This window comes from Suncus etruscus, chromosome 1 (genome assembly GCF_024139225.1).
Source record: "Suncus etruscus isolate mSunEtr1 chromosome 1, mSunEtr1.pri.cur, whole genome shotgun sequence".
Lineage (NCBI taxonomy): Eukaryota > Metazoa > Chordata > Mammalia > Eulipotyphla > Soricidae > Suncus > Suncus etruscus.
In genome coordinates, this window is record NC_064848.1 from 156789637 (window position 1) to 156911532 (window position 121896).

Genomic DNA, 121896 nt, shown 5'->3' on the forward strand with positions numbered 1-121896 from the left:
TTTGTCATTTGACCCACATCCCCAGATCCCAAAAAATTAATTGTTATTGTAGGACTCAACAGGTAAAATACACTATACTTCAGAAATAATTGGCTGATTGAAGGAATTACAGAAGGCAGAACAGACCTAGACTAGACTAGGTTCAGAGTTTTATCTTCCAATCAACTCTGGAATTCTCACCAGAAGTTAAGTTTGGGCTCAGGCTGAGCTCTGAAAGAGGCTTGTGACACATATATTCTTCATTCTGAGGCAATGACAAGTCCTTCTTTTTCTGTTTGTCAGGTTCAAGGTTTTGAAGAGACCCATGCTACCTTCCTTCAAACTGATTTGCTAAAGCTCTTAGTGAAAAAGTGCAGCAAAGGAACTGGCTTCAGTAAAAACATGGCTCCTCGTGACCTGGAAGTAAGCCACTGCTGTCTGTGCAGCTGTTAAAGCTGTGTACTCTCTCTGCCTTTCCTTCCAGAAATTGGGATATTTTGATGCCTTTGTTTTCATGTCAGGGAAAATTAATTTGATGTGAGAACATTATGTAGGGAACTTGTCCACATGGAGTTCATTTCCTAGCACCCCATATGGATCCCCAGCTCCATCAGGAGTCATCCCGAGCACAGCTGGCTATGATCCAAAAGCCCACCCAAAAATCATAAAATAAAAGCATTGGAAGGAACCATTGCATCATGGTCAAGTGTGCTTTGGAATTATTTCCCTACAAAGTTCCTTTGAGCTAAAATCATGTTCTAAATTTGTCCTGACTTACGCTTATTTTATGTAGCTTTTTGTTGATAATTCTCATTTTATTACTGTTTCCCTAGGCCCTTACATTTCTCATGGTAGATTAATTGTGGTTTCCTGTGGTTTCTGTGCCAAGTGCCAGCTTCAAGTCCAAGAAAGGTTACTACTATATTGGAGGTGGTGAGCCAGCCATTCTTAGCCACAGAGAGACCTCAGTTAAAAATGTCTAGCATTTGCCACAAGAAGCTTTGGTTAAGTTTAAGGAAAATAAGCTAAAACATGAATGGATGACCTAAAGAATATTTGAGATATTTCTCTTTAGGAAATATTTATTTATTTATTTTTAGTTTTGGTGGGCCTCCAAGTAGTTCTCCTATAAATAAACTCAGCCCACCTGTGTGAACCTGTCACTTCAAATCTCAAGCCCATTCATATGTTACTACTCGGGCCTTATAGTGCTGGGGGCTTGCAAGGTCATCATAGTACTGCATGGGCCACTTGCACTACTGTCCTTGCTAATATTCCAGAAGACATGTGGTGCTGAGAATTGAAATTTGTGTCTTCTGTTCCATGTTACTCCTTTGAGCTCTATTCCTGCTGACATTACATTTCTTTGAAAAAAATAAAAAGTGGGGCCATAGAGGTAACACATCAATAGGGCGTTTGCCTTGCACGCAGCCAATTCAGGATGGAACGTGGTTCGAGTTCCAGCATCCCATATGGTCCCCTGTGCCTGCCAGGAGCGATTTCTGAATGCAGAGCCAGGAGTAACCCTTGAGTGTGTTCCCCCCAAAAAAATACCCTACACATGTCATTCCCTATACACCCACTACCACTAGCATTTTACATATTTCCTTATACTAATTTTTAATTAGAATTCTTATTCTAGGGGCCGGCAAGATAGCATGGAGGTAAGGCGTTTGCCTTTTATGTAGAAGGATGGTGGTTTGAATCCCGGCATCCCACATGGTCCCCCGTGCCTGCCAGGGACGATTTCTGAACGTAGAGCCAGGAGTGAACCCTGAGCGCTGCCGGGTGTGACCCAAACCCCCGCCCCCCAAAATTCTTATTCTAAGGGCTGGAGAGATAGCATGAAGATAGGGTGTTTGCCTTGCATGCAGAAGGACAGTGGTTCGAATTTCTGAGCGTAGAGCCAGGAGTAACCCCTGAGCACTGCTGGGTGTGACCCAATTCCCAGCACCAGCCCCCTCAAAAATGAATTCTTATTCTAGGGGCCAGAGTGGTGGTGCAAGGGGTAAGGCATCTGCCATGCTCACACTAGCCTAGGAGCAGACTGCAGTTCGATCCCCCAGTGTCCTACATGGTCCCCCCAAGCTAGGAGCAATTTCTAAGCGCATAGCCAGGAATACCCCTGAGCATCACCAGGTATGGCCCAAAAACAAAAACAAAAAAAGAATTTTATTCTAATTATAAGATGTAATAATTAAATTTGGATGACCTGAACATTCAAAATAAATTTTTATTTTATGGTGGCTCTTTTCCGGCGGTGCTCAAGGTTTACTCCTGGCTGTCTGCTCAGAAGTAGCTCCTGGCAGGCACAGGGGAACATATGGGACACCGGGATTCGAACCAGCCACCTTAGGTCCTGGATCAGCTGCTTGCAAGGCAAACGCCACTGTGTTATCTCACCGGGCCCGCTATGTTTGGTTTTAGGGGTGTTTTTGGTGTGTGTGTGGGGGGGCTTTTGTTTTGGTTTGGTTTGATTTTTGGTTTTTGAATCACATCCAGCAGCACTCAGGGGTTACTCCTGGCTCTGCGCTCAGAGGTCACTCCTGGCAGGCTCTGGGGACCATATGGAATGCTAGGATTCGAACAGGGGTCCATCCTTTGTTGGCTGTTTGCATAGCAAACACCTAAACACCTACAGCTCTGGCCCAAAAGACTCTCTTGGAAACTTGTTTTTTTTTTGGGGGGGGCGAGGGGACACACTCGATGACGGTCAGGGGTTACTCCTGGCTATGCACTCAGGAATTTCTACAGGCTCGAGGGACCACATAAGACACCAGGGATAGAACCTGTGTCTGTCCTGGGTCAGCTGCGTGCCAGGCAAACGCCCTACCACTCTGCTATCGCTCCGGCCCCTCTGAAAGTAACTATAAAGCTTTTGTAATCTCCATTTTTAATGACCTATTACGGCATAGGTATATTTTAGGTTTTTGTAGTTATTACTATAAAACTATGAATATAACTTTATATTTTACACTAGCTATGTATTTATTTTTTTCTCTTTTGGTTTTTGGGTTTTGTGTTACACTTGGCAGTAGTCGGGTTACTCCTGGCAGGCTCAGGGACCATATGGAATACTGGGAATTGAACCTGGATTGGCCTTGTGCAAGGCAAATGCCCTACCTCTACTATTGCTTGGCTCCCTACCTGTGTATTTCTGAGATGAATAAGTTGGATAAAGGATAGAACCTTTTTTGTTTTTGATTTATTTTGGTATATGAATTAAACTCAGTGCCTCGTTTATGTAAACATTACTTTACCACTAAGTTACATCCCCTGGCCTGGGTATGAACATTTAAAAACAATTTTTCTTGGAAGAGGCCAAACCCAGCCATGTTCAGGTGTTACTCCTGGCTCTGAATTCAGTAATTACTCTTAGCAGTGTTCGGGGAACCATATATGGTGCTGGGGATTGAACCCAGATCAACCACCTTGCCTGCTATACTATATTTCCATCCCTTGAACATTTTCTTAAATAGAAACACTATTTCTGGGGTTGTTAAAGCCTGGTGATCTTCAGGAGTCCACCAGGTACTCACCTGGTAGTATAGGAGGAGGGAGAACATCTGGTATCAGTGATTGGTCTGGACAATACATGAACTCTTATTCTTAGGAAACATATGAGAACTTTGAACATAACTAAAGAAGTACTCTTATCACTGAATTACGTCCCCAGCTCCTGGATATGAATATCTTATTTATTTATTTTTGGTTTTTGGCCATACCCAGCAGCACTCAGGAGTTACTCCTAGCTCTGCATTTAGAAATTGAGCCTGGCAGACTCGGAGGGACCATATGGGATGCCAGGAATCGAACCCAGGTTCATCCCAAGTTGGCTGCGTGCAAGGCAAACACCCTACCACTGTGCTATCTCTCCGGCCCTAAATTTTTAAATTACTTTTGTTGAGTAAATATAGTTGACAATATTGTTTATATCAATGCTGTAGTTATAGTGTTACTCCTTCATACCCACCACCACTCTGCCAATATCTCTCTACCAATGTTCCTAGGTCCTTTAATATTGGTCCCCTCTCCTCTAGATAAGAACATTTATATTTTACAAATTCTTTATAAAAGAATGATGTTAATTTACACTTCAGTGCCAAAGTTAGTACACAAAGGACCTTCATAGTTTTAGATAGCATTTCCTATATTTTAGGTATAATTGAACCTGTTTTCTATTTCTTTACCAATTCTTTTCTTTTTTCTTTTTTCTTTTTTTTTTTTTTTTTTTTTTTTTTTTTGGTTTTTGGGTCACACCCAGAGGTGCGCAGGGGTTACTCCTGGCTGTCTGCTCAGAAATAGCTCCTGGCAGGCACGGAGGACCATATGGGACACCGGGATTCGAACCAACCACCTTTGGTCCTGGATCAGCTGCTTGCAAGGCAAACACCGCTGTGCTATCTCTCCGGGCCCACGAATTCTTTTAGTCAATTCTGAAGTCTTTTAAAAGATTAGGTTAAATATTTTCTACCCTTCAAGAGTAAAGTATAGGGGCCAGAGAGATGCATGGAAGGTAAGGTGTTTGCCTTACATGCAGAAGGACGGTGGTTCGAATTCCGGCATCCCGTATGGTCCCCTGAGCCTGTCAGGAGCAATTTCTGAGCATAGAGCCAGGAGTAACCCCTGAGTGCTGCCCAAGTGTGATCCAAAAAACCAAAAAAAAAAAAAAAAAAAAAAAGAGTAAAGTATAGTCTATGTAGTCTCACCCACTCGTCTTCTTGATTTTTTTTTTATAGATTTTGTCAATCATGCTGTATTCCTCAAAAAAGGAGATCAACACTTTAACAGAGAATGGAGACTTGGAAATGAACGAGCGAACAGACCTAGAGGAGGTAGAACAGTCAACGAGCAACCCCAATGAACCAGAGCAGAAAAAACTAGATCCTCTGGAAAGCTTGGATGAGCCCACCAGGATCTGTTTCTTGGTATGTTCTTGGTTTGGCATGGATATTAAAGAGACTCTAAGGCATAGATTCTCTTTTATTTGAACTGAGTTTTAGCCTCCACATGAAAATGCTTCATTTTGATGTCCTGAGAATTTACTTCCTAAACACTCAATCTGTAGGCAAATTAATCCATAAGATTGGAAAAATCTATTTAAAATTCTTAATCTTTTGGAGGGGATCAATAGACCTAAAAGCCTTAGATCTTTAGGCTTGACAGGCTTGAGGGGATCATATGGGATGCCATGGATCAAAACCAGGTTGGCCACATGCAAGGCAAGTGCCCCTACCTGCTATACCTACCTACTCTGACCCCACTTTATTATTTTGGAGGGAGGAGGGATGTTTTCATGTTTTCCTTTGAATTTATAATTATGCTACTATTTTACAGTTCCTGTTTTAGGACTTTATATACATTTTCACAGTACTTTCACATATTTTCTTTTCATGTAATTATATTTTATAACTTTAGCAAATAAACATAACACTTTTGAATTCAGATTATCAATAAATGTCAAAGTATTTTAAACTTGCTACTTCCTTCTTGTGGCCTTCAGATGGCTCATGATGCCCTCAATGCCCCTCTGCACATTCTCCGGGCCATATATGAACTGCAAATGAAAAAGACCGATTCCTTCTTTCTGGAGGTTCAGAAGAGGTAAGAGCCCAATAGAAGTAGCTGAAGTTCAATGAGAGAAAAAAGATAGATTTTACCTTCTGTCTTTGGGTCTGGATAAAACACCTTAGGGCCAAGGAACACATGTGGAACTGGTTTTTAGTTTTTCTTAAAGATTATAAAATTTGACTGCTATATTGCATGGATTTTCTTGGAATTGAGTTGTGAATATTTCTTTTCTCTCTTGGATAGGAAAACTGGAGTTAGTTCTTGGAGTTAGTTTTCTTTGCATGCATTTCTAACTACCTGCCACCTGTAATCTCTCCTGACTCCCTATATCCTAGTTTTGATGTTTTATTTTATCATTTTCGAACTTAACTTTTGAAGCTATTGGGTTTTTTGTTGTTTTTGTGTGTGTGTGTGTGTGTGTGTGTGTGTGTGTGTGTGTGTGTGTGTGTGTTGTTTACAAAATAAACTTTGATTAGATTACAGAAAACTTTTAATTTCAGAAAGTTTTTTCTGCTAGTCTCTGCTGGCATGCTTCAAATGCTTTCAGAATCACATGGATCAATGATGGCCAGTTATCATGCTCTATAGTAGTTCCCACAAGTTGTGCCCTACTCAGTATTATTGCTGCTTTAATGATGGACACCAGTTTTGGCCAACATGAACTAGTATTCAATTTCAAATTTCCTGAGCACCAGGCAATTGTGAGGATGACCAGCTTTACCTTGCCTTGCTGGATCATCTTTAGCTTTTGCTTGTAGCCCAGTATGTACTTACAGTTTTTTCATTATCAGCTGGAGCCAGGAGTAGTTGAACTCTAGCAACATTTTTTGTCTTCTTTGTAGCCACCATCTTCCTGCCTTAGGTGCAAGATAATCCCCAAACAAGAGCAGCTACCTAATTTTTGAAATTTTATATCTGTTTCTCATAAGTATTTTTTTTTTGGGGGGGGTCACACAGCGCTCAGGGGTTACTCCTGACTCTATTCTCAGAAATCGTTCCTGGCAGGCTCGAGGGACCTTTTGGGATGCCTGGATTCAAACCACCGTCCTTCTGTATGCAAGGCGAACACCTTACCTCCATGCTATCTCTCTGTCCCCTTCTCATATGTATTTTTAATACATTGCCTTAAATCCTTTAGGAGTAAAAGCTTCAGTTTCCTTCAGTTAGGGTAGAATCTACTACTGTATGGAGCCTAGAATTTTTAAGGAAGGCTTGTTTATTCCTAAGAGAACTGTCAAAATCAGTTCAGGATGGGTGGATAGTTTCCAGATTCCCAAGGGCAGTATTTTCATCTTGGTAGTCATAGTTTATATATGCCTGCTCCTTGTTCCAGTCAAGAGAAAAAGGGTGAAAGAGAGAAAAGAAACATCCTTAAAAAAAATTTACTCTGGGCCTGGAGATATAGTGTGGAGGTAAGGCATTTGCCTTTCATGCAGAAGGATGGTTCGAATCCCGGCATCCCATATGGTCCCCTGAGACTGCCAGGAGCGATTTCTGAATGTAGAGCCAGGAGTAACCCCCTGATGCTGCTGGGTTGTGACTCAAAAAAAAAAAATTAACTCCCTTTAAAATCTTCTTCCCTTCTCCCTCTTCCCTTTGTTATCATTGATGTTATTACTACAGTGCTCATGATTTACACATATGCGTGGTTGTGAAGCTTGCATATTTTTGTTGTGCTCACTGGGAGTTGCACATCAGATTGTGGTGTTTGCACATTCAAATATACTCACTAGAGATTGTAGTTCTCTTGTGCTCTGCTCTTGCTAACGTGATTTGCACTCTTGTTGAGTCATCATCTGTGTTATGGTTATGATCTCACCAGGGGTCATACTTTCTGATTGTGGAGTTTACTAGGGGTCACTCCCCTTTTTGTAGTGCATCACTGCAATATGTCCAGAAATTGCTTTCAGGGCCAAAGAGATAGCACAGCGGTAGAGCGTTTTTCTTGCATACAGCCAACCCAAGACAGACCCCAGTTCAATTCTCAGCATCTCATATGGTCCCCTGAGCCTGCCAGGAGTGATTTCTGAGTACAAAGTAACCCCTGAGTGTAGTCAGATGTGGCCCCAAAACAAACAACAACAACAACAACATCAAAAAACAGAAATTGCTTTCAGCACAGAAAACAGAACTACCAGTACCATACTTGGCATGTGTAGGAAACTAAGGATATGACAAAATCAGGCTCATTCACGGTAGCATGATCATTGATAACATTATGGATTTGAACTTAGTACCATATACTTGCAAGGCAGATATGTTTAATCTAAGCCACTGAAAGAATGCATCCTTAATCAATTGTTGGAGGCACACATTACTCACTTGTTGGCAAGTATCTAGTTGCATTCCTACCTGTAACTGCAGGAGGACTGAGACCCAGGCTATCTTTTGCTAGGTCATTGTGGATATTACTGAAATTTCAGGGAAATTTGTTCTGAGAGGCAGAAGGAGTCCTGAGAGACTTTTTGCATTCCCAGCAAGGGCACATCAGTATGCATGGATAAATAAACACTGTGAATCTAGTTTAAAAATATGAAAAGAGAGCCTGAGTGATGGTACAGGCAGTAAGGCATTTTGTGTGCCTTGCACACACTAACCTAGGACGGACCGAAGTTCGATCCCCCGGTGTCCCATATGGTCCCCCAAGCCAGGAGCGAATTTCTGAGCTCATAGCCAGGAAGTAACCTCTGAGCATCACTGGGTGTGGCCAAAAAAAAAACAAACAAACAAAAAAAGTCACTATATTTGCACAATAACCAGAATACAACTCTACCCATATTTTTGTCATATGTCTTTACAGGGGAAACTTTGCCTTTCTGTAACTTGTATTCCAATTTTATGCTCATTTTCTTCAGATTTGATGGAGATGAGCTCACCACAGATGAGAGGATACAGACTCTGGCTCAGAAGTGGCAGCCTAGTAGGACTCTGAAATTAGAGGAGCAAAGTGCTAAGGTCATGGATACAGACATGATTATCTTACCATGCCTGGTAGGTCTTGTTCACCTTAGAAACAGGGTCTGCTGGGCCCAGAGAGATAGCACAGTGGCCTTTGCCTTGCAAGCAGCCGATCCAGGACCCAAGGTGGTTGGTTCGAATACCAGTATCCCATATGGTCCCCATATGCCTGCCAGGAGCTATTTCTGAGCAGATAAGCCAGGAGTAACCCTGAGCACCGCCGGGTGTGGCCCAAAAACCAAAAAAAAGAAACAGGGTCTGCCCTCAACATCACCTCACTTCTCAGTAAGAAAGCCAGGCCTCTGTAATTGTGGTCTTTGCCTTTGCAGTCCCAGCCTGCACGCTGCAAACCAGGCTACTGCTGAATCAAGCCAGGTGACCCAGAAACTGATCTCCAGCACAGATAGTGAACTGCAGCAGAGCTATGACCAAGCAGCCGACGTAAGCAAGAGTGCTGCCCTCACTGCTCAAGGAGCTTAACTGCAAAGACCAAGAGGGCTGTCCGGACTACCCTTTTCTCCGTGTGAATGAGGCCACAACTGTCCTATATGCCCGCCATGTGCTCGCATCTTTACTAGCTCAGTGGTCCCAATAATGTTCCAAGTGAGCGAGGAAATCCTAGAGCTAAGAGGCCCTGCCCATATGACCTACATTCTGGATATTGTTTATGCAGCTGGAAGAAAAGCATCAGTGGGAGAAGGTAATTAAGTGGGCCACACTGAGCAACTCACCTACTAGATCTTCCTTTTCTACTCCTTCCAACCTTCATGCTACTACTGCCTTCCTGGTCCTGAGGTTCTCTGCAGGGTGTGAGTATGAAAGACAAAGTCTTCAAGAACTGGCCTGGAGCTGAGCTCACAGTCTGGGGAGCATTCTTGGTGCTCAGGGTGTTTGAAATAACAATTCCATAAAACTGCCATTGTACTTCCCCTTGTTTCTTACCAGTCTTACTTTCCTTGCTAGCCTCTTGGCCCTAGAGTTTCACTTAATGGAAATTCCAGTAAGTGGGGGATCAGATTAATTAAGACTTTGAGGGCCGGGAGCAGTGGCGCAAGCAGTAAGGCATCTGACTTGCCTGAGCTAGCCTAGGACAGACCAAGGTTCGATCCCCTGGTGTCCCATATGGTCCTCCAAACCAGGAGCGATTTCTGAGCACACAGCCAGGAGTAATTCCGAGTGTCACCAGTTGTGGCCCAAAAACAAACAAACAAAAAAACAAAACAAATACTTTGATCCCATTGTATAAGAAGTCTTCCAGAGAAGTAACTTATTTTGTAAACCTGTTTATAGAATGTCTTCTCCAGGTCAGGACTCTCCACTGGAATATCAGTGTTGTCTTGTCACCCAGAGAAGGTTTTTATTATCTGTGAAGAAATCAAGCTAAGTTCTCTGTGGCACATTTGTGCCGTTAAGTGCACAAATCTTGAATCACATCTGCTACTCTATTGCTACCCTCTACTTGTACGATGTGCCCTTCATCTCCTTTCACCCTTTTACCCACACATGCTATATAGTATGTGAGAATTTGTTAGTAAATGGCTTTATCCTCTAGTCCCTTACCTTGCTCTCTAGCGCCTTCTAAGTCTCTGTGTCGTTTGATAGCCTCAAGGCCACTTGGAGATGTTGGCAGATTGCTGTAATCGTAGATCTCTTTTAGAAGTGGCCAAAGAAACTATTTCCCCTATTTACCTCTTAAACATATCTTTCTCCCATTCTTGTTCTCTGGGAGTTCCTAGTTTTGATCCTTACTCTTTTGGTCCATTTGTCCCATGGTGCTCTAATTGTTTATTAAAATTGTTTATGACTACGTCCTGTTAGACTCAGAACTCTATAGGGATTGGGGCCATCTCTGATTGGTTCTGTTGGGATTGAACTCCTAACTCTAGTAGTAGAATACTGCTTCCACCTTAAATTAGTATTGCTTTGAAAGTATCACTGTACCCTGATTCATAGCTCATGCCGTTTCATGAGAGGTGGGGTGGGGTCAGGACCCAGAATGATGCTGGCCCCTTTGGGGTGGCTTTTGGTTTGAAAATAGACTTCTTTCCTGCTTGTGTCCTGCCAGATCCTGCAGAAAGTGCTCCGAGGCTGCCAGAGAGAACATGCTGGGGGACCATGGCTCTGGCTGCCTGTCAGTTCATGGAAGAGCCAGGAACGGAGGAGCAAGTGCGGGGAATCAAAACACCCATATAACAACAATACCAAATTTGAGGTATGGTTCCAGGTTGGTCAGACTGCTCAGGGTACGGGGAGGAGAAGCTCAGCAGATTCCACACTAGGTATTCTGACAGTCCTGATGAAGAATTGCTTTCAGGGAAAGCTGCACCTTGCCCTTCCTGAAACCAGGGATGCTCTTTTCTTGGTCATTTCCTGTTCTGATAAGAAAAAACAAGGCACCCTAACCTTGCAGGTAGAGTTACTTTCACCCTATAGTTGGCTTCTGAAGTAGATTGCTCCTTGGCAGCTTCCTGTCTGAATCTAGGTTTTCCCTCCCTTGAAATACACCTCCTGACAACCTTGCCATGCCTTGGAGTCTCTAGCCCCTTTGTTTCCTAAACAGAACTGAAAAATCTCCATCTTTCCCATCCTTATTTTTTGTATCTAGACAGCAAAGGTAAGAAGCTTGGATGAGGCAGGAGCATCTACTTAGAATTTTGTTGTTTCTCAGCTGAGAGTTTGTTTTTGAGAAGTATAAGACTCCTTGTTTTCCCACATTCCTGGCTTGTCACCACTCCCCTCACTTCTCCCTAGCAGCAGATTCTTTCCTAAAGAGGCTCACCTTTCACCCACTCTTAGGCTCTCCTCCACCTTCTAGTTCTTGCAGCTGTTCTATATGCCTGCTCTATACCAGCTGTCAGAATGAACCTTGAACAGCCACAGATCTCATAAGGTGTCCTCCTGCTTGTATCCCTGTTCTTCCCTTTGTCCAGACAAAGACTAGTCTCCCTCATTTGAGCACACAGATCTTCACAATTAATCCCTGCCAGCCTCTCTAGAGACCTATGTCAGCCCTTGTCCACACACAGCAAGCATAAGTACCCCAGAATATACCCTTTGCTCCAAACACAGCCAGCTCCATGACATCCCACTGAGCATGTTCAGACTTTCAGTTCTGTCCTTACCTGTCTCTGTGTGTTCCCATCACCTTCTCATACTTTTCACCCCGCATTCTCCTCTTCCCAGAGACTCCTTTTATCCTCTTAATACTTCATTGTACTCTGAACACCTCTTCACTAGGACTCTTTCTCCTCCCTGCCCCTTCTTCTCTGAATGACTCCTGCCCTTCCATATTCCAGAGTGCACAAGTGTCCTTCCTGCTGTGTGCATGTTGTCATGCTCTGCCCTCCCTGACTCAGGTAGCCTGAGAGCTCTTAGAGCTCCTGAACTTTGACCCAATTGTATTTCCAGCTATGTGCTATACCCACATGGGGCTTGTTCTCAGGAACTGTCTGCTGATCAGGAACGATGTAAATGTTCTGTTTCTCTCCTTAGGATAAAGTTCATATTCCTGGGGCATTCTACCTCTCAATCAAAATTCGATACACGGTGCTGTAAGAGGAAGGCGTGTGATGAATTAGCCATGTCAAGTAGCAGTGACTTTCAGCAGGATCGACATAATTTCAGTGGATCTGAACATAAATGGAAAGATTTTGAGCTTCCAGGTAATAATAAAATTTTTTCTTCCATATATTTTATTTATTTTGAGTTTGGAGCCATACCTAGCAGTGCTCAGAGATTACTGTTCTTTTGTTTTGTCTTGGTTTTGGGCCATACCCAGCAATGCTCAGGGTTTACTCTCAACTCCCCTCTCTAGAGTCATTCCAGGTGGTATTTGGAGGGACCAAATGGGATGCCTAGGAATCAAACTCGGATCAGCCTCATGCAAGGCAAATGCCCTAATCCACTATACTATTGCTTTGACTCACAGGAGTTATTCCTGACTGCCCTTAAAAGGTCATTTCTGGTGGTGCTTGGGGGGGACTATCTGGGTCAGCCATTGTGCAAGGCAAGCACCATTAACCTCTGTACTATTTCTCTAGCTTAAGTTATATAGATCCCTTTTTTAAAAATTAGGAGCCACACCCTTTTGTACTCAAGGACCAGTGGCCAGTCCTGGCAATATTGAGCAGGGTAGAGCTGAAGTACAACTATTGCCAGATATGGAACTCGGGACTTGACCACATTCTTCTACTTGAGCCGTATCAACCTGGTCTTGGTTCTATTGATTTTTCTTGGTTTGAGGGGGTTGCACCCAGAAGTGCTTAGGTACTACTCCCAATTTGGTGCTCTAGGATTGCTCCTGGGGTACTCAGGGAACCATATATTGCTAGGGATTAAACCTGATCCTCCTCATGCAAAGCCTGCTGAACTCTCTCTAGATCCCTGGTTTTATAGACTGGTTACTTAGGGAGGTTAACCATAACTGCTGAAAGCTTGCTCTTGTGTTCAGGGATTGTTCCTGGAGTGCTTGGGGGGACCATATGTGGTTCCAGGGATTGAATCATGGTTGGCTGTATGCAAGGAAGTAGAGGAAGGCTCTATACTTGGAGTGAGCTCAGGACTTACTCCTGGCTCTGCTCAGGGATCAATCCTGGTCATGCTCAGAAGATTATTGGGGTGCTGGGGATTGAACCCAGGTGGGTTGTATACATGGCATGTGCCCCACATGCTTGTACTTTAGCACCCCCTGACTGGTTTCTAACTTGTACGCACTCAGGAGACACTCTGTATTACCCGCTTCACCTCTGACATGAGCAATACTGATTGGGGCTACAATTCACTGTGACCACAGGACACCTGGGACGATTTCAGACAGGTATGTACTCTGGCCTTTCTGTTTTCCATCATTTCTTTTCCAGAGATACTCTGTGATTTAGGAGCTGTTACTTCACCTGAACTTTATTTAAAATCCAAAGCAGGTACCCTTCTCTTCCACTAACCCCATGGTGTATCTATTGCTCTTGAAGGATAATTAGAGTTGACTCTTAAGTGTTGAAATGGCCAGATAGAACAAAAAGGTGATCTGTCAATGCCTAAACAGTCAATTGTCCTTTTAGAAATGTGTATATAAATTCAGGCAAACCTTAAAAATAAATGGTGCTTTATACTACTAAAAATTTTTAAGATGCCAAATGGTCATAGTTGTTTTACCCTAGTTATTAAAATCTGAGCAGTTCATATTTCTAAATATCTTTCTTTTGTGGGGATTGGCAGAGTATTTGAAATTTTGAAGCAGTTGTTTATCAGAAGAAAGAATTGTGCCACATCCTCCATTGGCCAAAATTTTGGGAATGGCTGGTAGGCGTTGGCCTGTCACCCAGACTGGTCACCAGCGGTTAAAAGCCATCCATCTTCTTCTGAGAATTGTGCAACACTGTAATCAGAGTAAGCTGTCTTTCCTTTCTAGTTTGCCTTTTTTGTTTGCTTACTTTATCCTCTCTTCCGCTGTTAATATTGCAATGACCAGGACTCACACAAGCTTGGATATGAGTCTTTGCCATTTAGTTGTGGTGTTTCCCCAGGGAACACTCTGTAGTTAGAGTACTCAAGACCATTATGGTTTATAGTGTTTGCCCGGTTGTTGCTGTCTTACTGCACATGTGCTTGCCAAGTTGTGTTCTGGGCATGCACATCTTTTTGCCTAGGGTACTTGCTGGATGTGGCACACTGGAGCTGCAGTGCACAAATATGCCTTGCCTTTAGGATGTCTGGAATCGCTTGAGCATTAGAAAGCACAGACTGCAGAACTGTCAGGATCACACTTCACATGTGGTGGCACCAAGAAACAATATCAAGGGGCCACCTATCAGAGAGACACTCAAAGCATCTGTGAGTCATCTCCTGGAATTTTAGATTGTCCCTAAAATTATCAGTTATTTGCTTAATGCTTTTTTGTTTTGTTTTGGTTTTGTTTTGTTTTTGTTTTTTTTTTTTGTGGTTTTTTTGGGTCACACCCGGTTGTTGCTCAGGGTTATTCTGGCTCCAGGTCAGAAATTGCTCCTGTCAGGCACGGGGGACCATATGGGACGCCAGGATTCTGACTAACCGATGACCTCCAGCATGAAGGCAAACGCCTTACCTCCATGTATCTCTCCGGCCCTTGCTTAATGCTTTTGTATCTAATTAGAAAATTTTTGGCCTTGCTCAGCCTTGGGGTCATGAAGCTATTTCCTAGGTTACTTTCCTAGAACTGCATTTTTTAGTCAGTTTTACATCTGCAGGCTAGCACCTGCTCCTACAAACTGGCCCAGTACAGATTGTGATAACCAAGGTGGTAGACCAATGGCTGTCAAATTTTCCACACTTGCAGACCATGCTAGTCTGTGGACTGGTGGTTGAAGACCACCTGTTCTAGAAGCCTGTTTTTACTCTTTCATATTTAGATCTAAAAAATTTATATTTTATATTTTAATTTCATCATTTGAAATATAGGGAGTCAGATTTATTTTTTCTTACTTGGGTCTCACACTTAACTAAAAGTTTTATATTTATGAGCAGGAAATATGACTCAAAGGTATGGATATAAGCCTTGTATATAGAGGACCCTAAGTTTCCATTCCTAGCACTGAAGGGCTCCCTTGAGCACCTCCAGATAAAGTGGCTTATCCTGGATTTTGTTCCTACTTAAAAAAAGGCAAACAAGTTAAAGACCAAGCTGAAGAGAGAGGTTAAGGTGCTTGCCTGACATGTGACCACCCCCAGTTTAATCCTGAACATTTTTATATGATCCCACAAGCACCACCAGAAGTGATCTTTGAACACAGAGATAAGATTGAACTCTAAGCACCTCCAAGGTATGATTCTTTCTCTTCCAAAATTTAAAAAATATAATAAACTGGGACCGGAGAGATAGCATAGAGGTAGGGCGGTTGCCTTGCATGCAGAAGGACGGTGGTTCCAAATACCGGATCCATCTGGTCCCCTGAGCATTGCCAGGTGTGACCCAAAAAACCCAAAAACCCAAAAAAAAAAAAAAAAAAAAAAAAATATATATATATATATAGATATAATATATATAAACCACCTCCTTACAGGAAAGGAGTTATAATTCAAGAGCATTTGCCTAGCATGTGTGACACCCTAAATATCATTCCCTGTCACCACATGGCCCCACATGCACTGTCAGGTGTGGCCCCTGTTTAAAAACAAAGTCGGGGGGGCTGGAGACGATAGTATGGAGGGTAAGGCGTTTGCCTTTCATGCAGAAGGTCATCGGTTCAAACCCCAGCATCCATATGGTCCCCCGAGCCTGCCAGGAGCAATTGTCTGAGATAGGAGTCAGGAGTAACCCAAGCGATGCCGGGTGTGACCCAAAAACCAGAAAAATAAAAAAAAATTTAAAAAAATAGGGGAAAATTGCCACATTTTCCCTCCCCATCATTATAGTATCTCTGTTTACAAAAAAGAATACTTCTTCTGGGGCTGGAGCGATAGCACAGCAGTAGAGCATTTGCCTCTGAATGGACCTCTGTTTAATTTTCAGCATCCGTATGGTCCCCCAAGCCTTCCAGGAGCAATTTTTGAGCACAGAGCCAGGAGTAATCCCTAAGTGCCTCTGTATGTGAACCAAAAACCAAAAACCAAAAAAAAAAAAAAAGAATCTCTTTTCTACATTAATTTGTTTCTAGTCTCTTGTTCATGATCTATTTTGTTTTCTTCATGCTGGCATCACACTATTGTTGCTTTTTAATACCTATCTTCCATATCTAGTATTGTCAGTCTTCAGATTCATTCTTTATCTTTAAAAATTAGTTTATTTTCGAGCTTTATTGACAAAAATATTATATTTATATATGTTTGTTTGTTTGTTTGTTTTGGGGGGCATCACACCCGGCAGCGCTCAGTGGTTACTCCTGGCTCTATGCTTAGAAATCGCTCCCAGGGGCACGGAGAGATAGCACAGCGGTGTTTGCCTTGCAAGCAGCCGATCCAGGACCAAAGGTGGTTGGTTCGAATTCTGGTGTCCCATATGGTCCTCTGTGCCTGCCAGGAGCTATTTCTGAGCAGACAGCCAGGAGTGACCCCTGAGCACCGCTGGGTGTGGCCCAAAAACCAAAAAAAAAATAAATAAAAAGAAATCGCTCCCTGGCAGGTTCAGGGGACCATATGGGATGCCGAGATTCGAACCACCGTCCTTCTGCATGCAAGGCAAATGCCTTACCTCCACGCTATCTCTCTAATCCCATATATTTATATATATTAACAAAAAATATCATTTTATTGTGTGTAATATGATGATTCTATAGTAGGTATATAATCTGAAAGGATTCCCACAATGTGGGGCTGAAAAGATAGTACAGTGGGTAAACTGCTTGCCTTGCACACAACTGGCCTAGGGACTCCTTGAGAGATTTTCATTTGGCTTTTCAGTTGTTACACTGCATCGATTGGTTCAGGTTCAAGTTCAGGTTCAGGTTCTTCACTGCTGGGGCCACACCAGTGGTGTTCTGGTTTACCTGGTCTGCAGCCAGTGATGCTGGCAGAAAGAGGGGCAGGGCAGTGCCAGGGATTGAATGAATCACACATTCCAACATGCATAATCCCTATACTATCCCCAGCCTCTGAATTTTTAAGTAAAAATAGCTTTCTTTTAAAAATATGAAAGGATGGGGCCGGAGCGATAGCGCAGTGGTAGGGCATTTGCTTTGCATATGGCTGATCCAGGACAGACCTTGGTTCAATCCCCTGGCATCCCTTATGGTCCCCCAAGCAGGAGTGATTTCTGAGCACATAGCCAGGAGTAAACCCTGAGCGTCACTAGTGTGACCTAAAAAACAAAAATAAATAAATAAATATATAAAAGGAGGGGCCGGAACGATAGTGCTGTGGTAGAGTGTTTGCCTTGCACCAGGCTGACCCAGGATGGACTGCGGTTCAATTCCCCGGCGTCTCAGATGGTCTCCCAAGCCAGGAGCGATTTCTGCAGTCAGGAGTCACCCCTGAGCATCACTAGTTGTGGCCCAAAATAAAAAATATATATATGAAAGGAAACCCCATGGTGCAAAAGAAAGGAAACATACATCCAGTCAGAATGCAGGTGATTTCAGAGTAGAAATCTCCAATTTTGTTTTTATTCAAGAGTGCTTTTGCTGTTCAGTCTTATTATGCTATACATTTGGGGGCTGGAGACCACACCCTGCAATGTTTAAGTTAACTCCTGGCTCTGCTATTATGGATAACCCCTAATGGTACTCAGGGAACCATATGAGATGCTGGAAATAGAACTGAGTTGGCTGTGTGCAAGCAAGCAATCCTACCCATTGTACTACTCTCCAGCCCTTATTCCGTATATTTTTTTGTTTTATTTTGGGGCCACTCCCGGCGGTGCTCAGGGGTTACTCCTGGCTATCTGCTCAGAAATAGCCCCTGGCAGATGCTCAGGGATTACTTCGGGCTCTGCACTCAGAAGTCGCTCTTGGCAGGCTCACGGGACTGACTATATGGGATTCCGGGGATTGAACCCGGGTCTGCATGCAAGGCAAACGCCCTACTGCTGTGCTATCACTCTGGCCCCAAATACTTTAATTTATACTACGTATAGCATTGTTGATGTTTTGACAATACTAATTATTTAGTTCGCTATGTGAAATTTTTTCACTTCGTGTGTTTTCAGTTTCTTTTCTCAATGTTTTTTTTGGGAGTCTTCCCAAGCAGTACTCACAAATTCCTCCTGGACATTCTTGGTCAACAGGGCTAAGGATGTCTTACTATTTAGGCCCTCCAGCAGTGCTCAGAATCATACCAGTGTGAAGGATAATGGAATTATTAGTTTAATTTCGGGACCGGAGAGATAGCACAGTGGTAGGGTGTTTGCCTTGCACCCAGCCAACCCAGGACAGTGGTTCTATTCCCAGCATCCCATATGGTCCCCCAAGCCTGACGGGCCATTTCTGAGCGCCGCTGAGTGTGACCCAAAAACCAAAAAAAAAAAGTTTAATTCCCACCTCACACCCTTTGGACTGAGGTGATGACTCAAAAGGCTAGAATACATGCCTGACATGAGAGAGGTTTGAGTTTGATCCCCAGGACTGCATAGCTCACAAGTAGCACCACTTTATTGGATCTTATCACTGAACCATCAGACCTGTATTATTGGGCCAATTATTGCCAGGAGTGGGCCCCAAGTATACATTCTCTCAAGTAAAAGAGGTATCAGTGCATCTCTCTGAAGGGATTTAGACTTTTTTTGGTAGTGCCAGGGATTGAACACAGGGCCTCACACAGGCAAGGCAAATGCTCTACCACTGAGGCATATCCCCTACCCAGCAGGAATCAGATTGAAAAGGTTTCTCCTCAGCCTTCCTGTTGAGCTGAGCAATAGTACAACAGGTGAGGCGCTTGTGTTGTACACAGCTGACCTAGGTTCAATCCCTAGCATCCCATGTGGTTCCCCAAGCTCCGGGAGAGATCCTTGACTACAGAACTAGATAGGAATAATCCACAACAGTACCAGATGTGCCTCTGTCCCCCCCACCCCCCCGAGAAATGAAAAGGCTTCTTGAGCAAAACCTTAGATACATGTCTTGTGAGCCTAAGATCATAATAATGACTGTTGCTGTCTTTTAAATATTAGTAAATCAATGAGTGTTGTAGAAAAGCTGAAAACTGTCAAGGAGAAACATTGATAACATTAGGATATGTTTGTTTACTATTAATAAACATGCTGACAATATTACATATGCAGAATTTTTAATTAAAATTCATATTGCCTGGGGGGATATGGATATGGACTACACTAATGATGTTCAGGGGCTATTCCTGGCTCTGTGCTGGTGGTTCTTGGAGGGCATATGTGGTGCTGAGGGTTGAACCAGTTGTCCACATGCAGGGTAATTCCCTTACCTTTTGTGTTCTCTCTCCAGCCCTGTATAGGCTATAGCTTACATTTCCCTTCTAACATTGATCTTGAGTGTTCCAATGTCTGCATGCCTTAGATCTGGATTGCAGTTTAGGTTATGCCCCCTTCCTTGTTTGTTGTTGGTGAACATGGTTGGTTTGGAGGGGAGTGGGGCGGGCAGAGAGTGATGACTTTACTGGGTGTGGCAGAGCATGAGACGACTCTGCCAGCCACCTGCCATCTATTAACAGAAACCCTCCTCCCGCAGTGATCTCTGTGACCTGGCGCTGTTAAAGCCTCTGTGGCAGCTCTTTACCCACATGGAATACAGCCTGTTTGATGATGATTTGCAGCCTGGTATCCTCCGCCCTGTGCACCGAGCCCTCACTGAGCTCTTCCTCGTCACAGAGAACCGAGCACAGGTAAGGGCTCTGCAGCTCACCCAGACTTCTGGAGATAAAGCAACTCCATGAGGTGCCCAGGATTGGGGGGTACTTGAATCTCTTGAATCACAACCCCATCTCCTCTCTGGGGTGTCTTTTGGCTCTCAGCCCATGTACTAGGAGGCAGCTGGGACTAGTTGGGCCTCGTCCATTTATCCTGTGCCCTTCCTTTACCCACCCACCCCCAGAATCACTGGGTTTTGCACCAGGGTGGCTTGTTTTGTCAGGCCTCACACCAAAGGACTGACTGGACAACAGTGAGTTCTGGAAAATAAACCGAATACAGTCTTTCTTCCTCCTCAGAACAATAAGTTTATTGAATAGAGATGAAAAGGGCCTTTCAAAGTTATTTTGCTTATCTCCTTATTTTAAACACAAGGAAACAGAGCACCCTGGAACCTGACACCTGATTTCTCTCATGAGAGGGAGCACTGTGGTTGGCTCAAAGTTTGGGGGAGGTCTCTGGGCTAGAGTCAGTTAAAGCTACACTTTGCTCTCTCTGCAGGAGCTTGGCTTGCTGCAGGATTACCTGCTGGCCTCAACCACTGATGACTATCTTCTCCGCTGCGCTGCACAGGTATTCTGTCCCCACAGCCTACCCATTCGGTCCAGAGTTGCCTCCCTGTGGCAGGACAAAGGGCCTCTGTCCCAAGGCAGAAGGACAGAAGGCACCCAGCTTAGTGTAAGCTCTGGGCCAGTTCAGTCACTGCCTCGGTGTCAGAAAGGCATTCGGCCCCATTTACAGTGTTACAGTCAACTGCAACATTGGGACACCAGCAAGAACTGTACTTTTTAAAACCAAAACAACAGAATCCTTAAAATTTATGGTTTGGTATATCCCTGACAACCTGAAATTTCCATGGAATTAGATATCAGATATTTCTGGTTCTAATTTGCTTTCCTGGCCGGAAAACTTGACAACTGCTAAATATCAGAATCTCTTTACACTCCAAAAGTTGGTTGTTTCCCCCTTTCTGATTTTGGGGTCACACCCAGGAGTGTTTGGGGATTGTCCTGGGTCAATTCTTGAAGGGGGGAAACGTTGCTTCTGATATTACTCAAGGCAATTACCTGGGTTCCATCAAGCAAGCCAGTCCATTGAGCCTCTCCCTAGCTTAGCACTTTGAAAATACTGAGGATCCCCAAAATGTGTTTTTTAATAATTAAATTATTTGATTGAATCACCATGAGATACATAGTTACAAAGTTGTTCATGTTGAGTTTCAGTCATACAATGTCCCCATTTCTTTTCCAGTGCACATTTCCCACCGCCAGAATCCCCAATTTCCTTCCCCTCTGCCTGCCTCCATAGCAGACACTTCTCTCTTTCTCTCTCCTCACTCTGTCTCACTTCCCCCCCCCCTTTTTCTTTTCAGACACTGTGGTTTGCTGTATTGTTACCAAAGGGGCATCATGCATATCACTTTACCTCTTCTCAATACCCAGTTCTTGTCCAAAGTAATTATTTCCAACTCTCATGGTCATAGTGCTCCCCTCTCTGCTCTAACTACATTCCATGTTATTTATGGCAAGCTTCCTACTATAGACTAGTCCTCCTGGTCCTTGTCTCTGTTGTCTTTGGTGTTATTGCCTTACTATATATACCACAAGTTTTTTATTAAATAAATATATATGTTTTCCTAGAGGTTTGGTGTTTTCATATAGTCTCAGTCACTTTTTCTTCCTCACTAAAATGTTTCTTTCAGTTTAGGGAACTGTGCCTGATTCATGTCTACTTCCCCTCTTCTGCTTGACTTGACATCCAAAATGTCTCTTTCTTCCTTCACAGGCTCTGCAAAACATTGCTGCTATCAGCCTGGCCATCAACTACCCCAACAAGGCCACCAGCCTATGGAATGTGAAATGTTAGCCCTGGGAAGGCATGCATGGAGCCGGCTAATCTGGCCACAGGGATTCTAGAGCAGACACCTAAACTCAGCCAAGAAAGTTTCTGTGCTCTCTGTGACCGGCTCTCCTTGAGCTCCCACTTCTACTCTGATTAGAAAACCAGGCAGCCACACCTCTGGGAACTTCCCAGGTCACGGCTAGACCCCTGCGCATACCACACACATGAGAAGAAGCAGGATCATGCTGAGTGACTCAAGGAACAAGTGGGAGACTCTTGAGATGGTTTTTTCAGATGCCAGCTACAGTCCTGGCCCCACATGAAGCTTTCAGGTGGTGCTGTGGACAGCCTGCACTTGCCCCCGGTTGGAGACAGAGCCTGCCCAGAACTGCCTTTCTCAGCAGGCCCTCCAGCCACAATGCAGGGACCAGTCCAGAGCGCCTTTTGCTTTTGCTTCTTGAGACTGGGCAGTTGTAACCAAAACCAGCGAGATCTTCTCCTAACCACCCCACCCTGGTTCTCAGCACAGGACCAGGCAGTGTCCCAGAGAAACCCTCAGTGAAGACAAGTGCCCTTGGAGACAGCCACCGCCACTATGTGCGCTTGGTCAAGCACGGCTCCCAGCACACCCACTTTTTTTAGTTGTTTTAGTAATATATTTTAGTTCCCACCTCATGGTTTTTAGAATGAATAGAACTACTTGAGAGAGCCTCCAGAGAGTGAGCAATGAAACAGCCCTTTGGGGGAAGGGCTTTTAGGGTGAGAGTTGCAGAACTGAAGAGTGTTCTCCAAGCTTCTGTACCTAAGACTTGAAGTGTTATCAGAGATCTTATTTTAGAAATCAAAAACTAAGACAGCCCCCCTCCCCCAAACACACAGGATGGTGTGGTCACCGTCATCCCCCGCTCTAGAACTCTGTGGTTACTCAGCCATCACACATCTAGCAATAATTCTATTTGCTCATGAAAGCTGTTTGCAATTTTCCTTTTTATGGTTGTCATCTCACCCTAATATGCTAATGATGATTCTCTTTTTAAATTCATACTTTGGTGAGTGAAGCTTGGTTGGCACCTTCAGAGGCAGGTGCATGAGACCTGACACATCCCTCAACATAAGCCCGACAGTGCCAGGTGATGAAGTGGGTGCTGCGTGGCCTTGGATGCTCCCTCTGCAGGGTCAGCAGCAGAAGGGCCCCAGGAACCTCTTCCCACACAAGCATCTTCTGCCTTCATGGATCAGGGGGCCACGGTGTGGCAACTTTCCACAACCCCAAAGTTAGATTGTAACTCAGGCTGAGGCTGTGTTGTGAATCCACCAGGAAGGACAATAGCATCAGCAAATTGTGCGCCTGGCCTGGGGCCCTGGAAGCTGGTACTGCAGTGCCCTCTGGGTACAATCCCCATTCCCATCTTTACCCAGCCAGCTTCTCCAGAGAAGGCCCCGGATTCGGTACCACCCAGACAAGTAGATCTCTCAGTGAGAAGGGAGCAGTGGGCTCAGACTGATGGATTGACTATCTGAAGAGGGACACTGAGACAGTGCACTCACTGCTGACCTGAGCAGAGCTGCTGGTGGTGGGAGAACAGGAGCCCCACCCATCAGGGCAGTTGCCACCAGTTTGCTCCCCTCTTCCCAGCAGGAAGATGAGTTGTAAATAAACTCTGGGCTCATCATAGCTTTCTCCATTCACCACCCTTGCTATTTTAGGATCCTTCATTCAGTTTGCATAGAAATAAGCCTGAGTTTTCCCTTCATGCAGAACTGCTGCTCTCCTGGCTGGGCCCCTGGCATCCTACCCTGCCTCTGCTTCCTGCCACTGGGTGGCATGGTTGAGCAAGGCTCCATGCCCCCTTGTGGCCATAGTCAGCCAGTGGTCCTTCCTGGATCGAACTATAAGGAAAAGAGGGATTTCCTTCCAGGCCAACATCCCTTTGACCTTAAGAGGCAGGCCCGCCTGCAATGAGACAAAACTGGCAGGAATAAAGGTATTGTGGAAACATGTGCCTAATCTATAAAGAAAATCTGTTCCAAATCATATATATTGTACAAATAGACACTATTCCTAATGAGAGGAGTGACTTATTTTCATCATCGTTTTTAATTTGTTTTCTTACGGGTTTAAGATTTTGAATTTTTCTTATTGGTTGAAAGAAAGAATTTTGATTATATTAGCTGAATGAATTCAGCCTGTATAAAGAATGTTAAGTTGCGGATAAAATATGCAAATGAAGAGAAATATATTGTACAAATTCTATATAAAACAGTACAATTGTGTGTGATTTTCTTTGTTGGGGGGTGTTTTCCCTCCACTTCTTTCTCACTCTGAATGCCAATTTCCCAAGGCCCCTTGGAAGAGCTTCAGAGTGTCAGAGCTTCTCTGGGTCTCAACACTCCTCCCTCCGGGATTTTACCCTCGCCCTGCCCACTCACCCTTCATCCTTCGGGTAGGGATTCAGTAAGCTTTTCGACGTGCTGCTCTCCAGTATTCCTGCTTCGACCATACCTCCAGGAGACCCCCAACTACTGGGTCTGTGCCTCTTCCTCGTCTCTGATTTACCACTTGCTGCTGTGTTCCTTCTCAGCTACTCTGTTCTGGGGCTGAAACTGCCTCCTGTGAAGAAGAGAAGGAAAACTCAAGAAACATCCCTTCTAGATTCTGAGGGAAGTAATAATACTGTTAATAATGCCTATGAGGATAGTTCCTATCCTCCTTCACTTTCTCTCTCCCTGATTTGGGGACAGGCTGGTGCTCATGCTATTCCTGGCTTTCCTTGGATGGTTGCTTCAAGGTATGTTCAAGGGTTCCTACATGGTTCCCAGGATAAAATTTGGGCTGTGCTTGTGCTCAGCCCACTGAACTATCTCTTCAGTCCCCCTCATACTAATTTTATTTCTACTTGTTGAATGCTTCTTTTCCTAGCCCCTCCTACAATCAGGCACCTCTGGACCCAGTTCCAGCTAAAGAGAATTAAGCAGATGCCACTGCTCCCTTGACTATAGCAGGAGAGCATGATGCTTGATATTCCTGCAATATTACTTCCATCTATTAAAAAAATAAATGAGCATTTGGGGCCGGAGAGATAGCATGGAGGTAAGGCATTTGCCTTTCATGCAGAAGGTCATTGATTCGAATCCCGGCATCCCATATGGTTCCCCGAGCCTGTCAGGAGCGATTTCTGAACATGGAGCCAGGAGTGACCCCTGAGCACTGCCGGGTGTGACCCAAAAACCAAAACAACCAAAACAAAAAAAAAAACGAGCATTTGAAGCAGAATGTTTAGGTCCTAAATTACGTGTGTGAGAGGAGAGAGGTGGTGGGGGGAGAGACACTGTTGGTGATCTCGGACAGCTGAAAGCATTTCTGACCCACAGTCCTGGACAATTTGGCGCCAATTGTTGAAAAAAAAAAAAGTCACGGGTCTGTTTCATCACATTAATATCAGCAGCAAATGGAAAACTAAATATGAAAGATTTCCCAACAAAATGACTTGGACAGTGTGTCCAGTCAGACTGCATCAATGCAGCATTACTCAGTTACTGCTTCCAAGTATTCTAGATTCTTGCAGACATTGTTTATGCCCATTGGGGTTCCACAATGTAACTTTGAGGTACAGGGGATATCTTGTATGCATGAAATCTGGATTCAATATCAAGCATCACCAAAAAATACCTATTTAATCAAAAGAAGACCTTAACTTGGGAGGCATAGTCCCTGGATCCACTGGGATTTCTTCCATTACAAATTAAACCCATCTAATTTAAGAAAACTATTTGGCAGAGAGAGAGTATAGAAGGTACGGCACTTACCTTGCATGCGGCTAACCTGGGTTCTATCCCCAGCACCCCATATGGTCTCTTGGATCCAACCAGGAGTGACCCATGAGCACAGAACTAGTAGTAAATCTGAACACTGCCAGGTATGTCCTCTCAATATGAGAAAAAATTTGAGGGGGGGGGTTGTTCACATCCGGCAATGCTCAGGGAGTTACTCCTGGCTTTGTGCTCAGAAATCACTCCTGGCAGGCACAGGGGACTATAAGGAATTTCAGGAATCAACCGGAGCCCGTCCAAGGCAAATGCCCTACCGCTGTGCTATTACTCTAGCCCTGATAGAAAAAAATTTATGATCACAGAGATAGCTCAGCTTCACATTAACTGAGTATGCTTGTCATGCAAAAGGCCTGAGTTAGATTTCAGCAATACATGGTCCCCAGAACTCCAATTGCTCCAGGCAAAACTAGCTTCCAAACTGTTGGCTCAGGCTTGGGTCCTTACATCCAAGATGATTAAGAAAAAAACCTATGGCACCATGTATCCCATGCAGCCTATTGGCTACGTTAACTGTTCTTTTTGGTTTGGTTTAATGTTTGAGGCAATACCTCACAGTGGTTACTCCTGGCTCTGTGCTCAAGAATCATTCCTGGTGGTGCTTGGGGGATTATATGGGATGCTTGGGGGAATCAAATCCAGGTGGCTGTGTGCAAGGTAAGTGCCCTGCCCACTACCTACCGCTCCAACCTCCTCATTAATTGTTCTTGATGCATGTTCTGATGGTCAAGGACAGGCCTCTTCAGAAGTGTCATGAGGGGCTGGGGGACAGCTAAAGGTCTGGAACACACACTGTATGCACAGTCCCTTCACTCAGTTTGATACCTGGCTCTGCCTGGTCCCCTGAATACTGCTGGGTGGCCCTGGAGCCCTCAGCACCACTAGGCCTATACCACCGTGACACCAGAATCACTAGGAGAGGTCCCTGGCCTCTAAACATCACTGAAATGAATTTTCATGCCCCAGACCCATCAAAAAATGTTGTCAGTTAGAAGCTAGAATTCCTAGGCATCATTTTCTGAAGTCTGGTCTTTAACAAGTAGTGCTTTTCAAGCTTTGAAATTGTCCCCACCTGATTTCACTGGCCCAAGATCTGCCTCAGAGAAAACCAAGAAAAGGAGCTAAATCCTTTCAGCACTGGTGGAAATGGTCTTCTAGAGAAAAAAAAGAAATGGAAATGGCGTTTTTTTAGTCTTTTTTTTTTTTTTTTTGTCTTTTTTTAACCACACCTGACTATGCTCAGGATCTATTCCTAGCTTTGCTCAGGACGCCTTCCTGGCATGCACGGGGGGCCATGTGGGACGCTGGTGACCGAACTCGGGTCAAGCGCGTGCAAGGCAAGCACCCTACCTGCTGTTCTATCCCTCCAGCCCCGAAATGGCGTTTTTTTAAAAGCCAAGTCAAGGGCAGTATGGAGCAAGGTAAAAAAAAAAAAAAAAAAAAAAAAAGTCAGGTCAGTCCAACTGTTTCCCATTCCCTCCCAAGCTCCTTCCCTGACATTTTCCCTACAGGTGAGAAGAAGCAGCTCCAGCACCTCCCTCCCCCCCCCTTATCCTTCCCCAGCCTTCTGAGAGCCTCCCTTTATTATGCATTATAAAGATGATATATTCCAGCCTGATTTGAGTTGAGTTGAAAAAGCCACTCAGAAGGCAGAAAGTACAGAGGGCAAAGGGCTTGCTTGCAAGGGACTGCTCCCAGTTTATCCTGGTCCCCAGCATCAACAAAGGAAAAAATAAAAACTGTTAAGAAACCTAGGTGCAGGCCAGAGAGATAGCACAGTGGCATTTGTCTTGCAAGCAGCCGATCCAGAACCTAAGGTGGTTGGTTCGAATCCCGGTGTCCCATATGGTCCCCCGTGCCTGCCAGGAGCTATTTCTCAGCAGATAGCCAGGAGTAACCCCTGAGCACTGCCAGGTGTGGCCCAAAAATTAAAAAAAAAAAAACCTAGGTGCAATAAAATGATCTTTCAAGAATGAAAGTGATGGGGCTGGAGCAATAGCACAGCGATAGGGCCTTTACCCTGGCCAACTCAGGACTGACCCAGGTTCGTTCCCCAGCATCCCATATGGTCCTCAAGCCTGCCAGGAGTAATTTCTGAATGCAGAATCAGAAGTAACTCCGAACATCACTGGGTGTGGCCAAAAACAAAATGAAGGTGAAATAAAGCTATTCTCAACTTAAAATGGAATTTGTTGCTGCCAAAACCGAAAAGTTTTATGTAGAAAGTGAATGACTCCAACCAATCAATACAGTTCACATGTAAAGATAGTGGTAAAGGTAACTGTCATTATAAGAGAAAATATAAACAAGTACTTCTTGCACAAAATAATATGTAATTATCAGATTCCATAAAGTTGGAACACATCATTTGCATGTGAGAACCAGGGTTTGCACCCAAGACCACCATAGGAACTAACTCGTGGGCACAATTGGTCATGGCCTAAAAACAAAAAAGTAACAATGTATGATGAGGTCTATTACATGTATAAATACCATATATATCTGGATGAGTAGATAGTACAGGGTTAAAGTTTGTCAGCTTTCATGTGGCCGACCCTGTTTCCAGCATTGCATATGGTTCCCCAAGCACTGCTAGGAGTGAATCCTGAACACACAGGCAAGAATAATCCCTGAGCAGAAACTAAAAAAAAAATAGGATATATTTGTTAATAACAGGAAAAATCTGGGGCCGGAGAGATGGTATGGAGGTAAGGCGTTTGTCTTTCATGCAGAAGGATGGTGGTTCAAATCCTGGCATCCCTTTTGGTCCCCTGTGCCTGCTAGGGGCGATTTCTGAGCATAGAGCCAGGAGTAAACCCTGAGTGCTGCCGGGTGTGACCCAATAATCAAAAAAAAAAAAGGCAGGAAAAATTAGTATATGAGAACAAGCAGTCATATAAGCTAACAATAACTCCAAATGCTGATTCAAACAATAGGAACAAATAAAGAGAACAGAAATTATAAATTAATGAATAATATAACAAAATCTATAAATACAGCCTTTTCTACACTCAGATATCTTTATGGTTATAAATGATATAAAGTAATGATTATAGCAAATGGTTGTTGGGCTTATTTTAACATTTACAATATAGTATATAACAGGAATACCACAAAAAGGAGAGACCAGGGCCAGAGAGATGGGTGGTAAGACCTTACACATTGGGACGCCGTGGATTGAACTTGGGTCAGTTGAGTACAAGCCAAATGCTGTTCCTGTGGTCTTATGGCTCCAGCCCAACATTTATGTTTGAATAATTAAATCATTAATAATGATTAAATTAAATAACTATTTGAATTATTAAAGTGATGGAAAAATAAAAGGCCTTACATTACACATGGAAGATCTAGCCAGGGATCTTAAACTCAATTTACCTGGAGGCCGCAGGAGGCAAAGTCGGGGTGATCCTTGAGTGCAAAGTCAGTAGTAAGCCTTGAATATTGGGGGGTGTGACCCAAACAACTAAAACAAAACAAAACAAAAATCCTCTAGGGCAGGGCTACAAAATGTTGTATGAAGGGCCGAAAACAGCCCGTGGGCCATGAGTTTGAGACCCCTGTTCTAGACTCAATTCCCCAAATTCCCCAACACACTATTTGGTCCCTGGAGCCAGCCAGGAATTATCCTGAAGGAAGAGGAGAAGGGTTACAGTTAAAGAGGAAAATTTCTATTTTTTTTTTTAGTATTAAAATTAATATAAAGGACTGGAGCAATAGCACAGCATTAGGGCATTTGCCTTGCACACAGGCGACCAGGATAGATCCAAATTCAATTCGTAGCATCCCAGATGGTCCCCTGAGCCTTCCAGGAGTGATTTCTGACCACAGAGCCAGGAGCAGCCCCTGAGTACCACTGGGTATAGCAAAAAAAAAAAATTGTATAAACATGAAAATAATTCTAAATTAAGATATATCTAGAAAATCTTTCACTAACAATTTAGGAAATAATGGGGGAAACAGTAAAAAGGGGGCCTTTTATAATGACAAAGGGTCAATTCATCAGGAAGATAGAACTATTATATAAACAAAGATGCACTTAATAATTGAAAACCAAAACACATAAAGCAAAACTGACAGAAATGAAGAGAGAGAAAAATGATTTAACAATAATAGAGACTTTAAGGCTCCATTCTCAATAAAGCATAGAAAAACTTGGCAGGATATCATACAGGAAATTGAAGGTTTAACATTGTAATTCAACTAGAATTAATAGTCATCTATGGAAATTCCACCCAACCACAGTAGAATATGCCTTTTATTTCATTTTTTCACGTCAGAAGCTTAGGGAACCTTGGGCCTCTCCAGTAATATTTGACTGTGCAGGTTGGACAGTTCAGTGCTTGTATCCAGCACTGCTCTGTGCAGGCAAAGCAGTTCTGGGGCCACTAGGGTTATAGCCAACAATGCTCAGGGTGCAGAGGTTTGAACTTGGATCCCTGCATAGATAAGAAATGCATCCTTGAGGCCAAAGAGGTAGTGCAGACCAAGCACATGGCCAACCCAAATTCAATCCCCAACACCCCAGGAGTGATCTCTGAGCACATAACCAGGAGTAAGTAAGCTCTCAGCACCATTGGGTATGACCCAAAAACCAACAAAAGAATTGATTACCACCAAGCTATCTCCTGTCTCTTGGCTCAAAATATGTGTTTTTGAATAGCACATTGAGCATTTTCCTGAACAGATCATATGCTTATAGTTTGATAACATTGATAACAAGTAAATTATTAAATTGGTCATCATTGGTGCTGAGATTATGGGAATTTATTTTCTCCCTTTGTGTTTTGCACTGTTTTCTGCAATCAATGGATAGTACTTATAAAAGAGGGAAATAAAGGGGTGTGTGTGTGTGTGTGTGTGTGTGTGTGTGTGTGTGTGTGTGTAACATTCTATTGTGAGAGTTTGCTTTTTCAAGTTTTGTTTTTTATATTTGTCATAGGGTTTGGCCTTCTATGCTCCAGGCTGGAATATAAGGCAGGTTTCCTGCTTGGGGAGTTGTGTTTTTCCAGGTTGCCTTAGAGGCGCTGGGAGTTTGGAACAAACAGGAGGTGGCCTTTCTCACAGAACCCTAACTCTGGGTAGTCCCTGGGGCCTGGGTCACACCATACAGTGCTGTCCCCTGTACCCCACACAACAGCCCTACAGCCATAGGCCTCACTGCACACTTAGCACAAAGCACTTGCAGTAGTCTGAGTCCTAATACGAGCACTTCACCTTATGACCAGGACTTCCCAGTCTGTTTCCTTCCCATCTCTCAGTCAGAAAGAAGGCTGTGTGACAGGCCTGAGCAATTAGAACTTTCCAGTCGCCTTGTAACCATGAGTGGTCCCAGTCTGGGCAAGTGACTCAGAATAAAAGTCTGTCCTAGTCTTTGACCACATTTATGGAGACTGGGTTCTTTCTTAGGTCCCTCAAAAAACAAAGCACGGTAATTCCTGATAAGCACTAAAGTACACATAAACATCTAGGAAGGTGCCTCCAGAAAGTGTATGTGTAACACTTCAACTATGTGTGTGAAACCCCCAGCAGGCACTGTGCCCACGTGTGTGTGACATTTGATTAACACCACAACAAAGAAGGGAAGGGTGAAATTGAAGTCACACTCCTTCAAGTTTGACTTTCCTAAAACCCAATCCTCAAACCTTCCATACACTCCATTTACATTCACATTTGGTCTTACAAGTTTTCATCTTTCCATTTAATCAGTTTCACATTAAAACAGGCTGTAGTGGGCCCAGAGAGATAGCACAGCAGTTTTTGCCTTGCAAGCAGCCTATCCAGGACCTAAGGTGGTTGGTTCGAATCCCGGTGTCCCATATGGTCCCCCGTACCTGCCAGGAGTTTTTCTGAGCAGACAGCCAGGAGTAACCCCTGAGCACCACCGGATGTAGCCCAAAAACAAACAAACAAACAAACAAAAGAGGCTGTAGAGATAGCACAATGTAAGGTGCTTGCCTTGAACATGGCTGACCCGGGAAGAACTTGGGTTTAATTCCCAGCATTCTATATGGTTCCCGGAGCCTTCCAGGAGCGATTTCTGAGCTCAGAGCCAGGAGGAATCCCTGAGTGCTGCATGGTGTGGCCCAAAACAAGATAAAAAAAATCCAAAATATTTTCTTTTTTTTCTTGTTTTCTTTTTTTTTTTTTTTTTTTTTTTTTGGTTTTGGTTTTTGGTTTTTGGGTCACACCCGGCAGTGCTCAGGCGTTACTCCTGACTCTACACTCAGAAATTGCTCCTGGTGTGCTCGGGGACCTTATGGGATCCTGGAATTCAAACCATCATCCTTCTGCATGCAAGGCTAATGCCCTATCTCCATGCTATCTCTCTGGCCCCCCAGAATATTTTCGTATCCCCAACAGAGACCTCTTCATTATTTTTCATATTTAAAACACAGTCTATATATATAAAGACCCTCATTTTTAAACAATTTATAATTTTTTTTTCTCTTTGGGCCATACCCTGTGACGCTCAGAAGTTACTCCTGGCGGGGTCAGAGAGATAGCATGGAGGTAAGGCGTTTGCCTTTCATGCAGAAGGTCATCGGTTTGAATCCTGGTGTCCCATATGGTCCCCTGTGCCTACCAGGAGCAATTTCTGAGCATGGAGCCAGGAGTAACCCCTGAGCACTGCTGGGTATGACCCAAAAACCACACACACACACACACACACACACACACACAAGAAGTTACTTCTGGCTTTGCCCTGAGAAATCACTCCTGGCTCGGGGGACCATATGGGACACTGGGGATCGAACCAAGATCAGTCCTGGATCTGGCCATGTGCAAGGCAAACACCCTACCACTGTACTATCACTCCAGCCCCTATAGCTACATTTTTAATTATTACACCATGAGATACAGTTATGAGGTTGTTCATTATTAAGTTTCAGTCATACAATGTCTAACACCCTTCATCAGTGCACATTTCCCACCACCAATGTCCCTAGTTTCTATCCTGCCTCCCACTTGCCTCTGTGGCAGACATTTTTCTTCTCGCTTCCTTTTTTTCTTTTAGACACTGTTGTTTACAATATTCATACTGAAGGGATATCTTGCATATCACTTTACCTATTTTCAGTGCCTCATTCTTGTCCAGAATGATCATTTCCAACTATTATAGTCATAGTGGTCCCTTATCTTTCCTAACTGCACTTCCCCTCTATTTATGGCAAGCTTTCTACCATGGACTGGTCCTCTTGTTCCTCATCTCTATCGTCTTTGGGTAGTATTATTATTATACTATTTTTTGGTATTTTTTCTTTTATTTAAACACCATGATTATGAAGTCATTCATGATCAAGTTTGTCTTACAATGTACACCACCCTTCACCCATGAACATTTCCCACGATCAATGAACCCATTTTCCCTCTTCCCCACCTGCCTTGGGGCAGGCATTGATGCCATACTACCTTTTTTATATATCCCCAAGTGAGAACAGTCTTTCTATGTCTCTCCTTATCCTCTGACTCATTTCACTTAGCATAATACTCTCCATAGCCATCCATGTATAAGCAAATTTCATGGTTTCACTTCTCCTAACAGCTGAGTAGTATTTCATTGTATAGACATACCACAGTTTCTTTATCCACTCATCTGTTCTCAGGCACGTGGGTTGTTTGCAAATTCTAGCTATTGTGAATAATGCTTACACTGAACATAGGAGTGTAGAGGGCTTTGTTGCTTTGTGTTTTAGGACCCTTCTAGTGTATTTCTAGGAGCTGAATTCCTAGGAGCTGGAATTTGAACCATAGTCCTTCTGCATCTAAGGCAAATGTCCTACCACTGTGCTATTTCTCTGCCCCCCCCAGAATAATTTCTGAGCACAGAGCCAGGAGTAAGCCCCAAGTGCTGCCGGGTATGCCCCCCCAAAAATAAAGGGCAGTACTTTTATTCATTGTTGATGGGAATGTGGGAATGTTGTCTAGCATAACCCCTATATAAAACACTGTAGAGTTCTCAAAAAGTAGAAATAGACCTGCCATATGGCCCAGAAATTCCACTTCTTGGTATATATTCTCAAAACACAAAAACATCCATTCAAAGATATGTACACCAATGTTAACTGCATAACTCAGTACCATAGCTAGGATATAGAACCAATCTAGGTATTCAAGGACAGATAATTGATAATGAAGATGTGGTATATACACACAATGGGATACAATGCAGTTTCAAGAAATTATTAAGGGACCGGAGAGATAGCATGGAGGTAAGGCGTTTGCCTTTCATGCAGAAGGTCATCAGTTTGAATCCCGGCGTCCCATATGGTCCCCCGAGCCTGCCAGGAGCGATTTCTGAGCGTAGAGCCAGGAGTAACCCCTGAGCACTGCCAGGTGTGACAAAAAAAAAAAAAAAAAAAAAAGAAAGAAAAGAAAAAAGAAAAGAAAAGAAAGAAAGAAATTATTAAAAAAAAAACATGCAATTTGCCGCAACTTGGATGAAAGTGGAAGATACCATGTTAGTGAATTAAGACAGTAAAAGGGGGTCGGGGCCCGGAGAGATAGCACAGCGGCGTTTGCCTTGCAAGCAGCCGATCCAGGACCAAAGGTGGTTGCTTTGAATCCCGTGCCTGCCAGGAGCTATTTCTGAGCAGACAGCCAGGAGTAACCCCTGAGCACAGCCGGGTGTGACCCAAAAAAACAAAATAAAAGAAAAAGAAAAAGGGGTCGGAAAGATAGCACAGTGATAGAGCATTTGCCTTGCGTGCAGCCAACCCAAGATGGATGGTGGTTCGAATCTCGGTCCTGCCAGGAACAATTTTTGAGCTCAGAGCCAGGAGTAATTCCTGACTGCCGCGTATGCTCTCTGGAACCTGCCAGGGGTAATTTCTGAGCGCAGAGCCAGGAGTACCCCTGAGTGCCGCTAGGTGTGACCCCCCCCCCAAAAAAAAAAACAAAATCAAAAACAAACAAAAAATAGGAATGCAAAGTGTCAAAAGTGGGACACTTTGATTATCCTTAACTCTAGGTTATAGAAATGAGGACAGGGAAGGAAATAAATTGGGGAAGAAAATAAATAATAAAAAAGGGGGCTAAAATCATAGTACTGCTAGTAGGGAGCTTACCTTACATGTGACCATCCCAGATCCTATTCCAAACATCTTATAGAGTCCCTGTGGGGTTGAATTCTGAGTGCATAGCCAGGAGTAACCCCTGACATTGCCAGATATAGCCCCAAAACTAAAAAAGAAATCAAGGAGTGGGGGCAGAGTGGTAGCACAGCACTAGAGCGTTTGCCTTGCATGTGGCTGACCCAGGATGGATGTGGGTTCGATCCCCTGGATCCCATATGGTCCCCCAAGCCAGGAGCGATATCTGAGCACGGAGCCAGGAGTAACTCCTGTGCGCTGCTGGGTGGGGGTGGGCCCTCCCTCCCCTCAAAAAAGCAAATCAATAAAGTAGAAGGAGGACAGGATATAGAGGTGCAGTATTTATCTGAACCCCAGGGCCAACAACACTGAAAGCATGAGATCCAACTATAGTAACCAAAATTAAGCCCTGAGCACCACCAGGTGTGGCCCCAAAACAAAACAAAAGTATGTGTAAAACTCTATTACAAACATTGTAGATCATGATTCATTTATTTAAATAGGTAAACGGGTTAAAAAAAATAGTATTCATGGGCCTGAGCAATAGTACAAATGTTAAAGTGCTTGCCTGACACATACCTAACTCCTGTTTCATCCCCAGAACTTCACATGGTCACCTAAGTACCATCAGGAGTGATTCTTGAGCACAGAGCAAGAAATAATTCCTGAGTACCTTTTATTTTTATTTAAAATTTACCTCCCAAGAAATTTATTTTACTTGGTAATTCCACTGGCATTAGTTAGTACAAGTGACTCCATTTTATCTCTTTAGTCAAAGCCTGGGGCCAGAGTGATTGTACAATGGATAAGATGCTTGCCTTGCACACGTTAGACCAAGATTCAAACCTTGGCATCCCATATGGTCCCCAAAGGATTAGTACCCTGTATGTAGCCCCAACCAAAATAAGCCCCCCAAAAGCGTTTAAAAACAAGTCAATTACTTACTTTTACATGTTTTGGACTTTTTAAAATTTGTTTTAGTTTGGGGGCAACATCTGACAATACTCAGGGCTTACCTCTAGCTCTGCACATAAGTCCTTGTGGTACTCTGGGGACCATATGGGATATGGGGAATGTACCCAAGTGAGACTCATGTTAGGCAAGTGCCCGACCAGCTATACTATCTCTTTAGCCCCAGTCTATTACTTTCTGATTGATAAAAAAAAATGTTATATCCAAATGTGTAACTTTAAAAGCTACATCTTTTCAAGTAAACCATTATATTTCAAATTAAATATTTTCTTTACCAAAATTATCTCTCATTTTTAGTTAAATCATCTAACAGTTTTATCTCCCCATGATCCTCCATTTTTAGTCAAATCATCTAACAGTGGGGCCGGTGAGGTGGCGCTAGATGTAAGGTGCTGCCTTGCAAGCGCTAGCCAAGGAAGGGCCACGGTTCAATTCCCGGCATCCCATATGATCCCCTCAAGCCAGGGGCAATTTCTGAGCACTTAGCTCAGTAACCACTGAGCATCAAACGGGTGTGGCCCCCAAAAATCATCTAACAGTTTTATCTATAAACAAAACAACCATGACAGAGACATATGAGCATACAGCTAGATATAAAAGTCACTAATTTTTCATTAAAGTTTTGATACCTGGGACTGGTGATAGTCGAGGGGTTAAGGTGCAAACCTTACATGGACCTAATGAACATCCAAGACGGAGCATCAAAAGACCCAAGAATCTCCAGGAGAGGCCCTTTCTGAATACCAGTTGAAAGCCTACTCCCCCAAAAGAAAGGAAAGAAGAAATTTTAGATACATGTATAAGAAAATAGTTGACAAATGGCCAAAAACTGAGAAATGAGCTGACCAAGGTAGGCTGAGGTGGGGGCTACTGTGGTGGAGAGTATGATGATGGAACTTATCTAAAACCCTGTCATTAACAGTATTGTGAATTATAGAGCCTAAAATTTTTTGTTTGTTTGCTTTTGGGGAGCCACACCTGGTGGTGCTCAGGAGTTATTCCTGGCTCTGCACTTAGGGGTCATTCCTGATGGTTTTTGGGGAACCATATGGGATCCTGGGGATTGAACCCAGGTCAGCCGCTTGCAAGACAGATACCCTACCATCTGTGCTATTGTTCTGGTCCCAAAACGCCTCAAATTTAAAATAAAGATATATATTAGAAACCATGCCCCACAAATACAGTCGCTATATCTGCATTTGGACAGCTCTAGAGACCCAATCTATTCTCAAAAGAGATGTAAATCAAGCCATGAAAAATTATGGGTATACTGGCCACTCAGCAACCTCAGGAGGAGTGGGCAGGCCAAGCCCCCACTCTGCTGAAGCCATGCACTGCTGCACCCATCACTCATAACTGCCACTCTGACAATAGTCCTAAAACACCACTCCATTAAGGCTCTCTGCAGAGACACCAAACTGGCCAAGCTCTTGTTGCTAGTTAATCATTCTGTTACTTCTTTTGTTTCTGACCATTAAGTGAATACAATATACATTGTATACAATATACACTTAAATTGGTGTATTCCTACAGGGATGACAATATTAAACAAAAATAGAGTTATCATGCAGCTGCAGTCCAGAAATTTCAAGCACTATTGCCGAAACTGTGGCTTTCGTGAGGTGTAGTTTCGACTTCCAGGCCTTCCGGGAGTATGAGCAGGTGGGTGGGGTGGATTTTACCAACGCACTTACTCCAAAAGAGTCCTGGTGATATCAGCCCAAATACTGGCATACCTAGAGTCTTAATAAACCTTCTGATAATGACTTAATGACCTCATTGTGAGATAGAATAATTTTCACAAATTTTCTTATCATTGTACTCTCTTCTTTTTCTTTCTTTTTCTTGGGGGGCCACACCCAGTGATGCTCAGGGGTTACTCCTGGCTATGCACTCAGAAATTGCTCCTGGTTTGGGGGACCATATGGAATGCTGGAAAATTGAACCTTGGTCCATCCTAGGTTAGCACATGCAAGACAAAAGCCCTACCATTTGTGCCACTGCTCCAGCCCCGTTCTCCCTTTCTCTCTCTCTTTTTCTATCTTTCTTTTTTTCTTTTTCAATAATTTTGCTCCCACTTACCTAAAATGTATTATGATCAGCTGTTACATATGAAAATATTTCCATAAGATTATCTTACTGATCCTATCCTAATCAATTATTGTACCCACCCTAGGGTGTGATCTGGTGATAGTATATTGGATTATTCCTTACTTGGTATTCTGCTCCCACCCTAGGGTGGTACCTGATTCTTGTTTATAAAAGCAAGGGTCTGAGGAAGGCTGGGGGATTCTTCTTTAGCCTTATCCACTGAATAAAGCTGATATCTCCTGAAGTCTGACTGCCTGTGAGTTTTCTACCCGCAGCTATCCTGAACCCTCAGACCCACCTGCTGAACAGGGTGGCAGATGAGTGGTCCGAGCTGGAGGAGAAAGACCTCATCCTCCATCCCGTCACCTTCCAGCCCTATTAAGGGCTGAAGTACAACTACCAGCTATGACAACTATGTGATATATAGTCTTTAAGTAAAGATGTTATATATATATAAAAAATTATATATTATATTTAAGCGGTGGCACAAGTGGTAAGGCCTTGCCCATGCTAGCCTAGAACGATTCGATCCCCTGGTGTCCCATATGGTCCCCCAAGCCAGGAGCAATTTCTTTTTTTTTCTTTTTTTGGTTTTTGGGCCACACCCAGCAGTGTTCAGGTGAGGGGTTACTCCTGGCTGTCTGCTCAGAAATAGCTCTTGGTAGGCAAGGGGGACCATATGGGACACCGGGATTTGAACCAACCACCTTAGGTCCTGGATCATCTGCTTAGCAAGGCAAACACTGCTGTGCTATCTCTCCGGCCCAAGCCAGGAGCAATTTCTGAGCGCATAGCCAGGAGTAACCCCCTGAGCAATCACCGGACTGTGCGCCCCCCAAAGAATTTAAATCCCAATGTATAAAAACACAAGAATTTGGGGTTTAAAGCAATAATTTCAATGATAGGGCATGGGCCTTGCATGCAGTTGGACCCAGATTCGATTTCTGCCATGTGTGGCAGAAAACAAAAATGCACAGAATAAAAAAACAAGAACTTTATTTGATAAATGTCAACATTCTAAATATTGGTAAGCGTCAAGCTTCTTAAAGTTTTTGAAGTTAGACTTTCATTTGTAAGACAAAGCAGCCTAATTCCCAATTGAACCTGAGTCTAAGGCCTACCATTGTTCAGATATTTTGGAGAACAACGGTCTCAACTCAGGGACTAGAGCATTATTACAGTGGGTAGTGTGTTATGTTAGTATTGCATGCAGCTGGCCCAGTTTCCATTTCGAGTATCTCATATGGTACATGGGACCTTCCAGAGATTGATCTCTCAGTACAGAGCCAGGAATAACCCCATAAGCATCACTGAATGCTTCACCCAATGCATCACCCAAAAATGCTCAAGGCTTACTCCTGGCTCTGTACTCAGAAATCACTCCTGGTGGTGCTTGGGGGACCATAGGGGATACTGAAGATCTAATTCAAATTGTTCACATGCAAGGACAAGAGTCTTACCCATTTTAAACAGACATTTCTTATTCTTATTAGACATTAATCAGCCATTTCATTTTTTTTTTCCAATTAGGGCTGTGGCTTTAAACTTAGTATGGTTTCTAAGCTGAAGGCCCCTGGTGGCTCACTAAAACCTGAGAGGCATTTTTGGTATTGCTGTAAAAACCTATGGCTTTGAGATATGATCTGATCTCAGGTCTTTAAAAGGTACTTTCTTGGAGCTGAAGAGATAGTACAGCGGTAGGGCATTTGCCTTGTATGCTGTTGGCCCAGAACAGACCTAGGTTTGATCCCAGGCATCCCATATGGTCCCCTGAGCCTGCCAGGAGTGATTTCTGAGCACAGAGGTCAGGATTAACCTATGAGTGCTGCCAAGTGTGGGCCCCAAAACAAAAAGTCTTCCCTTCCTTCCTTCTTTTCTTCCCTCCCTCCCTCCCTACCACCCCTCTCTCTCTCTCTCTCTCTCTCTCTCTCTCTCTCTCTCTCTCTCTCTCTCTCTCTCATTCTCTCTCTCTCTTCTTTCCTCTTCTTTCTTCTTTCCTTTCTTTCTTTCTTTTCTTTCTTTCTTTCTTTCTTTCTTTCTTTCTTCTTTCTTTCTTTCTTTCTTTCCTTTCTTTCTTTCTTTTCTTTCTTTCTTTCTATTCTTTCCTTTCTTTCTTTTTTCTCTCTTTTCTTTCTTTCCTTTCTTTCCTCTCTTTCTTTTTCTTTCTTCTTTCCTTCTTTCTTTCCTCTCTCTTCCTTTCTTTCCTTTCTTTCTTTCTTTCTCTTCTTTCTTTCCTTTTTCTTTCTTTCTTCTTTCTTCTTTTCTTTCTTTCTTTCTTTCTTTCTTTCTCTTCTTTCTTTCTTTCTTTCTTTCTTTTCTTTCTTTCTTTACTTCCTTCCTTCCCTTCCTTCCCTTCCTTCCTTCCTTCCTTCTTCCTTCCTTCCTTCCTTCCTTCCTTCCTTCCTTCCTTCCTTCCTTCCTTCCCTTCCTTTCCTTCCTTCCCTTCCTTCCTTCTTCTTTCTTTCTTTCTTTCTTTCTTTCTTTCTTTCTTTCTTTCTTTCTTTATTTCTTTCTTTCTTTTTTTCTTTCAAGGTGTATACACTTCTGGGCATAAAACCAATGCAGTTCAAGACTTGTGTCTCAGTGTTTGAATGTGAGCTTGCTCCTGACCCTGACAGGCAGCCAAGGGCAAAGGCCACGCTATTGGTTTGACCCTGAATGTGCTGGGCCTTGGTTTGGCTTAGTGCCTGCTGCAGCAGGAAATGTTTGCTGCTGGGACTCCCAGACCTTGCTCAGAAGAAGGGGATGGCAAAGGCTGCCCAGGCTGCCTTTCAGGGAGCAGTTCAGGCAGATCCTTCTAGGGTGCAGAGTTTTGGAGCCCCCAAACTGCCACTAGTTGGCACTTGATGCATTAACCAGTTTAGGGGGTCTTCTCAGAAGGGGGGTGACTGACTGCATTTCATGTGCTTCAGGAGATGGAGTCTCCTTCTGCCCTGGCTCTCTTCTCTTTCATCAAGCTGGGAGGGGGGGGGGTCACAGTGTCTGCATCTTCCCAGGTTAGAGAGTCACATCCGCTGTTTGGCTCTGAGGCACCTCCTAAGAGGGAAGCTGGCATTGTGTTCTCAATGGCCAGTGCTGGAAAAATCAATGGCCAGTGGTGGAAAAAATCTCACACATAGGAACCAAGTAAACAGAGACCCGGGACTGCTGTCATGGGAACCACAGGGTGGAGGTGGCAGTCAGGCCAGGCCAGGGAGGCCGGAGCTTGGCCTAGCCTCTCCTTGGAGCCAGAAATCTGTCAATAAAGATCTGAGGGTCTAAGGAGTGGCCAGATGGGTCTGAGACTGAGGAGCTACCAAGGTTACCTACTGAGTCAGGGACAGCAGCCAGCCAGTTAGCTCTCATCCTACCCTATTCTCCCAGATGACAATTCCTACATTCAACTGCTTTCCAGGAGTCTTGAGACCACCTGTGTCTTCCATTTTCCAGAGCTGGATGGATGCCCAGAGCAAGGAGCCATGGGGAGCTCATATCTTGAGCTCGTCAGTGAAAATCCTGCTTGGTCTACAGGAAGTGGCCATGCTGGGAGACACTGGCACTCAGCAGTGGGGGAGAACACAGAGCTGCCAAGGATGGTGGGAACTGAGTACACATGATGTGTGTGGCTAAAAGTGAGTGAAAAGATGATACGGGGATAGGGCAATGCCTTGCAGGTTTAACCCTAACACCACATAAAGTCACTTGAGCACAGGAGTAAGGGCCTTGTAACATGCAGTTGAGTGTGCCCCCCACCCAAGCAAACAAACAAACAACAGACCTAATTGGGCCCTTACAGAGCCTAAGTCAGCCCTGGTAGTAAGGCACTTTGAAAATAGCACTAGAAAGGGAGCAGTTGTGCATTCACCAATGGCACTTCCTCTGCATTGTGGTCCTGCCAGGAAGGGACTGCACCCGTTTGCCCAAGATGCTAAAGCTTCCTGTTTCTAAGACTAATGCTCATCTACCCATCTTCTGCCTCCTGAAGCCCATCCCAAGTAGCTGCCTCTGGGGCTCTTGTGCTCTGCCTCTGCCCCCACGTGCTCGGCAGCAGTGAGGCTCCTAGGGTCCCCTTAGTATCAGAGCAGAGTGCTCCTTCATCCAATGACTGAACCTTGACTCTTTAGGAGACCCCACCCTCGGCCCTGTTGTCATTCTCTGTCCTCTCTGTCTCTGTCTGTGTCTGTTGCATACACTCCAGGACTCCATGTGCCATTTGGATTGCTCCAGCATCCATGTACCATGGGGACCCAATATGTGACTCACATGAGGGGTTTTAGATGAAATTGTTGGCAAAAAGATTCTCTTCTGGGGTGATTTGGGTTTTCCAATCTGGCTCTGGAGGCCAAGAGGACAGCCGGTGAGTGGGGGTGGGAAACATGCCCCGAAGGGCCAAAGCAATAATATAGCAAATAGGGTGCTTTGCCTGTAGGTGGCCATCATGTGCCATGGAGCTAGCTTACTTTCTAGAAAGGGAGACCATTTGTAAGGAAGTCTGTCCCATACCTGTGGGACAGGTCTGGGCTCCCTCAGTCTCCCTTTTTTGTGGGTTCCCAAGGTTCCATAGAGCAGACATGTGAGTGAGCAGAGCATGGTGTGTGCACCAGTCCCTCCTTTGTGGGGCTCCTGTGGCACCACACATGCCACATGCTCATCTCCACGTTCTTCTTGCTGTTCTACACCATGTTCCTTCAGTACCTGGATTTCTTTTCCTGAGGAGTGAGGGTAGTCCTTGGCAGTCCTTGGTAGCCCTGAATTTCTCTAGGCCCATTTCACACCAGTGCTGGTGAGAGGTGAGAGCAGGTGACTTGGGGGTTTCTCCAGATCAGAAACTCAGGGTTCTATCATGGTTTTATTTTTGTTTGTTTTGTTTGTTTTGGGGTGGCCATACCGGGTGATGCTCAGGGGTTACTCCTGGCTGTGAACTCAGAAATCGCTCCTGGTTTGGGGGACCATATGGGACGCCAGGGGGTTTGAACCATGGTCCGTCCCTAGGCTAACAGGAACAAGGCAGACAACCCTACCCCTTGCACCCACTGCTCTGGCCCCCTCGTGGTTTAATTTTTGTTTTGTTTCCTTTTAGGCCATTTCTTTTTTTTTTGTTTGTTTTTGTTTTGTTTTTGTTTTTGTTTTTTGGGTCACACCCGGCGGTGCTCAGGGGTTTACTCCTGGCTGTCTGCTCAGAAATCGCTCCTGGCAGGCACGGGGGACCATATGGGACACCGGGATTCGAACCAACCACCTTTGGTCCTGAATCGGCTGCTTGCAAGGCAAACACCGCTGTGCTATCTCTCCGGGGCCCTTAGGCCATTTCTTGATGTGCTCAGGGCTTACTCTTGTTAGCTCAGAGTTCACTACTGGTAGGCTCTAGGGATTTTATGGGATGCCAGGGATCGAACCCAAGTTGATCACATGCAAGGCAAGTGCCCTACCTGTTGGACTATCTATCACTCTGGCCCCTATGCTTATTTTAAAGTGAAGGAGGCCACTGAGCCTTCTTCCTACCCTCCCAGCTCAAGTTCCCTTTCTCTACTTTGAGTCTGTAGAAGCTTACCGGTGGACAGGTGGCTCCAGAAATCGCATCCTTTGGTTCTATCCTCTGTGAGGGGCATCATTAAGTCCCAGTACCCTTTCTGACCAGATCCTTGCCCTATACAGCCTTCATGTTAAGCCTCATCTCACAGGCCTCAGCCCAAGGGGAGCCTTTCTTTACTCCTATTTCCCAGTGAGCAAAATCAAGAATTGGAGCTGTGTTCTCTATAGCACTTCTTGATTTAAAAAATAGACCAACCTGGAAGCTGAAGAGCAAGTCTTCAGGGCCACAGTGAGAGTCACTTTATCGGGGTCTCCTTTTCCACAGACCCAGAGCTTTCCAGCTTTGCAAAGGGCTGTAAACCTCAGAGCTCTTGTCATTGTGGTATAAGGAGATGAAGGCCGGGAGGAAACAGCACTGTTCGGCTGGTAAATTAAGAGGCCATGAATCACTCTGGGTGTAAGTGAGCTACTGGTTCTCCCTTTTCCTTTCTTTGTTCTCTCTGGAAAACCTGAAGTGAAGGTCAGTCCCTTGGGGGAGCAGACTTCCCTTAAACTATGAGGAGAGGGTGCCACAGGCAGTATTTATTCAAACACAAAGCCACACCACTAGGGCAGACACCATCAACTCTCCTTTGGTCTGTTGATTCATGGTCAGGATTGTTAGTTTTCCTGCAGGCCCTGGGGTTGATCTTGGTTTGGAGATGTAGGGATAGGCTTACCAAAGGTTGACTACACACACACACACACACACACCACACACCACACACACACCTTAGAGAACAGAAGGGACCACAAACTCATGCCTTGTTTCAGGCATCTACAGGAGACAAAAATCAAGTGGAGGACCCATGGTTTGGACACCCTTTCTTATTCCCTCTCTGTCCATTGCATAAATGTGCGTAGGGTGGAAAGCTTTATGACTACCCTTTAAAGGCTGAGTTTTTTAGTTGTTGTTGCCAATGTGATGTCCAGGCTTTGTTTTTGTTTTTGTCCTGAAGGTATATAATCCTCCACTGAGTTATCTTCCTGACCCAGACTGAGGATTTCCAATGTGTACAAATTATCCATTTCACACTTACTTTGAATAAAAATTTTTAAATTTTTGCTTTGAACCTCTTCTCTATAATAGGAAGTCTGAAATATTTATTGGTCATTCTAGGCTATTCAGTAAATACCTCTCCCCTCCTACCTCCTTCCCCTCATTTTCCTCAAGTGTGGCTTCATGTCCTCATGCTGGATGGCTCATGGACATAAAAATGGAATGGTTGAGGCCGGAGAGATAGCACAGTGGTGTTTGCCTTGCAAGCAGCCGACTCAGGACCTAAGGTGGTTGGTTCGAATCCCGGCATCCCATATGGTCCCCCGTGCCTGCCAGGAGCAATTTCTGAGCAGATAGCCAGGAGTAACCCCTGAGCACTGCTGGATGTGGCCCCAAAACCAAAAAAAACAAAAAAACAAAAAACCAACAAAAACAAAAATGGAATGGTTGCTGCAGCTCCAATATCATAACTTTCTCTGCAGGAAACAGAGAAAGCAAAGATTTTGCTCTCTACATTTTAGTCAGGAAGTTCCTGTCCTATTTCCCCTCGTATCTCTTTGATCAGATGATCATCTTCAGTCCCCTAAGAACTGAAAGAGCCAGTACCTATCTATCAGGCAAAGAGGAAAAGTCACTGTGTTTGACTGAAGTAAAAAATTATGAGTCCTTGGTGCTGACTCGTACCATGCAACCTGGTCCGGGTTGAAAATGGGCCTTCTCACAATGGGGGTAGGCTGATTCGCCTTTCTGCCTGAAGGCACAGCAGCCCACAGCCACACCAATACCCTTCTACAGAAAAGATCCACAATTTAACCTTATCAAACAGCCAAACCACCAAATAGACTTCAGATCTTTAGATCCTGGACTGAGTAGCCACATGACGCCTCAAAATGTCATAGCCCAGTAAAATCATAGCAAATCTGATGGAAAAGTTACATGGAAGACCACCAAACTCAATGAATAATGCAGAATGCTCAACTAACACTAACTACAGCCACTTAAACACTGATACACTGATTTGAGTAATGTCCTGGAGAGCTATAACAATTCTTGATCTAAGTTTTAATCATTTCATTTGCCTATGGGCTGTAACAAACAATATAAAATTTGTTTGTTTGTGCTTGCAAGGGGGCAGAGTATGGTGGTGGGTGGGAAATTGAGGACACTGGCAGAGGGAAGGGTACACTGGTTATGGGAATGGTATTGGAACATTTAATGCCTGAAAGGACTATCTTACAAAGAACTTGGTGAATCACACTGTTATAATAAAAATTATTTTAAAATAAAAATAAAGTGGCTAGCACTTTATTCTCTAGAATAATAACAGGGCTCTTATTGCATAAAGGGATACCTCTGTTGGGTAGTTAACAAACATGCCATGTAAAGGTATAACTTGTTTTCTTGCCTTTCAAAAATGCTGTATTTTGGGGGAGCATACTCAGCAGTGCTTATTCCTTGCTCTATAATCAGGGATCACTCATGGTGGGATCAGGGGAACATACAGGATTCCAGGGATCAAACCCAGGTCTACTGCATGAAAGGCAAGTGCCCTACCACCTATACTATCTCTCCAGCCCCCCAAATACTATAGTTTTTTTTGAGGGGGGTTTGAGTCACACCCAGCAGCACTCAGGGGTTACTCCTAGCTCTACATTCAGAAATCACTCCTGGCAGGCTCAGGGGACCATATGGGATGCTGGGATTTGAACCACCATCCTTCTGCATGCAAGGCAAATGCCCTATCTCTATGCTATCTCTCTGGCCCCATATAGTTTTTATGAGTTAAAGATATGTGACAATTCTCATCAAACAATTCTATAATAACAATACAAAATTTTTTCTAAGAGCATGAGCTCACAGTTCAAATATGAACACTGTATGTATGTGTGTGTGTGGTGTTTAACCAAATACGATTGCACCACTCAATCATCTACAGTATAGTGTAAATATATGCCTGTTTCTCACAATGAAATAGTTCAAAGTAGGGCCTCACAAATGCAAGGCAAGCACTACCATTCAGCTACATTCCCTGGCCCTCAAACATAACTTGTATATATACTGCAAAACCCAGAAGTTGATGTGATTTACTTCATTGAGGGCCATAGTCTAGTACCAAATCACACTATCGCTGAGTACTGCCTGCATTTTCCCAATTTAACTCACAGCAGTACACAGGCATGGGACTTAGTAATTTCATTTTATAAATCATAAAACTGGGCCCGGAGAGATGGCACAGCGGCGTTTGCCTTGCAAGCAGCCGATCCAGGACCAAAGGTGGTTGGTTTGAATCCCGGTGTCCCATATGGTCCCCCGAGCCTGCCAGGAGCTATTTCTGAGCAGACAGTCAGGAGTAACCCCTGAGCACCACCGGGTGTGACCCAAAAACTAAAAAAAAAACAAAAACAAAAACATAAAACTAGGGCCCAGAACAGTGGGGAGCAGGTTTGATTGAAGGAGGCAGATCCACGTTTGATCCCTAGTACCACATATGGTTCCCTGAAGCCCTGCCAGAATCAATCCCTGAGGACAGAGCAGGAATAAGCCGCTGAGCACAACTGGATGGAGCCACAAAACAAACAAACAAAAATCAATAAAAAAAAAAAAAGCCTCAAGTGGAGACCTAAGATTTACAGATGAACAGTCCCAAGATCTTGGAGCTAGTAACTGTATGCATTATGGTGAGGGAAGCCACAGCCAGCAGTGTGGGAGGCCAGGGGTCACTCCTACAATTGCCTGGTTTGCAGACCTGTGGTGGTTTAGGGACACCAGGGCCACACCCCCTGTGCTGGGGCCATGTAGTGCATCACATATGCTCTATATTTGCATTATCTTCCCTGCTGAAGGGTGTGTCCTTAAGTACCGGCTGCTTGGTCATAACCCAAGGCACCTGTCTGCTCTCAAATCTTTCAGCCTTCAGAAAAATGAGACTGGTTCTCTTTTTTTTTTTTTTTTATCTCTGCAGTGTCTTGCAATTAAAGGAAATCCCTTCTGAATTGATTTACATTTTGTTTTAATATTTGCTGCTTTGTAATATGCTTTAAAGCTATGAATGTAAACTTGCCCATTGCCACGATATATATACACACACTATATACATACATATATATGTATAATATTCCTTGTACTGTTTTCCATATACCCACAATGAGTTTCCAAAAGTTCCTGGGAAGAATTCCAATGTAAATATCACCAGTGATGAATATTTGAGGCAAGGAGAAAGGGTGAAAGACTGATTGAGGCCCTGAAGAGTGTCAGTTCCTCATTAACTGTGGCGCTATGGAAAATTCTTTGTTCCTGCCTGTTGGCATTTTGCCTCCAGGATCTGGGTGGGTATTGGTCTTGGCTAGCTTCCTGTTCAGGTCACAGATAGTCTGATGAGGGCGGAGTGTCCTGGGAAACAGAAGGCAAAGTCAGGTTGGGTCCTTCTAAGTAGATGCAAGAAAAGATGAACCCAGAGTCTCACTCTGGCCACTGTATACGCATGGTCTTTTTCAATGGCCATAAGTACTCCACAGTACTAGAATACCAGGGATCCTATTTTCTAACTGAGAAAATGGGATTCAGGGAGATGAAGTCATTTGTCTAAGGCCATCCAACCAAACAAGATGAGAGTTTGTGGGCTTCTTAAAGAAGAGTTCTATTCCCAAAGGAATTTGAAGGTCATGGGAGGTGGACTCATCTCCACACCATCCCCAGCCCCAATAGTTTCAGTGGTTGGCACAGAGTCTTGAGTAGAGCTGGTAGGAGTCCAACCCTGTATAGGCCAGGCCCTGGGCAGCAGTCAGTATTGTACCTTTGTGGGGACCAGAGTGATAGCACAGCAGGTAAGGTGCTTGCCTTGCATTTGGCTGGCCTGGTTTCCATCTTCTGTACCACATATGGTTCCTGAGTCATCCATTAGTACAGAACCAGGAGTAAACCTTAAGCACCATAGGATGTGGACCCCAAACAAACAAACAAAAAAAAAACACTGTCCTGTTGTGTTCACAGTGCATTGGTTCAAAGTCTGCATTCTGGGCCAGGTGGCTGGGTTCAAACCTGTGTTCGTTCTCTCAGGTACCAATTATGTGGCCCTTCCTATGTAGTTGTGGAAGGCTATCAAATATGACGACTCCTTGTTAAGATTGAAGGGGTGTGCCCAGCCTGCCACTGAACAAGCACTCATCTTTCATTAACCCTTGGTTCGGTTATTTTGTACCCTCAGCAGACTTTGGTGAGAGGTGTCCAGGGCAGATCCCCCACCCTGACCCCTTTCCCTCGCTAGAGCAACTGGCTCATGCCACGTCTGGGATGGTTTGGGTATGCAAATAAGGGAGGTGTGATTCTAGGGGATCAAAGGCAAATGGAGCTCAACTTGCAAATGTAGATATTTTCATGGAGCGAGGTTTGGTGGTTGGGGGCAGGAGACTGTTTTGGGGCCCCTCAATTCAGAAGCCCAATGAATAGAGCCAGCACCCCTAGCTGTCCCCTGTTCTGTCCCCCTGACAGAACACACTCAGGACTCACACAGAACCCAGGACCACAGAGTCAAGGCAAGTCTGCCCCAAGAGAAGTAAGGATTTGCCAAGGTCATATACAGGAACATTTAGAAGCAGAGATCCCCCACCCAGAGGCTCCACCCTGTGGTGGCATTGGGCCAGGCGTCAGGTTGTCTTAGGCATAGTGCCAGCTGTGCCACGCTGGGGTTCTGCGTGTCTATGCCAACCTCCCTAAGTTCTTGGAGCTCCCAAGCCCCACCTGGGGACTTGGAAGGGACCCAGAGCACAGGGGCTGACCTGGCAAGATGCAATGGCCAGGCTCTGGGCACAATGACAGGATATCCCCTGGGAGCTGGGCTGGTCGCCATGTAGGGAACACCAGGGAGGAAACCTGGCACCAATAAAGAGGCCCAAAGGGTACCAAGGAGGGAAAGTAAGGACAGCTGGCCCAGAGGGATAGGGACCAGACCAGTTTTGTCCTAGGGACAATGGCACAGGCATGGGGGATCCCTGAATTTCCCTCTGTCCCCAGCTCAGGCATCATGGGTAGTGGCCTTTTCCTGCACTTGGTCTTGATTTGGCATCTGGTGGGCCAAGGGAGAAGTTTCCAAGAGGGTTCCTGGGTGCTGCAGACGCATTGTTCCTCTGTTAGTCCCACTGAGAAACAGAGATCCCCATGCAGGGAGAGGGGTATCTCAGGTTCCCAGGACACCATAATGCCCATGAAAACCAATCTTTTTAAATAACAATGGCCAGCACCCCAAGCCAGCCTTAGGAGCACTCACTGGTAAAATGGAAGCAGTAAAGTGGGGAGCAACATCTCTCCATAACATACAAGGTAAGTGGGATGCCCTATAACCTTGGACACGGGCCAGGATGAGCCTTACTTGTGGTGCTCCAAGCCAAAGACAGACCTACATTCCAGGGGCAAATTTCTTTTCAAGTTGTGCCTCAGGCTTAGGTGACTGGTCAGGTATAATGATTTATGAGGCAAATAGGGATTTTTTTTTTCCTCTTCATCTTCTTACAACCTACTACTAGCTGTAACCTGAAGGTAAACTGGTAGGGCATGGCCTGGAGTCACCCTGTGGATAGGCCTCATTAACCAAGGTGGGAGAGGCAGAGTTTAAGATTAGTCTAGAGACCGTTTTTTCCAGAGCTGGTAGCAGAAAAAGCAGGAAAGAGCTAGAGGGAAAACCCACTGTGGTATAACTTTGGGCATATTCCAGCCCCCTTCCCATCCCATCAGGGCCATCCACCAGTGGACATGCTAATGTCACTACCTATGAAGAGAAGGCACCATTCATGCATTGGAACAAGTCCACTTGTTCTTCTACCTGCCAGTATTTGTATTCATTTCCTTTCCTTGTTGCTGTTGGCTGGAACCTTGTGTCATGTCATCAATATCTTTGAGAATCTAGTAAGTACCAGACCAAACCGGAGGCACTAAGATAGGAAGGGGAAAGACGAGTGCCTCAGGGATTCTCAGTCTGGAAATCAACTTTATAAAGACCTTTGTGCTTGGAGTCACCCAGGAGAGACCTTGAATGGATTCACACATAGCTAAGGAGGAGCAGCCACTGGCACTGCCGGCAGGGATGCAAATAGGGAAGTGTTTGGTCCAGTGACTCAGAACACCTGCCCAGGAAGCCAGAGGCTGTGAGTTCAAACCCTGTGGTCATCCACATGAGCTGAGGAATCCTGACAAAGAGAGGGACAAGGAGTGGGGGGGGGGGTGGAGAGGACAGGAGAATAAGAAAGGAAGGGAAGAGAGAAGGAACAGGAGAGAGAGAGAGAGACGAGGAAGAGAAAAGGTGTGAAGTGAGAGGGCTAGAGAGAATATGAACTAAAGAAGAGGGAACATAAGTACCGGTCTTGGGGCAGGGGGCTGGAGCCATGGTACAGTTGGGTAAGGCATTGGTGGCTGATTCTGATTTGATGTGTTCCAAGCTCCACCAGAAGTAATTCCTAGTGCAGAGCAAAAAGTTACCCCTAAATAAAAAAGAAGTAACCCCTGAGCACTGCTGGGCATGGCTCAGAAACCAACAAAAATATCAGCAACAAAAAAGTGCTGGTCTGCTTAGAGGGCACAAGGCTCACAGCTCCTGAAGGTCAAGGAGAACTTCCTGGAGAAGCAGGCGGTTCCTGAGTGTCTCAACACAGGCAACTGTTAGGTTGAGGGGGTGGAGAGGGTGGAGAGGTCCTGCCTGTGGACGAGCTGAGGGGCATCGGAGTATGAGGAGGCTGAAAGCTGAGGGGTTGCTCTTAATAAGAGAGACCCTTGGGAGCTGGGGCAGGCTCTTGAGTAGGGGAGCAGCCTCATGGAATATGGGAGTAGCAACAGAAGAAGGCAGGCACACCCTCATGTAACACTCTCCCCACTTCCTGAGGTAGGGGGGGTCCTCTGGCCACCATTGGGAGGGAGAGGACGACTTCCTCTGCTCTGCCTGGCTGGAGAGATAAGGGGACAAGGTCAGGAAGTTGCCTCAAAAACTGAAGACTATGAGGCCCAGCTAGGCCTCCACTATGCCACCACCACCCTGACAGGGTGTGCGTGGGTGAGTGCAAGGGAGCAGGAGGGCAGGTCCTGGGCAAGGCGCAATGGTCCAAGTCAGCCCTGGATGCTGCCTTGTTTTGTGACTGATGACCTCAATTCCCCAGACCCCAGACAAAATGAGGCCCTGATTGTGCCCTTGCTAAGAGTGGCACCGCAGTTGTCATTATTTGATTCAGTCAAACACCTTCCCTGGCACCTCCTGAGGGGACACAGGGTCTGCCTCAGGGAGACTACAAATGGAGAGCAGAGCAGAGAGAACCTGAGGGGAGACTAGGGGCTTGGGAGGTGGGATACCAGTTGAGGGTTAGTGTAAAAAGCAAATTGAGGGGGTGTGCCAAGGTACCAGTAAGGGAACAAGGAAAGGCTTCCAGCTGTGCAGAAGGGAAGGGGAACCTGAAGGAGACCTTCTTAGGAAGCTGGACCCCCTTGAAGTGCAGGATTGAGGGAAGGGTGGCCCATCTCAGAACACAGAGAGAGGGGCCGGAGAGATAGCATGGAGATAGGGCATTTACCTTGCATGCAGAAGGATGGTGGTTCGAATCCCGGCATCCCATATGGTCCCCCAAGCCTGCCAGGAGCGATTTCTGAGTATAGAGCCAAGAGTAACCCCTGAGTGCTGCCGGTGTAACCCCCCCCCCAAAAAAAATAAGAACACAGAGAGAGGCTGGGAGTCTGGGGTGAATCAAGGCTAAGACCGGACCCAGGAAAACTGGTGGGGAGCCTGAGGGACTGGCAAAGTACCCTCAGCAGGAAAGATGGAAGAAGAAAAAGATGGAGGGGGAGGAAATGGTCCCCCTCCAAACATCTGGGGGAAATTTTCTCTTCTCCCCTCATTAAGGACCTGTCAAAGAGGCAGGGCTAGGATCTCAGAGAGTATCTCAGAGCCTGGGACACCTGCTGTTGGGCCCTGTGGCCCCCATCAACCTCCCACCCCACCCCCCCCCAAGAGGAAGTGAGGTTTCCTTTGCATTTGGAGTTAAACCAATTTACAAACCAAAGTGGGGCAGTGACAGGGCAACCCCAACCTCGCTTCTCCTCTCTGAGGGACAGAGGGAGAGAGAGGGCTGCCTCAGCCACTCCTATTGCCACCACCAAGTGACAGACTAAGGCTGAGGCCCTAGATAGGCAGCCCCAAGCTTCAGTCACACAAACTTTGCAGACAGTCACTCAGATTCCCCCCAGAGGTATTTCCCCACCCCATGGCAGTAGTTTACTTGAAGGGTTTGATGATTGAGGCTTTCTCTTCTGTGAACTCAGGGGAGCAAGGACCATCCCTTCAATGCTTGAAATTTTGCCCAGTGAATACCAGAGTCCTGGGTGAGTAGTTTGCCAGGAAGAAAAGATGCCTAGGCCTTTTGCAAAGCCTCATTCAGAAACAGTCTAAGGCTGAGGAAGAGCTTAATACACAAGATTGATTGGGCTAGTCAAGAAAATGAGCTTTCAAAATGAAAATAAATTGTAGGGAGAAGAGCTGAAAGAACAGTTTGAAAGAGCAGAAAGAGGAGCTGGAGAGATAGCATGGAGGTAAGGTGTTTGCCTTGCATGCAGAAGGACGATGGTTCAAATCCCGGCATCCCATATGGTCCCCAGAGTCTGCCAGGGATGATTTCTGAGCACAGAACCAGGAGTAACCCTTGAGCGCTGCCGGGTATGACCCAAAAACCAAAAACCAAAAAAAAAAAAAAAAAGAGCAGGAAGTGATGCCAACAAAGAGGTGAAGTTAAATGTGGGCAAGGCAAATGTGGGCAATTCCTTTTTATTTTTGTTTTTGGGTTATACCTGCAGTGCTCAGGGGTTATTCCTGGTTCTGAGCTCAGAATTGCTCCTGGCAGGCTCAGGGGGCATTATGGGAAACTGGGAATCAAACCACTGTCTGTCCTGGATTGACTGTGTGTAAGACAAATGCCCTACTACTGTGCTATCTAATGTGGGCAATTCTGAGATAGGATTTGAATGACAGTGTGGACGTGATCCTGGGTGCTAAGTCTGCTGAACCAAAGGTGATGTCATGGAGACATCATTTAAGCTCAGGTAGGCAATCTTGGAAAACTGCAACAGGAAGGAAGTTGTTGGGATGCTCTAGCTTGAGAGGGGTAGGGACAGAGCAAGTGGGGTTCCTTTCTCTGACTGTCTTGGTTCTGCTGACCTTGGGCTTTCTTCATGGACCTTGTGCTTTGGAGCGTGCACAGGTGGATCTCAGACATGAAGTCTGGTATGGCTTGTTTGAATCTCATGTCAGGGTCCTTGATAAGTCACTCCAGCTCCTAGAGACTTCCTTCTCTCTGAAATGAGAAAAGGGCCAACAACATAGTTTGCTGGGTCTTGTACAAAACTAGAAAGATGGAAATACCTGATGAAGCAAAAAATAAAAGGAAAAGAAAAATGTGCTTCCCGTGGTCATAAAAGAAGCAGAGGGGCCAGAACGATAGTATAGCAGGTAGGATATTTGCCTTGCACGTGGCTTGGGTTTGATTTCTGCTATACCATTTGGTCCTGAGCATTGTCAATTGTGTCTCCAAAACAAAACAAAAACAGGGGGAAAGTGTCATTTAAGGTACTAAAACATACATAGGTCAGGGATCCAGAGATGTGGCTCAGGGGCAAAACAGTTTCCTTACATTCATGAGACCTGTATTTGATCTCTAGCATTGTAATAATGATGATGATAATGATAATAATAATAATAACTTTAAATTAAAGGTACTAAAATGCAAAGCTATTTCTTCTACAGTTTCTTCTCTTGACTGGCCATGATGGTTTACTTGCCATTTAAAATTCTAAAGGATTGAGGGGCCAGAGCAATAGCACAGTGGTAGGGCTTTTGCCTTGCACGTGGTTGACCTAGGACGGTTCTTGGTTTGATCCCTGGAGTCCCATATGGTCCCCCCAAAGCCATGGGTGATTTCTGAGCACATAGCCAGGAGTAACTCCTGAGCATCACTGGGTATGGCCCAAAAAAACTAAAAAATAACAAAATTATTAAAATTCTTTGTTTTGTTTTGTTTTGTGTTTTTGAGTCATACCTGGCAACACTCAGCGGTTACTTCTGGCTCTATGCTCAGAAATCGCTCCTGGCAGGCTCAGGGGACCATATGGGATCCCAGGATTCGAACCAATGACCTTCTGCATGAAAGGCAAATGCCTTATCGCCTTACCTCCCATAGGGGCTGAAGAGATAGCATGGAGGTAAGGCGTTTGCCTTTTATGCAGAAGGACGGTGGTTCGAATCCCGGCATCCCATATGGTCCCCTGAGCCTGCCAGGAGTGATTTCTGAGCATAGAGCCAGGAGTAACCCCTGAGCACTGCTGGGTGGGACCCAAAAAGCAAACCAAACCAAAACAAAACAAAAACTAAAGGATTGGGAGCTGAAGCAATTGTACAGCAGGTAGGGTGTTTGCTTTGCACTTGGGTTCAGAACCCAGGGTTTTCTATATGGTTCCCAAGCTTCACCAGAGTGTTCTACATTCCTAAATGTAGAGCCATGAGAAAGCCCTGAACGTTGCTATGTGTGACCCAAAAACTTAAAAAAAAGTCTAAGAAAGAAAAGAAAATTCCATTTAATCTCAGAGAATGATGATTTAAAATGCAAATGGATGAGCATTTCCCTTCTATGTGCAATGATGAAAAATGAAATAATAAAAAAAAAAAGAAAAAGAAAAATGACATAATCGGGGCCAGAGCAATAGTACTGCAGATAAGGTGCTTGTCTTGCACGTGGTCTACTCAGGTTTGATATCCCCATCTCATATGGTCCCCTGAGCACCATCAGGAAAGATTCCTGAATGCAAAACCTAAAGTAATCCTTGAGCATCTCTGGGTGTGACACAGCTTTCCCCTATCGCCCCAGGAAAAGCCACACTTCACTTTTGTGGCAAGGAAGTTAGTTGTATGTCCCTCTCATTGGCTAGGAAGAATTAAAGGTCCACCCAGAGAGGTTTAGGAATTGTAAATAATTCTATGGAAATCACAGGGATTGAGGGCAGAACTGAGAAGATTCTTATAAAGAAAACCAATCAAGGGGCTGATGTGGTGGCGCTAGAGGTAAAGTGTCTGCCTTGCCAGTGCTAGCCTAGGATGGATTGATCCCCCGGCGTCCCATATGGTCCCCCAAGCCAGAAGCGACTGAGCGTTACCGGGTGTGGCCCAAAAACCAAAAAAGAAAAAAAAAAGAGAAAGAAAGAAAACCAATCAAGGGGGCTGGGCGGTGGCGCAAGAGGTAAGGTGCCTGCCTTGCCTGCGCTAGCCTTGGACGGACCACGGTTCGATCCCCCGGCGTCCCATATGGTCCCCCAAGCCAGGAACAACTTCTGAGCACATAGCCAGGAGTAACCCCTGAGCGTCACTGGGTGTGGCCCAAAAAACCAAAAAAAAAAAAAAGAAAACCAATCAAGAGGATGAAGGTGGGGCTATTTCTGAGCAGACAGCCAGGAGTAACCCCTGAGCACCGCTGGGTGTGGCCCCCTCCCAAAAAAAAGAGGATGAAGGTGGACTTGTACCACCCATTACATGAGCCCTAGAAAAGGGTATTATCATAACCAGACATGGCTACATGACTAAAAATACCTATGTGTGCTTCCTCTTCTTTTTTTTTTTTTTTTGCTTTTTGGGCCACATCCGGCGGTGCTCAGGGGTTACTCCTGGCTGTGTGCTCAGAAATAGCTCCTGGCAGGCACGGGGGACCCTATGGGACACCGGGATTCGAACCAACCACCTTTGGTCCTGGATCGGCTGCTTGCAAGGCAAACGCCGCTGTGCTATCTCTCCGGGCCCTTCCTCTTCTTTCTGAGCATAGTTAGACTCCATTTCTCAGCTTCCCTGATAGTTAAATGGAACCCTGTGTTTGATCCTAGTCAATGGGACAAGGGAGGAAATGGTGGCATCTCAACTATGACAGGCTCATAGATGACTTGACACCCTCCTACTCTTTGACCTTCTTTAGAATGTCATGGAATGAGCATGGAACTGTGTTGGAAACTGCAGAGCCACAAATCAGAAAGAGTCTGGGTCTCTGTCACCATCACCAAAGAGAACAGCTGCCTCCCCCTTTGCCTGCCTGAGAAATCCTTAGACATTTGGGGGTGACCTGGTTACAGTGTTTGGTTTACTTTAATAATTACAGGTGGGTCAAGCAAAGTTCAGAGGGCGTGAAACTTCCTTGCTCAAGGCCACACAGCCTTTCAGAGACAGAACTTGGATTTAAAGCTGAGCAGCTCTCTGGTTTTTCTCTGTACAGTACTTCAACTGCAGAAGAAGAAATCTGGTCAAACTCTGATGATGAGGCAGGTCAGTAGCAAGGACAAATAGTGTTCCCCAGGGAACCTGGAGAGCCAGGGCAAAGGTCAGTCATGGCTCTGCAAAGTCATGTGGGGCTTTGATTCCATGTGCTATTCTGCCTCAGTTTCTTGCTTCATATGCACTTGGTTTTCCTCTCTGTTCTCCCATTGCTATAGTTGAGGTAATGTGAACTCTGGTCTGAGAACCAGATTAATCTCTGTTACAACAAAGAACAGAGAGTGCAATTAGAGTAGAGAAGTGTCTTATGAAAGGGACATGCATGTCATAAAAGAAAAGAGGAGAAAAAGGGGAGAGAGAGAGAGAGAGAGAGAGAGAGAGAGAGAGAGAGAGAGAGAGAGAGAAGTAAAATGGGGAGGGTGAGTGGGAGGGAAAAGAGGGCATCAAGGAGGGTGAGAAGGAAACTGTTGACATAGGTGTCGGGAAATGCGTACTGGTGAAGGTTGTTGTACATTCTATGACTGTAACTCAATCACAGATAACTTCTGTAAAAAAACTGTAGTATGAACAACCTTGTAACTATGGTGTTTAAATAAAAAAAAAACTAAAAAAAAATAGATCTCTGGCTCACTGCTTAAGCTTATTAAGAGAGAGTTCGATTGAGTTCCCTTACTGCATCAAAACCTCCTCTGTCCTGAACCTGGATGCCTCAGTTGGCCTCCCTGCTCCAAACTCACCTGCCCCAATATACTTCCTCTTGGAATCTGCGCCCTCATGACTCCACTTGTTTTCAAATGCACCCCTTCATCTCCCCATGCCAGCCCACTGCTCCCCCATACCAGGGCTGACCCCTTCACCCACTGGCTGCTGCTAGAGATTCAGGACCTGCCCCAGGGAGCCCCTCACTTTATTATAGGCTTTATTCATTGCCTTGGTCACTCGGCCTGGTCCAGATTGTCTTCGTTTTTGTTGTTGTTGTTGTTGTTGTTCATTTTGAGGCCACATTCAGGGATGCTCAGGAAACAGTGCAGTGCTGGGGATTGAACCCAGGGTTCCTGCACATAAAACCCATGCGCCAATCCTTTGAGTCTTCTCTCCAGCCCCAGAGCTCCTCAATATTCTTCAAAATAGTCCTGAAACCTTTTGTTCCTCAATTCTCCCTTTATCCTTTACACATCAACTGAAAATTTTCTTTTAGTTTTTGGGTCACACCTGGTGGCGCTCAGGGGTTACTCCTGGCTCTGCGCGCTCAGAAGTCACTCCTGGCAGGCTTGGGGGACTATATGGGATGCTGGGATTTGAACCGGGGTCTGTCCTGTGTTGGCCATGTGCAAGGCAAAAGCCTTACCACTGTACTATTGCTCTGGCCCCTGAAAGTTTTCTTTCCTTTCTTCCCCACACCAGCTGGAAATCTGATAAAGCTTTTCATGGAAGGCAAAATTAATCCCATCTCTTCTTCATTGCTTAAAAAATCTTCAGCATGGGGGCAGGGGAGATAACTCAGTGATCAAGGGAGCTAGCATTACAGCACAGTCTGAACTCAAACCCTAGCTTCACATGACTCCCCAAATACCATCAGGTATGATCCAGAAGCTCCCAAGCACTGCCACAGTGACTGGTCCTGATGGTTCTTGTTCTGCAGAATCTAAGCACACAGCATCCTAAACCTAGCATTGAATCGTGCAGCCTGGAGTGAGCCCTGAAACACTGCTTTGGAGGTTCCCCTCCCTCAAAAAAAATAAAGTAAAAATAAACTTCACCCTGCTAGGATTACCCTGCTTTATCCAAAATAAAGACTCTCTCCAAATTCCTCTTTTCTTTCACCTATCCCTTTTGATATGGAAAAGTCCATATAGACTTGATTAGTTTAAGATAGGTACTTTTGTCTGTCATTTGGACACACCACCTTTTTTGGATTGAGCTGGTCATTAAAGAGCAGTTGGTTTGGCAGGCTTTCAGACCATAAGGTCAGAAGCCCCCAAATTCCATGCTTTTCCCTCTCTCTTATGTCTGTCTGGGTTTATTAATTCTCACGACCACCCTGCTTCAGACCTCTTCTGAGGCTGGATTAGGGAGAGTGGAGCCTTACATTCAGTACAAGTCATTACATGAGCAATCAAGGTTCTTGTCTTAGTCCCTCAGATCTGCTTCAGTGCCTTTGCTCCTTATGATCCAGCCAAGTGATTATTTGTTGGTATCCTGCCCAAATCTACCTTTAACAAAGAACTTTTTTTTTTTTTTTTTTTAGCTTTTGGGTCATGCTTGGCAGTTCTTAGGGGTTACTCCTGGCTCTGTGCTCAGAAGTCACTCTTGGCAGGCTTGGGGACCATATGGGATATTAGGAATCTAACCCGAGTCCATCCATGGTTGACCACATGCAAGGCAAATGCCCTACTGCTATGATATTGCTCCAACCCTCAGAACTTTTTTATTTTATTTTATTTTATTTTATTTATTTTTGGCTTTTGGTCACAACCAGCTGCACTCAAGGCTTACTCCTGACTCAGGAGTGTTTAGGAGATCATATGGAGTGCAAGGTCATCTAGAACCAGGTCATCTGCTTGCAAGGCAAATGTCCTACCTTCTGTATTAGCACTTTGTCCCCTCAGATTATCTTTGTATCCAAATTCTTCCCAACCTTTCCTCCCAGGTGCTACTCTATGTCCCTATTCAGTATGTTCTGACTCCCTTTGTACAGTTGAGGACTTAGAGTCAGGACAGGACATCATGCACTGTGCTTTTAGTATGGGCAGCCTGGAGGAGGGGGGACAGTGCACAACATGCCTGTGACTATGTCCTCCTGGCCACCTGCTATTTGCCCAGAAGCAAGCAGAGAATGAGGATGGAGGAAAACAAGCAACAAGGAGGCAGGCGGTCAGTATGTGAAAGGACTTCAATTTCATGGGGGCCTCAAGCACTGTCCTCAAGTCATAATAATTGCAGCCTATTAGGTGAATATGCTGACAGGTGTGTGAGTCTGTGCGGAGGCGCACGTGCCCACACACACACACACACACACACACACACACACACACAGTGGCCAGTATTTGTTGGTCTTGCCTGGGGTGGTTTAGCAGCAAGCTGGGCTGAGCTGCAGAAAGGGAGCACAGGCCAGGCAGCCAGAGCAAACAGAGTTCTGGCCCTACCCCTAGCAAACACCAACTGACAGCTGAAGGTGGTTGAGTGGGAGAAATTTGATTAAGGTCCCTGGAGTTGGCAGAAGGGAAGTAAGACCCCAAGATGGGTGGGTGGGGAAGTGGTGGTGGGGTCCTGGCTGCATGAATACCAGAGACTTTATAACCCTGAGAGACAAATTTCTAGTGGGGAGCTGTAGGGTTCTGTCTTTAATAAATGCCCCCAATAATATTTTTCCTGGCAACTGACTGATAGAGTTCTCTTTGTGGGTACAGGTGGTGGAGAAAGAGGCAGGTTGAAAATACTGGGGGATATTGAACTGGAGATCTAAAATGTCAGGCTCTATGGAGCCATGGATCAGCCTTCCTTTCCGTGTACAGAGCAAACTGGTGGGTGGGGAGAAGTCTGGGGAAAGGCGGCCAAATGGTCTGCCAGGTTTTACTGAGCAGCTCTGCTCAAGAAGACAAAGGGAAGGGAAGCTAGAGGAGAAGAGGCCTAACCCTGCTTGGAAAGAAGAGAAGAGAAGCTGGAGTTATAGATACTTTGGGCAGGATCAGGCTGGGTGATGGCTGCAGCCTGAGGCAGTGGGCATGCTGTTGCAGTTTCTGAAAGAATGTGTGTGTGTGTGTGTGTGTGTGTGTGTGTGTGTGTGTGTGTGTGTTGTGTGTGTGTTTTGTTTGTTTGTTGGACTACACCTGGTGAAGATGGTGGCACTCAAAGGTTACTCTGGCTCTGCCCTCAGAAATTACTCCCAGGGGCCGGAGAGATAGCATGGAGGTAAGGCGTTTGCCTTTCATGCAGAAGGTCATCGGTTCGAATCCCGGCGTCCCATATGGTCCCCTGTGCCTGCCAGGAGCAATATCTGAGCATGGAGCCAGGAGTAACCCCTGAGCACTGCTGGGTGTGACCCAAAAACCACACACACACAAAAAAAGAAAGAAATTACTCCTGGCAGGCTCCGAGGACCATATAGAATGCCAGGGATCAAACCTGGGTCTTCTGCATGCAAGGCAAAAGCTTTACCCACTGTGTTATCACTCCAGCCACAAAGACTTTCTGGCTTCAGAGGTTCTGTGGGGCCAGATGGTCCACCCTGAGGACTCAGCCTGGTCACCAGAGGCCAAGGCTCTGTAGAGCAGGGGCAGATGTGGTGGGAGAAGAGGGCAGCATTCCAGCAGGAGGTTAAGGAACAGAGAGAGAGCTTTCTCCCATTCTCCACTGCCTTGGGGTAGCCGGAGGGCCACCATAGTGGCTTCTAGGGAGCACCTTCCCACTCCCCACAAGTCTTCCTAGGTGAGGGTGTGAGTTCTGGGTCACTAAAACTAGGCAAACTGATACCTTTTACTGAAGTTGGCTCTACTTGTACTAGGAATCGCCGCTCTTTGCTGGACAGAGAGCACAAACATGATGGGTGAGAGCACCAAGGGGTGTCCCCTGGAGGAAATGCCCTGTTCCTGCACAGGCTCTGGGGATGCCCTTGCACCCTACATACAGCTTGGGGTGGAAGCTGGGTTGGAATCCCTCTAGACACCTCCATTTTGCCCCCTCCCAGGAGGGTGCCAAAGGAGGCTCTGAACCCCGAGGGAGACTCCGAGCTCCACGGACAGGCCAAGACCCCTTCCCAGGGGCCGAAGAGATAGCATGGAGGCAGAGCATTTGCCTTGCATACAGAAGGATGGTGGTTCGAATGCCGGCATCCCATATGGTCCCCCGAGCATGCCAGGGGCGATTTCTAAGCACGGAACCCCTGAGCGCTGCGGGTGTGACCCCCCCAAAAAAAGACCCCTTCCCAGCCAGGTGCTCCCAGGTCCGCGGGCAGCCTCGCCGCTTGCTCGGGGTGACGCACCCCGCGGAGTCCCGGGCACTGCGGGCGGAGCTGCGGCGAGCTGGGAGGGCGGCAGGAAGGGGTGTGAGTGCGGGGCGGGCCCGGCGCCTCCCCGCCCCGCCCGGAGGAGGGAGCCCGGGGCGCCGCATCCTGCCCCGGCCAGGGCCGCGCTCACTGCCGTCGGGGAAGAGCCCGGCGCGGACATGCGCTCGCGCGGCGCCAGCCCGGGTCCGAGCCGCGCTGTGCGCCCCGCAGTGTAGCCCGCGCGCGGAGGCAGGCGGCCCGGCCGGGGCTGGACACGCTCGGCGGACGGCATGGAGGCGGCGCACCTGCTCGCGGCCACCGACGTGCTGCGCGGCTTCGCGGTGGCGGCCGGGGAGGGCCTGAGCCCCGCACAGGTGGCGGCCGCGCGGGAGCGCCACGGGCCCAACGGTGAGAGCCGGCGTGGGGCGGGCAGCTGCCTCCGTTTCCCCGTTGCATCTCGCGCCGCCCCTGGGCCCCTGCGCCCGGGACAGGCGCGCGCGGTCGGGGTTCGGGCTCCCAGGGCCTGGGCGTCCTGACCCCCATCCACTCCCCGCCGCCTGCATGCAGGTGCCCGGCCGGGGCCTCCAAGCCCGACCCCCAGCTGGCCCCGAACCCCCAACGCAACGCCCCGAAGGTGCCACTTGGCATCGGGTTCCCAGGGGCCCCCACCCCCAGGCCTTCCTCTTTCTGCACCCCGGGCGGATGTGGCCGGCAGCTGGCAGGCGGGGCGGGAGACCCACCTCCCCGGGGGTCCGGGGCGGGGTGCGGCCCTCGCCCACTCGAGGAGTTTCCTGGGGAGACGGGGAGACCCGGAGCACCGCTCCCCCGACGCGCGCCAGGCTCCGGAGCTGCATGCTGTGGCTGTTTGGGAGAAGCTGTTTCTCTTCCTCTTCCTCCCAAGGAACCCAAAGTGTCATGTCAGGTGCAGGCCAATGTGGCCTGGCATTTGGGGGGCCCAGGGAGAGTGCAAGCCCACCCACCCCACCCCACCCCCGGTCCAGGTTCTCCAGAGCTGAGTGTGTGAGCTTTGGAGGGAATTGCCCCCTCTGTCCCTAGAGTCCTGCCAGAACATGGGGCTTCATTCACCCTTTTAGGGTTCCCCGTGTCCCAACCCAAAGGTTCCCACTGCCCCTGGCTGGCCTGAAGAGGAGAAAGAGCTGTCAGAAAGGGAGCACCGGAGTTTTGTTGGTTTATGGAAACCACCTCTTACATAAATATTATCTTTCTGGAGCAGAAATCCTTTTTCAAAAAAAATTAGTTTCTATATTTAGTGCAGCTGTGGGAGGAACTGGGGAGATAAATATTATTTAATATCCCCCATTAGTGACTTGGCAGAGAGGGTGTCCTGCAAGTGAGAGTAGGGCAGCAGGGCCTGGCCCCCTAACGTGAGGTGAAAGTGGGGAGAGGATAGCAGATCTGGGGTTCCACAGACTCCACCCTTCATTCTACCCACAGAATTCCACAAGTCTTGCCCCTCACAGGTCCCCATCTGAGGCTCCTCCCCATCTGGACCCCATATCTTTCCTCATTCCATAGCACAGGGGCTCACTGGGACAAAGGGTTGTTGTCAGGGTGAGTGGGAACATCAGAGAAGTCTGGCCTCTGAGCGTCTTGGGAAGTGACAGGTGAGCCACTTGATGTGGTATGAAACAGGAAGAAACTGGGGCTCCCCAGTTGTGGACTGTACAGTGTGTGATGTTGCTTAGTAAGATCCACTGGCCCCTAAACACTTGCTTTGTGTTGGGAGCTGTTCTCAGCACTGGGTTTGTGAGTCCCCAATCACCTGTTTGAAGATGGGAAACTGAGGCTGATTTAAAAGCTTGTGCACAAGTGACACCAGGGCAAAGCTGTGCATGGTGCCTGCTTTTCCTCCCTGTGTTGAGGAGCTAAGAAGGGAGTGTCACAGGTTCAGGCTCTGGAATCCCCTTGGAGTTGGGGTCAGCTATGACATTCCATTCTAGCTCTAGCCCCAGAGGGCTACCATCCCCCCCACCTCTCTCCTCCCCTCAACGTTCCAGATACAGGGGGAGAGCTAACTGTCCCTCCTGCCTTTTTCCTTTGTCCACCCCCATGATGGGTGAGGTCCTGCCACCAGACTTTTGGTGGAACTTTTGGGTTTTATGCCCCTCCAGAGTTGTGCCATCTCTCACTAGCCATTTCCCTTTGCCAGGCCTTAGTTTCCTCATCATGCTATTAAAGCAGGACTCTTGTTGTAGGATTGTGTGTTCACGTCCATGAAGCCCACTCCCCTGATCACTAACAAGGCTGGTGGTAGCCTGGGTGGGCTCTGCAGGTGGAGGGGAACACCCCCGGGAAGAGGGTTCCCCTCACCCCAGACTGCACCTGCAGGTCGTTAGCTCTAGAAACCACAAGGAAGTCATTTGCTTACGAACTCAAATGTGCAAATTCTGCTCTGCTGCTTGAGGGAGGAAGGGAGGCCAAGGCTGGGGTCCTGCTCGCCAACCCTCAGAGTTAGGGAGGTGGCTCAGTCGTGCTAAGTGGGTGTGTCTGCCCTTCAACACATACCCACAGTGCTCAGCTGTCCCCATGGGAGTTATCACTGAACTCTCAGACCCTCAACAGGACAGCTCTGAAAGTACTTTTTTTCTGCAGTGAGGGCGGGGGGAGGGGCAGGTGACCCATATTCTTTACATTTATGTTTGGAATATAAAGGCGCCCAGAGGACAATGTTCAGAGTTTATAGGGGAGTCTCCTCAGCCCTGACCTCTATTCCATGCTCCCTACATTGGGCCTTCTTCCTGGGTATTTCCAGCACACCCCTGTCTAAGTCCAGGATTGCTTTGAACTGAAAAGGAGCGGATTTGGATGGCCAATGATATTTTGCCTGACTTTCTACTCAGCGCTCACTCTTTCCAATGGTGTGGTACAGCCGTGGGCTTCCTTAGGGCCATGTAGGGCTTGGGCACTTTTCCGCTTTGGCTTCTGGTGGGAGCCTCAGTTGTTCTGATCTCTGCTGTCACACAAGCCGTGCTGGGCACACCTCTGCATCTTCATGTCCTGCTACATGCTTATAAATATCAGCCAAAGATAAATTCCTAGAAGTGAAATTGCTGGGTCAAAGGGCGTGTGTATTTAAGTTTTTGACAGCTGTTGCTAAATTGTCTCCATAAATAACACCAGTTGGCCTGTCTTTCCACCGCCTTTCCTACTAGGTGTGTTTGTAGACGTTGGTCTGTACTGATCTGATTGGAGAGATTTTGTTCAAAAGACTTGCCTTTCTCCTCCCACCAGTCCTGGTGAGCATCTTTTCATGGACTCGGGAGCTGTTTTTGGACAGTCAAGGCCAGAAACAGTAAGGGATAGGGCTTGCCCTGTCTACACCCCAAGTCTGCTGATAGCCCATGTCTGTGGGTCTGATGAGACCTCCAAGATCTTTAGGGAAATAAAGAAAGGCACCAGCTAGAGTCTGACTTGCATTCATGTAGTGGGAATGATGGCCCTGACCACTTCTTGCCCCCCTAGACTTGTCCCAGTTGGCCACCGAAACTTGGGGAGCCCATCTAAGTGACAGGATGAGATCCAGAGGCCAGACCTGCAGGGGGATGTCTTGGGAAGACTTGCCCCACTTCCAGCTTCAGTGTCCTTCCAATAGAGCAGAGTGGGAGCCTGGAATCCTGAAAACACTCCCCAACAGAACCCTTCAACCCAGGACATCACAAACCCCCCAGGGCGGGTGAGATGACCATCTGCACATACTTGCTGAGCAAACCCTTGGCCTCTCAGGCCAGCCAGGGAAGCAGGAGGCCACTACTGAGTGGGGTGTAGCTCATAGCTCCCTCCTGTCCCCTGCAGAGCAGAACCAGGCTTTCCTCTCCAGGAGGGAAAAGGCCAGGTGGGCCAGGTGGGGTCTGACTAGTTAGGGCCTCTCCTGGACTCTGCAAGTGATCATTTAATTGCTCTGCAAATTTACCTTTGAGGAAAACCTCAGTGAGTACTTGTCTCACCCAGCTCCAGCTGACATTTAGAAGCTGAAATACCAGTTTCCAGTGTTGTGACAAGGAAGGAGTTGGTGGTGGTGGGGTTTAGGGGAGCAGGTGGTATGTGGGGCCCAGGCATAGCCCTGGCCCTGTGTCCCCCTCCTTCTCCTGGGCTCCAGGCTCCGGACTCAGGGGCTTGGCCACCACTGTGGACAACTGGGTAAACAGCTCTGCAGAGCTGTGTGGACTCAGGGCTGACTCAGCCCTTTCCTGCCCTGGAAGTGTGCCTGTCAGGTGCGGTGGCCTCAACACTGATAATGAGAGAGAGAAGGGCAGAGTGGAGGGATAAGGATACAGGAATGGCTTCCAGACCAGTTGGGATAGTGAGAGGGAAATCTCAGAGGGCAGAAACTTTTGCAAAATCAGAGGAGGTGGGAACAGGTATGAGAGTTCAGTGGGCTGGAAAGCACATTCAGGGAGGCCAGGGTTTGATCCCCCCATACTTCATGGTTCCCTAAACATTGCTGGAAGCAACCCCCAAGCAAAGAGTTGGGAATAACCTCTGAGCCCCAGCAAATGTGGTGCAACTCCCCCTCCCCCCAAACAAAAACAAGAAAAGAAAACAACAGGGGAGGTGGCAACAACCTTGAGGTGTCTTGCTTGGTTGGGGAACAATGGGCCTCTGAGACACTGAATAAATATTTCTGGAAGGGCAGGTTGGGGTAGCTTCAGGAAGACCTTAAAGGCCATGCAGGGGCTGGTCCTTATCATGCAGACCAAAGAAAACTTTTGAAGGACAACTGTGGGTCACTCATTTGTCCAGATTTCAATTGAGTACTTAGTGTGGGAGCTGGGGGGACTCTAGGCAAAATCTTGCTGCCCAAGACTTTATGGCTATTCTCTAAGGCTATTCTGACTCATGCTCACTAATCTATCACCCACCGTTCTGGGCACTTTATGTTTTTCTCTCATTATCATAACAGCAATCTGGAGTGATTCCTATTATCACCCCAGATTGATAGATGGTGACACTGAAACACAGTAAGACCTGTGAGCAAGGACATAGACCAGGTTTTGAACTCACTCCCCCTGCATCCAACTTTGCTCAGAACCATGCAGCTTCTCTGCTTGCGTCCTCTGCTGGTCTAACAGTCTTAGCTCATGGGCCCCTCCACACTGGTCTCATGTCCAAGGGATCATGTGAGAGGTATAAACATTAGTAGAGGTAGGGGTCTATCTTGTACCCTACATGCCCAGGAAGGGACCACGTCCATGCTGTCTGGGTCCCAGTGAACAAGGCGAGAGTAGGGCATTCTCCTAGGCTAGTATTTACCACTGCAGAGCTCCACGCTGCCTTCTTGAGAACTGGTTCAGGTCCTCAGCAGCCTGGGACAAGGAATTGGCACCTTTTGGGGTGCCTGGGGATGGGTCCCCGTTTGACACTGGTGCTTGATTATGGGGAGGGGAAATGGGTCAGTAGGGCTCTTGCAGAATTAGAGTGTAAAGCAGACCTGAGCAGGCAGAGTGTGGTATCCCCAATCACTTCCTATGAGAACTGCAGGGCCTTTGGGATGGGGTTAAGTGAAGGTCTCAGTGATGGCCTTCAGTCCAGTAATCAGGTTGAGGGACGCCACATTTCTCTTAGTGGCCTTGTCTGGAAAAAAAACTAGTGGACACTGGGAGGGTAAGACTGTCCACGGTAGCATAAGAGTCCAGGGCAGAGGGGTTGGGCCCAGCTTCCTGAAACCCAAATTCTTCCTGCCACTTCCCAGCTATATGCCTTCTCTTTGCTTCACTGGCTCCCTCTGTCAAATAGGAATAGCAATTTGTCTTCCTATGGGGTACTTGAGACTCACAAGAGGGTGGTGCCTTTGACGAGTCAGGTGGCAACTGCCCTCAACTCCCCCAGGTAGAGATCTGCTCTGATTTTTCTGGGGTGTGCCTCAGCCTCCCATTCATTACTGATGCAGCTAATGCAGCTCCGGCCGTGATCTCCGCTTGGGCACATAGGCGCTTAGTGAGCACAGCTCCTGGTGGTAAAATGGCCAGACCCGTCTTCCAGGTGAAGCTGACAGGAGCCCAGGCTGCCAGGCAAGCCTTGAGGTGTGTTCAGCGTGTGCAGGCCAGCAGCACCTATGTTGTGACTGTACATCTGGCTGAGCCTCTTAGGCCATAGAAGTAGCAGAGTCTCCAAGACGTAGGGTCTGAAAAGAAGTGGAACAAGTCCTGATAGGGTCCGTTGGCTGAACCCTCAGACCTCTGGCTAAATAAAAGCAACCAGTTTTCTCCACCTTACCCCATGTCCTCAAAAGGTGGGTTGGGGCTCTGGGCCTCTCAGTGTCACTCAGCTCCACAGGGCAGACACCTGCTAGAGAAAGGGACCCAGAACACCTGGCCTCTGCCCTCCAGCATGGTAGCCCCCATCCCTGAGGCACAGGGCCCCAGCTAGAGCACACATCCTTCCTTCCTTTCTTTCACAACTCACATGGCACCAGAAAGTTCCCACAACGGGGTGCAGAATGCAAAGCATTTGGAGAATGGCCTATTGATCTCTAGAAAGTTACCCTGTGGCGGTCAGAGAGCAGGTGGAGGGAGAGAGACAGGTGGAAGGTGAGCATGAGTTCAGGTGAGGCTGTGTGAACGGTGATGATCTGTATGCCCCATGCGTCCATGAAATGTTTCCCAGCCTTGGACCTCACCAGGACTCCCCTAAGGATTCTGAGGGCCTGGGGTTACCCTTTGTTGTCAGAGGGAGGGTGGGGAACAAGACAATGGGATTCAGGCAAGACATGAAATATGAGACACTTTCTTTTGGGTCAAGAGCCCTGAAGATTTCCAGACTGAGGAGGACTGAGGCATCCCCTGGGTGGACTGCTAAGAGCCCAGGGATTGGACTACTAGAGCAGGGCCTGGGCCTGGCTGGGATGGGTCTGCAGGACCCTGCTTGGTTTAAGAACTGGCCCAGAAACCTGGCTTGGCTCTCCCCTGCCTTTCCTGTTCACTTCAGCTAAATAGATCAGAAGGAAAAAGTCTGTTTGATTTTAATCTCAACGCAGGACACTGGAGATTACATTTTCCACGGAAAATGTCAGTCGTTGCCTAAAATAAGACTTTGGAGAAAATGCTAGAAAGTATATTTTTAGGTTACATGTTTCCCTCTTAGATTATTATGGGCTGCTGGGCACTTGGCATGGGGCAGCTGCCAGGTATAGACCCCAGACCTTCCAAACAAGTGGTCTGTAGGGAGGACTCCCAGGGGAAACACCCTTGAGCAGAAGCAGGTGGACAGGGTCTGAGCAATAGTACAGAAAATAGAGCTCTTGCCTTAGTGCAGCCAACCTGGGTTTGCTCCCCAGCATCCTATATGGACCCTGAGCCCACCAGGAGTAATTCCTGAATGCAAGTTAGTCCTTCCTGAGCAAGGACTAATCCCTGAGCATTGCATAATAGCAAAACAAAACAAAAAAGCAGGTGGACGGAAGCAAGGGCCCATTCCTGGAGGGAGGAGAAAGAAGATAATCCATTGGTGGGCTTCAGGCTTCGCACTGAGCAAGCTTCCAGGTGTTCCAGGTTGCCAACCCACTCAGTCCTCCGAGAAGTGAGGGCAGTGGGAGGCAGGACAAGAACTTCCAGCAGATGGAGAAGCCCCTCAGAGTGCCTGCTTCCGGGCCCCTCCTATATACCCCACAGACGCACCTACTTGTTTTGTGACCCTGTTTCCTGCTGTGGACTCTGGCTCCCACAGCTGTGAAAGGGGGTCAGTTCCTTTGCTGCCTCCTCTGTAGGCTCTGGGGAAGACTCAGAGCTTGGGGAACCCAAGCATTCAGCATGCCTGGAACCGGATGTGGGTGATGGCAGGTGTTGGAAAGTGTTTGTGGGAGTATCCATGAGGGTGGACCTGGAGGGACCTTCATTGGGTCTGAACAAAGTAAAACTCAGCATTGGGGAACTGAACCCCTCAATGTCCTTTACTGCCTAGGGTATCCAGGGAGAGGCCCAGAGAGGGATCAGAGGTAGCCTGCACCCAGATTCTCACTGTGAGGGAGGCTGGCCCTGCCATAGGGATGCCACAGAGCTGGGTGACCACCTGAGGAAGTACAGGGCAGAAGGGCTGTGAGAACCACTGATTATTGGGGATCTGTTTCCACTCTGCCATGGGGGGGAGGGACTGGACTGAGAGGCTCACACCAGACTACCAAGACCACTCACACCAGAGTCAGGTGGGCCCCTTGGGCCTCAAACCATTCATTCTGTGACCTCAGAGACTGTGGGAATCCATCCAGACATCATGGTGGGGGATGGGCTGCTCCAAGGCACCCCCGGAGCCCCCTGCCCTGGCCTCACCCAACGTCTCTTGTCTCCTCATGGCTCCATATTCGTCTGGACACTGCAGAGCTCCCAACGGAGGAAGGTAAGGTCTCATGAGGCCTGTAGTCCCCGCATGTCCCCTCCTCACCTTCCCCCCAGAGGGTGGCCAGGCAGCCCTGAGGCTTGGCCTCACTCAGTGCTCTGATTCCCAGGGAAGTCCCTCTGGGAGCTGGTGCTGGAGCAGTTTCAGGACCTGCTGGTGCGCATCCTGCTGCTGGCCGCCCTCGTCTCCTTCGTGAGTATGGCCAATCCCTGTGGCTGGGAGGGAGAATGGAGACTGGGCAGTGTTTTGGGGAGCAGGGACTGGATTGTGCATGACCCCAGCTCTGTGCCCCACCCCCAGACCTCACCTTCCCTGGCTTGAACCATTCCAGCCTGCCCACAGGCCTCCCAGCTCCCCCTGTTCAAGCTGGCTGTTCAAGTCCCTCTCACCCCTGCAGTAGGAGGAAGCTCCCAGCCTCCACCTTGGCCCAGGGCTTCTCACTCATTGCACCCTGACATTTTGGACTAGATAAGCCTTCGCTGAGGGAGCTAGCCTACAAACGGTGGCAGATTTAGCTGTATCTCTGGTCTCTCCGCTCCGCATGCTGGCAACTCTCCTCATTGTGGCAGTCACATGTCTGCAGATCTTGCTTGGGTCCTTAGGGGCCAAAATCACCCAATGGAGAATGACCATGACTCCCAGGCCCCTCATAAGCCTCATAGTCCCACCTCACTGATGTGTTCCCTCACTCCCTCAGCCTGTGTCCCTGTTAGACCCCCTAGGGCCAAGTAGATTCCTGGGGAGGAATTGGTCATCAAACTCAGTGGTCAAACAGCAAAGACCTAAAGGCTTCCCAAGCATGACCTGCTAGGGAGAGCTGCCCTTCTGCTCCAGGAAGGGTTCCCTCAGCTTGGTGGCCTGAGTGTGCGGCTCTGGAAGGCAGAAGGAACAGTTCTCCCCTTACCCCACAGGGACCCAGCTGTTCTTTCCCACCCTCCTGCACATACTCTGTCCTGTTTGCACAGGACCTCCTACCCAGAAAACAGGTGTTTCCCTCAAACTGATCTGTAAAGGACAGGCCAGTATCTATGTCCACTTCTGCCCTGGAGCCTACAGCAGTACCTGGAGTTACGAGAAAAGACTACAGGGCCCCACCCAGTTTTTCTTTTTTGAGGGATGGGGTGTGGGGGTGCTCAGTGCTTACTCTTGGCTTTGTGCTCAGGAATCATTCCTCATGAGACTTGGGGGACCATTAAGGGATCAATTTCAGGTTGTCTGTGTGCAAGGCCAGCACCCAACTCCATGCAATTTCTCTGGCTCACCCACATAGTTTCTGGCTCAGGAAATCTGTGATGGATTCCCAAGGACTATATTTCTAGGAAGTTCTCAGGAGCTGCCACCACTGGAGATCCTGAGTGTTGGCCTCAATGGGCTATGGGAGCCTCTACCTCTGGGGTGCATCTTCCAAGCTAAGGCCTTTGCAAAGAATCACCCTGGGGCCCGGGTTCCACTCATGAGTCTTCCCTAAAGCACCAGGAGCAGACAAGATGCTAAAGGAAACGGTGATTCTCCTGCATCATCCAAACTCAGCAGCTCTGATCTGGCAGGTCCTGGCCTGGTTTGAAGAGGGCGAGGAGACCACCACAGCTTTCGTGGAGCCACTGGTCATCATGCTGATCCTTGTGGCCAATGCCATCGTGGGTGTGTGGCAGGTGAGAGGCTCTGGATGGGGCTGGGCTCTGGGGTCCCCCACCCCACCTGCTGCTGAGCTCCAGGGATCTTCTGCTTTCAGCTCCTGCCCCTCCCTCCCAATCCCCAGGATATCCCCATGAAGGGTGCTGTGCTGGAACCTTTGGGGCCAGCCTGCTGCTGTGTTTTGTCCCTCAGGAACGCAATGCTGAGAGTGCCATCGAGGCATTGAAGGAGTATGAGCCTGAGATGGGCAAGGTGATCCGCTCGGACCGCAAGGGTGTGCAGAGGATTCGAGCTCGGGACATCGTCCCTGGGGACATCGTGGAAGTGGCAGGTATGCGGCAGCAGCTCCTTCACTAGACAACCCTCTTCTCCTCTGTGACCTCTACAACGGGTGACACCTAGAGCCCTCCAAATATTTTGGGTCACAATGCCTTTGGACAGCTGGGGAGATTATGTGGGGGGACAAGTACCTTCTGACAGTTGTGCCTGGGCCCTTGGAGTCTTGCTCCTAGGTTCCCCCTTGGTTTCCTGGGTGTTGAGGGAAGGAGAACAGCCAAGGACACACTCAGCTAAGCCATCTTCCTCTGCAGTGGGGGACAGAGTGCCTGCTGACCTCCGGCTCTTGGAAATCAAGTCCACCACATTGAGAGTGGATCAATCCATCCTGACAGGTGAGGCCACGGTGATGGGGTGAGGGGACTGGGTGTGTCTTCCACGTGGAGCTTCTTACTTCTGCTCCAATAACCAGGGGAGTCCGTGTCCGTGACCAAGCACACAGATGCGATCCCAGACCCCAGAGCTGTGAACCAGGACAAGAAGAACATGCTGTTTAGTGTAAGTCCGGGTGCTGGGGGGCGGGACCTCAACTCTGGCAATAAAAATAACCTTTAGGGGCTGGAGCAATAATACAGAGGTTAAGGCTTCCACACTGCTGGCTTTCAATCCTCAATATCCCTGAGCCCATGGAGTAATTCCTGAGAGCAGAGCCAGGAGTAAGCTCTGAGTATCACCAGGTGCAAAATACCCTGAAAAGTCAAATTAAAACATTAAAAATAATTGAATTATTTAAACCATGCTGGAAATTACCTCTAAATAATCGAAAACGCATGCAAATGTTCACTAAACACTAACAGCAATTTCTTGACAGTTGTGTGCCTGGAATTGTTCTCAGCCCCTCACATGTATAAACTGAGTTTTAATACATTAAATCCTCACACCTCTGACAGGGCTTACTCCCCTTCCTTCCTCTTTTGGTGTGAGAGGATCAACCATCTTGGGCCTCACACTTGTACAGCCTGTACTCCCCCACTGAACCACATTCCTCTGCTATCTCTTTTTTCCTTTTTTTTTTTGGTTTTTTTTTTTTTGTTTTGTTTTTGGGTCACACCCAGTGGCACTCAGGGGTTACTCCTGGCTCTTCCCTCAGAAATTGCTTTTGCCAGGCTTGGGGGACCATATGGGATGCCGGGAATTGAACCCGGGTCCATCCTGAGTTGGCTGTGTGCAAGGCAAACACCCTACTGTTGTGCTATTTCTCTAGCCTTCTGCTATCTGCATCTTTCAGCTCAGCAAGGGATCTGACTGGTTAAGTGAGTGGCAGAAGAAGTACACTGACTTAAGACTTGTTGCTCTTGCCTGAAAGGCTGATCCTGTACAGACCTGGAGAGAAAGCCAGTTATGATCACTTAGCAGAGAAGCTTCTAGAGGAAGCAGGATTGCCAAACTGATGAAAGATGGCAAGAAAGATTGCTTAGATTGGAAAAGCTACCCCCAAGGAAAGATGCCAGGCTCTGCTGGGATTCAATTCTCTCACAGGGAGAGAGTGAGCTAGGCACTGGTGGGGGGGATGGAGGCAAATGCCACAGTCTGCTCAGTGATTGGGGAGCTTAGCTCATAGGCCACAGGCCACAGCCAGGGGTAATGGCTTCAAGCCAGGCTACTTCAGCTTTTTCCATTTGTGATTTCTTTTTGCCCACGAATGCTTTATGCAACCCTAGCTTTATATGTATATAGCATAGGTGTGCAAACCAAACAATTACTGATAATGAATCATACAGAAGCCTAAAACAAACAAACAAAAAAAGTAAAAAAAAAATTGGGGCTGGAGAGATAGCATGGGAAGTAAGGCATTTGCTTTTCATGCAGAAGGTCATTGGTTCGAATCCCGGCATCCCACATGGTCCACCGAGCCTGCCAGGAGCGATTTCTGAGCATAGAGCCAGGAGTAACCCCTGAGCGCTGCTGGGTGGGACCCCCTCTCCCCAAAAAAAGAAGCCTAAAATAAAAAATTTAAACATTATGTGAGGGGTTGGAGAGATAGCACAGCGGTAGGGAATTTGCTTTGTCAACAGCCAAGCCAGGACAGACCTGAGTAATTCCTGGCATCCCATATGGTCCCCTGAGCCTGCCAGGAGCAATTTTTGAACACAGAGCCAGGAATAACCCCTGAGCACCGCTGAGTGTGGCCCCAAGACAAAGCATACAAACAAATACATTATGTGACCTGAATAAAAAAAATTTTTACCAAAAAAACAAAAAAAAAAATATTGGGGCTGGAGAGATAGCACAGAGGTAGGGTTTTGCCTTGCATGCAGAAGGACAGTCGTTCAAATCCCAGCATCCCATATGGTCCCCTGAGCCTGTCGAGGGCAATTTCTGAGCATAGAGTCAGGAGCAGCTCCTGAGTACTTCCAGGTGTGACCCAAAACCCCAAAAAACAATTTTCTTAAAAAAATGTTATGTAGGGCCCAGAGAGATAGCACAGTGGCGTTTGCCTTGCAAGCAGCCGATCCAGGACCAAAGGTGGTTGGTTCGAATCCCGGTGTCTCATATGGTCCCCCGTGCCTGCCAGAAGCTATTTTTGAGCAGACAGCCAGGAGTAACCCCTGAGCAACGCCGGGTGTGGCCCAAAAACAAAACAAAACAAAACAAAAAAAAAAAAGTTATGTGATCCTATCTGGGGTCACTCACTGTTTAAGAAGCTTGGGCCAGGGACACCTAATTCTTTTTTTTTTGTCTACATTTTTTTAATTATCTTTATTTAAACACCGTGATTACAAATATGATTGTAGTTTTATGATTACAGTCATGTAAAGAACACCCCCCTTCACCAGTGCAAGATTCCCACCACCAATTTCCCAGATCTCCCTCCTCCCCACCCCACCCACACCTGTACTTGAGACAGGCTTTCTATTTCCCTCATTCATTCACATTGTTATGATAGTTTTCAGTGTAGTTATTTCTCTAACTGCACTCATTACTCTATGTGGTGAGCTTCATGTCATGAGCTGGGAAGATGGGGGAAATAAGGGTTGGGACTGAGGCAGTAAAAGATTAGAAATGAGCTTTGTAGGGCAGTACAAGGTCACAATACAAGATGGATATTATGCATATATAAACTATATGCATACAGTGCTATCAATAGGAGGCCAAGGAGAAAAAATTTCCAGTGACTGTCCCAACATAAATCAGTGCTAGAACAGCCCGCTTTCTTCCCAAAGTGCATTCCTATTAGTGTAGGGAGAGGTAGGGGGAAAGCCTGATGACCCCTATAGAGTCCACCTGGATTGGCGAGGGGCACCTAATTCTAATGGTCTAGCAGACTTCCAGAGAAGTGAATGGAGGGAGAAACTGAATTTGCCCAGAGCTCATTTTGAGGCTGGTGCCCTGCCTAGCATCATGGAAGCCATGAATGGTTTTCAGGAGCATAGTTTGGCTAATTTCAGGTTATCTCATTCACTGAAGGCCTTGAAGGGGGCCTGGGTTTGAAACTGTGTTGCTCAGGGCAGAAAAGGAGAGGCTAAGGTTGCCATTGGTGCCATCTTTCCACCAGCCTTGGCTCAGGGCACCTTTTGAAGAGTTACCAAGTTACCAGCTCCCATGGAGCAGAGGTTTCTAGGGCTTTTTTCAGAAGCACCTAGGGGCCAGGGCAGTAGGACAGTGGAAAGGGCATTTGCTTTGCACACCAAGTGTGGTCCCCGAAAGCCCTGCCAGGAGTGATGTGCTCAGAATCAGAAGTGGCCTGATGGGGCCAGAGCAGTGGTGCAGGGCGTAGGGTATCTGCCTTGCATGTGCCAGCCTAGGACAGACTGCGGTTCCATCCCATGGTGTCCCATATGGTTCCCCAAGCTAGGAGTGATTTCTGAGTGCATAGTCAGAAGTAACCCCTGAGCGTCACTGGGTGTGGCCCAAAAACAAACAAACAAACAAGCAAACAAACAAACAAACAAAGTGGCCTAACCCTTCAGGTATGGCCTTCCATCCTGTCCCCCCAAAAAAGGAGAGCACTGAGACTCAGGGTTGGATGGACCTGAGACCAGGACTTGGGGGCTTTAATGAGCCTTGGGAGTGGGTAGATTTAATTTAAAGTTTTCTGGATTGTTCAACAAATATTTGTAAACATTTTTACCTAGGGATGCTATGTTGGAACATGTTTGGGTGGGTTAAGTCTATGGTGTATGGGGCTGATCATCTTGCCAGTATCAGCCCTGCACTCACCCTGTCTGGGGCCCCCAGCTAGGCACTGGGGTTTTGTGCTGACCCACAGCCCTGCCTTCAGAAATCTGGTCCTCAGCATGATGACTCAATAATGCCTGGTGACAAAAACACGGGAGCCTTGAGACACATGGAGAGAAGAAAAACACGATGGGCTTTCACCCCCACCTGGAGAAATTAGGTAAGGGTCCTGAGCCCCAGCTGAGTGCTCAATAGCCTTTTATTCCTCCCTCCCTCCTCTAGGGCACCAACATTGCTTCGGGAAAGGCAGTGGGTGTGGTAGTGGCCACAGGCCTGAACACAGAGCTGGGAAAGATCCGAAGCCAAATGGCAGCTGTGGAGCCAGAGCGGACACCCCTGCAGTGTAAGCTGGACGAGTTTGGGCGGCAGCTGTCCCGGGCCATCTCCATCATCTGCGTGGCTGTGTGGGTCATCAATATCGGTCACTTTGCTGACCCAGCCCATGGTGGCTCTTGGCTCCGGGGTGCTGTCTATTACTTTAAGATCGCCGTGGCCCTGGCTGTGGCTGCCATCCCCGAGGGCCTCCCAGCTGTCATCACTACCTGCTTGGCACTGGGCACACGGCGCATGGCTTGCAAGAACGCCATTGTGCGCAGTCTGCCTTCCGTGGAGACACTGGGCTGCACCTCGGTCATCTGCTCTGACAAGACAGGAACCCTTACCACCAATCAGATGTCTGTCTGCCGGGTGAGTGGCCACGACTAGCTTGTAGGTCCCACTGGTGTGGCCATGTGATGCAGGTCACACTCCCTTGCTGGGCATTCCCTGATTCCTTTAGGATCAAGAATGGAGAAGTTGAGTGGAGCAAAAGGATAGCGAGTAGGACCTTTGCCTTGCACACACCTTATCTGGGTTCCATTTCCAGCATTCCATATGGTCTCCCAAGCACTACCAGGAATAATTCTTTTTTTTCCTTCCTTTTTTTTTTTTTTTTTTTTTTTGGTTTTTTAGGCCACACCCATTTAATGCTGAGGGGTTACTCCTGGTTAAGCGCTCAGAAATTGCCCATGGCTTGGGGGGACCATATGGGACGTGGGGGATCGAACCTTGGTCCTTCCTTGGCTTGTGCTTGCAAGGCAGACACCTTACCTCTAGTGCCACCTCACCGGCCCCAGAAATAATTCTTGAATGCAGAGTTGGTGTGGCCCCAAAACAAAACATAGTGACTCTCCCACAGTAGGAAGCAGAGCAGACAGATGTCAGGCTCCAGTCAAGCCTGGCTGGACACAATTCCCTAGGACTCATGCATCACTCTTGGATGCATCTCTGAAGGTCAGTCTTCACTGAAGTTGATGATCACAAGCTCCATTAGGTAGCCATAAAGGACACAGGTGAGGTTCAGGTATAGCCCTGGTATCTGAACCATCCTGGGCATAGACCTAGCTTCTTTTCTGGTCTGCCACTCTGCAGTCCATCCTGTTATCAGATACACCAGCTCCAGTGGCATGGGAAGGGCCGGAGCAGGAATTATTTATTCCCAGGCACTTGATCCCACATCTTTGGTCCTCTGGCTCCAGGCATTCTGGCTATGACTTCTGCAGACCAGAAGGGCAGGCAGGGTGAGGGTGAAGGTGGTGTGTTTGCTAACCTTCCAGTTTCCCCTGCGACTTCTCCCATACCCCCTCCGCCACTCTGTAGGTGTCTGAGATCTTCAAGCCCCAGGGGAACCCCTCCCAGGCTGGTCTGGGGAAGATGGATCTGCAAACTTTGTGGCTACAGCCCCTGGGTGTTGGCATCCCTTATCTCTCAGTGGACTTTGTTAAAATGTGTCCCTTGAGCAAAGTAGGATTTGAAAGATGCAGCTTGGAGTTCATCCTGGAGACCCAACAGGGAGAGCACGAAGAGCTTTTTTTGAGTGCTGGGCTAGCCACTGGCTTGGGAATGCTCTTCAAGGCAGCTTTCAGAAAGCCAGACCCCCTGGCAGAGCTACTGACAGACAAGAAAGTGACGTTCCCAGAAGGGATGAGGAGTCCCTGTCCCTGAGGCCGACACTGAGGGGTGGAGCCACAAGCAGATCCAGCACTAGGTTCTTGGGGCACCTTTGGGAAGAAGTCTATGCCTCTAATAGAGTTCTGAAGGAGACCCCCCTTTCTTCCTATTGGACTGTACAATGATTTGAACCAAGCCAGGCTTCCTATCTTCTCAGGGCTCCCTCAAGTCTAGAGCAGGCAAGAATCTATCTGAAAGTTTCTAGGAGTGCAGAGTAGGACTCCTGAGAGAGCTGGACTGAACCTCCTGGCACTCTCTGAGACTCTAGTGAGGGAGGCTGATTCCCCTCACCACCCAGCTCCCTGCAGGCTGGTACCCCCTGGGGCCACCCTGAGCATACTCCTATACCCCCAGATGTTTATAATAGCTGAGGCCGAAGCAAGCTCCTGCCGTTTGCATGAATTTACCATCTCTGGCACCACCTACACCCCGGAGGGCGAAGTGTAAGTGGAGGACACCCCTGGAGGATTGGGGTGTGTGGGTTCAACTTAGAGAATTGACAGTGGGCTGAGCCTTGGGGGCTGGGTCATGGAGGGCCCCTCCCAAGGGCTGGGCCAAAGCTTGGCATTGACCAAGGGCTCTGCAGGCGCCAGGAAGACAAGAAGGTTCGCTGTGGGCAGTTCGATGGGTTGGTGGAGCTGGCAACCATCTGTGCACTGTGCAATGACTCTGCGTTGGACTACAATGAGGTGGGCCTGCTCTCCCTGTAATGACCACCTTAGTGCCCAAGTTATATCCTAACCTGGACACATCTGTTCCCCCGCCTCTGAAGCTCCCGGGGCCCAGCCTTTTCTGCGAGCCCTGGCATCACTGAACACTGCCCTCCCTCTTCTGCTGCTTTCTCAGAATGGCTATAGAACACTGACCCAGGGATAAGTGGGGTGAAGTAATTAAAGCAGAGAGCACAGCCCACCTCTATTTCAATTTGCTGTAATCCAGAACAAGAATGGGGCTCAGGATGCCTCTGTGTGTGTATATTTCTGTTTGAGAATTACCAGACCAAGTTAAATCTATGGACAGGATTAGGACTTAGATTGGAGCAGGGGAGTGATGCAGTCAGGTCTTCACTGGGGAAAAACTAACCAGACTTCCATGGGGATGGCAGGAGCCCTCACTGGAGCCTCAGGGACAGGACTGCTGAGAGTCAGGAACCCCAGTTCTAGGGTTTGAATGTGGGCAGGTGAGAGAAGAAGGAAGCCAAAAGAGTTCAGGTTGCTGCCCAGGCTGGGACTCACTGGAGTAGCAAGTGGAGGGAGTGGCTGGTGGCCCTAGATTCCCCAGCAACAAAACCCTGCAGGCAACAATTGGACCTGGATGTGAGGGGTCATGTCTGGGCTGCACATGGGTAGTCCACGAGTATATGAAAGGGGCTAGAGGCCAAGGAGTGAGATGGGGGCCAGTGAGGAAGAGGTCTGAGAAGGTCTGTGACCTGCGACAGGTGGGGGTAAGGGAGGGCCAGAAGGCCTGGTACAAAGGCACTTACCTTTGCAAGTGTCTGGAAGCTTTAGAAGTCAGGAAGTCTGGGGAGCCCCACGGGAGACTCCTTGGTTCTTAGTCTCTGGACCTCTTGTGCCTGCAGGCCAAGAACACATACGAGAAGGTGGGAGAGGCTACCGAGACGGCCCTGACTTGCCTGGTGGAGAAGATGAATGTGTTTGATACTGACCTGCAGGCCCTGTCCCGGGTGGAGCGAGCCAGTGCCTGTAACTCGGTGAGGGAGTTGGCAGGCCGCAGGCCACATGGGGAGGAAGCAATTCAGGAAGGCTTCTGGGAGGAGGAAAGAGGAAGAGGCTGCATGTGGGCTGGGAAGGGCAAGCATTGTCTGGAGGCTCTTCAGGGTGTCTGCTCCTGGAGAAGGTGGTAGAGGTCTTGAGGGTCAGGGCCAGAGGGGTAGACAGTGTCCAGCAGGGAGCCACAGCTGACCAGAAGGCTGAAAGCTGCTGGTCTGTTCCTCTGCCTTGCCGCCGGGCTCACAGGTCATTAAGCAGCTGATGCGGAAGGACTTCACCCTTGAGTTTTCCCGAGACCGGAAGTCCATGTCAGTGTACTGCACACCCACCCGCCCTGACTCGGCAGCCAGAGGCAGCAAGATGTTTGTGAAGGTGGGGTTCAACCTGATGCGCTTGCATCCCCTGCACTGCTGGGTCCCTGGGTGGGGGCTGGCGTCCTGTTCTCTAAAGCATCAGACACTCCACTAAATCCCAGTGGGGAGGAAGCCTGCTGTTGGTGCAGTGAATCCAGTGGGGAACTGGGAGAAGGATCCATCCTGGCAGGAGGAAAGCCGAGGCCCCTTGTCCTACTCCCAGCACCAGACTAAGGGGTGCTGCCTCACACATGACCTGGGTCTTCCCTGCTCCTCCTGTAGCCTCACTTTCTTGGGACAAGGCCAGCCTGAAACCCTTTCCCTGTGATTGGAGTAGTTTGTATTTCTCTCTGGAATTTTGTGTTTGGGAAACTAAACCCCAGAGAGGGGCAGAACTGACTCCAACAAAAACTATTGTCCGCACCACCACACCACATCATGGTACTTATCCCTACTCTTCACTGGAGTTTTTGAGGGTTTTTAATTGGGGGGAACCTCACAAGTGGGGCTTAGGGAGCATGGAGTCATGCCCTGTGATACTCACCAACTGGACCTAACTGCTCAAAGGCTTGAGAATGTGGTGAACGCTCGGTGCTACACCAGGTGTGATGCTCTGGAGACCGTGTGGTTCCAGGGAGTGATCTGGGCCCAATGCTGCATCTACTCAGCCCCTGCATTGTTTCCTCGGGCCCCCTGGTGGAGCTCTTGCTCTTTTGACATGAAAAGGCTTTCTTTGATTTTCTTTAAGTTTGGGAACCACACCCGTCTGTGCTCAGGAATTACTCTGGGCAGGTTTCGGGGACTTTATGGGATGCTGGGGATCGAACCTAGGTCTGCTGCATAAAAAGCAAGTGCCTGCTCCCTGCACTATTGCTTCGGCCCCTGGAAAAGTTTCTGTGTTGGGAGCTTGTGCCATTTTGAAAGATTAGTGTTTGGAATGGCCATGGGGGAGAGTCACTGGTGGGACATTCAGAAGCTTGTCCCAGGCCTGGGCATGGTCCCAGCTGAACCCATGACACAGCACAGGAACCTGCTATCCCCAAGACCAACTCTCCAGAATCACACCTATACCCTTAGCCTGATGTATTCCCTGCTCAGTGACAGAATTCAGCCTGGGTCTTACTGCCAACTCTCCTGCTGAATTGGGATCTCAGCTACACTGGGCTGGGAGGGATGCGGTGCCTCCATTCACATTTCACCCCCCCCAAATCACAGCACAACATTTTTTTTATGGTTTTTGGGTCACACCTGGCAGTGCTCAGGGGTTATTCCTGGCTCCACGCTCAGAAATTGCTCCTGGCAGGCACGGGGGACCATATGGGGCGCCGGGATTCGAACCAATGACCTCCTGCATGAAAGGCAAATGCCTTACCTCCATGCTATCTCTCCGGCCCCCACAGCACAACATTTAAGCTTTCAGAGAGGGGGCTCTCATTCCTGCTCTGGGGGAGTGTTCCCTAAGGCAGCCTCTCCCCAACTCTGGAGCTCATTTCCCTAATTGGGTAAAAGGGAAGGCAGGATTCCTGACTGATGGGTTTGCCTCTCTCATCCAAACACGCTGCAGGGGGCTCCTGAGAGTGTAATTGAACGCTGCAGCTCTGTCCGTGTAGGGAGCCGCACAGTACCTCTAAGTGCTACCTCCAGGGAGCAAATCCTGGCCAAGATCCGGGACTGGGGCTCAGGCTCAGATACACTGCGCTGCTTGGCACTAGCCACCCGGGATGCGCCCCCGAGGAAGGAGGACATGCAGCTGGATGACAGTACCAAGTTTGTGCAATACGAGGTGGGTGCTGAGCTGGGTATTGTGGGTGCCTGCAGCAGCTGGATGGGCAGCAGGTGAAGGATGGCCTCGGATCCTGCTCGTGTCTGCCTCGCCCATGCAGGTGGACCTGACCTTCGTGGGCTGTGTGGGCATGCTGGACCCCCCACGGCCTGAGGTAGCCGCATGCATTGAACGCTGCCGCCAAGCGGGCATCCGTGTGGTCATGATCACAGGAGACAACAAAGGCACAGCTGTGGCCATCTGCCGCCGGCTTGGCATCTTTGAGAAATCGGAGGACGTGGAGGGCAAAGCCTACACGGGCCGTGAGTTTGATGACCTCAGCCCTGAGCAGCAGCGTCACGCCTGCCGCACAGCCCGCTGCTTCGCCCGCGTGGAACCAGCACACAAGTCCCGCATCGTGGAGTACCTGCAGTCCTTCAATGAGATCACAGCCATGGTGAGGTCATGAGTGGGGAGCCAGGATGGAGGGGTGTTGTGTGAGCAGCTGTGGGTGACACTTCGGGGCTTGGGAACAGCAGTCCGTGGAACCCTGCTTTGTTCTCATTTTCCACAATATTTTATTGCATGATTTTCCTGAGAAATTGGGATGATTTCAGAGTGGATGCCTGTATGGTCCTCATCTAAACTCTCTGAAGACCCATGCTTTATGATGTCCATCTCATCCTGATCTGTCTGTTCCCAGCATATGCACACACAGTCATGTGCATACACACACACCATGTATGTTCCAAGCACCATCAGTTTTCTTCTACACACACACACACACACACACACACACACACACACACACACACACACACACACACCCCTTGTATGTTCCAAGCACCATCAGTTTTGTTCTCCCTTGTGTACTCTTTGGAAAAAAGGCTTCTTTTGGAAAAGTTTGTAATTTGTGGGCCAATTGCTGATACTAGGGGCTACTCCAAGCTTGGTGGTCAGGGGTTGTTCCTATGGGTGCTTGAGAGACCATCTACAGGGTGTTGAGGATAGAACCTTAGGCCCTTCAAGCATTTCATGTGCTCCAGCCTGTTGGGCTACTGCCCCAATCCAGGCTTCTTTCTTTGTTTTGTTTCTTTTGGATCCACACCCGATAATGTCCAGAGGTTACTAATGGCTGTGCTTAGGATCACTCCTCGTAGTTTTGGGAAACATATGGGATGCCAGAAATTGAACCTAGGACAGCCTCTTGCAAGACAGACTCCTACCTTCTGTACTATCACTCTGGTTCCAGCCCTGGTTTCCTAAATTTATTCTAGTTCCTTCCTTCCTTCCTTCCTTCCTTCCTTCCTTCCTTCCTTCCTTCCTTCCTTCCTTCCTTCCTTCCTTCCTATCTTCCTTCCTTCCTTCCTTCCTTCCTTCCTTCCTATCTTCCTTCCTTCCTTCCTACCTTCCTTCCTTCCTTCCTTCTGTCTTCCTTCCTTCCTTCCTTCCTTCCTTCCTTCCTTCCTTCCTTCCTTCCTTCCTTCCTTCCTTCCTTCCTTCTTTTTAATTAATCCATAGTATTTTACTCTCCTACCTCAATAAAAACTCCAAAGATTCTGAGGAACCAATCAAGTCAAAGTACACAGAATAACTACTGGGGAGCCAGGATGAAAGGTTCTGTGTGACCTCCAGATAGAATCACCCTGTTCCCAGGGTTATACTGTCCTCTCAAGTAAAGCTGAGAGCAGTATCATAGACAAAACAGGCCTTCCTGTTTTCCTTACCAAAGAATATTTATTTTTTCATTCTCTCTAGGTTGAGCTGTCAGAGCTTACAGGCATATGCAAGTCATTGTTTCCAACTCTCAGTGCTGCTAGCCCAGTCGCTCCACTGTGTCAGAGCCTCCCACCATGGCCCATGGTCCTTTCCTTCTGCCCTGACCCTTGGCCTCCTCCTTCTGTTAGTCATGTGGAAACTTCTTTTCTCCTGAGATTTTGTTTGTTTGGGGGCCATAGCCAGAGATGCTCAGGGTTACTCCTGGCTCTGCACCCAGGAATAACTCTGGGGGACAGTGAACAGGGGGCCATATGGGGTGCTGGGGATTGAACCTAGGCTGGTCATATGTAAGGTGTACCCTACCTGCTATACTACCCGATAGAGACCTACCTGCTGGAGACCTGGTGCTGGAGCGATAGCACAGTGGTAGGGCATTTGCCTTGCATACAGGTGTTCCGGGACAGATCTAGGTATGAGTCCCAATATCCCGTATGGTCACCCAAACCTGCCAGAAGTGATATCTGAGTGCAGAGTCAGGAGTAACTCCTGCGTGCCACTGGGTATGAACCAAGAACCAAAAAAAAAAAAAAAGCCAAAATAAAACCCAGAGTACTTAGGAGACCTGGTGCCCTACCTGCAATTCTTTCCTTCTTTCCTTCTTTCCTTCCTTCCTTCCTACCTTCCTTCCTTCCTTCCTTCCTTCCTTCCTTCCTTCCTTCCTTCCTTCCTTCCTTCCTTCCTTCCTTCCTTCCTCCCTCCCTCCCTCCCTCCCTCCCTCCCTCCCTCCCTCCCTCCCTCCCTCCTTCCCTCCCTCCCTCCCTCCCTCCCTCCTTCCTTCCTTCCTTCCTTCCTTCCTTCCTTCCTTCCTTCCTTCCTTCCTTCCTTCCTTCCTTCCTTCCTTCCTTCCTTCCTTCCTCCCTCCCTTCCTTCCTTCCTTCCTTCCCACCTGGCAGTGGTCAGGGCTTACTCCTAGTTCTGCACTCAAGAATCACTTCTGGCAGTGCTTGGGGACTGAAACGGTAGGAATCAAACCTGGGTCCCACTGTATTATCTCTCTGGCTCCACCATTTCTTGATCTTGACCTTAATCCTGACCTAATCCCTATCTTGACCTGAATCATGACCTTCCCTATCTTGACCTGAATTTTGAGCCAGACACCAACACAGTATCATTAAGTCACCAATTGAGACTTGACTATGTATGTCATCAGATTTTTTAATACATTTTTAATTGAATTACCATGAGACACAGTGCCATCTGATTCCTGACCTTATTTTTTATCTTTTCAACTCATTTGATTCCTGACCTTGATTCCAGTCTTGACTTAAACATTCACCTTGACCTCCTAAATGAAGTTGGGGTAGTTGACCTCAGCATTGACCTGACTTCTAATTTTGATTTTGATTTCAGTTTAAACATTACCTTGGCTTGACCTTTAAATGATAGACTTGATTTTTACCTTATTTGAACTTTTAAATCTTTTTTGTGTGTATGTTTTGATTTGAGGCCACACTTGACAGTGCTCAGCGCTTACTTCTGACTCTATGCTTAGCAGTTACTTTAGTTGGGGTTGGTGGGTCTATGGTGGGATGCAGGGCCTTGAGCCTGAGGATTGGCTGTAGCTAGTGGCTAGTGGATATACACTATGTATATCTCTCTCGTTCCTCTCCCAGTCCAATTTCCAAAGTAATTTTGTCTTTGTTTTTGGGCCCCATTAGTGATGCTCAGGAGTTACTCCTTACTCTACACTCAGAAATCACTCCTGTGGGGCCGGGCGGTGGCGCTAGAGGTAAGGTGCCTGCCTTGCCTGCGCTAACCTTGGACGGACCTCGGTTTGATCCCCCGGCGTCCCATATGGTCCCCCAAGCCAGGAGCGACTTCTGAGCGCATAGCCAGGAGTAACCCCTGAGCGTCACTGGGTGTGGCCCAAAAACCAAAAAAAAAAAAAAAAGAAATCACTCCTGTCAGGCTTAGGGGACCATATGGGATACCGGGATTCGTCCTTCTGCATGCAAGGCAAACACCCTACCTCCATGCTATCTCTCCAGCCCCAAATTTTTTTATATTTTATTTAAACACCTTGATTACATACATGATTGTGTTTGGTTTTCAGTCATGTAAAGAACACCACCCACCACCAGTGCAACATTCCTATCACCAGTGTCCCAAATCTCCCTCCTCCCCACCCCACCCCTGCCTGTATTCTAGACAGGCTTTTTATTTCCCTCATACATTCTCATTGTTAGGATAGTTCACAATGTAGTTAATTCTCTAACTAAACTAATCCCTCTTTGTGGTGAGCTTCATGAGGTGAGCTGTAACTTCCAGCCCTCCTCTCTTTTGTCTCTGAAAATTATTATTGCAAGAATGTCTTTCATTTTTCTTTAAACCCATAGATGAGTGAGACCATTCTGCGTCTTTCTCTCTCTCTCTCTGTGACTTATTTCACTCAACATAATAGATTCCACGTCACAAAGAATGAGAACAAGCAGTGTTGCGGGGATGTGGAGAGAAAGGAACTCTTATTCATTGCTGTTGGGAATGCTGTCTAGTCCAACCTTTATGGAAAGCGATATGGAGATTCTTCCAAAAGCTGGAAATCGAGCTCCCATATGATCCAGCTATACTACTCCTAGGATTATACCCTAGGAACACAAAAATACAATACAAAAATCCCTTCCTTACACCTATTGAATATTGCAGCACTATTTACCATAACAAGACTCTGGAAACAACCAAGATACCCTTCAACAGATGAATGGCTAAAGAAACTGTGGTAGATATACACAATGGAATATTATGCAGCTGTCAGGAGAGATGAAGTCCAGCCCCTATTATAATATTTATAATATTTCAACACCTAGCTCACCATCAGTGTCAACTCCCATCCCCAGTGTCCCTATACTCCATCATCCTCTGCTAGGCATTCCTAACTTCCTCTTTCTTTTCACAAGCATTTAACTTATAAAGTCTACCTGGATCTGAGTTGACCCTCCCCCTCCTGGTTGGTTAATAAATAGGTTTTGGTTTGGTTTGTCAGGCTCAGAGAGAGACTGCAAGGCAAGAAGCCAACCTGACTCCATGAGTATCTCTTAACTGGCTTGGTTTATTAATTCTTTGCAGCTACCCTACTTCAGACCCATTCACCTGGGGTTGGAAATATGGCACATGGGATGATTTCACAACTGGCACCAGTACCTGAGCCAGAATTTGGGTGGGAGTACCCTCTCACCTCCAATGGAACTGTCTCTTTAGCCTCTACCCCATCAATGACTCTATAAGTTGTTCCTGGGTGGGGCTGGGGGTGGGCGAGGTCTTTGTACAAAGCACCTTTGATAGAAGAAAGGCAGTGGGCATTGCCTTTATTTTTTTTTTTTTTGCTTTCATATATGTGCACAATAAAAATAAATTTAAAAAAATAAATTTAAAAACATAATTTCATTTACAATTGTGCCTCAGATATTCAAGTCCAAGGGATTCAATTTAAACAAAGAAATGAGAGTTACACAAATAAAAATTTAAAACATTACCAAATGAAAATTAAAGTGGACATATGTAAATGGAAACCTAACCCCCATTCATGAATTGGAAGGATCCATATGTCGAAACGGTATTCTTACCAAATCTTTATACAGATTTAATACAGTCATTATAAAAATACTCATGACAGTTTTTAATACATAATCAAGGGGCTGGAGAGATAGCATGGAGATAAGGCATTTGCCTTTTATGCAGAAGGACGGTGGTTCGAATCCCGGCATCCCATATGGTCCCCTGTGCCTGCCAGGGCTGATTTCTGAGCATGGAGCCAGGAGTAACCCCTGAGCGCTGCCGGGTGTGACCCAAAAACCAAAAATAATAATAATAATAATAATCAAACAATGATAAAATTTATATGTAGTAATACTCCCAAAAATATATCCTAAGAAACAAGATAAGAGGCCTATAGCTCCAAAATTTCTAATTGTACTATAAAGTTGTAACAATAAGGACAATGTCTAAAATCAATGGAACAAAATATAGTCCAGAGAAATATGCTTGAACATATGAACAGTAAATCTTAGACAAAAAAGAAAGACGTTTGAAGTGAAGTAAAGAAAGCCTTTTTAACAAATGGTGCTGGGAAACTTCATTTACATGCAAACAGTGAAAAAAAATGCCAAAGGACAAAATGCACCAATTAAGAGGCAGTGAGTGGCAAAATGGATTAGAAAAATCGACTTTATTTCTGTGCACAATATTTAAAAGTTTTGTTTTTTAAAAATAATGAATTCAGGGGCCGGAGAGATAGCACAGCGGTGTTTGCCTTGCAAGCAGCTGATCCAGGACCTAAGGTGGTTGGTTCGAATCCCGGCATCCCACATGGTCCCCTGTGCCTGCCAGTGGCTATTTCTGAGCAGATAGCCAGGAGTAATCCCTGAGCGTCGCCAGGTGCAGCCCAACCCGCCCCCCCCCCCAATGAATTCACTGGGCATTGGCCTTTAGATGGAGAACTCATTACCAGTTGGAAGGCACCCTTCCCCTCTTGGGGCAGTGTGCTGGAGAATATCTAGGGAGATGACTGGCATGTACAGTCCAGAGCAAGAAATGCAGATAGACGGATCAGAACAACATGAAGGTGTTCAGAAAGGGGGGCATGTGCATTGATGTTCCAGTGAAAGTCAAGGCACATTCAGTCCAGTTCGAAGGGGCTGTTATGTTGATTATCCACCAGAGGGTCAAGTCACTCACCACTGTTGGGGTCTTCTTGGGTCCTTGGGTCACTCCTTGTTCAGGTGAAATCACCTGGTTTGAAATCACTCCGGCACCGTATTTCTAACCCCAGGGGAATGGGTTTGAAGCAGGGTAGAGTGTGAATTAATAAATCAAGCCAGTCAGGAGAGAATGATGGAGTCAGGTGACTTCTCACCTTATGGTCTCTCTCCTCGCTGACAAGCCAAACCAAAATCTCTTTATTAACCAACCAGGAGGGGAGGTTTGAGTGAGATCCAGGTGGGCTTTTACAAGTGAAAGGACTTGGTGAAAAGAAAAAGGAAGCTGGGCAAAGGCAGTGTAAACTAACAGTCCTTAACCCTTTACCTCCTGCCTGTCATCTTGATAGGCACATTTCGAAGTTTGGTGGTTGCAGCTTAAATTTCAGTGTGTTGAATCTGTGCTTTGTATTTATACTTAGACTACTCTCCCACACCAATATAACCAAAGCACTAATTTCTTTCCCTCCTTACTCTCCCTCCTCTGTCCTTCTCATCCCTAAACTCGGGGGTCAAGAATGATCTAGGCATCCTCCTTTATTACATTACATTTCTTTTTGTTTTGTTTTGTTTTGTTTTTTTGTTTTTTGTTTTTGGGTCACACCCGACAATGCTCAAGGGTTACTCCTGGCTCTATGCTCAGAAATCGCTCCTGGCAGACTCGGGACCATGTGGGATGCTGGGATTCGAACCACCGACCTTCTGCATGCAAGGCAAATGCTTTACCTCCATGCTATCTCTCCAGCCCCACATTACATTTCTTTATCCAGTTATTCTATATACATAGATAAGGAAGATCATCCTGTTAAACACTGTGATTTATAAAGTTTATAATACAGTTGTTTTCATTGTTCACAATTCAATTTTCTAATACCAATCCAGTGTGGTCTTCTCTCCACTGATGTCCCCAGTATTCCCCCTGCCCTGCAAACTTGCTCTCTTATCAGGCATAAATAATTACTTATATTATTTGTTACAACATATATCTCATAGTGGTGTATCTGAAATAATTGTCTGTAGATTTACTGAGCTGTTTGGTTCTGAGCTCTCCTTTTGATTATCTGTTGCCTTAGGAACATACTCAACTTCGGGATAGGCTAAGCTTAGAGGAGTTGGAGATGTGGAAGGGGAAGTTTCTGAGACACTAACCTCCTTCACTCCGCAGACTGGAGATGGGGTGAACGATGCCCCTGCCCTGAAGAAAGCAGAGATCGGCATTGCCATGGGCTCTGGCACAGCCGTGGCCAAGTCGGCAGCAGAGATGGTGCTCTCAGATGACAACTTTGCCTCCATCGTGGCTGCCGTGGAGGAGGGCCGGGCGATCTATAGCAACATGAAGCAGTTCATCCGCTACCTCATCTCGTCCAATGTTGGCGAGGTTGTCTGGTGAGGCCCCGTGTTCCTGATTGCAGCTCTCTGCCCAGGGAAATTGTCTGTTCCTCCAGGATAAAGGGACACATACCTTGTCCTGAGCCGGAACATGTGGTATACTCCAAACTTGAAGTTTCCCTTATTTCCCCTCTGTGTATAACCTTTCTGATTTCAGAATGGTGCAAGATGGGCGCTCTAGGCTCACCTCTGGACAGGGAAGTTGCCTGTGTTTATATGCCTGTGCATACATGGGCATGTGCCTGAGAGGGGTATGTGCCCATGTATGCTTGTTGGTCTGAGTACAGTGTGTTTGTGTCTATTTCTTGCTGGACTCAGCTCACCTGCACTTTTGCCCAGACTTGTGAATTCTGCCTCATACAAGTAGCAGACATATAGATGTTGGCTTGCATTTATGGGCTTCTCTGGCCTCTGCAAGGTTTCTGCACACAGCAAAGGTGTATGTGCTTGCACAGGTACTGTCCTTACACATGTGTGCATCCCCTCAAGAGGACCCATTTCCATACATGTGAAAAAGTCAGGAGATCAACTGTGTCTGGTCTCCAGGGCTGGGAGGATACTAGGAGGGGACAGGGTGGCCTTAGGTGGAACACTCATACACAGACCTCTCATGACCCATGTCAACGTCAGAGGCTGCTGCAGAGAAAGCAGGATCACTCCAGCGCTGGGGTATAGGCAAGAGGAGCTGGTCTTATTTTCTGTGAGCTAGAACCCATGACTCTGGTTTCAGCATTTTCCTCACGGCAATTCTGGGTCTGCCCGAAGCCTTGATCCCTGTGCAGCTCCTCTGGGTGAACCTGGTGACAGATGGTTTACCAGCCACAGCCCTGGGCTTCAACCCACCAGACCTGGACATCATGGAGAAGCTACCCCGGAACCCTCGTGAGGCCCTCATCAGTGGCTGGCTCTTCTTCCGATATTTGGCTATTGGAGGTTAGCAAGGAGCTCAACTCTGTGTAGACTTCCAGGAGATTCCTAAGGCTTGCAAATTACAGGCCATATGGTTCTGAAGGTTATGCCCAAGTAAATTTGGATCTTGTATCCCTTCAAAGACTGTGCCTCAGATGTGGTTAGGTGTGGACCTCAGACAGTGTCACTGGCATATTTGGGCTTTGAAGCTTCAACTTCACTCTCAATTAAATGCTTCCTGAGCATTATGGGTGGCTGAGTGATTGTTGCAACTCCAGATCTCAGGCTCACTCTATTTCATAATCAAACTCAGCAAAAAGAGCTTTTCATATTGCTCTTTCTGTAGCATGATAGAAGTCTCAGGCCTGTTCTCAGCTCAGATTGGGTTACTTCCTTATCTCCTGGCCAATCACAGTGGCCAGGGACGTGACTGGTGCTAGCTGCCCCTCGGGGCTCAGCACTGGGTTGAGGTATATATGGCAACAAACCGTGAGGTTGATAGAGGAAGAGGTGGCATCTTGAGAGAAGTTTATGGAACCTTGGGGAAGGGGAAGAGGAAAGGAAGCTGTGTTACAGTCTGGACCCCCCTTGCTATCCCTGCAGTGTATGTCGGCCTGGCCACGGTGGGTGCCGCCACCTGGTGGTTTCTGTATGATGCAGGAGGACCTCATATCACCTTCTATCAGCTGGTAAGCGATGATTTGTTTAGAAGATGGTGGAACTCACAATTGCAATTACAATTGGAGGCCCAGTGGAAAAGGGATCCAGAGGTCCATGTGGCTGATGACTAACCCTCTCCTCTTCCACACACAAATTCACCACCTAAGGAAACCTAGATACAGTAGCTCCAGAGATGAGGGAGAACACTCCTGATTAGCTAGTCTTGGAGGAGAGGGTGAAGACCAAGGGGCACCCCTGCCACGAAGTGTCTTATCTGTATCAGAGAACCAAATAATTCCAGTTCCAGTGATAGTTGGGCAGGGAAGATTACACAGTGGGTAGGGCTCTGGCCTCAGATGCATAAAATCCAGGGACCGGAATATATAGCAGGAAGGGCACTGGCCTTGCATGCAGTCAAGTGGGGCTTGATCCCTTACCACATAGGATTCCCCCAAGCCTTTTAGGACTGGTTCCTAAGCCAGGAGCAAGCCAGGATGTGCCCCATCCCCTCACCCGCTACCACCCCATCAAAAAAATACACCACACCACCCTCCAATGCGTGAAATCCAGGCTGTTATGCTTTGTGATTTGTTGCACTCTGGGAGAGAAATGGGGAATGGTAGCGACCCCTTGTGGTTATGGTGGAGACTCCTGCGTATCTGCATGAAGAAAAAGTCCAGACTGGATCAGGGCAGGTCAGAAAGCCGGGAGTTTTTTCACTTTTCAGCGAGGGTCATTTTCACAGATGCAGCCCCAGTTTCTATACCCTAAGCTGAAAATATCTCTGTGTTTCGGATAGAGTGAGAAGACAAATTTATACTGCTGGAAGACAGCTGTGTAACAGTTAGGGTCCCTCCTGTATGCACACTGCACAAGAGTGTTGTGGGCTGCAGCCTATCTCAGTGGAATCTTGAAGCTGGGTTTATAAGTAGAAGAAAATTCCCCTGGGGCTCCAGTGAAGGCCTGCTTTCTTTATGGGGCTCCTAGAACTTGCTGCTTTTGGAAGAAGCTTGCTAGTCAGCCAGCATCTGGCAATTCATTAGCCTGTCATAAGTAAAAGTTGGTCTGGTGGTTTCAGTGGCAGAAATCGTCGGATTTGTTGGGGGAAGGGGAGACACAAACCTTATTCTATGTAGAGGCTACTCCTGGCTTGGTGCTTGGTGAGGCACACAGAGCTGGAAATGAGCCTGTGAGTCCCACGTGCAAAGCTTGTACCCAGACTTTTGTTTTTTCTTTTTTGGTTTTCGGGTCACACCCAGCAGTGCTCAGGTGTTACTCCTGACTCTATGCTCAGCTGTTGCTCCTGGCAAGCTCAGGGGCCATATGGGATGCTGGGATTCGAACCACCGACCTTCTGCATGCAAGGCAAACGCCTTACCTCCATGCTATCTCTCCCGCCCCGTGCCCCAAACCTTTGAGCCAGCTTCCTTGCCCTGAATGGAGCCTTCTTTTTTTGTTTTTGTTTTTGGGCCACACCCAGTGATGCTCAGGGGATACTCCTGGCTCTGTGCTCAGAAATTGCTCCTGGCTTGGAGGACCATATGTGACGCCAGAGATTGAACCGCGGTTCTTCCTGGGTTAGCTGCGTGCAAGGCAAACGCCCTACCGCTGTGCTATCACTCCAGCCCCTGGAACCTTCTGTTTATTTTTGTTTTGGACCACACCTAACAGTTACTCCTGGCTCTGCATTCATAAATCACTCCTGGTGAGCTCAGAGGACTATATAGGATGACTGGGATTGAACCTGGGTCTGCAGCATGTAAGGCAAACAACGCCCTACTTGCTGTACTATCTGTCTGGCCCTTGGATCTGTATTTTCTACCCAGAAATAGGTCTTTCACTGTATACCCGTCAATGGGGAATTTTACTCTAACATTACTGGTTTTCACATTTACTTGATGCTTTTGGCTCATCAGTACCCTTTCTCCTGCACCTCAGATTTTTAGCCAGCCCCTACCCATCACCTAGTCTATGCTTCTGGGCAAAGTCTTAGATCTGTGGCCCAACCCAGGACCCCTGCTGTCTCCCCCTAATCCCAGGCCCATGCTAGACTAGTCTGCCTCTCCTCCTGGTCTGGCTCAGTGCACCCAACTGCACCCTGCCCTGGGTCTTTTTCAAGGCAGCTTTTGCTTACTAATGGCACTGAGTCCTGAGATGTGGATTGAGGGCAGACCAAGACATCCCCATGCCACCCCTGACCACTCACCCCGTCCCTGTCCTAGAGGAACTTCCTGAAGTGCTCCAGTGACAACCCACTCTTTGACGGCATTGACTGCGAAGTCTTCGAGTCCCGCTACCCCACTACCATGGCCTTATCTGTGCTGGTGACCATTGAAATGTGCAATGCTCTCAACAGGTGAGCTGCATGGGGCCACAAGCCAAGAGCCCGAATGAGGCTTAACATTGGGCGTTAGTTTTTGAGAGATAATGTAGCTGCACTTGTCATGCACATGACCAGCACAGCTTCAGTGCACCCCCAAAAGCATAGAGCCACAAGTAACCCCTGGACACTGCCAGGTGTGACCCGCAAGACCAAAACAAAGATTGGGTATTCAGTGCCAGGTGTGACCCGCAAGACCAAAACAAAGATTGGGGACTCAGTGTTAGGTTGGGCCCAGAGTTAGGGTCAGAAAAGTTCAGGATTGGAGTCTCAGGGACTAGGAGTCCAGAATTAACTGTAAGGTTGGGGACTCGAGGTGGGTTTTGGGGGTCTGAGAGTCAGAGAATCCAGAAAGGGTTCTGAGAATCTGTCAGACCAGAATTGGGATCTAAATGACAAATAGGACTAAAGCAATGTCTGAAGAGATAGAGGGCTGGGGTCTTGGGTCAGGGGCAGAGGAAAGGGGTTCCAGTCTTAGAACAGGCCTCTGCAGACAGTAGTGACATTCCAGCCCATGCACTGGCCCCCAAAGGACTCCAGCCATCAGTCTGGTGAGGGAAGCCCAGATCTGGGTCCTGTCACCCCTCACCCTGTACCCTTGGCAGCGTCTCGGAGAACCAGTCCCTACTGCGGATGCCGCCCTGGCTGAACCCCTGGCTGCTGGCAGCCGTGGCCATGTCGATGGCCCTGCACTTCCTCATCCTGCTGGTGCCACCCCTGCCTGTGAGTTGCCTGCCCCTCCTTCCTCCAACTCCTGGGGCATCTCCTGCTGCCCTAACCTGCCTCAGCTGGGCGCTAGAAGCAACCCACCTGGCAGGTGATTGGGGCATTAGTACAGCAAGTAGAGTATTTGCCTTGCACATGACTGACCTGAGTTTGATCCCCAGCATCCCATATGGTTCCCCTGCTCTGAGCCTGCCAGGAATAATTCCTGAGTACAGAGCCAGGAGTAACCCTTGAGCATTACCAGATGTGGCCCCAAAACAAAACAAAACATCCCCAAATCATCCAGAGGCCAGGGAGTAGGAGTTAGGACACTTAGGGCAGTTCCCCACTGACCACTGAGCTCCAAGTGGGTTCCCTGCTTCAAGCATCCCATGGAGGGGGAACCAGAGAGGGAGAGTCTTCCCTAGAAGTGCAGCAAAAGACCCCCCTCCCTCCTGTGCCATTTCTCCTGCTTCAAACAGGACGGATATGCCCACAGGACTTCAGAACCCATTGCAGCTGGGGTGGATGGAGTCAGGAACTGCAGGGTTACCGGTGGCCCTTCCTTTAACCAGACTTCTCCACAGCTCATTTTTCAGGTGACCCCTCTGAGTGGCTACCAGTGGGTGGTGGTGCTCCAGATTTCTCTGCCTGTCATTCTGCTTGATGAGGCCTTCAAGTACCTGTCCCGGAACCACCTGGACGGTGAGAGGCACCCAGACCTTCCTGCTGCTTCTCCTCTATCTCTCCTTGGAAGTGGGGTCTTGGATCCCTAGAGGCTCAGGTCCCCCTCTGGTGGTGTGACTGGAGTGTACAGGGGAGAACTGTGGGGGGGCTCCATCCACTCATCCCTACTGGGTCCTCCTCTGGCCAGCTTCATTTGGGCATCCACAGGTAGTGCCCCGGAGTAGAGTGGCCATGGCCACCCACAGGGCTGGCTTCTGTGGCACTGATGCGTGAGTGGGCAGAAGGCAAGTCTCTGCATCTGTACCAGAACCCGGGGTTCAGTGTCTCTTTCCCCCAAGACAGAGGATACAAGAGCAGGGCTGAGGTGGAGAGGGGTATGCCTGGGCTGGCACTCATCTGCCCACCTTCAGAGGGACCCTCAGCAAGGAGGCTGTTCTAGTTCTAGAATCTTCCAAAGGCTCATTGGGCATCTTACTCTAGAGAGGAAAAGAAGCGGGGGCGAGCCCCAGCCAAGTCCTGGAATCTGAGCCCAATGTCGTGGCCCTTCTCCTGTGACCAGATGCCCATGCAGGGACCTAGCTTCAGCCCAATAACAGCCAAGGCCTGTGCTTAGACGTCTGGGTCCTTGAGGGTCACCTCTGGCAGGAATGTCTCCCTATCCCAAGGGAGGTGCCTGTGGTGGGGGCTATAAATAGAGCACGTGCCTGTCATTCCAGAGCCAAGGCTATTAATCGGCCCCCATCTCCCACGCTGCTCAATTCTCTGGAACTCAGACTTTATCTTATCCAAAAGCCCCAACAAATTGGCCCCTTCTGAGAGTAGCTGCCCACCCTGGGTCCATTGAGAGGGCTCCCCTGAGGGTAAAGGTGAGTGCTAGTCAGAGCCAGCCCTGAGGGGCCAAAGTGGTAGCACAGTGGGTAGAGCATTTGCTTTGTACACAGCTGACCCTGGTTCAATCCCACTATCCCATATGGTCCCCTGAGAACAGCTGGAAGTGATTCTGAGTGCAGAGCCAGAAGAAAGCCCTTAGCATTACCAGGTGTGACTCAAAAACAAACAAACAAACAAACAAACAAACCTAGAAAGCCAGGCCTAGAGGAGTGCCTGGGTAGGATGAGGTATTCTGTCCCCCACATGGTTTCCTCTCCAGTCTTTATGGACAACCCTAGGAAACGAGGAGGTCTTGGACACAGGTCTCTTCTGAAACATCTTCCTTGAGCACCTGGAGTCTTCACAGCTCTGGAGAAAGTAGGGCTAAGGGTCAGGAGAAGCACATACGATCTTGCCCACAGGTCCAGCCCTGGCTCCAGATAGACAGCTTGGGCCAACTCTGTCCTCAAGCTCCTGTGGTCAAGAAGGGCGGATCCTCATTCTTTCTTTCCTTCTTTCCTTCTTTCCTTCTTTCTTTCTTTCCTTCTTTCTTTCTTTCTTTCTTTCTTTCTTCTTTCTTTCTTTCTTTCTTTCTTTCTTTCTTTCTTTCTTTCTTTCTTCCTTCCTTTCTTCTTTCCTTCTTTCCTTCCTTCCTTCCTTCCTTCCTTCCTTCCTTCCTTCCTTCCTTCCCCCCTTCCTCCCTTCCCTCCCTCCCTCCCTCCCTCCGCCCCTCCCTCCCTCCCTCCCTCCCTCCCTTCCTTCCTTCCTTCCTTCCTTCCTTCCTTCCTTCCTTCCTTCCTTCCTTCCTTCCTTCCTTCCTTCCTTCCTTCCTTCCTTCCTTCCTTCCTTTCCTCTCTCCCTCCCTACCTCCATCCCTTCCTTTCTCTCTTTCTCTTTCTTTCATTTTTTTTTTTTTTGTAAGGGTTAGGGTTAGGTTTCATTTCAGTGTTAGGGTTACACTTAGAGTTATGGCTATGCTTAGGGTTAAGGTTGGATTAGGGTTAGTGTTAATGTTAGGGTTTGGGTAAAGGTTAGGGTTAGGTTTCGAGTTAGGGAGAAGAGGAAAGGCTTTTTTCCTGAGGAGAATTGAAAGTGAGAACATTTCTGCTGAGGCTAACTTTACTCAGCCTTTGAGGGCAAGACTTGCTCCGTAAGTAGGATTTGAAGAACCTTAGCAGAATGGGGCTGGGCTCGGACTGATTTTGGAAGGGGAGAGAGAAGCTTGAAAGACGAGTAAGGGACCTATGGAGCTGGGGTTCCTGAGAGTTGAGGCAGTGAGGGCAGAGCAATGCAGGGCTTCGAGGTGAAGGACCCTGGCTGGATGTAATGTGATCCTTAGGGCACTGAGATCTCCAGAACAGGTATAAGTGCAGGAGGGCCTGGGCTGAGTCAGAAAAAACTTGACTCAAGGCAGTGAGATGACCTTCCTACAGAGCTACTCTGTTGGGGAGACCCAAATTGTATCTGGGGGCTTCAGCTTCGGGAGGTGCCTTGCTATACAGAGTGGCCTATACAGAGTGGTGCTGTAGCCCTGTTATTGAGGTGGGGTGCAGTGTCCCACAGGGAGCTCAGACTGCCCTGGCCTATATTGCGGCTATCCCTTGGGCCTCCTAAAGCCTGTGGGGAGGGGGTGGTGGTGAGAGGGACCCTACTGCATTCTCACACCAGTTGGGTGGCCTTTTAGGGAAGTTTTGCTGGAGCCTGATGCTCCTTACTTCCCTGTGATTTATGGGGCAGAATTGTGGATGCTGGTCAGCCCCTGGAGACTGGGGGTGGAGTTTGCATCACCCCACCTCCTGGCTCTGCTCAGGTGTGGCTGAGCAGCTGTCAGACAGGCCAGGGTATGCTGTAGTGGAAGGAAAAGAGATTGGAGAGGCCAGGGGAGGGGGGTGTGGCTAGATCTGGGTGGTCCTGGGAAAGGAAAAATGTCTGCATCATTCTGAGGGGTAGTGTGGGGATGGAGTAGCATGATGCCAGAATAGAGGCAGTGGTGTGGGTGGAGATGGAGGGCTGAGAGGCTGTGGTGCGATCACCCGGGGCAGGAGGGAGCCTTGATAGACAGTTGCAGTCTGTGCCATCTCAGGATTCCAACTTTATGATGCTGGGCAGTAATTCCCCAAACTCAAAACCAAGAACAGACACTACCCTGGGGCTGTCTTGGCTGGGGTGGGAAAAGAGACGTGGAAGGTGGAAGGCTGCATCCCAGCCCCAGGCGGATGTGTTGGAGTCCCAGCTAGGCCCCTGGGACTGAGGTGATTCGGAAACTGGAGTGTAGACAGGGCCCAGTGGACACCCTCTCACACACATTCTCTGGTCTCTCACAGAGAAAAAGGAGAAGTGAGCGGGGCCGGCCTGGGCACCCACATACACCCAGCCCCTGCTCCACCCACCCACCGCGCTTGCCCGCTCACTCACCTGGCGACACTGAACTCTGGACGGCAACACGCAGGTCTCTGGTCTGGAGTCTCACTTCCATCCACCTGTGTTTGTGATGCCCGGGAGACTTCGCCCCAGAAGCTCTGGCCCTGGAGCTGCAGCCCTGAACAAGCCACTGGCCCAGAAGTCGACCGAGGCACAGGGCCACTCAGCCTGCAGATCCAGAGCACATTCCAGGGCTCACCCCCTGCTCCACAGCCAGCCATTTCCTCGGTGACTGGCGCCACTGCCCTGACAGGAACTCCCAGGGGCCGCCCCAGCTTCTCTCAGGGCCTCCTCGCAGGGTGCTCAGGACATCTGGGTCCAGCTGTGCAGTCAGGGCCAGCAGCCTGCTCCACTCCACACTGTTGCCACAGAGTCGGCTCAGAGCACGCGCGTCTGTTCCTGTTTATATGTGCAGGGAGGTGGGAGGGTCAGAAAGTGGGTCATGGGGGAAGGAGGCAGGCATGAAGCCCCTTTCCCAGGAGGCAGCCTGCCTGCCTCAACTCTGGGCAACCCCCTGCCCTAAACAGATGAGATCCTGGTCTTTGCCTGCTGGATGGAGCTTGGGTTTGCCCTCGGAACCCCTTAGCACTTGAGTGAGGTGTGTGGGTCCCTGACCCCAGGCCTCCCCTATTGCTTCATGAGAGGCCAACAAAGGTTTGAGTAGCTGGAGGTGATGCTTCATCTTAGGGACTGGGGGCCTCTCCCAGGCTCCTACCCCACTCTGAGACAAACAGAAGTTGTGAAGGATGGCTTATGGCATGCCCTTCTCTCATGGGAACCTGTGATCACGTGATCCATGTCAGAGGACAGGAAAAAGCTTTGGGGAACAGGAATGTTCTCCTAACTCTGCTTTTGCCCCTTTTGTAAAAATGAGTGTAGAAGAAAGCAGTTGGTGACTCTTCCGCCTAAGGGAGTGACCACGTGATTGTTTTATTCGTCAGTCAAGATTCATATCCCAGGCCTAGTCCCCACAACTGGAAGCCCCCCATCCTTGCCTGGGCAGTAAATGGGCTTCCTGCTCCATGACCCCTCCCCTCTATAGAAGGTTCTAGAAGGGCTGCAAAGATGGTGTCTTTCCTGCTGGAGAAAGGGTGGGGAATCCCCAGTAGGGCAGGACCCTGTCCATACCCACTGATCTGCAGGTAGAGAAATAAACGTTGAGTGCCTAGGGCTACGTGGCCGTCAGTGTCTGCTTTCCTAGTTTCTGGACTGTATTCCCTGGACAGTGCTCAAGTATCAGCCATGCCTACCTGAAATTTGGGTAGAACATAGGGCTTCCACATCACCCACCAGCCATCATTGCTCCATACCTGTGAGGCGAGACTCAGAGAGGTCAAACTGGAGGCTGCTGCTCCCAACCTGGATGGGGCTGGGATCTGTGCTTGTGCCTCAAGTATTCAGGCATGGGACCAGAGAGATAGTACAGGAGTAGGGCATTTATTTGCCTTGCACACAGCTGACCCAGGACAGATGGTAGTTGAATCCTGGCATCCCATATGGTCCCCCAAGCCTGCCAGGAGCAATTTTTGAGCACAAAGCCAGGAGTAACCCCTGAGCGCCACCCAGTGTCACCTAAAAACAAAAACAAAAACAAAAAAAACAAAGAAAAAATAGTACTCGGGCACATTCCTGACCCAAGAGAACTGAGGAGGCAGCTCTAGGACTCCTGGCTGGGCCCATTCGGGGCTCGCAGGGGCTGTAAACACCAACAGAGAATCCCCAGCCCAGAATCTTCTGAGGTTTCTCTCCTGCTATGCCCCCCACTTCTCAAATCCTGGATACCACCTTCTTGCCCTTCTGAGTCCAGCTCAAATGCACCTCCCAAGATCCATCCACTCCTCTCCAGCAGCCTTTCTATTTTCCTCTGGGTGCCAGGGATGGAAAAAACTGCTTAATGTAGCTCATCCTCAAAAAGCCCTGGCCAGCTGCCTGCATTGGGCCTGAAGAACATGGAGGCTCCTTTAGAGATGAACATCTCATAGTCTTGGTCCTGGTGGTCAGGCAGGATGCAGGGCTAAGAGGGGCTGCAGGACTGGCCTTGGAGGCCAGCAGTAGCTGTAGTCGTACCAGCTCGGGGCCGGCCGTGCTTCCCTCCACCCCAGCCAAGCCCGCCTAAGTCCGGCCTTGTCCAGCACACAGCATGGAGTCCCACAGGCCAAGATGGGGCGGCCAAGGTAAACAGCGGTTTCCTACCTCAGAGCCACTCGCTCAGGAGGGAATTCCGGGGCAAGCCTCGGCACACTTCTCACTGGCTGCATGATAGCAGCTGCCAAGATGCCCAGGGCCGCCCTGGCCCCTCCAGAGGCTTGGACTGTTCTGACAAACCCCTCACAGGGACCAGAGGGGTCATGAGGAGCAGAGTTGGGAGAACTAGAGGAGAGAACCCAGAAAAATGAAACAGAAGATATGTCTATACTGCGACCCAAGGCCAAAGGCCCATAGCAGCTTTCTTCAGTACAGTGCTAGTAGCCTGCCCAGTGGCCTTTCTGGGGAAGAAGCCAGGTGATATGCCCATCCAGTGGGATCCCACTCAGCAAACGGAAAAGTTTAGGAATGCAGTCCCGTTAGCAGATCCAGGGAGCTCTGTGAAATGAGCAAAGGCAAAGTCCACAGATGGGTGAAGTCTGGCAAGGGACGGGTTCAGAGGAGGATCTTCTGCAAAAGTGCTAGAGATGGGGGCTGGAGCGGTGGTGCAAGTAGTAGGGCATTTGCCTTGCATACGCTAACCTAGAACAGAACGCAGTTCGATCCCACGGCGTCCCATATGGCCCCCCAAGCCAGGAGTAACCTCTGAGCATCACCGGGTGTGGCCCAGAAAGAAAAAAAAAAGTGCTGGAGATGGCAAGAGAAGTGGTTACACCGATCAAAGCTCATCAAATGGCCTAAAATGGGTACATTTAATAGGATGTAAGTTATACCTCACTGCAGTTTGATTAGAAGGAAAAAGAAGAATCAGGACAGGCGACCTGCAGCTCCACCTGGCCCGGGGAAGGCTCTTCAGCTTAGCTGCAAGCTTAGCCGCAAGGGTCAGTGTTTGAGGGATGAGGCTGAGGCCTAGGCATTTCCCAACACTAGGGCAGGAAGTGGTTGGGGACCAAGTGGAAGCAGTGCAAAAAATGGAGGAGTTGAATGAACACACGGGTGAGTCCACCGATGCCTACATGCTCCTGGCAGGAAGTATCCGTAGCAAATTGGGAAGGAAGGTAGCAATGCTGGAAGCCAGTTCCTGTTGGAAGATCCCTGCTGAGATCCTTCCTGCACACTCAGAAAGTTGGCTCGGGGTCCTGAGGGCTGTGGCATTGGGTGTGTCCCTGGGAGCAGCGGGCCCAGAGCACATGGCATTAGTTGGCTTCAGAAGTGCAGCTTCTGTGACCACAGGACCCTGAGTAGGCAAGCAGACCTTCTGGGGCCTCTGAGGACCCCCTTCAGGGAATGGGCAGGCCTCCAGGACAGGCAAGGCCCCCTCCAAGCTCCCAGAGATGCTAAATTTAACCACACAGGGAGGTCGGCCTGGGGCTGGCATTTGGCAGCACTGTGTGTCTCCCTACAAGGTCCGGCCCAGTACCCAAGCTGGCCACCCGGCCTTTGGGCTTATAAGGCAGGTTTGGCAGCTTCAAGGACTGGAGTCTTGGGGTAGGCACCAGGCCAAACTCTCAAACTTTGGGGAGCCTTCTTCCCAGACACCAGCCAAGCTACTTGTGGTATGACTTTGGGCCCCTCTCCAGAGCCTCGATTTCCTTTTCTGTACAATGGGAATGCTGGTAACCACTATGCAAGCCAGTATGAATTTCAAGCATAAAAGCAGTGTGTCTCTGAGAACTCAGACTCCAAACCTACCTATGTGACCCCGAGCAAACCCAGGTGTCTATCCCCAGAGGTGCTGGAAGGGGTGTCTAGTGAGGGAAAGCCCAGAGCCCAAATCAGAGAGAGGCATTTTTTTTTCTTTTCAGGCCACACCCATTTGATGCTCAAGGGTTACTCCAGGCTAAGTGCTCAGAAACTGCCCCTGGCTTGGGGGAACCATATGGGATGCAAGGGGATCGAACCTCGGTCCTTCATTGGCTAGCGCTTGCAAGGCAGACACCTTACCTTTAGTGCCACCTCACCGGCCTCCAGAGAGAGGCATTTTATTTTATTGGCTTTGTGGCTAGATTTGGCAATGCTCAGGAGTTCCTTCTGGCACTGTGCTCAGGGGTCATTCCTGGCAGTGCTCCAGGGACTATATGGGATGCCAAAGATCAAATCTAGACTTGCTGTGTGCAAGGCAAGCTCCCTACCCACTGAGAGAGAGAGGCATTTTAGTATCAGTGAGACATCCACCCCACAGTTGGCTATCCTCTTGCAAGGAAGGAAATTGGGGGAGAAAACTATATAGAGGCTTTTTTGTTTCTTTTGAGGGGCTTTGGGGTAGACTTGGCATATAATCACGACCTTGAATGCAACGTTCCTCCAAGCACATCTCCTGTCTAAGTGTTGGGGCCAGAATGGAATCAGGAGTCTCAGTCTCTGTCTTTGACTTCCTCTACCCATAAGCAAGTCTAGTTTCTACTGGAGGAGACAGTAGAGATGCTGGGTGGAGGCACACAAGCAGATGCAGACAGATGTGAGAGCTGTGTCTCCCCACCTCATCCCCCACTCTTGGACCTGTACCTGGAAAGCTCTACAGGCTCGAGCTCCACCTCCACATGCCCTCAATGACACATGGGTAAGCTCACCTACGCCTACATGTGCATATCCTGGGGCTATTCTGGACAGCATGGAAGAGGACAGGCCCTTTGTCTCTGGCCACAGATGTGACTGCCACAGTTTGGGTCCCAACAACACTGGGGCTGTGTGTGGCTTCTCTCCAAGCTGTCAGAGAGATGTTGATGCTGATTGGTAGCAGCTCTGCTCAGTAGAGGGGGCTGATGGTTATCTGCTGGCCCAGGGGCTAGCCTAGGCTACTGCAAGGGGCTAGGAGGAGCTATGTGTGGGTCCTTGCACTACTCAGACAGAAAGTGGGGATTCCTAACTATACGCTGTCTGCATGCCCAGAGTGACTTCCCAGCGACAGGCTTGTCAGAAAGGACACTCGTAGCAGCTTCTCTGGTCAGTTTGTACAGGGTGGGCATGGGGGCTCTGAGACACCACCTCTGTCCCCCAAAGGGCACTCAGTCCCACACATCCAGCAGGACAGCCAAGACGGCCTGGTCTTCCAAAATCAGTTGAAGAGCCTGTCGACTTTCCCTGCTGCTCTGAACTCCAGTTCCTCTTCTGTAAGGGACCAGAGTGTGGGGGAGGGTGATGGAGAGGCCTCTGCTCAGGGGCTTGCAGGGTTGAGTCAAGAAGCCACCCCCCCCCCCCCGAAACAGACAGTCTCTGAGACTGCTGAGTTCTGGTTGGGGACCTAGGGAGCTGAGAGCAGAGTCTGCAGAGGAGCCCCAAACTCAACTGTGGTCTCTGGATCACTGTCATCAGCTCCCTGGGCTCTATCACAGGCTCTCTGCCAAAGAACATTCCCAGGGGCACTCTCACTCTCCAGGGGAAGGGTCAACACAGAGCTGGGGTGCAGCTGTCCAAGCTGTGTTTTGGGAAGCCAGGGGTGATGAGTGACAGGTGTGGTCCTTGTCTGTTGCACCCCTTGTCCCTCTGCTCAGGAAACAGTGGTGGGTCTGAGCAGAGAGAGATGGGCATAGGGGGTGGGGGCAGAGGGCCCCCCAGCCTGGCCCTGAGGCTCACCGAATAGACAGACTGGGATTCTGGGGCACTTCTGGGCAGAAGAGTATATGAGGGTGGGGTGAGGTCCTAGGCCTGCTCAGGAAGTTCAATGCTGATCCCCCAGCCCCCGGCTGCCCACCTGCCTACAGAGTTCCCACCTGAAGCCAGGGGCTGAGGGGCACTGTTGCAGGGAGGGCTCAGACTGATGGCCACGCCCATGCCTATGCATGCCTGAGTCCCCAGCTTGCGTGTGCAAGTCTTGGGGGGCTGATGGCTTTATCTCTGTTCTATGATGAGTGGCCAGTGGTTTCCTGCCAACAGCTCCTGTTTCCGGAGGCCCAGCAGGGCCCAGGCGGAGCCAGGAGAGGCCGTGGGTGGGGCCTGAGTGGCCCCCCAGTCCCGCCCCCAGCTATCTTTGGGAATTTATTTGTTCACAGGAGCGGCTGCCTGCAGTCCACTGCCTGCCAAGGGCCCTGAGCAGCGCTGACCACCCAAGGGTTCTCTTGCCCATCCCAGGTACCTGCAGCTGACCTACAGCCTGGTCTCCTTCTCTGTGCTCCCTCGGGGGCTCACTGGAGCCGGGGTCCACGCCCTGCAACCCCCCACACTGAGGCAGAGTGGTCACCATGCCTCGGCGGCTGCAGGAGGAGCTGGCCGCCTTCTTCTTCGAGTACGACACACCGCGAATGGTTCTGGTGAGAAACAAGAAGGTGGGCATCATCTTCCGCCTCATTCAGCTCGTGGTGCTGGTCTACGTGGTGGGGTGAGTCTCCCTAGCCCCTACCTGAGCCTGTCTCCAGGTCCCCCTCTTTCTCTCCAGGGTGCCTACTTCCCAGACAAATCACCTGCTCTCCAGAAGGAATGATGGGACAGGCAATGTGGGGACACTGAGGCCTAGTGGGGAAGCCCTGCGCAGGCCTAGGGTGAACAGAACCACAGTCACTAAGATCTAAGGGATCAGATCTTCCTCCCCAGTGACTGTATCATCCAATGGAGGGTGGCCTTGAAGGCTGGCCCAGAACCAAACCCAGAGTCTTTCTACCTTGGATATCAGGCTCAACCAGGCCATTTCTGAACAAAGGTCATGCCCTCTTGTAGACAGCAAAAGCCTGGGTAGTAGAGACCCTGGAAGAGGGACCATTGTTTCTTAGACCCCTGAACCCTGGTTCAGAAATGATATCTGCACAGCCAGTCCATGTGGGTGAAGCAGAGGCTCTGAGCCAGGAGGCAGCTCCCATCTGTCTCATTAAAAGAGCACAGTTTGAGCAGAGAAGATAGCCCACAGTCTCTCCTTGGAGCTATGTGTGAGTGGAAGGTTGTGCCCACAAGACTGCCCTGAGACCCGGGAACTAGTTTCCATGTGTGTCTCTGGTGTAAGCTACAAGGTAGGTGGATTTATGTCCATTCACTGGGACTCTCACAAGGTCCGTCTGGGGCTTAGGGGTGCCTGGTATGTCATGCCTGACTAGTGTGTGACTGTCAGGCTCTGTCCCTTCGGTCTCCTTTTATGTCCCAATTTTTTTTTTTTTTTTTTTTTTTGGTTTTTGGGCCACACACCGGCTCAGGGGTTACTCCTGGCTGTCTGCTCAGAAATAGCTCCTGGCAGGCACAGGGGACCATATGGGACACCGGGATTTGAACCAACTACCTTAGGTCCTGGATTGTCTGCTTGCAAGGCAAACGCCGCTGTACTATCTTTCCGGGCCCTTGTGTCCCAATTTTTGCTGTGAAAGCAAATCAAGATAAGATGGGCTCCCCAGGATGCCAAATTGGAACCTGTGGTACCCACCGGCTTCCCTGTGCCCCTGACTCATGTCCTATTGCTGACCAGGAGGGATGCAGCCTCCTGATGCTTTGTGCTTTCAGCCTCTGCCTCAGAGCCTCAGCCTCCCTCCTTCCCTCCTTCCCCTCTTCCCTCCCTCCCTCTCTCTCTTTCTCACCCCCCTGTCCGTCTGTCTGCCTGTCTCTTGCATTTGCATATCTGACATGTGATCTGTCCTCTGAGCCTATGATAGAATCTCCTCAGGGTAGTGGTCCCAGGCCCCAGATTCTGCATTCTCCTCCTCATCACACAGGCCCTTCTGATAGGGCACAAGTCAGACCACTTGCCTGCCTCCTCCCCCTACAGGGAAGAGTGGCTGCTGTTCTGAGATGGCTGGGAGAATTCGGGCCCCATTGCTACTCTTTTCTGCCCTACTTCTGTTGGCCTACAATAGGGACATTACCTGAGCCCTCCTTGTGTGTGGTTCCACAGAAAAATCAGAAAGAAAGGATAGTGCACCTCCCTGCATGTACACTCAAGCTCGTCTTCCATGTGACCATCCAGTCCTGGACACTTCAGTGGGAGGGTCCTTCTGCCTCCCTCCTCACCTCCTAGTCACCAAAATCCGCCTATGGCTTCCAAGTGGACGTAGTCCTCTGGCATCTGGGGTTCAGGCTGGACCCAAGAGGTGCCACAAGGATTTGAGACTAGTTACATAACTCCAAAGTCAGCCTTGATATCCAGGAAAGGAAGCAGCCACAGAGATGGGCAGTGACCTGTCCAGATCACAGAGCAGAGGAAGGAAGTGTCCCTGGCAGCACTCCTGGCCCCCAGGCCTGCCTCCAAGCCCAGGATGCAGGCGCTTCAAGCGGCAGCACCTGCTGCTGTCTCTGGCGCCCTCGTGTGGCCACTTCTTAGAGCTGCACTGACTGCTCAGCTTAGGAGCAAACAGGACAAAGCCATAATCTAGCTGTCTAGCAGGACTAGGTCTCAGGCCTCCCTCTCAACACTGTTCCCTCTAAAGACATTGCATGCAGGTGCAATATTCCTCCTGAGGAAGGATGGTCCTTCTCTAAGTTCCCAGCTTCCCCAAGACGCCCTCAGAATGTTCTGTCCCGTGGATCTTGCAGGAAGGCAGAGACAGTCCTGGAGTCCTAGAGCTCCAAGGCTGGTGCAGCGCAGGTAGGAGATGGAGAGACACACAGACAGAACTAGACAAATACTCAGACCCGGGGATGAAGAGAGATGACATTCTGGAAAAAGAACACATGGACAGTCCTGCTTCAGAGGTGAGCTGGATCAAGAAGGAAGTGCTACCGAGACAGAGATGCCAAGAACCTGAGCAGACTCTAGCAGGGAAACCTCGGCTATGCCTCCCATGGTCACACTTCTGGGAAATCTAGGGGGAGTCACTGGCAGGCCAGGTTGAGGCTCTGGTAGACTCTCACCCTTCTGGACTCCAAGTCAGATTGTTAATGTGCAGTTGGAACCAACTCCTGGGAAATGATGACCTTTCCTGATAGGAGTGAGTGGGCACTGGGCCATCATCCTGAACCAGCACACCCATACAAGGGGTGTGCAGGGACATGTCCTGCCTGTGGGGCTCTGCTGGGGGAGGAGAAAGGTGGTGTGACTGCAGCAGCAGGTCCCAAGAGGATTCGTGGATACTTCTTGGGGGAAGGGAGCCTAGGAAGGCTTCCTGGAAGAAGTGACATAGTGGTGGGACCAGCCAAGCAAAGATCTCAGAGGCTATAATTTAGGTAGACCTGAACTATGCTTTCTCCCAGGGCTCCCTACGCCTCATTACAATCTTTACACTTCCCCTAAATTCTTATACATGGTTCTCAAAAATCAAACATGCTGAGATTTCTCTTTTTTGTTTTTTGTTTTTTTTAGCCACACCTGCTTGTTGCTCAGGGGTTACTCCTGGCTAATCACTCAGAAATCACCCCTGGCTTGGTGGGACCCTATGGGAGGCCGGGGGATCGAACTGCGGTCCTTCCTTGGCTAACGCTTGCAAGGCAGACACCTTACCTCTAACGCCACCTCTCCGGCCCCACATGCTGAGATTTCTTTTTTTTTTTTTTTTTTTTTTTGTTTTTGGGCCACACCCGTTTGACGCTCAGGGGTTACTCCTGGCTATGTGCTCAGAAATTGCCCCTGGCTTGGGGGGACCATATGGGACACCGGGGGATCGAACCGCGGTCTGTTCCTTGGTAGCGCTTACAAGGCAGACACCTTATCTCTAGCGCCACCTTCCCGGCCCCAATGCTGAGATTTCTAAAGGAATCCAACCAGGGACAAGAATAGACACAAATTATTCTGGGGACATTTCTTTTTTTTTTTTTTTTTTTTCGGAAAGATGGACACACCCTGTGGATCTCAGGGGTTACTCCTGACTTTGCGCTCAGATAATACTTCTAGCAGATTTAGAGGACCACTTGAAGTGCTGGGGATTGAACCCAGGTTGATCACATGCAAGGCAGGCATCCTACCTTCTCTGCTATCACTCTGGCCCCCTAGGAAACATTCCTATAGCATCATGTGTATGTGATCCTGGGAGCATGAGGGATAGAGGGAAAGGAAGGAACTTAGTCTGAAATATGAGTCTGAGTTGGATCATCTCAGGCACCCAGTGATAGAAACCTGTCACAAAGCATATGGGACTGTGATTTTTGGGGGGTTTGGGCCACACTCGGTGGTGCTCAGGGGTTACTCTTGGTTCTGTGCTCAGAAATCACTCCTGGCAAGCTCAGGGGATCATATAGGAAGCCAGGGATCAAACACGGGTCCATCCTGGGTTGGCTGCATACAAGGCAAATGCCCTACCGTTGTATTATCGCTCTGGCCCAATTGTTTTTAGAAGCTAAAATCCTGCTGTGGTTTTCAGACCTGGCTGGACCCTCAGTGGTGAGGGCACAAGAAGAACAAGTCTCATGGAAAGAGAACAAGGTCAGGTTGGTCCTATATAGGTTCCACAAAGCCCTTCAAACTGAGATTGTGCTTCCTCTGGAGGCCTCATTTCAAGCAGATCTTGGTCCTCAGAGAGGACAGTTCCAGGGTGTCGCTTATTATACCAAATCATAAGTCTCTCTCTGTAGAGTTCCAGCAGTACTTGGCCTGGTGTTGTGGGCCTGATGGTTGGGTGGTCACAGGTTGTGCTGCTTGAGCTGGTGGAATACCAGGGAACACAAGGGCTACATGGTGATGTTAGTAGATGAGGCACATGCTATTGATCAGAAACTCAGAGCAGAGCACATGATGGGCCTGTCTGTGCTCTGCCACTTGTGCTATTTCCCTCCCCAGCTCCAACATTTATTGGCTGGGATTAGGTTGTATATATATATATATACCAGAGCCAATCATTGTGGCCAAGACAATGGAGTGCCCTGCTTGATAGAGCCAGTTTTATGTTCATCTTGGCCTTGTCTTTCCTGATGGGAGGCAGTGTTATCAAAGGTCCTGAAGCAGGAAAGGAGCAGTGAAAAGGTCCCAGAGTTAGACTGGGAGGTCATGAATAAGCAGGGGGAGAGGAGGTGAGCAGGCCACTAGTTCAGGTCTCTAGACACCAGACTAAGCAGACTGGACTTCCTCTTGTGGGGTGGGCAGAGGTAGGTGCTGAATGTGTGTCTGGCAGGGCCCTGCAGGGAGCAGCAGTGTGAAGGCAGAGGCAGGACAGCTGTGAAAGGGCGGCAGTGAAGAGGCAGATGCCTGTGCCAGGCAGAAGCATCGAGCCGTGAGACAGACGCTTTGGCAAGCGCTGGCACCTGGGAGGCCAGGCTTAGAGGTTTTAGGGCTTTGCGTGCCTAGTAAGGCCAGAGATTCCAATTTCTCAAGAGCGTTGTGACACTGAGTTTATGGGGGAAAGGAATGTCTTGGGCAGAGGTTGATGTCATCTCCAAACAAAACAAAACCAGAAACATAAATTTTGGCCCAACTTGCCTTTCAAAGGGCACTGTGACTAATTCTGAGCTTCCACATGGGCCCCAGCTCTGGACACAGCCACCTCGAGGCTTGGAGCCTGGTTTGCCCTTCCCCAAGGCAGCTCTGCCCATATTGCTCCTGTGGTCAGCTCCTGCGTGTGAGCCCTGCTTCCTCCTGCCCCTGTTATAGGACCCTGTAGCTTCCCTTCTCCCTTTCCATTTCCATCTCCCCACAGTGAACACTTATGAGTACTCAGATGATGAAAGCCAAGAGGCAGAAGGACAGGACCAGAAGATTGTTGCCTGGTAGGGAGGAGGGCATGAGGCTTCTCTGAGACTGGGCTCTGTGGAGGTGGCTGCTGTCAGAAGAGAGGTCATGAGAGGAGCAGGTTCTGAGGAGACTGGAAGCCTGTAGGTTGATCAGGTTGAATTTTTGCTGAGAGAGAAATCATGTACAATGACATTCACCCTATTAAAATATACAATTCAGGGGCTTGCAAGTAGGGTACTTTCCTTGCATGCTCTTGACCTGGGTTTAATCCCTGGTATCCCATATGGTCTGTTTAGCATTTAGCACCACCAGGAGTGGTTACTGAGTACAGAGCCGAGAGAACCCCCTGAGTATTGCTGAGTATGACCCCCCAAACACACACACACACACACACACACACACACACACACACACACACTTCAGTAACCAGAGAGGTAGCACAACAGGAAAGGTATTTGCCTTCTATACAATGCCCTTCCTGGGCATTGTGTATGGCCCCCTCAAGACCACCAGGAGTAAGCCCTGAGCACATTGCTGAGTGTGGCAAATATAGACAATTTAGGGGTTTCTAGCTGTGTCAACACTATACCCATTCCAGAATCTTTTTACTTTCCAGAAAAAAATCATTCTCCTTTCTTAGCAATTCTGCCCACCCCATCTTCTACACACACACACACACACACACACACACACACACACACACACACACACACACACACACTTTTTCACCTCTTCTGGACATTTCACAAATACACCATCACAAGCTCTGCCTGTGGCTTTTGTGTGCTTTTCACTTAGTATCATGTTTGCACCCACCCCTCACTCCCTTTATGGCTGACCCTGCCCTGCTGTGGAGAAGAATCACTTCCAGAAGATGAGTCCCTAAGTTTACCCACTCATCATAATGGGTAACTTGGGGTTTTTTCTGCCTTCCACCCCTCTTGAATGAGGCTGCAAATATCTAGTATGTTGGTGGATGTGGACCTTTTTCTGTCTTGAAAAACATGACTGTCTCTGAAGTCATATGTCACTTGGCAATGTTTGGACAGACTCCCTGCTCTCTGGGGGTCCTAAAATCTGGAGGTGTAGTAGTCTCGGCCTCAGTATGTGCAAGCACACTCTCCCTAGGTATGTAGTGTGCTGAAATATCCTGAGAATGAGGAGCCCAGTGAATAAGTGATGCATGACTGTGCTGACCAGCAGAGGGTCTGTCTGTGCTCTGCCTTTTCTTGGGCCTACTCCCCAGTGATGGAATTGAATGAAAGAAGCTGTGAGGCCTTTTTGGGGATCACCCAGGCATGGAATCGCAATCCATGGAGGAAGTAGACATCTGAGTTCCTGGAGCAGCACTAAATTTATGCTTGTTTTTTCCACTCCTGTCATTGTAATGCCTGGCCTAGTACTAGACCTGGTGCTAGTACTGGGTGCTGACTCTCAGTATTGGAGCTAGAAATCTGAAGTCATGGGGTAAGAGTGCCCTTGCTCAAGGTTCCACACAGCTGAGAATGGAATCAGGGAGAACAGAGAATGAGCAGATCAATATTTAAAGAGGAGTGAAAAGGGGCCAAAAAAATAGTACAGGGGGTTCAGGGCATTTGCTTTGTATGTGGAGGACCCGGGTTTGATCCCCAGCACCTCATATCATCCCCCATGATTTCTGAGGGTGAGAGCCAGGAGGCCCCAACCTCTGCAACCTGTGGTGACTCTGCCAGTAAGAGGCCTGAGACTGCTGTTTGCATGGCTGAGTCTGGGGCACAGAGAGGGGCTTGGTGCTGCATGTAGAGTGGGACTAAGGGAGGGGCTCAGAACAGACACACCTATCTGTGCACACACTGATGGACGCTGCAAAACCACACATGGGGTTGGAGCAATAGTACAGCAGTGAGGGCACTTGCCTTGCATGCAGCCAACCTGGATTCAAGACTTGGCACCACTTTTGATCCCTGGAGCCCTGACAGGAGTGATCTCTGAGCACCACAGAGTATGACTCCCCAAACAAAAACAAATAAGGCACATGCATACACATATCATTCATATACACTCACACATACACACGTGAATTCCCACATATCCAAGCTATATACATATATACTCATACACATAACATACACACATGTATACACTTATACATACACAAACACACAGTAACTCTGAATCTCATGAGGTCATGAAGATTACTCATAAAGTCTTTCCTGATTGGAGAAGGATTACTCAGGTCTCTTAGTTAGAAACTACAGAGAACAGGACCCAAACAGGGTTAAATAAAGGAATGTATTCATTCACATTCCTGTAATGACCAGAAGTAAGTAGGTTTCTAGTGCTTTGGGTATGGCTGAGTATGGATGCTCAAAGAGCACTTTCCCTTTGCCCCTCACCCTCACCTGTCACTACTCTCCTCTAGGGTGAGGCTTGCTCACTCTGTGGGTCAGCCATGGGACTCACCACAGTTTCCATCTTGCTGTCAATTTAGTAAGTCACAGATGAAGAGGTGTCTCTTTTTCAGGTAATTTTTAGAAGGAAGAATCCTGGCCTCAATGCTGAAAATCCCAGCCTGTCTCTATCACCAGACCCTCTCACTGTTGGGAGTTTGAGGAGTATTGACTGGCCAACCTCAGCCATGTACCCATTGTGAGGGCTAGGAGATGCTGGCCCACTCTACTCCCAGATGGAAGTAGAGAACCCAACAGCACAGTGGTCCTTGGAACTAGGAGAGGAAGGCCAGAGTGTCCATAGAGCCTGTTGACATGAACCACCCTCATTAGAGGTTCCACTGGAACCTGAGGCAATGTCCTTCAGCAGGTATTTTTCCCCCATCCATTTCCTCTTGGCCCTCTTCCCCAGTTCCTAACTTGCTTGAAAGTAATAACCTGTGCCCATGTAGCACTTACTCCACACAATCCCTCTTCCAAGTGCCTTCCTGTGCCCGTAATCACCCGACATACTGCCTATTAAGTATTCTCGCTTCACAGATGGAGAAATAGATTTAGGACATGGGTGAGCTGACCCTAAATCAGCCTGCAAACTCAGTGTGCTGAGACTGAGTTCCAGGCTGGTGGGTAGGAAGACCAGGGTCTCTGCTGGCCTCAGGCTCTGCACTCTTGATGTGAGAAAGCCTCAGGAGGGAGGAGCACTGAGGGACTGAAGAGGGCCTCCAGGCCCCAACACAGCCAGTTCTTGCCCAGGATCTGGAAAAGCATCTCAGTGAATCTCCTTTTGGGAATCCATCCTCACAGGACAGAGTCAGGGAGCAGGTCAGCAGCTGGACCACCAGGGAAAATGCTGGGCCTCCAGCCAAAGAGGCCACTGAGGGCAGAGAGCAGTTCTGACATGGCTGTGGGGAAGGGATGGGAAAGGGACCTGCAGGTGCTAGGAACATGGGTCACACACGCCACCCTGAGTGACCCTTGTGCCCCCCTGCAGGTGGGTGTTCGTGTTCGAGAAAGGCTATCAGACTTCGAGCAACCTCATCAGCAGCGTGTCAGTGAAGCTCAAGGGTCTGGCTATTACACAGCTCCCAGGCCTAGGCCCCCAGGTGTGGGATGTGGCCGACTATGTCTTCCCTGCTCAGGTGAGCTGACTTGGGTGCACTTTCAGCCACAGGCCCTGCTTTAGAGCTGTGAGGCTCTGTCCTTCCTCTGTGTGGCATCAGGCCAGGTCCTAACCCTCTGAGCCCCAGTTTCAGAAGCAACCTTGGTCTATCACTCCACTTGAGCATCCATGTCTCTTGCTGGAGCGGTGTTTGGGTTCTTGGGGCTGCTCCCCCAGGTCAAAGTCTTCCCCCTTTCCTTACATCCCTTGCAGGGGGACAGCTCCTTTGTAGTCATGACTAATTTCATCGCCACTCTTCATCAGGCTCAAGGCTACTGTGGAGAGGTGAGGACTGCAGCCTGCACTCGCTCCTTGAACCCACAGGGGGAACCATAACAGAAAAGGATCCTAAGGGTCTTGAAGATGATGGGGGGTGCTTTTGCGGGGCCACCAGGGGCATTTCAGGCAGACACTTGCCCTAAGGCACAGAGTACCCTGGGCAGCACCCACTGTAGCCACCCACCCTCCCATCACCATCTGAGCCCTGCCAACACTGGCAATGGGACATCTGGGGAGCATGGGGCAGGTGGGGACCAACAAAAAGTCCATGAACAAAGGAGACCCCAGGATTTGTCTCAGAATACCCCCACCAGCAGCTCTCCCTTCTCCCAGCACCCAGAAGGAGGGATATGCACAGATGACAGCAACTGCATTCCAGGGAAGGCAGAAAGGAAGGCCCAAGGTGAGGCGGCCTCCATGCACCCCCACATTCACCGCACCTGCCTGGACATCCCTGCTGCTGACACAATTTTTGGGGAAAAGGCCATGTCCATTTTGGACCTAGCACATTTCTCTTAAGTGCCCATCACTACAGGCTTTCGGGCTTTGGGTTTGGAAGCATCTCTTGTGCCTCTGGACTGACAACATCCATCACTTCAGGCATCCGCACAGGCAAGTGTGTGGCCTTCAATGACACGGTGCAGACCTGTGAGATTTTTGGCTGGTGCCCTGTGGAGGTGGACGATAATATCCCCCGGTAAGGCCTGTCCTTTTGGGGAGCAGGGAATTAGGGAGAACAGGATGAGGGGCATCTGGACTTGTGCTCCCACCCCACTGTTCACTTGCCAAGATTTCCCCTGACTAGGGCGGGGCGGGGGGAGCGAACACAAGGCCGATGAGGTCATGTAGGATACCTCTGCCTGCACCTTGTTCCCACCCACACACCGTGCCTACCTCGGGAACCATCCGTGAGTGTGTGTCATGTCCTCCAGCCCTGCTCTTCTCCAGGAAGCTGAGAACTTCACTCTCTTCATCAAGAACAGCATCAGCTTTCCCCGCTTCAAGGTCAACAGGTGAGTGGGGGGACCAAAAAGTAGACAGATCTCATGGCTGCCCCCAGTTCCCATTGGCTGCCTTCCTCCACTCCTACCCATGCACATCAGGGCATAAATTTCTCATGGGAGCAGGGTGGGGCAGGCTTCAGTGGAAGGGGAACCTTGGGGGCATGGGCCTCCTGCTGAGGGGACCCTCCAAGTTGGCACACTCCCCTTCTCAGTGTCTTCTGCTCCCACAGGCGTAACCTGGTAGAGGAGGTGAATGCTCGATACATGAAGACTTGCCTCTATCACAAGGAGTTGCACCCACTCTGCCCTGTTTTCAAGCTTGGCTATGTGGTCCAAGAGTCAGGCCAGAATTTTAGCACCCTGGCTGAAAAGGTAAGACTAGGTTGGTGGGGAGGCTGGTCCCTGGAGTTCTGTCTGATAGTCTGCACCCCACACCTCTTATAGTATATACATGGGCCTCTCCTCTCACCCGGAGAAAAGGGCCAATGAAGTCAGATCTGGAATCTCACCTCAACTGAGTGGATAACCAGTGAGAATGGATGTGGGGAGACACTATTACTGGAGCATCTGTTGAGGCCTCCTGCTTTCTTGAATCCTATAACTCCTCAGCCTGTGCAGGAGTTTCAGGCATTCTTGAGGCTGAGATCTCACAGTTCTCTGGGGTTCTGAGAGAAGGGCTGCTTTATTGGCAGTCCTCCCAAGTGGTACTCAGGGGGATCTGAAGATACACTTAACAGTTCTCAGTCAACCAAGCCAATGATTCTATGTGAAGGCCCATGGATGCAGAGCTGCTCAGGTCCTGTGGTACTGGAGAACACCCAAGCCACGCCAGTGGCTGGGGAGGGGTCTCAGGGGGCTATATGGTACCAGGGATTAAATTAGGGTCAGTGTATACAAGGCACATGTCTAGCTAATACAGCTAACCCCTGTATTAGCTCCCTAAGCCTGAGAAGGGGTACATTATTTTTGAGGAGTAATGTACTCAGTTGTGCTCTGGAATTATTTCTGGCTCTGCTCCAGGATCAATCCTGATGGTGTTTGGGAGATTATATTAGTGCCGAGGATAGCTACATGATATCAGGATCAGCTGCATGCTGAGTGCCTTCCCTCCTGCACTGTCTATGTGGCCTATATGAAAGGGTACTTCTTGACTCCTGATTCTGCCCCTAAGGAACAGTCTGATCTGAGACATGTCTTTGTCTTTCCTGTGCCTAAACTTCATGCCTGCTGAGTGGAGGTGAAAGCTCTCTGCCACCCACAGGAGGAGTCAGTGTGTGCATGTATGGAACCTCCTGCAGGGGCCAGTTCAGAGATTATTTTTGGGGGGGTGTCACATCTGTTGGTGCTCAAGGGACCTCCTGCCTCCTGGCAGGCTCGAGGGACCATATGATATGCCAGGATTTGAACTGGGGTCTGTCCTATAATAGCTACGTGCAAGGCAAACACCTTACTGCTGTGCTATCGCTCTGGCCCCCAGTTCAGGGATTTAAATTGACTCTCTGCTATCACATATACAACAACAAACCTTCATATCTCATTTGTCCAGAAAAGGGCAGCAGCTTATCTCGTGCTCTGCCCCAACTCCTCAGTCAGAGGGCAGATGTGGTTCCCACCTCAGTGTGTCCAGCACATCCTACTGGGAAGCAGAATATTTGGGGGAGAGAGATTTGGGCCATCCCTAACTGTGCTCAGGGCTTACTCCTGACTTTGCACTCAGGAGACACTCTTAGCATATCTTTTTTTTTTTGGGGGGGTGTCACACCCAGCAGTGCTCAGGGGCCACTCCTGGGTCTACGCTCAGAAATTGCTCCTGGCAAGCTCGGGGGACCATATGGGATGCCGGGATTCGAACCACCATCCTTCTGCATGCAAGGCAAACACCTTACCTTCATGCTATCTCTCCGGTTTCCAATCTTAGCGTATCTTATTTATTTATTTATTTATTTATTTATTTATTTATTTATTTATTTATTTATTTATTTTGGTTTTTGGGCCACACACCGGCGGTGCTCAGGGGTTACTCCTGGTTGTCTGCTCAGAAATAGCTCCTGGCAGGCACGGGGGACCATATGGGACACCGGGATTCGAACCAACCACCTTTGGTCCTGGATTGGCTGCTTGCAAGGCAAACGCCGCTGTGCTATCTCTCCGGGTCTATTCTTAGCGTATCTTAATGCAACACATATGTGGTGTCAGGGATCTAACCTGGATTGGCCAAATGCAAGGCAAGTAAGCGCCTTCCTTCCCTACTCTTAGCTCCAGAAAGCAGAATCTCAGACCAACCTCTCCCTAAACCTCTCCCATACACCTCCCCCACAAATGGAACTTCACTCCAGTCACTGCCACACCCCACTACAAGATTTCCCCAGTACCCTGATGCCTACAGGCCTGAGCACCCAACTGCCACCATCCTTCTTTGACCCAGGTAGTTTGACTTGGTCAAGTTTTTTTCTTCCCAGACCATGTCGTTATAGACTAACTCTAGCTCATCACTAGTTGATTGTCTTCCATGCTGGCAGTGTCGCCAGTCACTAGGAAGGAGATAGGGGTGGCAGGGCCAAGAGCCTGGATTTCGGAGGGCAACTTCTGTCTTGGAGGAGGAGATGGACTCAACAGGGGTGACACACACAATAGATGCTTCGAAGTAACAGTTGTCTCCAAAAGATACAACAGTGCAACAGAAGGGAAAATAGGGGCATCATTCAATTTGGTGGGAAGTACAGGGCAGAAAAGCTCTGAGGGAATGTGTCAAAGATGAGGAGGTTTTTTGGAGAACCTGTGGTTCTGCGTGTACTCTCCCTAGGGCGGAGAGGCCTGGGTATTTGCTAGAAATGGTCAGAACCATGTGCAGAGGCTAGGGATGTGGCCAGGCAACCTGACCAAATCTCTATTCCTGAACTGCTTTCTGGAGCTGGTTCTCAAGTAAACATGTCCCCTCTTTAAGAAACAGTGGCCGTATGGAAGACTCACTTCCCGGAGCTGCTCGTGGGGGGCCCAAGTCCTTCTGATTGAGGCCCCCCCCACCAAAAAAAATGAAACAGTGGCACCAGCACTAGGATGGGGATTTCTGGGTCCTGCCCCCCAGGTCTCAAGGGCCTGTGTCCCCCACAGGGTGGTGTAGTGGGCATCACCATTGATTGGAACTGTGACCTGGACTGGCATGTGAGACACTGCAAACCCATCTACGAGTTCCACGGGCTGCATGAAGGCAAAAGCCTGTCTCAGGGCTTCAACTTCAGGTGCCTGTAGCTTCTCTCCTCCCATGCACGCCCCCCATCACTGTCCATGGGCTCCCTGTGGTCTGAGTCCCCTGCCCTAGCTCTGAGTGCTCCCCACCCAAGAGTCCCACCTGGGCAGGCCCAACAAGAAGTGGCTGGCAGCAGGAGTGGGGCAAAGGTCAGCATTCCTGGAAGGGGCCTGGGATACCACTGGGGATCTCCCCTCATAGCATGCTGGGGTTGGGGGGCCGAGGCTCTAAGAGTTCCTGCCTCCTTGCTACCTGAGAACTCCAGATACAGGATGAGGCCTGTCACTCTCTCCTGTCACCCTGCCCCCTTCACAAAGGTTTGCTAGGCACTTCGTGGAGAACAAAACCAATCACCGGCATCTGTTCAAGGTGTTTGGGATCCGCTTTGATATCCTGGTGGATGGCAAGGTGAGTATCCAGAGGGAGGAGCAGAGAGGCCCCCCAGCCTCAGTTCTGCTGGGTAGCCTGTTGGGGATAGCTTGGTAGAGACAGGTAGCTGTTTTCCTTCCACAGCTAAGGCTGGGTACTCGAGAGCATAGGGTCTTCCTGCTTACCACCACACCTTTCCACTCTCTCACTGACCAGAGCTGGTTCCCAGGTTATGTGGAGCATGGCCAGTGTGCATGTGAGGGTCAGCTAATGATGTGTGGTGGGGAAGCCCCTTTCCTCCAGACCTTGACAGCTTCTAAATCAGGCCTTTCTGACCAGGTCCCCTCTGACCATGAACCCTTCTCTCCCTTGGGCCCTGGCACCAGGCTGGCAAGTTTGACATCATCCCCACCATGACCACCATCGGTTCTGGGATTGGCATCTTTGGGGTGGTAAGTGCTGGGACAAAGGGAGTCAGTGTTGGGGTCCATCCTACCTCTTCCACATTCAACTAGTAGCCACAAACTCACCCTAGGGTCAGAGAGTACAGTGGATAGGGAGCATGCCTTGCAGACAGCTGAGCTGGTTCCATCCATGGCTTTCCAAATGGTCCCTTGAGCACCACCAGGGGTAACCCCTGATCATCACCAGATGTGGCCCCCTCAAAAAAGACTGAAGTGGGGCCCGAGCCATAGCACAGCAGTAAGGCATTTGTCTGCACGCAACCAACACAGGACGGACAGTGGTTCGAATCCCGGCATCCCATATGGTCCCCAAAGCCTGCCAGGGGTGATTTCTGAGCACAGAGCCAGGAATAACCCCTGAGCTTTTGGGTGTGATTCAAAAACAAAAACAAACAAACAAACAAAAAAAAAACGGGCCCGGAGAGATAGCACAGTGGCGTTTGCCTTGCAAGCAGCTGATTCAGGACCAAAGGTTGTTGGTTCGAATCCCAGGGTCCCATATTGTCCCCTGTGCCTGCCAGGAGCTATTTCTGAGCAGACAGCCAGGAGTAACCCCTGAGCACCACCGGGTGTGGCCCAAAAACAAAAACAAAACAAAACAAAACAAAACAAAAAGGACTGAAGCATAACTGGGCCCTCTCAATTCTACACCCATGACTATGAACTATGGGAGAGAGGCCCAGAGTTGAGGCCTGGCAGAGGTGGGAGGAGGTGGTCTTGTCCCCTTAAAGGACTAGCAGAAACTTGTCTCCACTCCAGGACCAACACTAGACAGGCAGAATTCAGTTAGACCCCCACAGTTAGTTGGGACTGAGGTGAATGGGGAGGATTCAGATCTCCATGCCTGATCCACGGCCTCCTCCCTGCCCTAGGCAACTGTTCTCTGTGACCTGCTACTGCTCCACATCCTGCCCAAGCGGCACTACTACAAGCAGAAGAAGTTCAAGTATGCAGAGGACATGGAACCCGAGGGGGTAAGGCAATGGCCAACTCAACCCTTCATCACTTGTATGGGGGGTGGGGAGAGAAGGACCAGTTGCACCCTGGGACTGGTTTCTATCCTTCTATTGTCTCCTCAGGGTGAGCGTGATCCTGGGGCCACCAGCTCCACCCTAGGCCTGCAGGAGAACATGAAGACATCCTGACCCTTGGTCCCCATCCTTGATGATGCAGAAAGAGGCTTCTGGTGGGGGCCTGGTGGATGCAGGCCAGCAAAGCAGCAGCTCAGAGCAGACACCGATCACTACCAGCACAGCTCTGAGCCCTGGCTGCATCTGCACTTGCAAGGAAGCCTCACCCCAGACCCAGACACTCCTGAGTCTTCCTTCTCAGGCCCCTTTTCCACACCACTGCCTTTACTCCTGGGCTTTCCAATATGGCAGCCACATGGATGAAGATGTCAGTGTCTACCAGTTGGGATTACATAAAATTTAAAAACTCAGTTCCTCAAACTAGCCACATTACAACTGTTGACTTGTAACTAGCCACAGAGGCTAGTGGCTAAACTACATGGAACAAATTTCTTTTTTTTTTCTTCACTGTGTGACGCACTTCAGTGCACAAAGCCCACTGGCTAGAGCCAGGCAATGGTCAGGGCCACAGCTTGTTATGGCATGGAGCACTATGAGAGGCCCAGGACATGGAACATATTCATTATCAGAGAAAGTTCTAGTAGACAGTGTGGCTCAACTGCTGTTTCTTGCTGGCTCAATTTCCCTGGGGAGCTTCTCCACAGAGCAGGCCTCCAGGTCTCTGTAAGACCTTCTGAACTGCACTCTCCAGGGCATTCCACAAAACCTACATGGTTTGCACACCCCTCCAGACACTTGACAGGCTTTAGTTTAACAGCTCCTCATGACAAGGCTTAGCTTGGCCCTGTGTCACTAGAGCAGGTGTGTAGTGTGCTCAGAGCCCTGCAGTGTCTCAGGCATACCCCTACACACTCATTCCCAGCATGTGGACTCCCCTCCTGCCCACACTGTGTATTTGAACATCTTGGACCCTGCAAACACAAGCATCTGAACACACCTACACCCACACTCAGAGACACATGGCCCTTACCACATGGCCTCCTTGGGAAATGCTTCTCTTCCAAGAGGTCATGCCAGGATAGCTAGCCCCTCACAGCCACGACTCCTTCCTCAGCTACCTCCAGTCAGGGTGGGAACCTTGGTGAAGTCCTGGGATTCTTGCTTTCGGCTGGCCCATCTCCCAACTCTGCCTGTCACTCCTGAATCCAAGGTATGGGGGAAGCACGAGATGGAGCACAATAAAAGAAATGAGGAGAAATCTCTGCCTCCTTCTCTTTATTCCCATCACTCTCTGAAACTCAGAGTTCCACTCTGAAATGTGGGCACACAGCCCAGACATGTTTGAGGTCCTCCTGGATGTGTTGGTGGTGTGGTAAGCTGATTTATGCCGAGGTCCAGCAGGGCCAGTGCTAGGGGTCCTTGATTCACTTATGCCCTTGCCCTGCCCACAACCCTGGAGTTTCTTCCAATTATGTACATGCTCTTCCCAGGCTTGTGGGGACCTGGCATTGAAACAGAGACCTTCCGGAATGGCATCACAAAAGTAGGGATGAGGCAGGAGCTGGTTATCCCAGAGAAAAGACCTGAGGAATTCCTCCAAGGTGTTGAACCAAGAGAATGTGGTAGATTCTCCAGTGAGTGACCTCTAGTTGTGGGTATATACTCAGGCAGGGCTCTGGGCCTCTGTGAAGTCCCCATCACCACACACTGTGGAAGTACTGGGAACTTCTACATGTGCTGCCAACACACTACTCTGTGGCCCAAGAGCTTAACACAAAGCTGTAAGAACCACCCTTTTTCCATTTTGATCACATAATTAATGTAAATCACACAAATGGCCAGTGGCTATCACACTGGACAGCAGAGACCAACCCCTCCCTTCTTTGCAGGCTCTTGGCCTTCTGCCTTCCTCCCCGGCCAAGAGCTATCCTTCAGATTTTATAAGGAACTTCGTCTTCCTCTCTCCTTTCTCTAGATCTGCCTCTCCAGTTCTGCCTGCCTCTGCACCTCCCGCACTAACA

The 121896-nt window shown here is 48.5% G+C and overlaps 3 protein-coding genes across 3 annotated transcripts in view; all 3 read left to right on the top strand.

Annotated features, from left to right (window-relative positions):
- Positions 1–23903, top strand: part of ZZEF1 (zinc finger ZZ-type and EF-hand domain containing 1) — a 146815-nt gene extending 122912 nt beyond the window's left edge. The window contains 22 exon segments of the mRNA XM_049782650.1: positions 283–402; positions 4719–4907; positions 5483–5583; positions 8406–8541; positions 8838–8855; positions 8857–8970; positions 8972–9094; positions 9097–9168; positions 9170–9208; positions 10574–10609; positions 10612–10680; positions 10682–10720; positions 12001–12039; positions 12041–12170; positions 13226–13242; positions 13244–13280; positions 13283–13324; positions 13725–13747; positions 13749–13907; positions 19627–19767; positions 20294–20365; positions 21578–23903. Coding sequence (XP_049638607.1) covers positions 283–402; positions 4719–4907; positions 5483–5583; positions 8406–8541; positions 8838–8855; positions 8857–8970; positions 8972–9094; positions 9097–9168; positions 9170–9208; positions 10574–10609; positions 10612–10680; positions 10682–10720; positions 12001–12039; positions 12041–12170; positions 13226–13242; positions 13244–13280; positions 13283–13324; positions 13725–13747; positions 13749–13907; positions 19627–19767; positions 20294–20365; positions 21578–21658 — 1797 coding nt within the window. The 3' untranslated portion in view covers positions 21659–23903.
- A 37679-nt stretch (positions 23904–61582) lies between these two features.
- On the top strand, positions 61583–99412 carry ATP2A3 (ATPase sarcoplasmic/endoplasmic reticulum Ca2+ transporting 3). The gene is made up of 21 exons (XM_049782161.1): positions 61583–61824; positions 69748–69765; positions 69875–69957; positions 71313–71417; positions 71593–71731; positions 71991–72071; positions 72149–72234; positions 76138–76602; positions 78259–78347; positions 78491–78593; positions 79484–79615; positions 79881–80006; positions 81552–81770; positions 81871–82206; positions 89385–89605; positions 90339–90541; positions 91121–91206; positions 93400–93533; positions 94163–94280; positions 94850–94967; positions 98144–99412. Exons 1-21 carry the CDS (start codon positions 61707–61709, stop codon positions 98158–98160), a joined length of 2997 nt encoding a protein of 998 aa, XP_049638118.1. The 5' UTR covers positions 61583–61706; the 3' UTR covers positions 98161–99412.
- Positions 99413–104563: 5151 nt separating this feature from the next.
- P2RX1 (purinergic receptor P2X 1) lies at positions 104564–120098 on the top strand. The gene is made up of 12 exons (XM_049782614.1): positions 104564–104700; positions 113314–113461; positions 113695–113766; positions 114094–114163; positions 114361–114457; positions 114693–114773; positions 114995–115136; positions 117876–118003; positions 118329–118419; positions 118767–118832; positions 119717–119818; positions 119924–120098. Exons 1-12 carry the CDS (start codon positions 104564–104566, stop codon positions 119987–119989), a joined length of 1200 nt encoding a protein of 399 aa, XP_049638571.1. The 3' UTR covers positions 119990–120098.
- Positions 120099–121896: the final 1798 nt, after the last annotated feature.

Excerpts from the sequence above, each read along its gene's own strand:
- ATP2A3 (XM_049782161.1), top strand. The coding sequence starts at position 61,707 with ATGGAGGCGGCGCACCTGCTCGCGGCCACCGACGTGCTGCGCGGCTTC. Across the intron at positions 78,348-78,490 it reads TACACCCCGGAGGGCGAAGT|GCGCCAGGAAGACAAGAAGG; the intron begins GTAAGTGGAGGA and ends AGGGCTCTGCAG. Across the intron at positions 94,281-94,849 it reads TGCTGGTGCCACCCCTGCCT|CTCATTTTTCAGGTGACCCC; the intron begins GTGAGTTGCCTG and ends ACTTCTCCACAG.
- P2RX1 (XM_049782614.1), top strand. The coding sequence starts at position 104,564 with ATGCCTCGGCGGCTGCAGGAGGAGCTGGCCGCCTTCTTCTTCGAGTAC. Across the intron at positions 113,767-114,093 it reads CTCAAGGCTACTGTGGAGAG|CACCCAGAAGGAGGGATATG; the intron begins GTGAGGACTGCA and ends CCCTTCTCCCAG. Across the intron at positions 114,164-114,360 it reads GGCAGAAAGGAAGGCCCAAG|GCATCCGCACAGGCAAGTGT; the intron begins GTGAGGCGGCCT and ends CCATCACTTCAG.